Below are 123655 nucleotides of genomic sequence, written 5' to 3'. Positions count from 1 at the left end.
CAAATCTACAATGGGAGCCAGCATCCTGGAACCCGAGAGAGCCCCAGTGCAAATGAGGTCTGAAAGCAGTTTACTTGAGAATGTCCCCGTGCTCCAGGAGTTGGCCTTTCTGTTCTCTTCAGGCCACTTTGATTGACTCAAGTTTACCCAAATTAAGGAAAGTAATCTGCTTTACCCAGAACTCACCGATTTGAATCCAAAAACATCCTCCAGGTTGACACATAAAATTAACTGTCACAGCAGACCTGATAAATTTGAATCTGCATTTTAAAAAGATCATGCATATTCAAGCTGAGTGGCATTGCTCTACAAGGCTCCTATAAAGCTGTTGTCCCTTACCTCAGAAAGTTTAAACTCTAGATGGTAATTTCCGTAACTCAGAAACAAGGCTTGATTTGTTGTTTTAACCTGGTAACTTTCGCCTGACCGGGCAGTGGCGCAGTGGATAGAGCAGGGGTCGGGAACCTATGACTCGTGAGCCAGATGTGGCTCTTTTGATGGCTGCATCTGGCTCGCAGACAAATCTTTAATTTAAAAAATGATAACGTTAAAAATATAAAACATTATCATGTATTACAACCCATTCATTTCCTACCACTCATGTTCATGGTTGCAGGTGGCTGGAGCCATTCACAGCTGTCCTCTGGGACAACACCAAATTTTTATTGGATAATGCGTAATGGTCACGGGTCGTTGTATGGCTCTCATGGAATTACATTTTAAAATATGTGGCGTTCCCCGGGTTCGATTCCTGGCCAGGGCACACAGGAGAAGCGCCCATTTGCTTCTCCACCCCTCCGCCGCGCTTTCCTCTCTGTCTCTCTCTTCCCCTCCCGCAGCCAAGGCTCCATTGGAGCAAAGATGGCCCGGGCGCTGGGGATGGCTCTGTGGCCTCTGCCCCAGGTGCTGGAGTGGCTCTGGTCGCAACATGGCGACGCCCAGGATGGGCAGAGCATCCCCCCCTGGTGGGCAGAGCGTCGCCCCCGGTGGGCGTGCTGGGTGGATCCCGGTCGGGCGCATGCGGGAGTCTGTCTGACTGTCTCTCCCTGTTTCCAGCTTCAGAAAAATGAAAAAAAAAAAAAAAAAAGAATAAAATATGTGGCGTTCATGGCTCTCTCAGCCAAAAAGGTTCCCGACCCCTGGGATAGAGCGTCAGACTGGGATGCGAAAGACCCACGTTCAGGACCCCGAGGTCGCCAGCTTGAGTGCAGGCTCATCTGGTTTGAGCAAAGCTCACCAGCTTGGACCCAAGGTCGCTGGCTCGAACAAGGGGTTACTCGGTCAGCTGAAGGCCCACGGTCAAGGCACATATGAGAAAGCAATCAATGAACAACTAAGGTGTCACAAGAAAAAACTGATGATTGATGCTTCTCATCTCTCTCCGTTCCTGTCTGTCTGTCTCTATCTATCCCCCTCTCTCTCTCTCACTCCGTCTCTGTAAAAAAATTAATTAATTAATTAAAAAATTTTTTAACCTGGTAACTTTCATAGCATTTACTAATGGGAAGGTTAGGGATACCTTCAGAAATCCCTGCCCTCCTTTCGGTGTAAGGGTGACCCTCCCATTTATCTCCACATGGACCTCACCAAGCCTCTGACCTCGTTTATCGAATTATCGGCTTGTTCTCTGGCTACAGTGAACTCCCCAAGGACATACACACCATGTTTTCTCCTTCCATACCTTTATTGCCCACAGTGACTGATGAACTGATTGGTCAGGACAGAGGCCCCAGATCTGTCTCATCCCCCACGGGCCCCCCACTGCAGGCTGGTCTCTTCCTAGTCCCTCTTTCTCCGAGTCAGCAAACACCAGGAGAAGCCTTTAGAACTTTAGACCCGTAGGGCATAACTAACAGATATCAGAGGATTGTATAGGTTGCATGGTATGAAATTGCCAATGGTGGGTTACTTTGACTCAACAGTATGTTTCTGAAAAGGCAGAAACCATGGGAGACAAATCGAAAACAGGAGGTTGGTTTGTTTCAAAAGGAGAGTTTATTTTAAAATTGTTTGGGGACAAGCAGTTTGAGACCACAAAAAGGGTATCAGCCCAAAAAGCTGCAGTAATAACGAGTAGATACAGGGGTTACTGCAGGCACCTGTACATATTTAGATTAGCCTATCGGGATTGATTGCCTAGGTTACACAGTCTCCTTTTCCCAACCCTCAGGCCCCCCACGACGGCCTGTCTCAAGGACAGTTTCCAGAACCTTCCCAGGGTGGGGAAAGTTGCTTAAGGGGAGGAGGAGGCTGGGCGAGGGAAATGTTTACTTAAGAAGTTGCCCGAATAGGAGTTGGGTGAGGGGAATTTTTAAATGAGCCCATTTAACCCTAACAGTTTCTATTTACGGTTTTTCCTTCTCTGTTTTAGGGATAACCTTCGGTCACTGGTATATAAAGCCAGGGTTGCTAATATTCTTGGTAATTTACTAACGATTGAATGTCAAATACACACCATCCTCTTCCTAAGTTCGATCCAAACTCTGTCCTTAATTGTGCGCACCTCAAGTCCCCTTGCTTTGCCTCCGGGGTCCCCCAGTCACCCGCTGTCCCGGAGGGGCGGCCCCGGCACTTCCCTGGGGAGCGCAGGAAGCCGGAGCATTGTTCGTCAAAACACCGCCGACCCGCAACTTTAGAACCAGCAGGGCCGCAAGCTAGCACGCGGGCCACGCCCCCGCAAGCCAGAGCTCCCAGAATTCCGCTTTCCCCATTCCGGAGTCGCCCACAGCTAAGATGGCGGCGGGGGCGGAGTCAGCGTGGCCGCCTCTGGGCGGGCCCGCGGTGACCAGACGTGGCTGAGGGGCGCTGCCAGGCCGGGGGCTGCCCCGGCGCTTGTGCTGTCCGGCCCCGGGCGCTCCTCTGAGCAGGTAGATCGGCCATCTGCTCCCCGGAGGCATCATGAGGTCTCCGGTTCAGGGCCAGTCCCCAAGCGATGGCGAGAAGGTCTCAGACAATACACCCCTCCTGCAGGGCGCCCCGCCCGCGGAAGCCGGTGAGCAGCGGAGCAGTCCGGGGGTTCCGGCGGGCGGCGGTCCGACGGGGCAGAGCCGCGGGTCCGAGGGGCGGGGCGGAGCCGGGGCGCGAGGGTACTCGAAGAGCCCCACTTAGCCTCGCGCTCCGTTGCCCAGAAGCCGCTCCGGGACCCCGGCGGCGGGCGAGGACCGCGAGACCGGGCTCAGCCGGCGGCTCGGGTGGGACCTCGGCAAGTGCAGCTCCGCGGACCCGGGCAGGGAGCTGCTGGGCGCCGCCGGTCCCGGGCTCCTGGCAGTCTTCGGTAGTTTCCAGAGAGGGACCCCATGGGAGAATGAATGACCTGGGGGAGAATCTACAAATCAATGAACGGTGGGCAGAGGGCCCGACCGAGTAGCCCGCGTAAGAGCAGCTGGGGGAGAAACCTGCCCTTGGACGGGCTGGACGGAGCCGCCGGCTCCTCCTCCCTGTCCCCGCTGGTTTCCGCGGCTGCATCGCCAGCGTGTGATCTGGTGGTTCCTTGGGCGACGACGGGAGACAGAAAAGCGCTGAGTATGTGGACGGAAATTATTTCATAACCCAGCGAATATCTTGAAATTGTCCAATAAAGGACTAAAATGTGCAGCACAATTTTTTTTTACATTGTGCGATTTAAGTTAGGAAATACTTTGGTTATTCTCAAAATGTATCTATCAAGTGCTAAGGTGACTTGCCAAAGGTCTCGCAACAAATAGAAAAGGAAATACTTCACAATGCATTCTTCCTGAATTGGGGGAGTTAAAATATTTTGCTATGTGAAATTTTTGTAATGAAAATTCTTCAAAAGTATCAAAAACAAAAGAACAAAACAGTTTGTGTCACACATTCTGTAGTTGCAAATACGTGAACATAAGAAACAGTTGAATTAGAAATTTGATTTTACCTGACCAAGAACAGTCTAGTCCTGTGGTATCTTTTCTTATTTAACATTACCAGATGGCAGTAGTAGAGGTAGCAACATTATAGCTCCATCTGGCAGCTGGGAGCTTGTTTTGGTGGACACTCATGTAAATACTGTACCACAGTGATGTTTTACCTGGGAGTTGGACTTAATTCCATAAACTGATCATTTTCTGTGGCATATAGTGTTAGATTTCTGTAGTTTTCTTCTGTAAAATAATCTAATATGGAAATACAGAAACAAATGTCATACAAGATATTCCTAGAGACTACTAAAGTCTGTTGTAATTTGGAGGGAGATACATATGTAAATCTAAGTGTGTATATGATTTTAGCTCAAATATTAAATATTAGTTGTCAAGAAAATGCAGATTAAAACTACAATAAGTTGTTACACACCACCAGAATGGCTATAATTTAAAAGACTGAAGATACCAAATGTTGACAGGATATAGAATAACTGGAACTTTCATTTTGCTGGTATGAGTGTAAAATATACAACTACATTAGAAACTGTTTGGAAATTTATTTTAAAATTAAACTTAAGACCTGACTAGGCGGTGGTGCAGTGGATAGAGCATCGGACTGGGATATGGAAGACCCAGGTTCAAAACCCCGAGCTCATCTGGCTTGAGCAAAAAAAGCTCACCAGCCCTGGCTGGTTGGCTCAGTGGTAAGAGCATTGGCCTGGCGTGCAGGAGTCCCAGGTTCGATTCCCGGCCAGGGCACACAGGAGAAGCGCCCATCTGCTTTTCCACCCTTCCCCCTCTCCTTCCTTTCTGTCTCTCTCTTCCCCTCCCACAGCCAAGGCTCCATTGGAGCAAAGTTGGCCCGGGCACTGAGGATGGCTCCATGGCCTCTGCCTCAGGTGCTAGAATGGCTCTGGTTGCAACAGAGCAACACCCAGATGGGCAGAGCATTGCTCCCTGGTGGGCATGCCGGGTGGATCCCGGTCAGGCGCATGCGGGAGACTGTCTGACTGCATCCCCGTTTCCAACTTCAGAAAAATACAAAAAAAAAAAAAAAGCTCACCAGCTTGGACCCAAGGTCGCTGGCTCAAGCAAGGGGTTACTCAATCTGCTGAAAGCCCACGGTCAAGGCACATATGAGAAAGCAATCGATGAACAACTAAGGTGTTGCAACAAGAAACTGATGAATACTTATCTCTCCGTTCCTGTCTGTCTGTCTCTATCTATTCCTCTCTCTCTGTCCCTGTAAAAAAACAAAAAAAAAATTAAACTTAAATTACCATAATATAGCAACTTTATAATAGTAAAAGTCTGGCAACAACCTAGATATTCATTAACAGTTGAATGGATAAACAAATGTGGTATATCCATACAATGGAATACTGCTCAGCAATAAAACTACTGATACACATGTTACTAACATTCCAGGCTGAAAGATTTTCTTAAAGAAAGGGTTTATTGAGCCATATGCTACCCAGGAAAAGGACCAGGTCCTGGGACATACAGTCTAAAGCAGGGGTAGTCAACCTTTTTATACTTACCGCTCACTCTTGTATCTCTGTTAGTAGTAAAATTTTCTAACCACTCACCAGTTCCACAGGAATGGTGATTTTTAAAGTAGAGAAGTAACTTTACTTTATAAAATTTATAATGCAGAGTTACAGCAAGTTAAAGCATATAATAATAACTTACCAAGTACTTTATGTTGGATTTTCGCTGTTTGGCAGAATAAATCTTTATAAAACAACTTACTGTAGTTAAATCTATCTTTTTATTTACACTTTGGTTGCTCCGCTACCACCCACCATGAAAGCTAGAACGCCCACTAGTGGGCGGTAGGGACCAGGTTGGCTACCACTGATCTAAAGCATCAGCAACAGGGCTAAATGGGGAGGACAGCTACGTCCACCATCCTGGCATTGACAGGGCTTTTTATACAATGGACTTGGGAAAGTGTTGTTATGAGTTGGGGATGCAGAGAGAGAGATCAGCAGACAAAATCATCAAGGACTAGCAAAGGACCACCGCTCGCTCAGGCAAATGGCCTCGAGTTTGTGCTGTGTCCTATTTTTATTCACAAGACTTCAAAAAACTTTTTTACTGAGAAATTGGCATAACATCAAGCATAACTTTTACTTAAAGATACATGGAGTACACCTGCATTGATAGCTTAATAACAATATAATATCAAAAGGCATTAATTGCTATTGCTTCTATGGTTCCCACAACATTTCTTTCTTTATCTCAAGGGATAACCTTGAAAGGAACAGAAATCTTATGAGAATGTTTTACTGAGAAAAAGCCCAGCAACTGCCTTCAGTCACATAGACCTGTTTCAGTGACCCGCCTTCAAGTCACAAAACAAATCTCTTGGAAAAACATTCTTTTCTTGTTGGCTGTGTTCCCATCCAAGGCTATGCAATGGGTTATTCCACTACACGAAAGAAAGATGTAAGTTATTTTGAAAGATTTTACATTGGCTATAGGTAAAGGGGTGGGAGGTATGAAACAGAGCTAGTGTGGGGATAGGTATATAGTCCATGAAGAAGTGTTTACTGCTTTTGGATTGGTTGTGGACAGCAGTCCAGAAAGTTTGCATAAGCAGGATGCTGTGTTATCTGGTGGTGGACTATCTTTAGATAAGAGATGAATAGTCACCTGAAGTTGATTCATAGTTTCAACATTCATTAGGAATATGAGCAGTCTTTTGTCGGTTTTTTAACCTTAATTCTGTTAACAGATTAACTTCCGTTGTCTCCTAGAGCAGTGGTTCTCAACCTTTCTAATGCCGTGACCCCGCAATACAGTTTCTCATGTTGCTGTGACCCCAAACCAAAAAATAATTTTGGTCGCTACTACATAACTGTAATTTTGCTACAGTTATGATTCAGAATGTAAATACCTGATATGCATTATGTATTTTCCGATGGCTTTAGGCAACCCCGCTGGGGTCGCGACCCACAGGTTGAGAACCGCTGCCCTAGAGCCTATTGTGATTTAAGACATCTCAGAATTTTTCTCTTGTCACACATAACAATTTGGACAAATCTCAAAAACACTGTGCAAAAGAAGCCACCATATTAGTATATGTTTCCATCAGCATGAAGTACTAGAACAAGCAAAACTAATCTGTAGTGACAGAAAGCAAATCAGTGGTTGCCTAGAGCCAACAGACAGGAAGGAGTTGACTGCAGAGAGGCACTAGGATACTTCCTGGGTGATAAAAAAGTTCTACATCTGGATTGGGGTACACAGATATATATGTTTATCAAAATTCACCAAACTGTGTGCTTGAAATGAGTGCATTTTATTGTATATAAATACCTCAATAAAGTAGTGGAAAAAGAAAAAAAAACAAACAACTCATTGGATTGCTTTTAAAAACAACCCCGACTTGACTTGTGGGTTGAGTTTATAGATCTGAGCTCTGTTCCTCATGACTTGAGGTGACGATTTTCATTATAAGTTTCCTTCTTATTTTTACTCTCACATACCCACTGGAGAGAAAAAGCGAAATAAAAATAGCAGCAACACTTTTTTTTTTTTTGCTATTTAAAATATGATAAAGGTTTAGAGAAGAGGAACCCACAGTTATAGGGCATTAGATTAGTCAACAATATTTTAAATGAAGCTCTGTGTCTGGGATGCTGTGAGCAGGAGGACAGGAAAGGAACACTAATGGAAAGAGGGATGGAAAAGGTAAAGATGAGTAGAGCAACTTTATAAGAGGGGCCTCCTATCACTCTCACTCTTGGTGGTACCCCAGCCTGGCTTTAGTAATATCTACCATGTACAGCCTAATAGGAGAAACAAGGTCACTGGCTTGAGCCCAAAGGTCACTGGCTTGAAGTCCAAGGTCACTGCTTGAGTGGGGTGGGGGGAGGCATCACTGGCTCAGGTGGAGCCCCCTGGCCAAGGCATGTATGAAAAGCAATCACTGAACAGCTAAAGTGATGCAGCTACAAGTTGATGCTTATCATCTCTCCCTTCCTGTCTGTCTGTCTCTCTCTTAGCGAGACACAGACGAGAAAGAGAAAGGATGAGAGGGAGATGAGAAGCCTCAACTCATAGTTGCATCACCTTTTTTTTAAGTTGTTTATTGATTGCTTTTCATACGTGCCTTGACCAGGGGGCTCCACCTAAGCCAGTGATCCCTTGCTCAAGCCAGCAACCTTGGGCTTCACGCCAGTGATCTTTGACTCAAGCCAGCCACCAAGGGATCCCACACTGATGTCGGCGACCCTGCTCTCAGGCCAGTGAGCCTGTGCTCAATTTGGTGACCTCAGGGACCTTGGTCCTCAGCATCCTAGGTCAACACTCTATTCACTGCATCAGGCTCTCTCTTTCTTAAAAACATTTAGGATTTTGATGGGAATTGAATTAAATCTGTATATTGCTTTGGGTAATACAGCCATCTTAACTATGTGGATTTTTCCAATCCACGAAGAGGGAATATCTTTCCTTTTTGTGTCTTCAATTTCTTTTAATAATGTCATTTTCAGTGTATAAGGTCCTTCATATAAATTTATTCTTAAGTATTTTTTTCTTTTTATTGCAATTGCAAAAAGAATTGTTTTTTGTTCCACTTCTTTTTCTTGGATTTTATTGTTAATATATAAGAACACAACAGATTTTTATATTTTTAAATTATGTCCTATGTATTCACTTTCCGCATTCAAGAAATTATGGGTATTTAAAAAAAAAAAAATCACTTGCCATTCACGTTGGTACATACAGACCCAGGGAAAGGTCCCAGAATTGAAAATCTACCTCTATAAGCATAGGGCAGAGTAAGGCCAGAAAATGAAACTGCCCACCAGTCTAGTAATTAATAGAGTTTATTAAGGAAAACTTAGTAAACTTAGTACATATGAGGCACATTTTGGGTGGCTGCAAGACTAAATGGATCCCTGTGCTATGTGGCATGTGCCAGAGAATTATACAGAACAGCATCGGGTACACACAGATACTGGTAAATGCCCAGTCCCGGGAACAAATGCTTTAAGCTTGACTAGGTGGGGACAGTGGCCTATTCCAGCAGCCAGGATGCAGCAAGAGGCGGGGCGGCTGTGCTGGGTTATGTCAGAATGAGTATTGACTGATCAGAGTCTCTCAGAGGGGTTTTCAATGAGCAGTCCCCATTCTGGCCAGGGGCCAGGTGGAGGGGCCAGCATTAATCACGTCATGGAACAGTCTCTCCTCTACAATTCACAATTGGGGTTTTGGTTTGGTTTTTTTAAGGTGTGGTGCTCAAGGAGTAAATCTTTAGCAGTCCTAAAAATTTTTTTTTCCTTATGTTTACATACATTTTATTTATCTTTTACATTTGTTTCTGGAACAAACTGATAGGAAATTAGCTCTACCTTATCTATGCCTAAGTGCTAGTCTTTTTTTTCCACAAGAGAAAGGCTGATAAAATGTCAGTCATAAAAATTTACAGCACTTAAAAGACCGTAGGAACTACTACCATCTGGTGGCCCATCCTTTTATACATAAACACTTGAAGCCAAGGAAGTTAAGTTCCCCAAAACTGCATGTAGCCCTATTTAAGGACTAACGTCAGACAGAGTTTGCCTGGATTTTAGTCCTATCCTCCTTTTTTTGACACATTTGTATTATATTTGAGAAATTCCTATTTGGAAAATGCTTAATCATTTTTACTTGATCCTTCACAAATTTGCAAGTTCCCACTTCACCACAAATAAGAGGACATGGTTAAATTATGCATAATGTTTCTTTATTGAGGGAGCTAAAATTAGGATACGTACTATTCTTTAGTGTTAAGAATTAGTACTTCTCAGGTTGACACAATGTGCCAAATTTCCCAGTCACCCTACTGCGGTCTGCCTCAGTATGCATTTGCTTTTAGTACCCTTAGTCGGGTGGTTTCAGAGACGCACACGGAAAGGATGTGGGAAGGCTGGCTCAGGGCGAATAAACCACAGGAAGTCTATAGATTTTTCCTCCTAATTTAGGTACAAAGAAAGGAGGGAATTAGACAAGGAAGAGGAAAGCTTCCCCTCCCACACATAAAAATTATTTTTAAAATATTTTTATTCCTCACATTTTCCATCAGTTGAAGGTTTATTGTTGTATGAATGTATCATATTCAATTAAGTGGGTTTTCAAAATAGTGTTGCACCAAAAATGAGCTCATTCATTTTGGAGAAAAGCTTTAGGGCTTCTCAGACATGTCTTTGTGTTTAAAGGCAGAGCATCAGTCTGGAGCCACAGCGCCTAATGCCAATCCCAGCTCTACTGACTAGCTGTGTGAGTTTAGCCATTACTTAACCTCTCGTGCTTATCTACAAATCAGGGACAATAATATACCTGGTTCACAGGGTTATTGCGAGAATTCAATAAGCTGACAGAAAGTGCTTAGAATAGAGTTTGGCACAGTGTTAGTTACTATTATTATCATTATCATAATCATCATAAATGAAGAGCGTTCGGATCTTATATTCCTCAGAGAACCTGGATTCCACAAAGTAAAGGCCCTGTTCTTCACTGCCATGCTCTATAGGAACTTGTGATTTTCTAGCTTACATGATATGCTTTGTTTTCATTGATTTTGTTTTGAGGTTCCAGGGGGGTTGCCTCTACCATTCTTTTGAGGGTGGTTTTCCTATAAGGTTCAGTTATTCAAGCACTGAGTTTCACCAATATGCTTTGTGTGTGCATGAAGTCTTAAATATAAGGTCTGGTGTGCTGGTACAGCAACCTATTGCAGGATGAAGGGAAACGGCTTTGGGTCATGTTGTAATAATCAGTGTTAGTATTAAAGTAACTGAGTTTATTTTAAAGGAAATTAATGTTTTCATATAAATGGGAATTAATTTGGGAGTTAGGAATACATAAGAATGTATGAGGAATTAATCACACATAAGGTGGTGTAAGACCAGTTGAACATTACTCTTTTTAAAAGTGAAACATTTTATTCATTTAAACAGGAAATCTTTTCTGATACAATTCCCTGGCCAAGGAGACTCACTAGGTCCAGTGTCCACCCTCATCTAGAGAAAGTCATCATCTTTGCATAGGTCAGTGCCCCTCAACTGGGTTTTCCACCGCGGTCTCAGCCGTTTGCTGGTCAGTATTTATTACACCACCCCATTGGCGAAGCCTTCCACAATGAATAAGTTTTTGACATCCTCAGGTTTTCACCACCTGAACTTCCTTTCTTCAACAGAAACCTGGCCTTCTGGACATACCACTCTCGCTCTCCACTGCTCTCTCAAAAGTGATCATTTTCTCTTGCCTTGTGTTAATTGATGACATCAACTTCTTATTCCACGTTGATGCCTCCAGACAAGTGCCTTGCACCCTCAGTGCCTTTGGGCTAGATCACTTTCCCTGCATTGTTGTATCTTCTACCCACTTCCGGGCACTTTGCTTCACTCTTCAACGGCTTTGCCATCTGACACCCTCCATCTCTACACTCCATTTCTTGCCATTATCTTGAATGACATCTCATCCAACACCACGTCCCCTCAGTTCTCTGGACTCCTGTATGTCTAAAGACTGCTTTCTCTCCTGTCCTCACAGAACTTCTGTGTCCTAGTGTACATTTCCCCAGACCATCAGCCTCTCCATTTTACTTTCTTCTTGGGTCACAATCACAGTCCAGCACTGTTTTTTGCCAGTATGTACTCTTAAGTTCCCTTGCCCTGTGCTTTGTCCCCACCTCCCTCTCAGTGCCTGTCTTCTTTCCCAGTGCCACCGCTGAGCACAGGTGTGCAGTTCTTCAAGGTCACACACTAGGGCGGATTGCCCCCACCAGTTTTGTATGGATTCTACTCACTTGGCAATCCTGTATGTTTCACTGGGTGGGTCACGCACTTGTTCCTTTGAACAACTTCTTACTTTTCCCCCCCCAATACGTAATTTCTCAGAAATGAGAAATACAGTTCCCAGCAAATGACTTCAATTCCCTCTATCCAGAAAAAGCAATAATTAATAACAGTTCAGAGTTGTTGAAGATTTATTATGTGCTAAGCACTGCTGTAGGTATTTTCCATGCGCCAACTCAGTTACTCTTTATAATAACCTTTATATTGGCAAACACACTTAGACTAGTGCCAGACACCTAATAAGTACTCAATAAATATTAGCTATTACCCACTATCCCACTCATGGTTACTATAATCCAGCCACATCAAATCATTAGAAGGTTCCTGCTCTCCCCGTGCTCGCCTTTCTCATTTCCATACTTCTGTACATACTGCTGTCTTTGCATCATTCTTATCCCCTCTGACCTGTCTGGTGACTTTCTGCTTATTGGTGAAGACTCCGTGCAAATGCACTTTCTTCAAGGGGACTTCTCTGACTCCCATACACACACATGCACACACACAAACAGATTAAAGTCCTCTTTTGTCCCTTGTTACGCACATATATTGAGGCAGTTTACCTTTGTGTGTGTGATTTTGAGAGTACGTTTATTAAGGCTGGGGCAGTGAAACAAGGAAGGGCTTAAGAAGCAGTGTGAGAGCCTAGGCTGGGCTGCTTTGGCTCACTGAGAAATAAAAGTCACAGTGACGGAAATGAGCCAAGGCGGGGTGCTGTTGGCTCCCTGAAAAGTCAGAAAAAAAGGGGGCGCTGGTGACCGGTTCAGGGGGTTAGCCTGGGAGGAGCTGCCCACTACTCCCCAGGTTGCAAGCCTCCTGGGGACCCTTAGAATGTAGGAGATGCAGGCCTGAGAGGGAAGAAAGGCCAGGTGTGCTCCCGGCAGGGAGAGCACCTGTAGCACTTTGCTTCTTTAGTATAACTTTCTCTGGAGTCAACAGGAAAGGAACTCACTTTTACTGGGTGCCTGCTATGCTGCTCTACGGTAGCTTGTTTAACCCACACACAATCAGGCTGCTTCTCTCTAATTTAACCTGCGTTCTTTCAGCTGCACGCACTCCACACTTGAAACCATATTTAAGAAGCTGGTATTTGCTTTAATGGGTGTGCTGTTCATTACACCAGCATGATTTTGCTTTGAACTTGATTTCAATGTGGCAGATGCTCGATGGATGTTACTTTTGTCATGCAAGCATGCTTTCATTGGGCCAGTTTCAAACATGATCCAAATTCACGGGCACATTTTGTTTTATTACCATACCTTTTTGAAATAAAATTTTTCTGACTGAGTTGTAATCAGTGACTTTTTATAAAGACAGTAACCATCTATTTTTAATATTTCTTGAAACTTATAGTCATATATTTTGCTTCATCTGTATTGGCTTTTTATTTTCTGACTTTTGACTGTGCCCCAAAAAGTTAAAGTTGCCTGACTCATAACTTCTAGATCTGATTTTCAATTAATATCACTAATAATTTGTAATCATTTTACTTACCTTTCCTCACTTTTCAAGCTCATAGCCTCACATCTTATTCACATGATGAGGTAGTCAAGAATCCAAGTCAACCAGCATGTGGGGAGAAACTAATACCACACAATAAAATAAGGTAACTGTAAATAAGTATAGAATGGGGTAATAACATTACAAAACAGGGTAGCATAAAATAGTTATTTAGAGTAAGAGAATAACTAATAACTTCTTTCCTCCCTCTTACTTGCTCCCACCTCTAATACGTCAGCAATGCCTGTCAATTCTGCCTTTAAATTTATCTCAGATCTGTCCACTTACCTCCTCTGCTTTGCTCTAGTCTAAGCCACGCGTCTCTTACCTGGAAAACTACAATAGTCCCTGAAGCAGTCTCTCTGGCTCTGCGTCCCCTGCACCACTCACACGCCTGCCCTTTGTAAGCTTTTCACAACAACCAGGGCAGCTCTTTGAACCAGAAATCACATCGTGTCACTCCTCAGCGGAAGCAGATTATATAATGAACTTTGTAAACAGTACATTTGTAAAGCAGACTGTATATAAATCTAGATTTTTCTTTCTCCAAATACTCAAAGTAACAACACATTCTAATAGCCCAAATTTGTGAAGATCATGAGTCCTCATCCACACTTCTGTGTATTTTTGTTTGGCACAAAATAGTGTTCTCCTACTAAACATGCCTTGCAGTATTAAAACAGTCCTTAATTAGACCACTACCCATTTGGTTGGAGCAGAGAGCAAATGTGTCTAGATTCTAATAACAGAGATGATATGAATGGAGCCTTGGAAATGCAGTTCTCATGGGTCTGGATTTAACTATGGCAGCAGTGCCATAATTCTGATAGCTGTACTCCTGAAAAGGAGTCAAGAATTCCAAATGAACCCTGGCTGGATAGCTCGGTTGGTTAGAGCATTGTCTCAAAGCACAGAGGTTGCTAGTCCAATCCCCAGTCAGGGCACATACAGGAACAGATCGATGTTCTTATCTCTTTCTGTCTCTCTCCCTGTTCCTTTCTCTCTAAAATCAATTAAAAAAATAATACCAGGAAAAAAATAATAATGCCAGGCCCTGGCCGACTGGCTTAGTGGATAGAGCGTTGGCCGGGTGTATGGACATCCCAGGTTTGATCCCCCATCAGTGCACACGAGAGAAACGACCATCTGCTTCTCCCATTCTCTCTCCCCCTTCTCTCTCCCCCTTCTCTCCCCCTTCTCTCCTTGTTTCTCTCCTGCAGCCAGTGGCTCCATTGGTTCAAGCATGGCCCCAGGCACTGAGGATAGTTCAGTTGGTCTGAGTGTTGGCCTTAGGCACTGAGGATATCATGGTTGATGTGAGCATTGGCCCCAGACGGGGTTACCAGGTGGATCCTGGTCGGGGTGCATATGGGAGTCTTGTCTCACTATTTCCCCTCCTCTCACTTAATAATAATAATAATAATAATAATACCAAGTGAAAAGTTCTTTGTTTAAAAGGTAAATATGGTAAATCTTGACCAGAGAAAAAAGGATAGCAGTTGAGTGTGTGAGGGCTCATGCAAAAGTAAGTTGGATTATGGTATATTAATATATACCTCAGTTTATTTGTGCCCTATTCATTAATGCTTCAGCATAAATTAGTCAGTCTGAATCAGTACCAAAACCTTGGTACTCTGAAAAATGTATTCTTATTAGAGGTTAGGTCAGTGAAAACACCAGGATTCCTGAGTTTATATATATAAACTTGTCATTACCAGACGAAATAAATATTCATATCTTTAAGCAGATATTTATTAAACAATCAGTGTTTACCAAAATTAAAGTTGTAAGACCCTGGATTAGCCAGTTTCTCTTTGTCAGTAAGGAGCCAACCCCTCTTCCTGAATTCCCATTTCTTCACCCATTCTGCAGCTCAGTAAAAGAAGGAAAGAGAGAAGATATGCGTAGGCTTACAGTTAGAGTTAAAAATAGGTCAGAATCCTCTCACATGATCCTATTTGCATTGGCTTCTCCAACCTACTCTGCCTTCCATTTTTGTTAATCATTGTGGTATATTCACTTATTTCCCTTTTGCTCTGGGCCCTTTAAGCATGATCAACTGAGCAACTGTCGTAGATTCTGCAAGTTTGCTTCTGGATTGTTAAATACATTTAGGTTAGGAGAGACTTAAGCATTAATCATGGCTTTTGATTCAAACCCAGCCTCTGAGGATGCTTTTCGAGGTAAGAAATGTATCAAGAGGGGTTTCACGTCCTAGCCTTGGTAGTGAATTCGTTGTGCTGTGCTGCACTTACAATGAGATGGCTGCTGACCTGTAGTCAGTAGTACACATGCTGTGCTGTATTGAGCACTCAAGTACTTACTGGCTATGTTTTCGTTTTTTAGAAATAGTGATGCCATTAAACCCCCTTACCTATTTTTCTCATATTTTTGCCAGCTGACAGGAATTAGAGCCACTATTGACTCTGGAATGGAAATTTTTCTGAGCAAAGTTTATAAAGTTAATAAAATTATTGCTTCTCTTTTAAGAAACTCTTACAGCGCAGGTTCTCATGTTAAATTTTATCAAAACTACAGATACCAGGAATAAATGTTTTGAGATGTGCTTAATCTGAAAATATTTTCAGAAAAATATCCATGATTTATTAATTTGTGCATTTCAAAAAAGTAAACTTTTTAGTAATTTATACAGTATCATCTAAGTTATTCTCTTAATGGAAGTTTTCCCCCAATCTTTATTTCAGCTCCAGTGTGCTGCTCTGCTCGTTACAATTTAGCATTTTTGGCCTGCTTTGGTTTCTTCGTTCTCTATTCATTGCGTGTGAATTTGAGTGTCGCATTAGTGGATATGGTAGATTCAAATACAACTTTAGCAGATAATAGAACTTCTAAGGAGTGTGCAGAGCATTCTACTTCCAGTAAAGTTCATCATAATCAAACGGTGAGTAGTGTTTTTTAAGCAAACATTCTTAATCCTAAAATATATCCACTCTGGCCCGGTTGCTTAGTTGACTAGAGCATAGTCCCAATTTGCTAAGATTGCAGGTTCAATCTCCAGTCAGGGCACAAGACAAGAACCAACCAGTGAATGCATAAATAAGTAGAACAACAAATCAGTGTTTCTCTCTCTCTATGCCTCCCTTCTTCTCTCTCTAATCAATCAGTAAATATTTTATTTATATATATATATATATATATCTCCAAATAAAAATATTGAAAAATCTGTCATCCTACAAAAACCTGTATTCATGTAAATTCTAAATTACTTTCGTGTTTTCCCAGGAACTGGTTAGACAGTAACTTCTAATTGTATCTATTGCTGCTGTGCTGTAAGACGTGTAGCATGTGTAATACACCTTGATCTGTTTGAAAGGTTGTCAGTTTTCTCTATAAACATATTATCCTTGAAGAAAACTTGGAAAAACCTGTTTGGCATACCAGAACAAGCCTCCCCAAGATGTGCCACTTTGGCATGTGAATTATTTTGAGCTGAAGGCAGTCGTGACCCTGTGAGCTCACAGGAAACTTACTTCTTCCTTAAAAATTTTAAATTAGGGGCCTTGTTCATAACAAGAATTACCACCAGAGGTAACTATTATGACCTCTCTGTAAGGGAGGTCACACTGCTAATAACTGAACACCTCCTCTCTGTTCTGCAGGGGCCTTCCTCCCTCCAAAGCTCAGCGGGGCCTTACCTCATCCTTAGCTCAGAAGGCCATTGTACCTCATTTTTACTTTTTATCTCTGAACCTCTCCTGTCTGTGGGGTTTTCATGTGTGCCTATGTAATTAAATTTGGCTATTTTCCCTTGCTGATCTGTCTCATGGAGATTTAATTAGACCCTCCGAAAGAACCTTGAGGATAGAGGAAATGTCTTCCTCTCACACAGTTAGCACCAGGAGCAGGCTATCTCACTGGCTATTTATTTAGTACCGAAGCTACTACAGTAGAAGGTTGTTGGAACCTCTCACATGAGCCAGCACAAGAAGGTAAGAAGTCTTGCCGAGTCAGACTCCTGTGTATCTGCCTGCAGAGGTCAGTGGAAGTAGAGTGGTGAGAGTTCTTTCCGTTTCTAAATTTAGATTAGCAGGAGAACATATTTTGTAAACTAGTTTATCGGGCTTAGTGACTTGGTTATTTGGTGTGAATACGCATGAGTTTTGTCAGTTCAGTTTTCTCTGTCTCTGGTATTTCTCCTTTATCTTGCTACATGTCCTGAGCTCAGCCTTTGTGACCATGTTGTGCTCTCAAGGGAGTTTTCCGTGTCTACACATTTTCTCCCAGAGATGGTAAACACAGGGTCCCTCGTTCTTGTTTTCACATAGTCAGAGGATGCATACACATCTGGCAGACAGCTGCATAGGCTGCGAATCCCAGCAGAGGACATCTAAACAGCCCAGTACAAGGGGCGGAGGACACATGATTCCCTGTGTTTGGGAATGGCTGTTTCTAACTCTGGGACTCACTTGGGTCTTGTGACGGTTGCATCTTTTTGCCCTCTCCTTTGGGGATGTCTCTTGCATCCATAGTTCTTACTGGTTTGAGTTGCTACTAAGATCCTACTTGTGAAGTCCGGATGGAAGATCCTTTGAATTGGAAAAACCTCTAAATTGAGAAAAAAAAATTCTGAGACCTCTCATATTATTATAGTTGCTAGTTATTAAGGTTCCCTTAATAAGATGGAAGGATAGAAATTAGAACAAAAATCCAAGTCCACTAAGACCCATTCATAAATGCCTTTATTTGCAGATATTGTTTTAAAAGAAAAAAAAAAAATACCGGAAGTACAGTTGTCCTGCACTTGAGAAAAAGGAAAGGAAAAAAGTGAAAAATCTTACTAAAAGACAACCTTACATTTTTGTGCCCTAAGAATTCAGCTTGGTAATTATCAGGTTGAAAGCTCTAAAATACGGCCAAACAAATATGGGCGAAATTGGCCCTGGCTGGTTGGCTCAGCGGTGGAGCCTCGGCCCGGCATGTGGAAGTCCAGGTTCGATTCCTGGTCAGGGCACACCGGAGAAGCGCCCATCTGCTTCTCCACCCTTCCCTCTCTCCTTCCTCTCTATCTCTCTCTTCCCCTCCTGCAGCCAAGGCTCCATTGGAGCAAAGTTGGCCCGGGCGTTCAGGATGGCTCTACAGCCTCTGCCTCAGGTGCAGTGGAGCAATGCCCCAGATGGGCAGGGCATCGCCACCTGGTGGGCATGCCCAGTGGATCACGGTCAGGCACATGCGGGAGTCTGTCTGACTGCCTCCTCCCTTCTAACTTCGGAAAAATACAAAAAATAATATATATATATTATATAATAGATATATATCTATTATATAATATATATCTATTATATATATTATATATATAATATATATCTATTATATATATTATAGATATATATAATATAATAGATATAATATATTATAGATATATATGGGCTAAATTCTGTTTACAACTAGGGTCCTATGAAACTGCTGCCAGCCTTCAAGGAAATTATAACCTAAAACTACAATGGCAGTTGTAAAGACCGGTCCAATTAGATGAAATCATTTGAAAGTACACTTAAAAGCAAGGGCTTCCAAGTCAAATAAGCAGAATGAGATGCCTATTTTTAATATTGGGAGCTGTGAAACAAAGAGAAAACAAGGTAGAGTCATAGAACTCCCAGCAGGATGAAAATCTTTAGACAGTTATTAAAAAGGGGGTGGGGTAAATAAAACAAACATTGATGGGATTAAAACAAAGCTTTTACTATAGCACTACCAAAAACTGGATGGGCCAGAGTGAACCGCTGGTCATCCCCCAACATTAAAGGGCCCCAAACAAGACTGCTCTATTTACCCCAGTTTGGAAAATTTTTTAAATTCAGAAGGCAGAGGTTACAATGAGAAACCTGACCAGCAGTCATATGGGGCAACAGCCAGGTCAGTTAAACAAGTTAAAGGTTGAAAAGAGGGCCAGCGTCCTTTGATTGGACCCTTCTCTGGGCAATTTTTTACACAAGAGTAGGTAAAATGGTCAGGGAATAGCGAAGAGAAATTTCCAGGACTCCTTGATTGGAGAGTTCCATAAACTATGGTACCAGAACCCACTGGTGAAACCAACTCAGGTGACAGTTCGAGTAAAAGAATACAGAAATATGAGGATTGGGAAGATTGTAAAAATAGGAATGGTTAAACAGGTTTTATGTGAAATAATCATTTCTTCTACCTGATTGAATTAGAGGTGGATGTTGTGTCTCACTGGGAAACATTTCTTCTGCCTAACATTGAAAAACAAGGCGTATAAATTCATGCCTCTGGCAATATTAATTAGACATGCTAAAGAAGAAATTTTTTTATTGAATAGAAAGAGCTAATGAAAAATTAAAAAGATACAAGGTCTCTAAAATAAAATAAAAGACCACAAGACTGGCATTATCCCTTACAGGGGACTCCTCACATCTCTCTCACTCCTTGGTCTAAGGCCAAATCTAAGGGCCATAATTAGAATTCTTAAACTCGGGATGCTCAAAAGTTTTTGAGAATGGATTGCCTGAGCCCAGTGAGAGAGGGAAATAAAATTTCCCATTGTTACTTCCTTCCCAAATCCAAACCAATTGGTTATTGATCATTTTTCTCCCAGGGAGAGCTGTGTCCTAGGGCTTGGAGTGGCTGTTTGCCTGCCTGGGAAATGCAGGCTATCACTTCTTTCCTTCTCTTGGCTATCAGAGGGAAGGACTCTAGAAGATAACGACTTTTGCATTCTCTTTAGTTTATGGGGGAAGGAAGAACTCTCTTCTACCTTCACTGTTCTTTCGGCTTGTCTAATAATCAAATAGACATGAGACAGATTAACAAGAAAAAATAACTAAATTTAAAACATGTATATATGTGGGAACCCCAGATACTTGAGATGGTAAGAGACCTACATATATGACAGGTTCAGGTAGAAAGTTAAAATGAGGCCCTGGTCAGTTGGCTCAGTGGTAGAGCGTTGGCCTGGCGTGCAGGAGTCCCGGGTTTGATTGCCGGCCAGGGCACACAGGAGAAGCACCCATCTGCTTCTCCACCCCTCCCCCTCTCCTTCCTCTCTGTCTCCCTCTTCCCCTCCCTCAGCCAAGGCTCCATTGGAGTAAAGTTGGCCCGGGCACTGAGGGTGGCTGTATGGCCTCTGCCTCAGGCACTAGAATGGCTCTGGTTGCAACAGAGCAGTGCCCCAGAGGGGCAGAGCATCGCCCCCTGGTGGGCATGCCGGTGGATCCCGGTCGGGCGCATGTGGGAATCTGTCTGACTGCCTCCCTGTTTCCAACTTCAGAAAAAATGAGCAATAGATGGCCTCCCGAGCTAAGGATGAGGTGAGGAGCCTGGGGGCTTCTAAAGGTCATTGCAGGACAATAAGAAGAGTGGATATCCAGAAATTAGAAATTTGCTGTGCCCTATAGATAGGCCATAAAAAGTTATTTCTGGTTGTAACTCTTATTATGGATAAGGTCCCTAACTTATATTCTTTAAGGGAAAGGTAAAAATTTCTCAGGAGCCTGCAGTGTCTTAATTGTCTTCAGCTCAAAATAATTGACATGCCAAAGTGGCACCTTTTGGGGAAGCCTGTTCTTAACCTCTACAAGTCCATGGTATCATTTAATACTTTGTTTCAGCTGAAACTTGAAAAGATTTAATAACTTTTTCATCAGAAATTTGGCAAAACTGGAAGTTCAGATTCAAAACCTGATAGTAGGGGGATGTATTCGGTGGGACACTTGAATCTATGTAAACCCATTAAATTAAAATCAATTTTTTAAAAACAAAAAACAAAAACCTGATAGGAACTTAAAAAAAAAGCCTCCTCCTTTAAGCTAAAGTCAAATACCATATTTCCCCATGGATAAGATGATCCTATGTATAAGACACACCTTAATCTTGGGGCCCAAAATTTGAAGAAAAAAAATATTGTATAAAGTTAATGAACTCAAGTTTTGTTTTTTTTGTGGGGTTTTTTTTTTCACAGAGACAAAGTCAGAGAGAGGGATAGACAGGGACAGACAGACAGGAACAGAGAGATGAGAAGTTTTTCAATCATTAGTTTTTCGTTGCACATTGCGACACCTTAGTTGTTCATTGATTGCTTTCTCATACGTGCCTTCAGCAGACCGAGTAACCCCTTGCTAGAGCCAGTGACCTTGGGTCCAAGCTGGTGAGCTTCTGCTCAAACCAGATGAGCTTATTGCTAAAGCTAGCAACCTCGGGGTCTTGAACCTGGGTCCTCGGCATCCCAGTCCAACACTCTATCCACTGCGCCACCACCCAGTCAGGCTGAACTCAAGTTTTATTCATCATAAAATCCATACAACTCCTCATCACTGTCAAAACTCCCATCCGTTAGCTTGTCCTCATCTGTGTCTGATGACGAATCACTGTCTTCAACAATGAGCGCAAAAACAAGCGCGAAAAAGCGGGAAATGCAAGTAAAAAAATCTACAACCACTGTATAAGATGCACCCAGTTTTTAGACCCCAAATTTCTTCAAAAAAAGTACATCTTATATATGGGGTAAAACTGTATATATCCAGAGGGAAAGAAGCAAATTAGGAAGCTGTAGTTGTCATTGAAATTACACATACTTCTTTGGCCAACCGAGAACTGTCCTTATCTTACAAATCTGTGAAACCAGAAATGGAACTGTAGAACTTGTTCAAATCCTGCAACTTGGGACCATTGAGAACTAGAACTGCTCTTTTCTCAAAGCCATGAGAGCTGAAGTTGGGACAACTTGATATAAACTTCAGAGCGCTCACCACAATTTGGGCCTATTGCAGAAAGATCACCAGAAGCATTCAAACTTCAAACCAGGAAAACCCATCAAATTGTCACTGCCTGCCTTCACTGTTGGAAATGATTCGATCCAGACATCTAGAAATCTTCCTGCCTGCCTGCCTTCAGAATTCAGAAACTGGGATTATAGCCTGCTCCATCACTAACTGTCATTTTCCTTTTGTTTCCGTAAGAATGCCTCCTAAATACCTAATTGCTTGCACCATAGGCCTAACTTTGGAACCCACCAGCATCACTGGCTCCTGAAGTTAGGTAAAACTGTTCAATTAAAATGACCTATTGTCAACACCGAGACTGGTTTAATGCGATATTGAACAGTCAGCCCAGCTTCTAGAATGTGTAACTTCTCAGGAAGTTTCAAAGGTAGGACTGAAGGGGTTCAGAACAGGCCATCCCAAGATGTGCCACTTTGGCATGTGAATTATTTTGAGCCTGTGAGAAACTTTTACCTCTCCCTCAAAGAATTTAAATTAGGGGTCTTAATTAGAGGCCCATAATTAGAGTTATCACCAGAAATAACTGGGGCAAACTTCTAAGTGCTGAACATCTGTTCTTCTTATTGTTCTGCAGGGGCCTTCCTCCCCTCTGAAGCCTCTAGGGGCCTTACCTCATCCTCAGCCCAGAAGGTCAGAGAGGCCTCATTTTCCCTTTCTGTTTCTGAGTCTCTCCTGTATGTGGGGTCTTTGGCTCACATATGTGGATTCCCACACATATATCATTAAATTTGGTTATTTTCTCTGGTTAATCTATCTCACATAGATCTAATTATTAGACCTGCCCAAAGAACCTAGGAAGGTAGAATAAAATTTCTTCTTCCCCTACACCAGAAAATTTGATTGTTTAAGATATTGCTGAATAGTTTTATGGGACTGTTATTTAATATCTGTTTTACTTGTTAGGCTATTGTTGTAGGAGAGCTTAGATAATCTCAACTGCAAGATGAAAAATAAGATCAGATCAATTCTTAGAACATTCTTTTCCAAATTTTTAACATGCCTAACTTAAGTTATTTAGATCATTTTGCCTGCTTTATGTTATAGTGGAATAGATAAGTATGTGTTCATCATTTGTCCAGCATTTAGTTTTAAACACTTTAAATACAGTCATGTGCCACTTAACAATGAGCATTCTTTCGAAAAATGCATAGTTAGGCGAGTATGTGAACATTATAGAGTATACTTGCATTCTAGATGGTATGGACTACAACAGTGGTCCCCAACCTTTTTTGGGCCATGGACCAGTTTAATGTCAGAAAATATTTTCACAGACAGGCCTTTAGGGTGGGACGGATAAATGTATCACGTGACCGAGACAAGCGTCAAGAGTGAGTCTTAGATGGATGTAACAGAGGGAATCTGGTCATTTTTTAAAAACAAAACATCGTTCAGACTTAAATATAAATAAAACGGAAATAATGTAAGTTATTTATTCTTTCTCTGCAGACCAGTACCAAATGGCCCATGGCCCGGTACCGGTCCATGGCCTGGGGTTGGGGACCACTGGCCTGCAGCACACTGAGTCTATATGGATAGCCTATTGCAGTATAGGGGAGGAAAAGTCACTTTACCCTTATAGGTTATTCGCTAGACATCCCTGTAATAAAATACAGATTAACAGGAGAAAAACAAGCAAAAGTTTAATAGCATGTATACTTTCTTTATACATGAGAGAGTCTTAGGAGAATGAATAACTTGCCACAATGGCTGAAGCCATGATTTTTTTTTTTTTTTTTTTTACAGAGACAGAGAGAGAGAGGGATAGACAGGGACAGACAGACAGGAACGGAGAGATTAGAAGCATCAATCATTAGTTTTTTGTTGCAACACCTTAGTTGTTCATTGATTGCTTTCTCATATGTGCCTTGACCGCGGGCCTTCAGCAGACCGAGTAACCCCTTGCTTGAGCCAGTGACCTTGGGTTCAAGCTGGTGAGCTTTGCTCAAACCAGATGAGCCGACGCTCAAGCTGGTGACCTCGGGGTCTCAAACCTGGGTCCTCGGCATCGCAGTCAGACACCCTATCCACTGTGCCACCGCCTGGTCAGGCTGAAGCCATGATCTTAAACACCATCTTCAAGTGAAGACAAAAGAAGATGTTGGCACTCTGGGGAGTCAGTTATTTTCCATTCACTTCTAGAAACTTCATATCTATATCATGGTGGCTTACCTACCTTGTAGAAAGTTTGTTTATCGGTCTAAAAGGAAAAGCCCAGTAAACAAGGGTAATTCTGTTACGGAGATTTAAGTCCTTTTTTTTCTTCATTGATTAGAGGTCTTAGAGAAGCGGTCATCTCTATCTTGCAGATAGGTATAAAGAGGAAACACCCTTACAAATGGAGATTTCCCTTACAAATCTAAATGTCTTTTTCTTTTAATTCTTTTACCTATTGATTTTAGAGAGAGGGAGAGACAGAAAGAAACATCAGTTTGTTGTTTCATTTATTTATGAATTCACTGGCTGAATCCTCTCTGTGCCCTGACCAGGGATCGAACCATGTCCTTGGCATACTGGGACAACACTCTAACCAGCTGACTACTACCTGGCCAGGGCCAAATCTAAATGTCTTTAAAAGGTAACTTCTACTTGGTTTTCAGAGCTTCTCCTATATCTGCTCTTTAAAATTAAATTAACCAGCCTAAAATAATCCTTATGCCAAATAGTCAGATGTGAGAGTGACAATTTCTGTTCCCCTGCATCTGCTAGGCTATAAACCTATATAGCATGTCACTATACTAAATATGTATACTTAGGCAGTTGTAACACACTGTTAAGTATTTGTGTAATGTGTTGCACTGATAGGTCACTGGACAATGGGAATTTTTCAGCTCTATTATAATCTTATGGGACAACTACCCTCTATGCAGTCCATTATTGACTGAAATGTCATTATGTGGCACGTGACTGTATTTTATTTTGCTTAGCACACAGGGAGACAGTATAGGGAGAAAAGCCTGGTGTCCTTTTTTATGAATATATTTTCATCCATTTTCAGTGCTCACAAAGGAGCCAGATCACACTTGGGTGAGTCTCCTCTGCCATTTACAGACAGGCATTCAAGCTGGGAAGAGGTTTTTCTGCCCAAACAAGCACGTGTACAAAATAATGACATCAAAAACCTTTACATTTGACTTGAATAATGTTGCACATTTACATATTTGGGAACATATCACCCACTTTCTCCCCTCCAATCTATGATGTATAACTATAATTGACATCTAGAATTGTTATAGATAAGCTATAAAATTGGTACCATAAACAGAATAATTAAGGATTGTGTCTTTCCCTTTGGCAAATGGTTTTGTTGATCTAGCTACTTCTCTTCATTCTGCCTTACTACAATAAAAAGAAATCCTGAAATGGTTCTTAACATGTTGGCTCGGTTCAACAGCTACATGTAATAAAGATGTCTCATATTCAGATCAGTTATTAAATCTTCATTACCTTACTGTGTGCTGCTACTAATTAAAAGACATTTCCTATTCACATGAAGTTTGTGGCTTGATTTAACTTCTTGCTCCTTTGTATTGTTCTATATGCTTGTTCAAGTGCTTGGTCTGAAATGGGAAGATACTAGTGATCTATATGTATGAACACAGTATGTGTAAGGCCTTATTTTATGTGCCATTTTCATTAAATCCTCCCAGAATATAAATGCAGGAGGTAACAGTGCTAGCCGGAAACCCAGGCCTGGCTCCAAAGCCTGGCTCAGCCATTACAGTACCTAGTTAGTAGCTTTCTGGAGTAAGCCTGTGCCTCTTCTTTGGGCCTTCTTAATCATGGTCATTACAAAGCCTCTGCAACTCATCCTATATTCTAGTTTCATAAAATAGCAAGCCTTCTTGAAGTTTTTTACTTTCAATGATTTTTCATTCCCTCCAGGAAATACATCTTACGTGTTGACTCACCTACTTTATAGAAACTTTGCATGTTCTTTAGTCTAAAACAGTGATTCACAATTACATTTTTATGTACTTACATGCCAGTAAGATAAAGGAGCTGTTTAATCAAGATCTTAAAAGGTTGGTTTTTGTCTTCCTTCTGATCTTTGTAGGGTAAAAGGTACCAGTGGGATGCAGAAACTCAAGGATGGATTCTCGGTTCTTTTTTTTATGGCTACATCATCACACAGATTCCTGGAGGATACGTTGCCAGCAAAGTGGGGGGAAAACTGCTGCTAGGATTCGGGATCCTTAGCACTGCTGTCTTCACCCTGTTTACTCCCATGGCTGCAGATTTCGGAGTCGGCGCTCTCATTGCACTCAGAGCCCTGGAAGGACTAGGAGAGGTAATTCTTTTCTCTCTTTTTCTCTTCCCCTATATCACTTTCTTGTCTTCTTGAAGATATCATCCTTTGGTATGAATAGAACGAAAAATTGATATTAGAAGATAATAGGGCTTTTATCTTTTAACTAAAAAGTATTAACTTTCTAATAACCTGAGTAGATTTCCTTTGTGGTCAATCAAGTCTCTAGTGGGAGCTCCCTGAAATTGAATGCTTTACTCAAAGAGTAGAGAAAACATTTTCCAAGAGACCTTTCACAGCTCACCTTACTCTCTTACTGTAGGAGATGAGAAATTAAACGCTATTAAAACAGTTAAGATGGGCCTCGAACTTTCCCTGCAGTTCATCTCTGCTGTGTCATTGATTGCACAGATCTAAAACACATTTTACACAATAGGTTATTGACTTACCTTTTATACTTTTAGATTTGTTGCTATTCAGAGAACTTCCTCTTTATCATTTGTTTGTTTGTTTTTCTGGTCTCCTAACATAGAAACAAATTATCATTTTATATAATTTTCTTTGGCTCTAAGATTCTTCTGATCTTTTTGTTGCTTTTAGAATTGTTATTTATTTTTATGGCTTTTTTCCTCTCCTCCTAAGACTTATCATTTTAAAAAGTTTTTCAATTTCTTTTTTTTTTAATTTTTATTTATTTATTTATTACAGAGAGAGAGTCAGAGAGAGGGATAGACAGGGACAGACAGACAGGAACGGAGAGATGAGAAGCATCAATCATTAGTTTTTCATTGCGCATTGCGACACCTTAGTTGTTCATTGATTGCTTTCTCATATGTGCCTTGACCATGGGCCTTCAGCAAACCGAGCAACCCCTTGCTTGAGCCAGCAACCTTAGGTCCAAGCTGGTGAATTTTTGCTCAAACGAGATGAGCCGATGCTCAAGCTGGTGACCTCGGGGTCTCAAACCTGGGTCTTCTGCATCCCAGTCTGATGCTCTATCCACTGCGCCACCGCCTCGTCAGGCAGTTTTTTAATTTCTTATCTTTTTCCTCTCCACTTCTCTGCATTTCATCACATGTACCTCCATCTTTAGATAATGATCTCCTTTTATTTCTAACTCTGAACTTCTACCCATGAAACCAAAGCATAGATTTAGTTTACTCTCTCTCAACACTTCTTTAACCCAAGCAAAATAGTAGCCTCTGGGCTTGTTGTAAAGCACAAAGGTTATTTTAGGTAATACTGTATTATGGTATGTTGGAAAGCCACTAATTTGAGCTAGGAAAGCAGGGTTTGAATAATAGTTTTACTGCAAAAACGTTAGGTAAGTCCTAATCTCTGGGCCTCAGTTCCATCATTTTTTAAAATTGGGACTAAAATACCTGCCTCATATTTCAGTCACAGCTCAAATTGGATAGTGCTAAAATACTTCGGCAAATGCCAAATACTATTTAAATTTAAGCTTTGATCACTCATCCAAACACTCTTATTTTGTCCTTATCAAATAGAGGTGTACTAAAGAAACCCCTCTTAACTACAAAATCAAAATTACCACCGTATTATCAGGTTCCTCTTTTCTTACCAGTAAGTAAGTTTACTTAATTGTAGTATGTTTGCTCTGTTCAGATAGTGAATCTCCTTGCTGAATGTGTTCCCATATTTAGCATACTGCCTATTTATGCCACTTATTTAGCATTATGGTATATTGATTGGCTGCTGTCTCACGAAACTGTTTCTGAGTATAATTTAAGTTGTGTTTATTCTTAGGTTCTTTTGTCTTTATTTCTCTAGTATGTATTATATGTACATTGCCTCATTCATAAACTTAGGTCAGCATTTTTCATCCCTAGTGTCTGATTCACCATAAATGTACCTACATTGTCCCTAGGGTTTTATAATAAACTTTTCTACAGTATAATCTTTGTGGACACTTTTCAGTGCCTTAAGGTTTTTTCTGTAATGACTCCTCCTGTTGCTTCATGATGCAAAGTCTTCCCGATTTGGAATGCTGCCTAAATCATTTTTGCTTTTACTGGTATTTTTTATTTTCTTTTTGAAAGAATCAGAAGAAAGCACAGTGTATTAAAGCATGTAGTCTTCTCTCCATTGATAGCACCAGCTATCACTTCTTTTTTCAGCAGTCATGCAGGATAGGGAGTTTTATCTCTGCTTTACATTCAGAGAACTGGATTTCGAGGAGATTAACTGAGGCTACACAGTTAGCGAGTGGCCAAGGAGAGCTGGGAATCCACTGCTTTGAATCTGCCAGAACCTGTTCTCTCCCCTTCCTCCGTAGCATTCCCTCCTCTCCGCAGTCTGGGAGCCTCCATTGCCTCCATCTGCCAGAACCTGTTCTCTCCCCTTCCTCTGTAGCATCCCTCCTCTCCGCAGTCTGGGAGCCTCCATTGCCTCAATCTACCGGAACCTGTTCTCTCCCTTCCTCCGTAGCATCCCTCCTCTCCGCAGTCTGGGAGCCTCCATTGCCTCAATCTACCGGAACCTGTTCTCTCCCTTCCTCCGTAGCATCCCTCCTCTCCGCAGTCTGGGAGCCTCCATTGCCTCAATCTACCGGAACCTGTTCTCTCCCTTCCTCTGTAGCATCCCTCCTCTCCGCAGTCTGGGAGCCTCCATTGCCTCAATCTACCGGAACCTGTTCTCTCCCTTCCTCCGTAGCATCCCTCCTCTCCGCAGTCTGGGAGCCTCCATTGCCTCAATCTACCGGAACCTGTTCTCTCCCTTCCTCCGTAGCATCCCTCCTCTCCGCAGTCTGGGAGCCTCCATTGCCTCAATCTGCCAGAACCTGTTCTCTCCCTTCCTCCGTAGCATCCCTCCTCTCCACAGTCTGGGAGCCTCCATTGCCTCTCCGCACTGTCCCTGGCGTTTACGAGGCTAGTTATTCCCAGAAAGAAAAGAAAATTAGAAAAAAAAACTATGAACACTCTAATTGAATTCATTTTTTTTCCAGACCATTTTTCCTATCAATTAAGATCAATTTTAATTAATTCCAGTATTTCAAAGTATTAGGTCAGTATTTTTAAAAGTTATATATTGGTAACATTCCCATTTAATTCAGCCATTAGTAAAGTGAATGATGCCCTGCCTGGCTGGGTAGCTCAGTTGGTTAAAGCATCATCCCACTACACCAAGGTTGCAGTTCAATCCCTGGTCAGGGTACATGCAAGAATCAACCAGTGAATGCATAAATAAGTGAATAGATAAATTGATGTTTCTCTCTTTCCCCCCATAAGTGTGTATATACACACACACCTTCATCTCAAAAAAACAAAGACAAAAGCGAATGAGTAAAATTAACCTTGAGAGAGGGATCCCTTATGTCGTCATTCAGTACGTTCTTTTAGATTTATTGTAACCCTTACCTTAGTCCTCAAACTAGTTGACAGAATCCACAAATCTTTGTTCAGATTTTGAAAGTACTTCATTAAAAGGTAGATTCACTTAACACTATAAAGACGTCTCACTGAACCTGATTCTGGTTTGATTCTTATCCAGAAATTTCTCTTACATCAAAATTATCTGAATTAAAATCATTAACAAAACTACTTTATATGTCATCAGAAATATCCTTTTCCCTCCGCAGGGTGTTACATTTCCAGCCATGCATGCCATGTGGTCATCTTGGGCTCCCCCTCTTGAAAGAAGCAAGCTCCTTACCATTTCATATGCAGGTGAGATAACTATTCTTATAAAAATTTTTGCTATAACTTGTTATGTCATATGAACCTTGCATAAAAAGTGCCTGCACACCAGAATCATGTAATGTCAGAGGCCTTCTAGGGGGAAAGTTAAGTTTTGAGGGTATAATTTTATTATTAATTTCTCTTTTAGCTCAACTGTATATAGTGTTCTGTCTTAATTAATTAATGTCATTTTCTTCACCTGCCATCATTTATTTCAAAAAAATGTTGACTTTTCAGACGTTGGTATAGAGAAGGCTCTGTTTTTGTAAAAAGTCCAATGGCTGAAAAATTGAACACTTATCCTTAAATTGTGATTTCTAATTTTATTATCTAATGCACATACATGACTCTCAACCCATCTCTTCATATTATCTTCATATATATTTTTTCTATGCGTGTATTTGTCACTTTGTTCTAAAGTGAGATGGAATGAGCTTTATATGTGAATTTTAATTTTACCAGATTACACAAGAACTCTAACCTTTCTTCCATTAACTCTAGCCTTTCTTTCATTATCTTGACCTGACTGTTTTTAAATCCCATGGTTGAGAAAGTCTTCTCTGTGGTGACTTATTTGCTAAACCCTAAAGGATAAGAACGAACTAGTCATGCAAAGAGTAGAAAGAAGAGCATTCCAGCCAGTCAGAACAGCATGTACAAGGGTTCTCAGGTAGAAAACGCATGAGGGTTCAAAGAAATGAAAAACCACTATTGGTGGCTAGAACATAATGAATAAAAGGGATATGGTGTAAGAACTTAGAGAAATAGATATAAACCAGATAATATCAGGCCTTACAGACTACAGGAAAGAATGAGGATTCTTTTTTTCCCAAAGTACAATGGGGAGACATCAGAGGTTTTTAATCAAGAGAGCGATATGATCCCATTTAAGAAAATGATTCTTGCAGCTGTACAGAGATTGACATGAGATATCTGATAAGTTCAAGAACAGGTACTCTCACCTACGGTGGCGCAGTGGATAAAGCGTCGACCTGGAAATGCTGAGGTCGCCGGTTCAAAACCCTGGGCTTGCCTGGTCAAGGCACATATGGGAGTTGATGCTTCCAGCTCCTCCCCCCCCCTCTGTCTCTCTCTCTCCTCTCTCTCTTTCTCTCTCTCTGTCTTTCTGTCTCCTCTCTGAAAAAAAAAAAATGAATAAATAAAATAAAATAAAATAAAAAAAGAACAGGTACTATCTGTGGTTCCCCTTTACCCACTGAATACAGTCTAAACTAGAACTAGTGGTCAGCATTCTTTACATTTTCCACCACTTCATTTCAACTAGCCTGTACTCTGGCACATAGAGCCTGGCATGGAGTAGATATTCAGTAACTATTCGACTTGTTTTTCCAGCCCTAATATCCTATTCTGTTCCTTCACCCAGATGAAGTTCCCAAACCCACTCACTGCTTTCCTCCTTCCATTCCTTTACTCCTCCTGTTATAGCTCCCTCTGTATCTTCTTTCTTACCTTGTTTCTATAAGACCAGATCTTACATACCTTTTCAAAGTCCATTGCTGCTGCTTACATCTTTCCCTGACCTCTGAAAGAGCTAATCTGTCCCATATTTGAATTTTCATACTGCTCTGTGACACTTACCACTTTCTAGCATGTAATAATAAAGACCAAAACTTGAGCCAAGAAATAATAGCTGATTATTTTAGCTTCCACCACACTATGATGTCTTGTGTTTGGTGGTTAAAATGAATTTTATTATTTATCTGAACCAATTGTTTCTAATATATTTTGGGCATATATTAAAAGCTTCATTCTTATTTCGTCAGGTGTGTTATCTAGGTCACGTTTGTCAGCCTCCAGGACCATCTTTGAACCCCAGATACCTGGATTTCTAATGTGGCATCTACTAGCTCATATTATAATAGGTCTTATATTGATTGGAGCCTTTTAACTCATCAATAACTACTACATAGTTTTAACTAGTGGAACTACATAATAACATATATAGTTTACATATTATGGGTTTTCTAGTAAATGATTCCTTAAGAAAATGGATTGTTGTATTTACATGTGACTAATTCAGCTCTTGTAGAATCTGAATCATTCTTTCTCTTCTCCATTATCTGTCACCCATCTTCTTGAAGCAGTAGATGTGTCCCTTCTTGGTCATCTTTCTCCAAAGTTTACAAAGTCTTTGTTGTTCTAGGAGCACAACTTGGGACAGTAATTTCTCTTCCTCTTTCTGGAATAATTTGCTTCTACATGAATTGGACTTATGTCTTCTATTTTTTTGGTAAGTTGATTGAAAATTTTAACCTAAATTATAATATAACAAATCCAAAATGTAATAGTAATCTTATAATTTGTTTAAAATATATATTAATTCACTGAAGTAATCATCTCCTAAACCACAAAGCTCTAAAACACTGATAAGAAGTTAACATGGTTAAAATGATCTACATGAGTTTTGACCTGCTACTGCTTTTGGACTGCTTCTCAATAGAAACTGCTGTTAAATCCAGCACTTAAATACTTATACTTACTATCAAAAAATGCTATGTTGGATATTATAGAAATGTATATTTTGACAAATTCCTTCTCAAGCAAAGTACATAGATGCTTTCACTTGGTAGTTTTAATCTTGTCCCAGGACCTTTTATTTCTTAATCTCATTAGCATAATCTTACACATTTTAAATAAATTAGATTGCCACAAAGGCATTTTATGCAGGAAATCTATCTGCAATCTAAACAAAAAAAATCAATAGTAATATAGCTGTGGAAATAATAGATTGTGGAAATTTATATTTTAAAAGATCTGTTGGTGTGTTCTGCGCCTTGAGTGTGCCTGCACCTGTCCCCACCCTTTTCTTTCCCAGGGCGGCTCTCTGGAGCCCCAGTGTCTTTCTCTCCTCCTCCCCCAGGTGTGTCCTGTCTGCCCTTCCTTTCCCTAAGCGCCGAGGACCCTTATTTTCCCTCTGTAACTTGTTTCCTGAGCCCACGAAGCCCAACTGGATCACTTCTTACACCTCTGACTTTCCAAATAAACTTTTGCAAAAAACTAAATAAGTACATAAAAATAAAAGATTTGTCTGGTATACTCTGATAGGCAGAGTTATACGGTCAAAAATTATTCTCTTAAAAATTTATAGGAAATAATACAGAAAGTAATTATCCCATTAAAGAATTTTGAGAGGAACTAGAAATGAAAACTAAATGGAAACCAAATTTACACTGAGTTTATAATTACATAATTTTTTCAAGATATGTGAAAATTGCTGTTGACGCATTCTAATTTTATTTAAATACTGTTTTTCTATTTCAAGGTATAGTTGGAATCATTTGGTTTGTTTTATGGATCTGGTTAGTTAGTGATACACCGGAAACTCACAAGACAATCTCCCACCAGGAAAGGGAATACATTCTTTCATCATTAAAAAATCAGGTATGGACTATGGTATATTTTTATAAACTTTGTTTTCTTCAGCATTAAGATACCAATTTTTTTTTTTTTCTGAAGCTGGAAACGGGGAGGCAGTCAGACAGACTCCCACATGCGCCTGACCGGGATCCACCCGGCATGCCCACCAGGGGGCGATGCTCTGCCCATCTGGGGCGTCGCTCTGCCGCAATCAGAGCCATTCTAGTGCCTGAGGCAGAGGCCACAGAGCCATCCTCAGCGCCCGGGCAAACTTTGCTCCAGTGGAGCCTCGGCTGCGGGAGGGGAAGAGAGAGACAGAGAGGAAGGAGAGGGGGAGGCGTGGAGAAGCAGATGGGTGCCTCTCCTGTGTGCCCTGGCCAGAAATCGAACCTGGGACTCCTGCACGCCAGGCCGACACTCTACCACTGAGCAAACCAGCCAGGGCCCAATTTTTTTTTTTTACTGTATTGCCATCTTGACCAGAAGTCCAAGATACCAATTTTTAATAGGTATTTTTTATTGTGCATGCTGTAAATAAAGTGGAGCAGGCAAATGAAATAAATGTACAAAGTATTGATTTGTTTAGTCTGAAAAATTCCAATTGCCTCTAGATTAAATCTATGAAAAAATTACTTAAGAGCAGCAATTTTCAGTCTTTTTCATCTCATGACACACATAAACTAATTATTAAAATTCTTCAGCAGACCAAAAAATACATTTTTTACTGATATGACAAAAAAATGGGTATCATATCTTTTTTTAAAATTAACTTGAGAGAGTGAAACATTGATTTATTGTTCCACTTATTTATTCATTCATTCATTCATTCTTATATATGCCCTGACCCGGGATCCAGCCCACATCTTGGTGTATCTGGTTGACATTCTAACCAACTGAGTCACTGAACCACAGCCTGTTATAATTTTGATTCATTCACACAAGACAGCTATTGTCATGTTGACTGTTGTCATTTTTTTATTTGACAATCTAAGGGAAAAGAGGTCAGTGCCCCTGACTAAATAGTCAGATATTTTGTGTTTTAAAAATTCTTTCAGGCCCTGGCCAGGTGGCTCAGTGACTAAAGCATCAACCCAGCACACCAAGGTCACGGGTTTAAATCACAGTCAGGGCACTTAATAGAAGAAATCAATGAGTGCACAACTAAATGGAACTAAGTGGAACAATGAGTTGATGCTTCTCTTTCTTTCTCCCTTCCCCCCACTCTCCCTCGCTTAAATCAGTGGGGAAAAATTTTAATTATTGCAGCACACTCGTGTGCCACAGCATACTGGTTGAAAATCTTTTTTCTAGAGTAATGATTATGAAGTGAATCTTAAATTTTTTTCTTCTTAATTAGTAGAAAATAAAATGTGTTATTTATGAAAGGAATCTTATAGCTACATTCTAAATGTTACATGTTAGAAAACTAGTATATTTTTATCTGTGTTTTAAATAAGTGTGATTTAATGAGGACAGCAATTTATTATATCTAATAATATAATATATTCCTAATTGTCCCTCTGGAGTAGATCTTAGAAAAAAAGTTTATATCTTATTAAAGCTAAATTTTTATCACTTAATCAAACACAATAAATAGCAAATCAGAAATAAAAGTGTGTCATAATTTAATATAGTAAATACTCAAGACATGGAAACAACATATTTGCCTTTGGGGGGAAATAAAAAAATAATATGAAAACATTAGGAAAAATGAAAATATATATAGTCTTTTCTTAGTATTCTTAATGATGTCATATCACTTTATTAGTTTAAGAACATAAAATATTTCATTTGAAACTTCTCTTGCCCATTAAGTTCTTAACATTGATGTTTTCAATTTTTTTTTGATGTTTTCGATTTTTATATATAGTATGTAGAGGTCGGGGGAGGGAAGTAAAGAGAGACAAATACAGTGACAGAAAATGATTTGACTTTGGGTGATGGGCACACAAAACAATCACCAGTTCAAATGCTATAGAAATGTTTACCTGAAACCTTTGTACTCTTATTGATCAATGTCACTCCATTAAATTTAATTTTTAAAATAAAAAGGGGAAAAACAAATAAATATATACAGTATAGCCAGGCAGTATTTAAACTACTACTCATTTACATTTCTTTTAAGTTTTTAAATTTTGCTACAAATGTCTCTGTAAACTGCTGAACTTAGGAAATATGTCATCTCTTGGTTTTTGCCAAAGGTCAGCAAAAGCTTAGAAGAAATCAGCAATGTAAAAAGGGAAGTTACTTGGAGATCTTTGTGTCCTCCATGATGTTAATCAAATTAATTACCCACTTTTTCCCCTTAAGGAATAGAATTTAATGCCTTGTAAACAGGTCTTGCCACATAAAATTTGATATGTTTTGCACATTTTCTCAGCATTGATGGCCAACAGCTAGCTTTTTCTAGTACTTTATTTTTATGGACTTAGAAACTTTAGTTTCAGGGTTTTTGGGTTTTTTTTTCTGAAGTGAGAAGCAGGGAGGCAGAGACAGACTCCCGCATGTGCCTGACGGGGAATCCACCCAGCATGCCCACCAGGGGGCGATGCTCTGCCCATCTGGGGCATTGCTCCATTGCAACCAGAGCCATTCTAGCACCTGAGGCGGAGGCCATGGAGCCATCCTCAGCACCCTGGCCAACTTTGCTTCAATGGAGCCTTAGCTGCAGGAGGGGAAGAGAGAGAAAGGAGAGGATGAAGGGTGGAAAAGCAGATAGGTGCTTCTCCTGTGTGCGCTGGCTAGAAATTGAACCCAGGACTTCCATATACCGGGCCAGTGCTCTACCACTAGCCAAATGGCCAGCGCCGGTTTCAGATTTTTTTAAAAGCTTTCTCTACTTGATGTGTGTCTAAATCTGTCCATTATCCAAACCTAAGATTAATTTGTTCTTTCATATGCTTCAGGAAGTAGAATATTCAGAAGCAAGAGGAGTTAGGAGGATTGTTTCATAGAACCTCAAACTGCATTCTTAAACCAGATGATGTGGTAGTTGAAAATGTTATAAAACAGTGATGTTTCATGAAGTTCCAACTTTATTGGATCCAAAGATATACAGCATCTGTTGTATTTTATTCATTCTTTAAACATTTTATGAAAATTTATTATACCCTATATTCTTTGACAGGTACTGAGGACTTAAAAATTAGTAACAGAAAGAAACAAAACATCGTTCTTGTGGGGGTTTTGATCTCCAGAGGGAGACAGACATGCATGAACAGAATTTCAATCTCTATAGACTGCATGATGCAGTGCTGTAAGGCAGACAGCAGGCAGGGGGCCTCAGGCAGCCCGGGAGATACAGGAAAGCCCTCTGGTGCAGTGCCCTCTGTCCAGAGACCATCGAGAACATACCTAGAGTCCAACAAAGTTGTGTTTCTTGGTTTGTTTCAGTGAGGGAGAAAGCACCATCATAAAGCATCTCAGTAAGAGAGTTGAGAAGAACTTGTTACAGTTTAGACTTCTTTGATTGGAGGATTTAAAGAACTACTGTTTTGGTGCTGTCAAGAGAGCAGTAGCTACTTCTCTTTTTTTTTAATTATCTTAATTTGTATCTAGAAGGTGGGGCTAAAGTTGTTAGCCAGAAGAGATATTTGCTCCTTTTGTGGTTTATAGCATTCTTGTTTTTGTCTGTGCTCAGATAGAATTATAGAATGGTCTTATTTTTGTCTCATTCCATCCTGTTTATAGAGTGGCTTTGTTCAAGTTCAGTGGTTGAACACCATGACCTAGTTTGTTAGAAGCAGGCCAGCTCAGATGACAACAGCCTGAGGCTACCTTTTTCTTTCTCACTAATAAAAGCTGTATCTGTTCCATCTTGAAAGGAAAGATGGAGTTAGCCAGACAAACTGGGGGAGTGGGAGATGTGCAGGCATCGCTGGCCGAGGAAATGGTGTGACCAAAGGCACAGGTGGCAGAGGGGCTATCAGCCAGGAAGTGCAGCAGGCAGGTATAGCTGAATGTAAACAGCAATGAGCAGCGGGAGATACAGGGGGTAGGCAGAAGACAGATCATGGAGGGTCTCCTGGGTCTCATTGACTGTACTTTCACAGGTCATCCTGGGAAACTTTATCCTGTAGGCACTGGGATGCCATGAATTGTTTATAGGCTTGGTGACAGCATGAGGGTTGCATTTTAGAGCTTACACTGACCACCGTGTGGAGAGACCTGAGCCAGGTAGGCAGGGATTCCTGTTAGAATGCTTTCTCACATTCCAAGCTAAGAAAAAGTCAGTACTTACAGGAAGAAACGTGATTTCATTCTTACAATAAGTACAGTAGATCTTACATTCATGGTAGCACATGTAGTTCTAATTCTGATTTAGATATTGTTACAAACAGAGCAATAAAATCTTCAGGGCATTCTGCAGTTAAACTTAGAAAGCTAGCTTAAGACCATCAACTTCTACTCTCTTTTAAAGATGTCTTTTTAATAATAAATTGTGCAAAGACATTACCAGTTCACCCAGAGAGATTTTCTTTCCTAGAGATCCAGTGTTGGTTTTTTTCTTTTCTTAATTCCTGATAACAGCATGTTTTATAATGTTTTGATTCTCCTTTATATCTTAAAGAAAGAGTATCCATTTTGGCAATGTTGTGAAGTAAATGGGGACCTTGATTTGTATATTTAGTTGCTGTAAATTAAGAACACCTATTGCATGCAACTTTTTGTAAACTAAATTGTTATCACTTGCATTTGACAGGAAAAACATTTTTTTGTGACCTTGCATGTAGAATATACTCAAGTATTTACCCTTCCTATGTTCTAGAAAATTAACACGTTTGACAAGAAATAATTTTTTGTAGTTGGACCTTTTTCATTTCAGCTCGTATGGAAGAGAACTCATTTAGCTACAAATTTAATAATACATTCTCTGTACAAGATTTAAGACCTTGTTGATTGTTCCTTCAAAAATCTCTAAAGAAAATTTGCTTTGAAAATGTTGGTCGGGAAGATGATCTTAGCAATTTAAAAATGTCCTTTCCAGTGTATTTTCAGTCCTCACCAGCGGCATCTTAGAGTAATGTAGAGCTCTGATGTCATTGCCATTTGGGTTAATGAAGCCATAGAGAGTGTGTGTGTGGACAGTGCTTGATTGACAAGTCTGCTGTAAGTAATATTTTCAAACAATTGCAGGAGAATAATTTCTAGATTTAGAACAGCACAAAAGGCTGTTTTGATTTTATTAAGGTTTTACCTTAAATCTGTGTCATCTGTTATGATAGTCACTAGCCCACCTATTAAATTTTAACAAACTAAATTAATTAAAAATTCAGTTCCTATGTTTCTATGCTTCTCTTGCCAAATTGCAAGGTCTTCCTAGCCAGCCACACATGGCTGCTGGTCACCACACTGAGAAATGCTGACGAAGGACACTTCAGTCTCTGTAAAAGTAGTATTACACAGCACCACCTTAAAACCTTGCAGGATTTTTTAGTGTCTGCTAGACACTTGGATAGTTTCTCCTAGTAACATTTAAAAAGGCACGTTTAACTTGAATGTTTTTATAAATAAAGAATTTTCTTCCCTGAAACATAACTTATAATGTGGAAATATATACTATGAATTGATCTCACAATTCTTATTGGGAGAAAAGAAAGCTGTTGTTTTTGCAAACTGGGTCGTTTGCAAATGAACAGTAAGTTGTAACATGTGCATATCATATTTTTTCCAAACGTCACATAATTACTATTGCCTTTTTGTGGAGAGAATACTGTTAGCAACTTTCAAGTATGGTACATAATACAGTACTATTAACTATAGTCACCATGCTGTATATTGTTTCCAGATCTTATTTATCTTATAACTGGAAATTTATACTCTTTGACCCCTCAGCCCCTAGTAACTACTATTCTACTCTGTTTCTATGAGTTCCTTTTTTTAAATTCCACATATATCATACAATATTTATCTTTTGTCTGATTTGTTTCACTTAGCATAATTCCCTCAAGGTCCATTCATGTTGTATATGGTAGGATTTGTCTGTGGCTGACTAAATCATTATTCTCCAAGGGCTCCCCGACCTTGGCCAGGAGGGGCGAGAGCTGGTTCACAACCCCCCTCAGAGTTCACATCTAGGACCAAGGTCTGCTGTGCTTTGATCCGATGCACAGGTGTATGACCCCTCTCAGGTCCCTTAGCACATGGTGCTGCATCCCATAGCTCGCACGAAGGCACCTTTGTCTGTGGATGGAGCCAAGTGAGTCTAGGATGTACTCGACTGTCCTGCTGATGTCACTCTCCACTTATAGCTGGTCTTGGTTGGGCGATTCTCCAAACTTACCAAATTATTAAAAATTCAGTTGATATTTATGGGTGGTAAAAATATACCGGTATGGCTAAATTTGCTTGAGTTTTGCTTCATTTGTACAAACAAGATTATGCCTAAATACTGGTAAAACACTACAAAAGCTATTATCAGAGCCATATAGTCTTCTAAAACAGCAGAGTCAATACCTGCAAGTACATACAGCAGGAGTCTGTAGGAATGAGCACACACTTTCGGGAGAGGGATACATTATTAAGAATATATTTAGTTTTCTGAGATCCGATACATTTCAGCTTCTTGCACCTTGCAACACAGAAGTGTGATTCATTTCCTTTGTGGGCTTCAAAACCATATAAAAAGAGCTATGCTCCAAATTCCTTTGAATTCTAAAATCTCTAGACTGGTCTTATTCTTCCTCTCATCTCTGAGCTTTTCCAGCAGTGGGGGTGGATAGGGAGGTTGCAGATATTTCATCTCTATAACAAGAGGTCTCAAATTTTGCTACCCATTGAAATCCCCTGGGTATCTTTAAAAAAAAAACATTGCCACTACCTTAATAGCCACCTCCAACCTGGTTTAATTGGTCTGGGGTGTGATGTTGACAACAAGTTTTTAAGTTCCTCAGGTGATTCTAATGTACAGCAAAGTTTGGGAGGCATTGCTTTATAGAATCATAAACCTTTAGACTATATACCATTGCCCTACACTCAGAGGTTTTGTTATTGTTTTTTATTCAAAAGACCTGGCGTAGAGTACTGCCATCTCTAATTTCGGAGTGCCAAAGGTGATTCCAGCACAGCTGGAATTAAGAACCACTGCTGTGGCCCTGGCCGGTTGGCTCAGCGGTAGAGCGTTGGCCTGGCGTGCGGGGGACCCGGGTTCGATTCCCGGCCAGGGCACATAGGAGAAGCGCCCATTTGCTTCTCCACCCCCACCCCCTCCTTCCTCTCTGTCTCTCTCTTCCCCTCTCGCAGCCAAGGCTCCATCGGAGCAAAGATGGCCCGGGCGCTGGGGATGGCTCCTTAGCCTCTGCCCCAGGCGCTAGAGTGGCTCTGGTCGCGGCAGAGCGATGCCCCAGAGGGGCAGAGCATCGCCCCCTGGTGGGTAGAGCGTCGCCCCTGATGGGCATGCCGGGTGGATCCCGGTCGGGCGCATGCGGGAGTCTGTCTGACTGTCTCTCCCCGTTTCCAGCTTCAAAAAGAAAAAAAAAGTAAAAAAAAAAAAAAAGTTAAAAATAAATAAATAAATAAAGAACCACTGCTGTATAGAATAAGTGATCCCTCTCCTTCCCTTCCCAAGTCTCCATTTTGATGCATAGTGGAGAACACAAAGCCTTGCTACCAAGTCAAATAACAAGTACCCGGGAAAAGGTACTTGTTCCACAAGAGGGTTAATGCTGATTCTTTGTCTTTTTGAAATAACAGTGAATCCTGAAAGCAGAAACATTGTCTAGCTTTTGGGAAAGAAACTGCAGAGCCTCGTATATAGGAAATGTGATGATCTGATGGCCCAGCCCGTGGTCTCCAGGCTTTTCTTTTTCTTTTTTTTTATTTTGGGGGTTGATCCTTTCTTGATCATGCATCAGTAAAATGGTGGTGGGTCTAACAATCTGGGTTTATATATTTTTTCATTGTTATCTACATGTACTACTGTATTTATGTATTAGAAAACATGTAAAAATAGACTTTTTAACAGTAGTTAATTTTATTCTCCTTAAATCACAAAATAGTCTTTGGGTGTACAAATATCAGTAGTTACAGTCTTGACAAAAGGTCCCAGCTGGGGAGGGGGCAGTTAGTGGCCAGAACTCAAGGGATCTCTTTAAAGTGCTGACTGCCACCCTGGCTGGATAGTTCAGTTGGTTAGAGCATCATCTGGAAGCACAAAGGTGGTCAGTTAGATCCCCAGTCGGGGCACATACGGAGAAGCTCAGTGTTTGTCTGTCTCCCTCTCTCCCTCTCTCCCTCTCTCCCTCCCTCCCTCTCTCCCTCTCTCCCTCCCCTCCTCTCTCCCTCCCCTTCCTCTCTCACTGAAATCGATAAATGAATTTTTTAAAAGAGGCTGACACCCAGGTTAAAAGACTTGGGATAAGGGTGATGTTAGAGCTGCAGGGCTCCCACCTCAATTCCGGGAGAGAGACCCCAACCCTCTAGGAGGGCGTGGGCCCGGGCCATGGCGCCCTGGCCACAGTGTGCGGTGGCTGCTGCGCAGTATAAAGTGGGTATTTTAGAGGGTGATTAAGATGAAATGAACAGTATATACATAAATAAAATTTTTAATGGGAAATGCCTTTTTATCACTTAAAGATTAGCAATAATGTTACTTATTTAATGGCAGCAATGTGTGTAAATATGTTGTATTTGATGAGCCTGCCCGTTTTGCTCGGTGAGGCAGCTGACAGAGACCTCGTGAGGAAGTGTCAGCTGTTTCCTTACTGTTCACTTGTGCTCATTATTAGAATTCCCTTTTATTGACACTGTAAGAATCCGTTGAAAACACTGTTGATTTTGTGAGATTTGTTTTAATTAAAACTTGTTAAGAAAATCCATAAACCCACTTTAAAAGACAGGTGTGAACTGTAATACACTGCAATTCACTGAGGGCAAACAGACCAGTGGGATTGCCCGTGTCGATCAATTTTAACCAAGCGCTGCAAGGCAATAAAAGCTTTGTTTGTTCTGTTTGCCAGTTTTTTGTTGATTTTTGTTTTTGTTTTAGGAATTGCAAATCCTGGAGACATAGATTTGAATAGAAACCCAATGTGTTCCAAGGGGAGGGAAAGGGGCCATATTTATAAAGACAGAAAAAGAGGGCCTCCCAAAGAGGCCATGCCGTTGCTGTGGAAGAGCCGTGGTGGGTGCTGCCAGCCGACGTACACTTGTGTCTTCTATCTATTGCTGGGTGCAGATTTCACTTCTTACAAGAGAGTTCAGTTATGTGAGCCATTTCCAGGAGCTTCATCAGGATGTAGCCGCTTGGGTTAGCCGTTGTTTCACATGGAGGGGGTGCATTAACTCAGCTTCCTGAGGCCTCCCAGCTCCATTTTATATTGCTCTCCTGACAATAGCAACTCCATTTTGTTATTTTTCTTTTACATCTGATACACTCCAAGCCCAACCTATTTATTAAATATTAATAGAGTTTACTTTCTTTTTTTAGAATAAAAGTGAGTATAAATAAAAGTTCTAATATGTCTCCACACCCCAGTGGATCATCTTGCACACCCCTGGGATGCTCACACCCTACTTTGAAGACTATTATTCCAAATAGCGCCATAAAAAAAGTCCTATTGCTGCCCTGGCCGGTTGGCTCAGCGGTAGAGCGTCGGCCTGGCGTGCGGGGGACCCGGGTTCAATTCCCGGCCAGGGCACATAGGAGAAGTGCCCATTTGTTTCTCCACCCCCCCCTCCTTCCTCTCTGTCTCTCTCTTCCCCTCCCGCAGCCAAGGCTTCATTGGAGCAAAGATGGCCCGGGCGCTGGGGATGGCTCCTTGGCCTCTGCCCCAGGTGCTAGAGTGGCTCTGGTCGCGGCAGAGCGACGCCCCGGAGGGGCAGAGCGTCGCCCCCTGGTGGGCAGAGCTTCGCCCCTGGTGGGTGTGCCAGGTGGATCCCGGTCGAGCGCATGCGGGAGTCTGTCTGACTGTCTCTCCCCGTTTCCAGCTTCAGAAAAATACAAAAAAAAAAAAAAGATTAAAAAAAAATCTGGAATTTACTAATTAAGGTTGATAATGTTCTAGATGGAATTTTAGCTGATAAGGTACAGATCTACACACAGCAATACACAGCTGTAGCTCATCCTGAATGTGCCTGTATTTTCAGCTCTCTTCACAGAAGTCGGTGCCATGGATATCCATCCTAAAGTCCCTGCCACTCTGGGCTATTGTCGTTGCACACTTTTCTTATAACTGGGGTTTTTATACTTTGTTGACATTATTGCCCACTTATATGAAGGAGATCCTAAGATTCAATGTTCAAGAGGTAAGAATGTAATCATATGCTTCTTATATAAAGTACAGATTTTAAGTTACACACAGAATTTGCTTTTATCAATGCAAAATTAACTTATTTTGTATCTTCCATTGTACTCTAATATACTAAATTTTAGAGAATTCTCTTTCTGCTTCATAGTTGTTCTTTCTTTTCTCAGTGTGTGTTCATCTTGATTCCAAGTATCTTTTGGCTGCTACCCCTTTAACCACAGAACCCTACTAATCCTTAGGAACATGCCAGGATAGTGGATGACAACTTCAAGTGGCATAAATATTCACTTCTATGAGGGATGGTAGTGGCCTGACCAGGTGGTGGCACAGTGCATAGAGCATTGACCTGGGATGCTGAGGACCCAGGTTCAAAACCCCAAGGTTGCCAGCTTGAGTGCAGGCTCACCAACTGGAGCACAGGGTCACCAGCTTGAGCGTGGGATCATAGATATGACCCCATGGTTGCTGGCTTGAGCAACGGGTCACTGGCTCGGCTAGAGCCCATATGAGTCAAGGCACACATGAAAAAGCAATCAATTAACAACTGAAGTGCTGCAACTAAGAGCTGATGCTTCTCATCTCTCTCCCTTCCTGTCTGTCCATCCCTCTCTCTTTCTCTCACCTTCACTAAAAAAGAAAAAAAGGATGGTAGTTGGACTCTGATGGCAGCTGACAGAGGAGTTGGGGGTACTAGGTTCTTATGCAGAGGGTGTTCTACAGCATCATTCAGGCACTGGGAGAGCTGCAGTTGTAAAGCTGTATAAGGAGGACCTTCCTGGAATTGCCAGCTCCTTTGAACTCCTCAAATTGATGTAGTTCCTATTATCTCTACTTACATTGATGGATTCTGTCTTTAAAGAGAGTAAGGAAAAGCCTAAAAAGAGAAAGACACAGTTTAAAAGGAAAGTTGGTGGTATCTTTGCTTTCAAAATGAAGGTTAGATCAAAGACCTAACTGTAAGAGTTCAAACGATAAAACTCTTAGAAAGTATACAACCCTGTGACCTTGGACTGGGCAACAATTTCTCACATAGAACACCAAAACACAGGTAACCAAAGTAAAAAATAGATAAGTTGTACTTATCAAAATTAAAAATGTGCATCAAAGGATACTGTCAAGAATGAAAACCCATTGAAGGAGAGAAAATATTTGCAAATCATATATCTGATAAGGGTCTAGTACCCACAATATGTAAAGAATTCCTACAACTCAATAATGAAAAGACAACCCCATTTTTTAAATGAGGAAATGACTTGAATAGACATTTCTCCAAAGATACACAGATGGCCAATAAGCCCATGTAAAGATGCTCAACATCATTAGTCATTAGGGAAATGGAAATCAAAACCATAACCATATATTACTTCACACTTATTAGAATTAAAAGAAAAGAAAATAACAAGTGGTGTTGAGGGTAGAGGTAATGAAACCCTCATACATTATTAAAGAGACCCAGGGCAGGCCACCTCAAGCATCCCAAAATGGCATATTGATTATTTCCAACTAAAATCACTTAAGAAACAGCAGGAGTGGAAGGAGCTAATTCTCCTGCTAATCTAAATATAGAGAGAATAAAACTCTCACCTCCTTGTTTTCCATTGGACCCTACAAACGGAGATTCTGTGAGGCTGACAAGGTAAGTTTACCCTTTGCCCTCTCAATGTCAGATTGCACGTGGCTCTCTCGGCTGCCACAGCGCCAGGAAAAGGCAGTTTTCCCAGCAGGGACATTTCCTGACTGGCTCACCAAACCTGTTGAGGAGGAGGCAGAACTCCTCCCCCTTCTACGTTTCTTTAGTTATTATGGTTGGACTAGTAATGAAATAATAAAATTGACACAAGATAAATTAACAGGAGAAAACCAATTTAATACATGCACATGGAGAATCACAATAGATCATAAAATGACACTCAAAGAAATGATGAAACCAGGCACCGTTTTATACTTTTTAGACAAAGAAACAATGAATTTGTGAAAAATTGACAGGACAAAGAAAGTACTCAATAGTGCCCTGGCCAGGTAGCTCAGTTGGTTAGAGAAGGGGTCGGGAACCTATGGCTCGCGAGCTAGATGTGGCTCTTTTGATGGCTGCATCTGGCTCGCAGACAGATCTTTAATAAAAATAATAAAAACGTTAAAAATATAAAACATTCTCATATATTACAATCCATCCATTTTCTACTGCTCATGTTCATGGTTGTGGGTGGCTGGAGCCAATCACAGCTGTCCTCCGGGACAGCATCAAATTTTTATTAGATAATGCATAACGTACACAAGTATTTGTATGGCTCTCACGGAATTACATTTTAAAATATGTGGTGTTCTCAGCCAAAAAGGTTCCTGACCCCTGGGTTAGAGTGTCATCCTGATAACGCCAAGATTGCGAGTTTGATCCCCAGTCAGGGCATATATAAGAAGCAACCCAGGAGTACATAAATAAAGTAGACAACAAATCAATGTTTCTCTCTCGGAAATCAATTTAAAAAAATTTTTTTTTAGAAAGAAAGTACTCTAGTAAGGAAGCTTAGCAAGGTTTGGGCTTACATAGTAAATTGGTAAAGACATTGCAAGGTTTGCTTGTATAGACATTTAAACTCAAGATTTGTTTTTTTAGAGATAGAAATAGCAATTTGTTCTTTCATTTATTTATGAGTTCATTGGTTGATTCTTGTATGTGCCCTGACCAGAGAACAAACCCACAACCCAGGCGTAATTAGGACCATGCCCTAATTAATTGCCAACCCCCTGATTGGCAAATTGCTGTTCGTGAGCCACATGTGGCTCTTTTGCCCCTTGAGTGTGGTTCTTCCACAAAATACCACGTGCAGGCGCTACCTCGATAAGGAATGTACCTACCTATATAGTTTAAGTTTAAAAAATTTGGCTCTCAAAAGAAATTTCAATCATCGTACTGTTGATATTTGGCTCTATTGACTAATGAGGTTGCCGACCACTGCTAACCAATTGAGCCAGGTTCTGAACCCTGGATTTTCTAAACTTTTGTGATAAGGTTGTGCCTCAGGAGCAGAGAGGCACCTATCACATGAAGGTTTATTTCCTGCATTTAGGGAGAGAGGAATCACAAAGCTCCTCACCCTGCTGCTGCTTTTCAAGTGATTTTAGTTCGAAATAGTCAATATACCATTGTGGGATATCTTGGCGCACCCTGTCATGGGTCCTGATGCTCTGTAAAGCATCCTGGATGGTGAATGTAAAGATAGCAAGGCTCACTGAACAACTTGGCTACATGAACTTAACCAGCTTTAAATATTGTGAAAGTGTATATTCCATCACCTATCTTTCAAAGCATACTGGAAACACTGGCCTCCTGGACCAGACTTTGAGCTTCATTACGTCAGCCAAACTGTGAAGAACTCCTCTGCCTACTTTTGTAAAATAAGATCAGTTATATCAAAAGTTATCCACAAATGGCACTGACAGAAGTTAAACTGAAACAAGGCTTTGGCAATATATTGCATGGGATTAATTTGTTGTGAGCAACCTTGTTTTTACTGGAATCTACTATGGTGATGAATTGCATGCAAATCTAAAGAGTATTCCACTGATGTTTCCATTTGAGATTTTCCCAGGAGAACTGTATAAAGAATGAACATCAGTAGCTGGCCAGTAATTACTATTGTGCACTTACCATACTTCCCCATGTATAAGATGGGGTCTAAAAACTGGTGCGTCTTATACAGTGGTTGTAGAATTTTTTTACTTGCATTTTCTGCTTTTTTGCGCTTGTTTTTGTGCTTATTGTTGAAGACAGTGATTTGTCATCAGACACAGATGAGGACAAGCTAATGGATGGGAGTTTGGACAGTGATGAGGAGTTGTATAAATTTTTTGATGAATAAAACTTGAGTTCGATAACTTTATGTAATACATTTTTTTTCAAATTTCAGGCCCCAAAATTAAGGTGAGTCTTATACATGGGGAAATATGGTACTTGCCTTTATCTATTCTTTATGGACTTTTAAAGTTCTATAATGAGAGACTTTCAAACAAGAATCTTTTATATTTTTGTATTAAAAGCATTATTTTTCTGAATTAAAATCAAAATAAATGTGAATAGAGTTTGACAATAATTCCCTAGTTGTATAGCGTTTTTATTATTGAAGTAACATTGATTTATAACATTAGTAATTTATAAAAAATTTTCAACTGTATATGTGTGTTCAAAGAATTTTTACCCTCATAAAGTTATTAATTTATAAATTATAAATCAATGTTGTACAACATAATAATTTGATATCTGTATACACAAAAGCATGCTCATCACCGAATTTCTAGTTTCCATCTATCACTATATATTTGACCCCCAAGAAGCCTCTTTTTAACATGGATTTTTTTTCTTGAAAATTAATATATTACATTCATGAAATGGCCTTTGCTTAAGATAAAGCTTGCTTTGAGATACTTTGTATTTAGAATTATAATCTCTCAAAAATTTGAAAGTTCTTCATTTTTTGTTATAAGGTTGCTTTTTCATATAAGTTTAATTTCATTAGCTGTCCTCTCTTTTCTTTTTTCTTAGTTTTTTCCAATTCTAGCATCCCTATTTCTTACAACTCAGTGAGAGTTGGGGTGATATCTATTACCCTATTTTAGATATTAATATTTTGGATTTTTTTCAATAAATGAATACAAGGAATCATATCTTTGCACACACAAAGAAAAGCTTAATAACTGTAGAAGATGGCATGAATAAATGTTGAAAATTTTAGTAGTTTTAGGTTGTTGGGGAAGTTTTTAACATTGGAGCTTTCAGTCGAAAAATTCAGCAACTCTAGTGAACTATCAACCTTATCCCACTAGAGAACAAGACCAAGATCTGAAAATTCACTTCTCTGTTTGCTACAGTTTATTCATATGTAGGGTTCTTTCACAAGTAATGATAGATGTGATCCTACTGTGCACAAGTCTAAATAGAATAAAGTTTGAAGAGGACATTCCACAGTATAATACCAGAAAGAAACAAATATTTTCAGTTACAGAAGAACTAGAAGCATATAACATCTGAAATCAGACAACTACAAACTATGATAAAAGAAATATTTCTTAAGCATACTTAAATTTAAAGTAAATTTTTCTGGTCTGCACCATGAATGATGCTTAAGTGGAACTATTGCAAGATTTAAATATCGCTGATAAAATATCTTTCTGCCTTTTTTGTGTTCGTAAATACTAACAAGTGTACCCACATCTCTAAGGCTATGAAAACATTTGGCTCTGTCAGAATTAGGTCATTAGTCTTGACACCTCACGTTTGTGCTGAAGAAGAATGAAAAGAAGAAAATTTTCTCTCTTTTTTCTGAGTATGTTCTTCATTTTACAGAATTTGTGATTTCCTAAAAAGTTGTCATTTCCTACAAAGAAAAGAACACGTTTCATGATGAATTCTGTTTCATATCTATTAGTGTTTTCATTTTGTTTAGATGGTCACATAAAGGAAAAGAAAAGGGGGGAAAAAAGAAAAGAAAAGAAAAGAAGAGGGAAAAGACAAGTGTCTCAAACACTTCCCTGCCTTTGTCCTCTGCTCAAAGCATGTGCTGGTGCACAGGCACCTGACCCAGGTGGTGTTCTCCTATAATTCATTAACATACACATTGGACTTATGTGTCTTCTGTATGTTTTATTTTATAATAGAAATATTTTTAAAATAAGTGAAAATAGAAGACAGGAACTGTTCAGTGGGGCAAATCCATACCCGAATAGGAAGACTTACCATCTCTCACTGAAGCCAAAGCCCAAGTCCCAGAATAACATTCCAGCTCGCCGTGAGCAGATTGGACCAGGGTGAGCTCTGGTTCCCTCTGCGACAGGATCCGAGGGGCTGCATTGAACTGAATCCCAAAATCCTCCCATAAACCAGACTGACTTACTATAACTATATAAAAATTACAGTGTATTGCTGAGGATTTCCTTTCTTTTCGACTGGTGATGGATATGTGTGTATGTATTTTGGTTGTTCCTCCCACCATAATGAATCCTGTATCTTCTTATTTCTCCCAGAATGGGATTTTATCAGCAGTGCCTTATTTTGGCTGTTGGTTATGTATGATCTCGGCTGGTCAAGCCGCTGACCATTTAAGGGCAAAATGGAAATTTTCAACTATATTTGTTCGAAGGATATTTAGCCTTATAGGTAAGTAAAGTGAATCAAGTTTTGTTTTGGCTTACATTTATTTACTGTATTTACAGTGTAAGGCAAAGTAAAAATGATTATTTTGTTTACATATTAAAACTATGTTTAATTCATGTAGGGTATTTGTGTAGACTTATCCTGTTCGGAATAATTCTGTAAACACGTCTGGGCAGCTGTCACTGAGAGTTGCTATTCTGTTCCACTGTTGCTTACTTCAACTCTGAAGAAGTTATTCCACATCTTCAAGTGAAATAAATCCCTTTAGATTTTATTTTTTTTAAAAGGCCTTTCTCTTTTTTGACTTTCTATAGACCTGCCATATCTCACTATTTAAATTCACTTGATATTTAAAAATAAGTATCACAGTGGCAGTTGCAGTATATACAAATACAACAATTCTGTCATCACAGAGTTATTGAATCGCACTGCTGTAGACACAGAAAAAAATGGCAGCCTAATCATTAAGTCTTTTCCTTTGTCACTTGTATTTTATGCTTGACTGCCTCTGCCTGTAATAACTGTGCATATTGTTTTCAGTTGTTAAAACCTAGATGGAGTGTTTTTCTAATTTTATCCAACAGAGTTTATAATTTAGCTTTTCTTTGCAGGGTTGTTTTTTTTTAAATCACACTGCATCAACTGTTACCTTTTTCTGGGACCATTTTTTCAGTCATTCTCTTCTTGCTCTTTTCTCTAACATTGTAGAACTTTAGCTGAATCTTTATCACATGTAGATAAATGGCATTGCATAATGAGAATTTCCTTTTACTTTTATATTAGTTGCATTATGACTATATGTTTTCCTCAAGTGTTTTCATGAAACAATATAATTTAAACTGAGTCTTCTAGGCAGTACAGTGTTTCTACAGTAGGTGGCAGTAATATCAAATCTGTGTATTAAGGTAGAGCAAGCAAATATTAATATTGGGGCTTCTTTCTCTTTTTATTATCTTTTAACTTCAGGAATGATTGGCCCTGCAGTGTTCGTGGTAGCCGCTGGATTTATAGGTTGTGATTATTATTTAGCTGTTGCATTCCTAACCATATCAACAACATTGGGAGGCTTTTCCTCTTCTGGATTTAGTATCAACCACCTGGATATTGCTCCTTCGTGAGTACTAATATAAGGATTGGCTGTGATTAACTTTAAGTTGCTTTTTAATTGTGGTAAAATATTTATAATATAGTATTTAGCATTTTTAAGTGTACAGTTCTGTGGCATTACGTGCATTCACATTGTTGTACAACCATCGCCACAGTCCATCTCCAGAACATTTCCAGCTTCCCACACTGAAACTCGCCACCATGAAACACGAACACGCCCTCTCCCCCACAGCGCCTGGCGACCGCCACTCCACTTTCTGTAGCTAGGATTTGACAACCCTAAAAGTGACTAAATTCTTAAACACAAGTTCGGTTTACACAGTAATTGAAGAATGTTTTTAAATTTAAATTTCATCATCTCTGTATACAGTGTTTCCATTATAACTGTCGCTGCTCATACTGAGAAGGTACGATCAGTGCTATATCCTTAATAGCAGGAATCACAGAAAGAAAACCTGGAACAGTTAGGCATTGGACCAAGAAACCAATTGAAATAAAAGGTAGCCTAAGCAAAAGCTCTGGGACTGTGAGCTGTGACAGAGCAGGGCCGCCTCTGCCTCGTGTGCCCTGTGGTGGCAGCACCCGCCCTGTGCGAGCCGCCGGCAGTGCTCAGGCAGTTGCATGAATGGAATAATTAAGACAGACTTTCATATTCTGTACCATGTTGAAACTCTTTCTGAAAAACTGTGTCTGTTGATCTTACTGTATTTTTTAAAGCTTTCTTTACTATTCATGTATAATAAAATCCATTTTTATATTCTCTATTAAATTTCAATACAGAATTCCCAGCCAACATGCAAAACCTTCCACATTATAGCCCCAACCGATCCTTATCATTTTATTCCTTTCTCCCTCACCCCGTCTTCTAGGGATTCTGTGCCCTGATGGAACTAACCTACTCTCTATCTTCTACAACTTCCCCGCAGTACACACACACCTGCCCGCACTTTCCGACCTTTGGCCCTTTGCTCATGGTAGCCTGTATACTTGGAATGCCACACTCGCCTAGGATTTGTCTCACATCTTACCATTAAATACTGGCCTAGGATTTGTCTCACATCTTACCATTAAATTCAGGTGGTGTATCCTTGGCCAGAATAACTGGCGTGTGACCCTCTCAGGAAATCACATTCAGAGGACTCTAGTGATACCAATTTTGATCACTCAGTCGAGGTGTTGTCAGGTGTCTCTAACTAGTTACTTTTCTCCCCTTCAACTAAAACAGTATCTCTGGAGAGATGCCTTGAGATCATACAAACATCCCACTTCTTGTCAAACTCCCCTCACCAGCAGCACCTTCGACTCAGTGCCTGCTGGTGATCCACGCCAAACCAGTTTCACTGGTGGTTTCAGAGTGAAACTACTTCAGCCCGAGCCTCCACATTTATCAGTCGGGATTCTGTTGTTAGGAAGATCATCGCTTTTCCATTTGTTTATCAGTAGTCATCAACGTGGACTGAGAGAGTCCTAACTTAATTAATGAGTTATGATCCATTAGCATCCTTATTTATTTTCATGCTCACATTATCCCATATTTGGCCAATGGGAGCACATTTCAGCTGGCTTCTGTGACCTGTTATCATCCGCCATCTTTTTTTTCCTTTTCTTTCCTTTTCTTTCCTTGAGCGCTTTCTTATTGCTGGAACAACCAGATGTTTTGGATTCATCTTGTACCTTCTCTGCCTTGGAATCAGCCATTTCTCCAAGGAACCTGGTTCCTTTTAATGAGAAATGGTATTTAGAAACCAAGACTCCAGCAATGATGATATGCTTGTATTACTAAGTATATTGCCTCTTTTAAGAATATCTTGGCCCTGGCCAGCTGGCTCAGTGGTAGAGCGTCTGCCTGGCGTGCAGAAGTCCCGGGTTCGATTCCCGGCCAGGGCACACAGGAGAGGCGCCCATCTGCTTCTCCACCCCTCTCCCTCTCCTTCCTCTCTGTCTCTCTCTTCCCCTCCCGCAGCTGAGGCTCCATTGGAGCAAAAGATGCCCCGGGCGCTGGGGATGGCTCCTTGGCCACTGCCCCAGGCGCTAGAGTGGCTCTGGTCGCGACAGAGCGACGCCCCGGATGGGCAGAGCATCGCCCCCTGGTGGGCGTGCCGGGTGGATCCCGGTCGGGCGCATGCAGGAGTCTGTCTGACTGCCTACCCGTTTCCAGCTTCAGAAAAATACAAAAAAAAAAAAAAAGAATATCTTAATTACTACTTAGAAGTCACATAAAGCATTGACTGTTGTCAAAGATTTATAAATAGAAACAAAAGTCGCCCTGACCAGATAGCTCAGTTGGTTGGAGCATCGTCCTAAGCACAGAGTTTGCTGGTTTGATCCCCGGTCAGGGCTCACACAGGAACAGATTGATATTCCTGTCTCTGTCTCTGCCTCTCTCCATTCCTCTCTCACTTAAATTAATAAGATTTTTTTTTAAAAAGAAAGAAACAAAAGTCTGTAGTCTTATCAAGTAATTTCTTTTCCATCTTTTGTATGTGGAATCACCTATGAGGCATTTTCACTTTCTTGTCTTGGGATTTTGAAAAATCCTACAGTGCTTGAGAAAATTATAAAGTTATTAGTATAGACTTATAAATCATTTTAGAGTATATTGTAGTGACACCTTTCTCCACAAAATGAGCAAAAGAAGATAGCTTTAAATGTATATTACTTTTAAATAAATCTTATCCTTTTCTAATTCTAGTAAATGAAATATGAAACTTGTTTAGTTATCATTAATATTAATAATAACCATACCTTTTAATCAGAGAAATTGATAGGTTAAATGAGTTTGTATATCAGCTACATGTATATATATTTAAATAGCTACAAAAAGTAACTGAATAATAATGAATTCTACAGGATACTATATAAATTTATACTAAGAATACAATTGAAATTGGAATAGAAAGTGTGATTTAATTATTAAACCCATTAGTTACAATCCTTGCAGTGTTTAAATTTTGAATTTTAAATTTATATGTTGTACAGGTTTATATTATTTTTATTTTTAAACTAGAAATTTACATTGACCCGGTTAAATAGAAAACATTTTGTGTTTCAATATGAGTATAGTGGCTGAATTACACTTTTAAATGCATAAGGATCTGATAATCAGGATAATAATAAATATATTACACTGTATGTGTGAAGTCTGTTGTGATCAAAAAACTCTGAAGAGATCTCTTACCCAGTCTAACAAAGAGATCGTCTCGTCACAGCCCAGGATTGCTCAAGCCTGGACGTTTTATTTTACAGTGCCTGTCATGTATGCTTAGTACATATTTGTTGAATGAAGGACTCTCTGGTTTTAACTACAGGATTAAGTGTCTTAATGTTGAAAGTATTTACCATACACCACAGACTTTTGTCAAAAAGAAGAAAATTTAAATAGAGGGAAGAAATTTGTAAACCTTACAAGCTAGGAAATATTTATTTAATATACATATTGGTGAGTTAAGAACTGAAAGAGTGTAACATAATGATGAAAGAAAAGAAGAAGACTTGAAAAGCAAATTAACTTAAAAACATACTTTTATAAGTTTAGTGGTGATTTGAAAGATCTGATACAAACATAACTGAAATAATAAATAACCCCTTGAAGTGGAAGGGTAAAGGCATAGACCTTAGCCATTTCTGTGGAGAGAGGACAGGAAGGAGCCTACTTCCCTGAACAAACTGCTGCACAGCGACTTTGAGACATGTATATGAGATTTATGAGTTAGAGCTTAAACCTGGTTACCCAAAAAAGGATTTAGGGAGATAGCAAATAATCAGAGAACTGAAATATATTTCTTTCTTTTTTTTTTAAGAAAAAGAGAGAGAGAGAAGGACAGACAGACAAGAAGGGAGAGATGTGAAGCATCAGTTCTTTGTTGCAGCACCTTAGTTGTTCATTGATTGCTTCCTCATATGTGCCTTGACTGGGTGCTCTAGCCAAGCCAGTGACCTCTTGCTCAAACCAGTGACCTTGGGCTCAAGCCAGTGACTCTGGGGTCGTGTCTGTGATCCCACATTCAAGCTGGCAACTTCCTGCTCAAGCTGGTGACCTTGGGGTTTCGAACCTGGGTCCTCAGCATCCCAGGTTGACACTCTATCCACTGTGCCACTGCCCGGTCAGGCTGAAATATATATATATATATATCAGGTCTACCGGAAAGTTCTGTCCGTTTCTATCACAATAGGTTTCAACACGTAAGCACATGTTTATTTGGCGCATGTGTGCCTCTCTATTTTTATCACTTAATGTATACATACTGAGGTAGCAAATTAACTAAAACAAAGTTGATTCACGTTAGTCTTATGTGTGAAGCGATAGTGTACCCATGGCTACTGATAAAGTTCATTTACGCCACTGTAATTTTTATGAATTTCAACAAGGAAGAAATGCTACAGAAGCATGTAGAAATTTATTGAAAGTGTTTGGTAAAGGTACAGTTTCTGATAGGACATGCAGAAGATGGCTCGAAAAATTTGAAACATGTGATTTCGACCTTTCTGATAAGCCACGTTCTGGGTGACCATCTTTGATCGATGACAATGTTATTAAGACCATGTTGGAGCAAGATCCTTTTCTGACAACATCGGAGATCGCAGAAAGGCTTAATGCAGCTCAGCAAACCATTTCGGACCATATTCGGAAGATAGGATTGGTGTGGAAATATTCAAGATGGGTGCACATGAATTAAGTCAGAAGAATTTGGATGATCGAGTCGTCATATGCACATCTCTGCTTGCTTGGAACAAAATCGAGCCCTTCTTGAACTGGATGATAACTAGGGATGAAAAGTAGATTACCTACAAAAACATTGTAAGGAAAAGGGCATATTGTGAACCCGGAAAACCTAGCCCTTCCACCTCTAAACCAAATTTGACTCTGAATAAGAGAATGTTGTGTATATGGTGGGACATTCGAGGACCAACACATTATGAGCTTTTAAAACCAAACGAAAAGCTCAATTCAGAGAAGTATTGTCAGCACTGGATAATTTAAAGACAGCAGTCCAAGAAAAGAGCCGGCGGTGTTCAATAGGAAGAACATCATACTGCATCATGATAATGCCAGGCCACATGCTGCTTTGGGGACTCATCAAAAATTTGCAGAACTAGGCTGGGAAATTCTGTCGCATCCACCATATTCCCCGGACTTAGCACCCTCCAACTACCACTTGTTTTTATCCTTACAAAATTTTTTGAAGGGCAAAAAATTAAAAAATCAAGAAGATATCAAACAAGCACTGGTTCAATTTTTCGCATCAAAAGATAAAACATTTTTCAAAAATGGGATATACAAATTGACGGTAAGAAAAATTTGTATTTTGTTTTATTCCAAAAACGGACAGAACTTTCCGGTAGACCTTATAGTTTATGCTACTGACTAGAAAGGAATCTAGAAAGGATTTCACTTGAAATAAGTTTAACAAATGACATTGTTCAGTTGTATGATTTATAGAATTATATAAAGTTTTTAGAAAGGATTTAAGGTAATCTTGTCTCTTACTACTAAACGTGAGTAGTAAGTATGGTCTATGAACCAGTGGTACCAGCATTACATGAGAAATGCAGACTCTCAGGCATCATCCCAGACTTCCTGAACTAAGATCGGCATTTTAAGATCTTCAGGTCATGCATCAGGGTTGCGGCTATGATCTCCAATTAGGGCACATACAAGAATCAACTAATGAATGCGTAAATAAGTAGAACAGCAAGTCAATGTTTCTCTCTCTCCTCCTCCTCCTCCTCCTCCTCCCTCTCTCCCTCTCCCCTCTCCTCCCCTCTCTCTAAAAATTAATCATTAAATAAAAATTTAAAAGATCCTCAGGTGACTTTTGTGTATATTCAAGTGTGAGGCCCTGGTCTAGTCCAGTCCTCTCACTTATACAACAAACATTTAGTTTTTATAACATAATAGAATAGCTGCTATACATTTAGCACTCTACATGGCTCTTCAAAAGATAAAACCTAGCTCCTCCTTGCAAGGAGATTAGTCTAGCTGAGGAAAGAAACAATAAAAAACAAACAATTCTAATATATTATGATAATTAATTCCTGGACAAGTATTTATCAAATGCCTGGCAAGTGTCAGTCATAACAGATACTATCCTGGCCTGTGGAGCTTTGACTCTAGAGTGATAAACATGAAAGAATTACACAAATAAAAACCAACCTTTTGAGAGAAAAAAATAGTAAGAGAATATAATAAGGGGATATAATATAGTTTAAGGAATAAAGACAGGTCTCTGAGGAAGTGATATTTAAGCTAAAGCCTAAAGAATAAGTAAGCCAAGCAAAACGGGAGTGTTATTCTTAACAGAAGAATTTACACGAGAGGAAAAAGAAATTGTGCATGTCTTAGCCTGGCTCACTGCCATAACAAAATACCACAGAGTACATGGCCTAAACAACAGAAATTTATTTTCTCACAGTTCTAGAAGCTAGAAGTCCAAGATCAAGGTGCCAGCCAGCATGGTTGGTTTCTGGTGAGAGCTCTCTTCCTGGTTTGCAGGTCTGCGTTATTGCTTTGTGCTCATATGGTTTTTCGTAGGTGTGTACATGCAAGCATGTGTGCAGAGAAAGACTCTGATGTCTCTTACTCTTCTTCTAAGGGCACCAGCTCTACTGGATTAAGGCACTCAACCTTATGACCTTATTTAACCTTTATCACATCCTAGAGACCCTATCAAACAAATATTCAGTCCATAGCAGTATATTTCAGTTAACCAAGAGAATGCTGCCTGACCAGGTGATGGCGCAGTGGATAGAGCATCGACCTGGGATGCCAGGGACCCAGGTTCAAGACCCCGAGGTCGCCAGCTTGAGCACGGGCTCATCTGGTTTGAGCAAAGCTCACCAGCTTGGACCTAAGGTTGCTGCCTCAAGCAAGGGGTTACTCGGTCTGCTGTAGCCCCACGGTCAAGGCACATATGAGAAAGCAATCAATGAACAACTAAGGTGTCGCAATGCACAATGAGAAACTAATGATTGATGCTTCTCATCTCTCCGTTCCTGTCTGTCTGTCCCTGTCTATCCTTCTCTCTGACTCTCTCTCTGTCTCTGTAAAAAAAAAAAAAAAAAAAAGAGAGAGAGAGAGAGAGAATGCTTTTTGTGGCTGATGTGGAGAAGAAAGCCACTGGGAAGTAAGCAAGAAAAGTAAGCAATTTATTTTGTATTCAGAGCAAGTAAGAAATGATATTTTCTGTATTTGAAGATCACCCTTATGTGGACAAGAGTACAAGTAGAAGAAACCAACTAGGAAACTATGGCAATAACCCAGATAAGAGGTGCTGGAGTGTAATAGGAATCTGAAGGTGGAGATAGAGTGGAGGTATTTTGTAAATACAACAGATGGGACCTGACGTCTGTTAGGCCTGAAGAGTGAGGAAGATACCAAGGGTGATTGTTTCCGGGTATTCGTATGGGCAGCTGGGTAGACCAGTGTGCCACTTACAGAAGCAGCGTGCCTGAAGGAGGAAGAGTCGGGACAAAAGGAATTCAGACGTGTTAAATTTTATATTTTTGTGAAAACATCTAGAAAATAGTAGTTGTACTAGTGGAACTCAAACAGTCTGGCTGGAAATGAAAATTAGGTATTAAATCCACACATCAGAGTGTTTAAAGACATGGATTGCCTGGGGAGAGAGGGTGGAGTGACAAGCCATCCTAGGACTAAATCTTGACGAACATTTAAAGATCAGAAAGTGGGGAAATGCTTTCTGAAAACTAAAAAAGGAGCAACCAGAGATATAGAAGGAAAATCAAGAATGTGATGTCAAGGAAACCAAGACTGTCCAGTCTTCAAGAGTGAGATCTGGAGGACAGAGAAAGTCATCAACATATGAGTAGTAGATGAAGCAATGGGATTGGATAAAATTACTAATCAAATTGCGGTGAGAACCTTGGGAATCCATTAAGAGAAACAAGAGCCTGATGCAAAGGTAATTGATAAGAAGCAACAGAAGGATAAGGAAAAATAAATAGAGATTGGGATCCCCAAAGGGCGAGCTTGATCAACAGTGTCAGATGCAGCAGTAGGTTGAAAACTCTTAACTGTAAGTCTTTGATTTCTCAGTGACAGGAGTCACTAAGAGAGAAGGAGGCAGAATAAAGACTTGAGAAGGATAAAGGTTCGAAATAGCCACTGAGAAAAATAGTCACTAAGAATTCATAGAAGAGATTTTGGCATTGATGAGGATCTGTTGAACTGGAGATTAATTTTGCATTCTCATTATTGTACTAAATTGTTATTTCTGTAACATTCAGCAGCCCAAGTGTATTGGGCTTGAAAGTGTGCTGCTGGATTGATCTAGGCTTGAGGATGTGGGGATTGAGGAGTTTGGCCACAAAAGAGACTGAGCTCTGTTATCTCTTAGATGCTTTTATTTAAAGTAATAGAAATCCTAAATCAAGCTGGCTAGACAACATAATATATTGATTCACTTCAGTGTAAAGTCCAAAGACTTCAGGCAAGAGTTGATAGCCAGCTGTCTACTAAATACTACCTAACACTTATTTCTTTTCCACTCTCTGCTCTGCCTTTTATGGTACTTGGTACTAGTTTTATCCTAAGACTGGGTCTACATGTAAAATCACACAATGAAATGATTGCTAGTAACAACCAGAATTACATTCACATCAAACAAGAAAGATAATCTGTTCCTCTCCCAACCACTGAAATAAGGGGTTAGGAGAGGGCTTCATTTTGATTGAACCAAACTGAGTCACATATCCAATGCTAAACCAACCCCCTGTGGTCCAGGGAATACCATTTGACTCTAGGACAGTCAGCAGCCACCCCTAAAGTTAGCGGTGAAGGAGTCAATGCCCTCAAACCTCATCGAACTGGATGCTGAGAGGAGGTCATTAGTAATATACCACAACACACAAAGATATAAACACAAAGGTCTCTCTTCTGATGATGAAGAAACTTCGGCACAGAGGAGTCATTAACTTCTAAAGTCACAGCTTGTGAATGGCAGACCTAAAACTTGAATCAGGTCTTCCACCTTTATGGTCCAGGGATCTTTCTGCTACATTAAGTTGCCTTTCAGTTACTTATTTGGAAGATCTCTAAAAATGGTTATTGTAGAAGAGCTAGAAGTTAATTTGAGAACTCAGAAATAACTCCTTGCCAAGAACAGACACTTACTCTGGTTGACACAGTTAATGTAAGTTTATTAGAAAACTAAGTAAATAGGCCCTGGCTAGTTGGCTCAGTGGTAGAGCGTCGGCCTGGCGTGCAGGAGTCCCGGGTTCAATTCCCGGCCAGGGCACACAGGAGAGGCGCCCATCTGCTTCTCCACCCCTCCCCCTCTCCTTCCTCTCTGTTTCTCTCTTCCCCTCCCAGGCTCCATTGGAGCAAAGTTGGCCCAGGTACTGAAGATGGCTCCATGGCCTCTGCCTCAGGCACTAGAATAGCTCTGGTTGCAATGGAGCAACGCCCCAGATGGGCAGAGCATCGCCCCTGGTGGGTATGCTGGGTGGATCCCGGTCGGGCGCATGCAGGAGTCTGTCTGACTGCCTCCCCGTTTCCAACTTCAAAAAAAAGAGGAAAAAAATAAAACTAAGTAAATAAATATGAGAAAAAAATTATAAGGATATAAAAATTGCCTCAGCAAACACCAGCCAGAAGAAATATAGGAAGCCACTCACCCCATTTCATGAAGAATGTAGTTCAGGATTCATCAGGCATCTGAAATCTGTCAGAAGCTCTGGAATCTGTCAAGGGTCCAGCTCTGCTCTCTTACACAGGCAGAAAAGGAAATTGGACTATCAAATAGAAATTGGAGCTATCATTAAAAAAAAATGAAAGTAGATCTTAAGAAGAAAAACAAATGTACATAGTACCCACCTTCTAAGATTGTTGTGAGGATTAAATAGAAAATACACTCATACATAACACTTAGCTCATAATGTAATAAATGCATTTGCACCTAACACAATAAACAACTATTACTTTCTGGCAAACTTGGAGTCAGGTGCCATGACCACAAATCAATCCAAGTAAAATATTAAAGGGATGATTTGTGAGCTCTTAGAAAATGTTGATCACTTAGGAGCCACCGTTGGCTTATTAGCAGCCTGGCTGGAGAGCTCAGCTGGTTAGAGTAGTCCCAATATGCTAAGGGTGCAGGTTCAATCCCACCAGGGCACATACAAGGGTCAACCAGTGAATCTACAAATGAGTGGAACGACAAATCCATGTCTCCCTCTCTCTCTCTCTCTCTCTCTCTCTCTCTCTCTAAATTATCTCCCTTTCTAAAAATCAATAAAAATAAAAAATATATATTTATAAAATATTTACAAAATATTTAGAACCATGTCCTATTGACATATAAATATGCACATGGTATACTGTATATTTTCTAAGCCTTTTCTTTTATAGACTGAAATAGGGATTTTCTATGGATAATTTTGTTGCCCAGATTCAAGTAAATTGGGTTGATTTTTAACTGTTAATCCCACAGAATTCTAATGCTCCAATAGCAAAGAATCCAGACTGAGTCCGTACAACATGTTTTTTCCCAAGCAGTCATCAATCTTTCCTGGCCCTTCCTGGCCTAGGGTAATATAAATACTTGAACGAGCTTCTTGGTGCTGACATTTAGAGTTTCACAACATTCATCTGCACTTAATATCTGTCACTGAAGAAGCCTGGCAACATTGCCCTCGGTTCCTCCTACTGCCAAAGGTGTTAATGGTTGAAAAAAAAAAAAAAAGGCAGGTTCTGCCAAGCGTGGGTAATTTAAGATACACTCCCTAAAGGGCATAAGCCAGAAAGATCTGCGCCACATGGTTTCCTTATTGTATCTTGTGTGCATGAGTTTTGAGCATAAAAATTTGTGATGTTCATCCTTGGCCAGGTAGCTCAGTTGGTTAGAGTGTTATCCCAGTATGCCAAGGTTGCGGGTTCAATCGTGTCAGGACACATACAAGAATAAACCAATGAATGCATAAATAAGTGGAACAACAAACCCAATTTTTCTCTCTCTCCCTTCCTCTCTCTAAAAATCAATAAAGATAATTTTTTGTGATGTTTATAGATAACTGAATTAGGTTTAACAGGATTTTTTGTTCACACACTGTTATTAGTCAACTCAGGCTGCCATGCAAAATGTCTTAGACTGGGTGGCTTTAAAAACCAGAAATGTATTTCCTCACAGTTCTGGACGCTGGAAGGGAAGATTGCGGTGCCCCCTGGTCAGGTCCTGGTGAGGACTCTTTCTGGCTTGCAGACAGTCACCTTCTTTCTCCCTGTGTCTTTACATGGCCTTCCCTCGATACTTCCTCACAGACATCAAGAGAAGATCTCTCTCTCTCTCTCTTCCTCCTATAAGGCCACCAATCCTATTGTGTTTGAATCCCACTCTATCTCATTTAACCTTAATTACCACCTACAGCCCTGTCTCTAAATACAGTCAGATTAGGACTTCACCGCATTAATTTGGGGAAGACACAGTTCAGTCCATAGCAGGCACTTTTCCATGGAATTTCAGATCAGTAGTCTGCAGCCAAGGTATTGAGGATCCTAAATCCTAATAGAAATAGTATTACTCCACATTAAGATTATTCAGACTAAGAAACATCAAGCTTCATTAATTTTGACTGGAATTTTATAATAACCCTGATTATCTTGTAAAAATTAAAAGCTTTAATTGGACATTTCCTATGTGTAGGTGATTTTTATGAAAAAATAAATTAAAATGCTGCTTACTTGGTTCACTAATTTTTAACTATACCACCATCTTAAATTTCTCTTGCTGAAACTGTCCAACCTAAATCTAATGAGCCCTCTAGGATCTCGAGTCTAGATACTACCAGTGTACAGGAAATACAGGGACATAACAAATGGTGCCTCACAGAAACAATCTAAAAAATCCAGAATGTAGGACTATCTACAGGATGAAATCCCAGTGTCTTCAGTTAGAGAGAGAACCGTAAAGGAATACCTACTGAGCCACACAACAACTTGTAGTGATGCTCAGCAACTAACTAGTATGTAATTCAAAAGGTTGTACACTGTATGATTCCACTTGTGTGAAAGCACCCATCAGGAATCGGCACCCTTTAGAGCCAGTGCCCAAGAGGGGTGCCAGTCTGCGTGGCACATAGCCCAGCAGTCAGTGCAGCAAGGCCCCATGAATCCATGCATGGGGCCTCAGAGCTGTGGGTCCTGCGCACCTTCTCTGGTCAGCATGTATTGAGTGAGCGTATATGTTGTACTGGCTGTTGGAAATAACAAAGGGAAATGAAACAGGAGTTTGAAGTGAGACTATGCAGTCAGTTAGCAAACGTGAATTAGAGAATGGTTACTCTTAAAACACACAGTATACTAGCTTTAAGGATGAAAAGATTCTGAGAAGACAAGAGTTCAATATGAGCTGAACTAGTCAGAGAAAGCTTCATGGAACAGCAGCTGGTTTGGATGGACCGAGTGTGGATTTGTGAATATAGTGTGAATAAAGATAAGTCCAGGAGTGAGCAGCTGGAATGAGAGCTGTCTGGATCCAAAGCTGTATACTGTATGGTACCAGGAACCAAGGCTGGGCAGATGAACCAGGGCCAGACCACTGCTAATCAGGCAGAAGATTACAGTAAACATTAAACCATCCTTGTAGGTTTTCGGGTAGGAGAGGGGTGACCTAACAAAATTATGATTATTCAAATTAAAATTTATACAGTCTGAGCAGTTCAACCATATTAAAATGTTCTTTAAAATGGTTATACCAGTAGGTTCTGTTTCTTGAGCAGGTGCTAGTAACATGATTGTTCCCTATGTGAAAATTCATCAAGCTCTACACCTATGGTTTTTACACATTTCCATACGTATGTTGCACTTAATATTTTTCTTTTCATATGCTTGGTGGGATGTAGGGGAGTTCAGCTGGGACCACCAGATATGTTACATGTATATATACATCTATGAACCCATCAGTGATAAGGGAAATAATCTATCACTAACCAAGGCCACACACATGGTGGGACTAATGGAGGAATTAGGTAGGAATCTTTATGTCTTCTGATTACCAGTCTAATATGACTTCTTTATTGAAAAGTATAAGCATTTTATTCTTTTGGGATGGTACCTAAGATCTTGACTAAGGTAGCCTTGTGTAGTCAGTATACATTCCTTGGGTACTGAAGAAGTCAACAGATCATTATTATTTCCCAAATACAGGCAGGAATTCTTTCTTTAAAGATTTGTATGTAAATATAGGTAAGAATATCTCACTCCCCTAAGATTTACCCTTAAAATAAATCAGAACTTTTTCTGAGCTTATTAAAATGCATTTTGCCTGTCCAGGCAGTGCCACAATGGATAGAGCCTTGGCCTGAGATACTGAGGCCCCAGATTCAAAACTCTCAGGTCACCAGCTTGAGCATGGGTTTATACAGCTTGAGCACAGGGACACTGGTTGGAGCACAGGGACACTGGCTTGAGTGTGAGATCATTTACATGATGCCATGGTCGCTGACTTGAGCCCAAGGGTCTCTGGCTTGAAGCCCAAGGCGGCTGGCTTGAGCCTAAGGTCACTGGTTTGAGCAGTGGATCACTTGCTCAGCTGGAGCCCCCCCCCCCCAGTCAAGGCACATATGAGAAAGCAATCAGTGAACAACTAAGGTGCTGCAACTATGAGTTAGTGCTTCTCATCTCTCTCCCTGTCTGTCTCTTACTAAAAAAAAAAAAAATACATTTCTTTCTCTTTTTCTCATACACACTCACACTCACATTCACACAAACTGTAGACCCAACTTGTGTACTTCTGGGACAGTGTGCAGTAACTTTTTTTGTGTGTGTGACAGAGATAGAGTCAGAAAGAGGAACAGTTGGGGACAGACAGGAAGGGAGAGAGATGAGAAGCATCAGTTCTTAGTTGCAGCACCTTAGTCGTTCATTGATTGTTTTCTCATATGTGCCTTGACGGGGGGGGGGGGGGGGGGGGCTACAATAGACCAAGTGACCCCTTGCTCGAGCCAGCGACCTTGGGCTCAAGCTGGTGAGCTTTGCTCAAACCAGATGAGCCCACGCTCAAGCTGGCGACCTCGGGGTCTCGAACCTGGGTCCTCTGCATCCCAGTCTGACACCCTATACACTGTGCCACTCCCTGGTCAGGCTTTTTTTTTTTTTGCAGTGTGCAATGATTTAACTACAAGCAGATATATATATATATATTAAGTGGAGCAAGTAAGTTGTAAAATAGATGTTCAATATGATCTCATTTCTATAATGTATTAGAAATATATACATAGGAAAAATAATTATGTTTACCAAAATGTTAATGCCGATTATTTATATATGGAAGGATTATAGATAACTGTATTTTCTTAATGTTTTTCTTTTTCTTAAGTTTTCAACAATGAAATAAATTTTGTAATCAAGAAATAAACTCTTATTTTTAACTTAAAAAATTAAGACCTAACAAGCTTCCTATGTAGATATACTCATGTATGAAAATCATATTTCAGCACTTTTCTATATCACTATAAAAGGGATTGTTTCAAAGACCATGTCTATATATAATATTAAAATTCTAATTGACTATTGAAATGCAAATTTTTCACCAAACATTTCAGTAATTTCGTGTTCCAGTAAAGCAGTTTGTTTAAACGCAAAATTTCCTAAGAATACAGCCTGGGAGCAATGTAGCTAGCTATTGAAGAAAGCTACTTAAATGTGTAACAATGTAAATCTCTATGAAAATGTTTCTGCAGGTATGCTGGTATCCTCCTGGGCATAACAAATACATTCGCCACTATTCCAGGAATGATTGGGCCTGTCATCGCTAAAAGTCTGACCCCTGAGGTGAGTAGATCAAGGAAAAGATTTAAACAGTTCACAGGAAGCTACACTTCTGTGTCAAAGTTGAGTTTATTTTAATTAAGCATAAAATTCTGAACGTTTCTTTTATGCAAATCTTTATAGCAACAAGAGGTAAATTGTCTTAATGGGTAGGAATGTGTATTTTCAAAGAACAAACTTTGGATTTTAGACAGAACAACAGAACTAAGTTAAACAAAGATCTTTTTGCCTGACCTGGAGGTGGCACAGTGGATAGAGCATCAACCTGGGTACTGAGGACCCAGGTTTGAAACCCCAAGGTCCTCAGCTTCAGTGTGGGATCATAGACATGACCACATGGTCGCTGGCTTGAAGCCCAAGGTCGCTGGCTTGAGTAAGAGGTCACTGGCCCAGATGGAGGCCCCTCCCCCGCCAAGGCACATAAAAGCAATCAGTGAACAACAAAGGTGCCACAACTAAGAGTTGATGCTTCTCATCTCTCTCTTCCTGTCTCTGTCTCTCTCTCTCTCTCTTTAGCTAAAAAAAAGATCTTGTCGCTTTAAGTACTACACAAGTACTTAAAAGTTGTGATATTATACCAGATAAATGAGTTGTAGTTTTTATTTGAATGAATAAAAATTGGTAATGTGTAATTATTCAAGAATTGGATCCCGAAGCTAAGATGTTGGGAAATCAAGTGAGAGTGAGTAAGGAGCAGTTGCAATAACTGAGAATGGTTAGAGGAGCAGAAGCTTGGGAGCCACGGTCGGTTTCCTCACTTATTTGTCCTCACAAAGACAGATGGTAAGAAGTTATGAGGATACAGTATGGGACGGGCTCCTTATGAATTAGTGAGGCCTGAACAGTCAAACATGTTTTCAAAAGGCATTTCTTGGGTGTTTATTAATATGCCAGATACTGAGGATTCAAAGACAAAAATGACGTTTCTGCACTTGAGAAAGTCATCATTTAGAAATTATATAAGATCAGATAAGGTTCTGTGACAAATGCTGCGAAAAGATGTGTGCGGCCGCTCTGGGAACAGAGGAGAGAAGAACCAGTCTGTGTGGGTGGAGCACTGAGCAGGCTGTGGGCGGACTGGCCCTGGGCCCGGAGAACTGGGTGGACCGGAGTTGTGGCTGCCGGCAGCGGGGCCAGAGCAGTGGGGGGGGGGGGGGGGGGGTAGGGACTGCATAGGAAACGTTTCCTACATTGTGTGAGAAATCAAAGTAAATGACCTCAAAGGCCCTTTCCAACTCCAGTTTCTCCTGTTTAAAAAACATATATCTAAAGGACTGGTGAAATATATTCTTCAAGATGCTGACTTAAACCTCTAAAAGAGACTTAGTTTTCTCTTTATTTTGTCTCTGTGATCAAATTAACACTAATTCTCAGAATTTTAGGAAATGCTTACCAACTCTCTTATTGCCAGATACACTAATTTCAGACATATATGTGCTCACCACAGATAGTGTTCCATTTCTTCTCTGTTCCCTCCATTCCTAATTCCTTAGTCACAAGAATCGGTTTTCTCACTTCATAGAAAGATTTGTTGGGAAAATGTTTTTTCTAAGTTTCTGTGTCTCCATATGGACGCATCAGAAATGCTCACCCTTATCTCATGGAGCATTGTGGTGACAAGAGAGAGTCCTCACACTCCCCGGTATTCACGCACTTACCGATGCTCCTGCCGCTTATGCTGGGGACACATGGACGCCTGAGCTAAAGTCGGGAATGTTTGTAAAGTGGGAACTCAACTGGATTTGGGGTATGTTACTAAAGCATTTGTTTAGTGCGATTAAAAGGATGTTATATTTAAAAAGGAAAAACATTTGCCTTAAAATTGTAATTGCTTACAATTAAAATTTACTACACTGCCTCAAAAATTTTGTGGAATGAGTCAGAGTATAAATAAGTAATTATATCCTCAAAATGTCTGAGGTTCAGTTTTATTATCAACAAAACAGCATTCTCTAAAAACTAGTGAAAGTTTTCTTAAAAAGCTAACTAGGGCCCTGGCCAGTTGGCTCAGCGGTAGAGCGTCGGCCTGGCGTGCGGGGGACCAGGGTTTGATTCCCGGCCAGGGCACATAGGAGAAGTGCCCATTTGCTTCTCCACCCCCCCCTTCCTCTCTGTCTCTCTCTTCCCCTCCCGCAGCCGAGGCTCCATTGGAGCAAAGATTGCCCGGGCGCTGGGGATGGCTCCTTGGCCTCTGCCCCAGGCGCTAGAGTGGCTCTGGTCATGGCAGAGCGATGCCCCGGAGGGGCAGAGCGTAGCCCCTGGTGGGCGTGCCTGGTGGATCCCGGTCGAGCGTATGCGGGAGTCTGTCTGACTGTCTCTCCCCGTTTCCAACTTCAGAAAAATACAAAAAAAAAAAAAAAAAAAAAGCTAACTAGGTCCCTGGCTGGGTGGTTTGGTGGATAGAGCACATTTCCACGTGCCGAGGTTACAAATTCAATCCCCAGTCAGGGCACATACAAGAAGCAACCAATGAGTGCACAAATGAATGGAACAACTAAGTGGAACAAGTTGATACTTCTCTCTCTCTCTCTCTCTCTCTCTCTCAAAAACAAAAAGCAAACTTGGAACTATGTGAGATCTCTAGTATAGTCACTCATTGCCTCCAAATAACACCGAGGTATTATCATATAAGTCACACAGAGAAGCTTAGGGGTCCTAAGACACTGTCTTACGCATTTCTTTCTGGTATATGATGTAATTATTGACTGACTCCTTCTCTAGGATGGTGACACATTATTAACACATGTAAAGAGTCAGTAAGCCCTGGCCAGATGGCTAGGTTGGTTAGTGTCGTCCCCATGCGTGAAGGTTGCTGGTTTGATTCCTGGTCAGGGCACACACAGGAACAGATTGATGTTTCTGTCTCTCTCTAAAGTCATTAAGTAACTTAAAAAAAAAAAGTCAGTAAAATTTAAGATTTTTTTCTCACCAAAATACATTCATCTCAGATAAGTATATTTAACCACACAGTGCTCCTTTCTGTATGTTATTTTTCCCCTAAGTAAATGACAGCAGCTTCCTGCTGCCTTTTCTTTTTCTTTCTCATTCTAATTCTACTGGGGTTTTTTTGTTTGTTTGTTTGTTTGTTTGTTTGTTTAATGCTGCAAACGTAGCCCTCTAGCTAGATTAAAATTGAAAACTCAAAAAAATGATTGTTAGTCACAGGACCCAGAAATTTAGATGACTGCCTGACATTTTTATACCAGTAGATTGTACATTGAACAATTGTATTTTGTTGATCTTTTATTGACAAATCCAATGCATATCTTATTTTAGGTGTCATTCGAGAGCCATGTGGACTCTTTTAGGCCAGGCCTCAAACTTGAAGTCCGTCTTACTTCATCCTTACTTGATCTGTCCCTGACCTGCCCACCTAAGAGATAATGTGCAGGCAGAACACTTGCCTAGTAACGCATGACTCAATGAAATGCCACACATGTTCTTTTCAGTAAACTTTTTATTTAAGTAGAACATGTATTTTTAAAATATATAAATCCTAAGTAGAGTGCTGAATGAATTTTCACAAAGCTAGTGCATCCCAAACAGAACATGACCTGCCTTGCAAAGCTCCCAGGTACCCTTCTCACCAAGAGCATCCACTCTCCTGACTTTAACCTCATAGATTTGTTTTGTCTGATTTTGAGCCTTATATAAATGCTCTGCGTGTATTTTTTTGTGTCTGGCTTCTTTCACTTAACATTTTATTTGTGAGCTGTATCTATTTTGTTGTAGCTCATTCATTCTCATTGCTGTAGACAGGGGCCGGGAAACTTTTTGGCTGAGAGAGCCATGAATGCCACATATTTTAAAATGTAATTCCGTGAGAGCCATACAATAACCCATGTACTTTACACATTATCCAATAAAAATTTGGTGTTGTCCCGGAGGACAACTCTGATTGGCTCCAGCCACCCTCAGCCATGAACATGAGTGGTAGGAAATGAATGGATTGTAATACATGAGAATGTCTTATATTTTTAACTTTATTATTTTTTTATTAAAGATTTGTCTGCGAACCAGAGGCAGCCATCAAAAGAGCCACATCTGGTTCGCGAGCCATAGGTTCCTGACCCCTGCTGTATAGTGTCCAGCTGAACAAAAATATCACAGTCTCACTGCTGATGGACATTGGGGTTGTTTCTTTTATGAATAATGTTACTGTTGTAACAGTCCTGTGGCTCAGCCTTTTTTATAAAGTGGACTACAAACAAGAAATTTTCATGTGCATTTTGTTTCTTTCTCTACAGAACACTATTAGAGAATGGCAAACTGTTTTCTGGATCACTGCTGCTATTAATGTGTTTGGTGCCATTTTCTTCACACTCTTCTGTAAAGGTGAAGTGCAAAACTGGGCCCTTGATGATCACCATGGACACAGAAGCTGAAGGAACCAATAAACAGCCCTCTCGCTATTAATGTGTTTTTGTTTATCACGTAACCTAAAAGTGCCTTTAATATTTAATGTGCAAGCATACTATATACAAGAAAAAATTATATGTGTATTAAATTTTTAAGGCTTATAATCATGAAATGTCACTAATGGCCAGATTAGTAAAATTAGCTATTTTTAATGATTAAGAACATGTTTGTTGGAACGTACACTTTAGGGTCACATGCCTGGCTCTGAGTCAGGCAGTATGAAGGCGGGGAGCTCTACTTATTTTTAAGGGCCATATTTAGGAATGAGCTGAAGTGGACTCCTCTATACCTTTGCTTAATTAAGCTAGCTAATAAATCTCGGGTCTTAGGAAATACCTGATTTTATCAACTTTACTCATAAAAATTTCTTGTCATCAGCAATCCCTGGCCCTTAGGTCTCAAACTCAGCTGTCTCCACGGAGCTGCTGACCCGGCACCTGGGCGGAGGGAAGCGTGCCCAGACAGTCGCTCCCTTCCTGGCTTCAGGGCCAGTGCCCAGCATTTCTCAGAGGCAGCAGCCAAAACCAGGGTCAGCACCAAGCCTCGGAAGGTGCCCTTCTCCTGGGGGCTGCGAGTGTGCAGATAAAGCCCTGAGGAGGCAGGAGTGTTGAGATCCACAGCTGTGGTTCTAATAATCCTCACGCTTTCGCTCCCAGGAGTCTTGACTGGTGTGTACTTTATGAAAGTAAAGTGTGAGGCCCATTTAACCAAAAATAACATCATCCTTGATTAGAATTACCTTCGACTAGATCAGAATATAAATCCCAAGTCCTATGTTTTATGAGCTACACTAAAAGTTGAAAAAAAAAAAAAAAACCCTCTCAGTTTCTCCTGTTTGTCCAAATGTAAAATTCTGGTTGCAAGTTAAGGTTTAAGTGAATTGTAAAGGGCATATCTCCCGAGAGCAGTTGTAACATAAAGGTGAAAATCAGATATCTTTCTGCTGATTCCAGAAATCATATTTTTCTAGTTCTTCCAGACCATCTTCCAATGGGTTTGAACATGCTCTGAGGGTATTTATGTGACTTAGGACTTGGTTTATGCTGTGTTGTAATTGTTCAACACTACCTGTACACTTTAATAAAACTATTGAATGTAATATGTGAATAATTTCTGTACATTTTTAAATTTGTAGATAGCTTTAAGTTGTAATGCTGATATATTTTTTATAAATCATCAAAATAAACCTTACGGATTGATTTTTAGATCTGATGGCTGTGATATTTTCTAGTGTCCACAGTGGTTATTTTACATCTTTTCTGCCTCCTGAAACCATCAAGCTACCTCTACATGCATCTCTGCCATGCCAGGCAGAGGACACAGGCCATCTAAGTGATACAGCCTCAGGAATCTCCACTGCCGTCAACCCGCCCTGCCTGGCGCACCACTGACTCTGACCTCTTACCTGCTCTAATACCTGCTCCAGTAATTCCTTCTTAATTGCTTTTCTAACCTCCCCCTCTCCTTGTTCTCCTTCTGTCTCAAAGACACACAAGTCTTCTCTCTTTTTTAAAATTTTTATTTATTGACTTTAGAGAGGAAAGAGAGAGAGAGAGAGAAAGAGAAAGATCAAGTTGTTTTTCCACCTGCCCATGCATTCATTGGTTGATTCTTGTATGTGCCCTGACTGGGGATCAATCCCTGCAACCTTGCTGTACCATGTATCAGGATGATGCTCTACCAACTGAGCTACCTGGCTAGGGCCTTTAAAACACAAACACAAAAATACAAAACTCTTCTGGGAACTTAAACCGTGTGTGTGTGTACATATGCACATACTTACAAAATGTCTTGAGAATCATAAGAAACGAACCAGTGCCTACCTCTGCGGGAAGAAAATAGTCAAGCAGCAGTAGGAAGGAGAATTAATTTTCACTTGACCAAATATAACCTCTATATGTGCCAATATAACCTCTATTCAAATAAATCATTTTTAAAAAAGGAAAACCTATTGCTCAAGGTACTAGACAGTCACGACCAGGTTTTCAGCTGCCCGCCGGACATCCCAACTGGCTGTCTTCTTTGCACCTGCGGTTTGTTTATATCTAACTTCACTCCCTCATCCCCATCCCCAGTATAATAGCTGTTCCTGTGATAGATGGAGACGACTTGCGGGGTGAGGGGAGCACACAGTACGGGGTACAGAAAATGTAGAGTTCTACACATGAGACCTATATAATTTTATTAACCAGTGTCGCCCCAATAAATTCAATTTAAAAGACTAAATAAGTAAAAGTAGCTCTTCCTGCCACTTGCCTTTTTCCAGCTGAAAGTTTTGTTTTCCCAGTCACTTAGGCTTGGACCTGAAGTCATTTTTATTCTTCCTCCTCCCTAGTTTCCCTCTCCCAAACTTGTGTCTAATTAACCACCTGTCTTTTCCATTCCAGTTTTTACATCTCTGGAATTCTTTTAAATCCCTCTGCCATATCCTAAACAAGATTCTTGTGGCGTTTGTTTCCACCTGGAACAAATAGAAAAGTTAAGTGGTCTCCCTGCTTTTTAGTCAGATCCTCCTCTCTCCACCTTTCCACGGGTCCCCATACTCATGTCCCTGATCAGGATGCACCCCCAGGGCCACCTCCCCCGGCCTCCCTTTGCCTACCCACTAACCTGAGCAGCCTGCCTCACTGCTAGGCTCAAGCTTCTCCATCCTCATCTCCCACCGCACCTGTTGCAGCTGCAGCTGGCTACTTCCCCACCAGCCTTCCATTTCCTTTCCCCTCCATACTCCTACTAATTTTGTTTTGTTTTGTTTGTTTGTTTTATTCATTTTATAGAGGAGAGAGAGAGGGAGAGAGAGAGACAGAGAGAGAAACGGGGGAGGAGCTGGAAGCATCAACTCCCATATGTGCCTTGACCAGGCAAGCCCAGGATTTCGAACAGGCGACCTCCTACTAATTTTACTCCTTGGTCCAGGAAGGGTGCACTCCATCCCCACCCCCTTCATAACCCTGAGTTCTTTCACTCTTCCTGATTTACATGTGGTCTCTTTCTTTGATCCACTGAAATACCATATTACTTATTTATTTTGAGGGTTTTTTCTTCTCTGTTTTAAACTCAAGGACTCAGGCTCAATTATGAGGAAGAGATCATTTCTTATTCATTCATTCATTCCACAAATATGAGTATCCTACTCTTTGCCAGGCAACAAGGTTACAGAGATGCAATTGACACACTCCTTTCCCTCCTTGGAGGCCTCCCTGGAACTCAGTCAGGCTACTAATACCCTTTCTCTTCCATGGTTTTCTCTTTAAAATGAACACATGCTTATTCCTGGCTAGTGGCTCAATGGTAGAGCATCAGCATGGCATGTGGATGTCCCAAGTTCAATTCCTGGTCAGGGCACACAGGAGAAGCAACCACCTGCTTCTCTACCCCTCCTCCCCACTCCTCTAGCTCCCTCTCACAGCCATGGCTTGATTGGTTCTAGCATGTTGGCCCTAGGGCTGAGGATGGTGCCATGGGCTGCCTCAGGTGCTAAAAATAGCTTGATTGCCAAGCAACAGAATGCCCCAGATGAGCAAAGCATCACCCCATAAGGGACTTGCCAGGCAGATCTTGGTGGGGGTGCATGCAGGAGTCTATCTCTCTGCCTCCCCTTCTTTCACTGAATAAAAAATAAATTAAAAATAAAAATAATAAAACGAACACATGCTTGTCTATCTCCCTGTCAGGTTCATCATGAACATCATGAAGGCAGGGTCCATTTGATTTACCTCAGCATGGTCTTCCTCATAACTACATATACTTTGTCTTATATTTCAGTTGCTTGATAAATATTTAGAAAATAATCCTTTGGTTAAATGGACAAAAAATTGAATGTTATATGTGTGTGTGTGTGTGTGTGTATTGTTTTCTTCTCAAAAAATAATTGTGAACACTTTTGTATGAAGAAATGCTAACCTCAAAATATTATAAGTGGCAGTTATTGGTAAATGGTTTTGAAGTATCTGAGAATAGCTTAGTTCTATATAGGCAAAATACTCCTCTTCCCAGTTATGCAACAAATGTTTATTGTGCATTCATTAGGAGCCAGGCTTTCTTCATTGCACCTTGGATAGAGCAGAGAAAAAGGGTCAATCTCTTTCCTCACAGAGCTCACGTTCTAATTTATCAAACCTTTTTCTTCAGAGGTACCGCCTTTGAAACCTTCCCTGTAAAACGTCATTTTTTCCCCAGCAGTCAAATCCGACAAGAATGAGCATGCCAAGTGACCTGGAGAACCAGAATTATGAAAGAAATTGAGATAAACATTGAAGTCAGCAGTTTGTATTAACCATTGTAATGTCTTTCTTCAGCCTTTGTTTCATTTTCAAGAACCAGAAATAGAGATGTTTGCATATAAACCCTCTTATAAAGCAAAAAATAAAAATAAAAATCAAATTTCCCCCCTAAAGGCAGCTTATCACTGCTGTTCAAAACAAAATCTCCCCAATGGAAAATATTGATAAAAGTAATTGAATCTGAAGGCAGGAAGAGCACCGTAGGAAACGGCCCAGTTTTTCTCAAGAAAAGCACGTAACTGCCTCAGATGAATCAACGTGGGGTAAAAAAAATGTCTAATTTTAATTCAAGAATAAATTCTCTTTTCAATGGTGGGATTTAGCTGGTTTGTTGCACCTGTTCAGCAGAACCAGTATCTAATTTTTTGTTGAGTTCTGCGAACCAGTTGTAAAAATGGCACTTGCAATCAGCATTCTCTCTAAGGTGAGCGCCTGGGCAGCTGCCAATGTGGAAGTCACAAAATCACCTTCTTCACTCTTTTCTAACATTCATCTGCACAACAGTGTATTCTAAGCGTCCACAGTAATGTTCATTCCATCCATAGGTGAAAAAAAATGCAAGTGAAGATGCCAATCGAAAAGCAATATGGAAATACCTTAAATACCAGTTTTATTGTTTTTTGTCAGGTATTATTTAATATTTTTCATTAATATTTTAGAACTTTCTTATAACATAATCTAGTTTTGTGTACCTCTTTTATTTTTTTAACTTTTTTTAAAAATTTTATTTTATTTATTCATTTTAGAGAGGAGAGATAGAAAGAGAGAAAGAGAGAGAGAAAGGGGGGAGGAGCAGGAAGCATCAACTCCTGTATGTACCCTGACCAGGCAAGTGCAGGGTTTTGAACTGTCAACCTCAGCATTCCAGTTCAACGCTTTACCCACTGCACCACCACAAGTCAGGCCTCTTTTATTCTTATTTTTTTTATAAATTTGTATTAATTTTAATGGAGTGACATCAATAAATCAGGGTACATATGTTCAAAGAAAACAATTCCAGGTTATCTTGTCATTCAATTATATTGTTCTTATTTAAGTATTAAATGCATGAAATAATAAACTACCTTTTGGGATATTGTTTTTTTATGCTTAAAACAGTCATTAGGGCAGAGAACCGGTGGTTAAATTATTTGAATCCACCACTGTCTCCTTCTAGTGGAAATGTGAATTAAAATGAATTACAAGGCCTTTTCAGATGCCTACGCCTTTTAGAGCAACCATAAGCAGAAAATTTGAATACAAGTTTGTGTTCTAAGAGGATCCTATAGAAAATACTTTCTAAGGAGCTCAGCTACTACAGGCAGTAGTGAAAACAAAGCAGATGTGACCACTTTTCTGCCACCTTTTCATGTGCCTTGACTAGGAAGAACACTAGTAATTTTCCAAGCTCCTGTTTACTTTCACTTTATCTTGATGTTGGGCAGGAGGAAACTTAGAAGTTCCACATCACTGGCAGCCCTGTGCTTGTAAGTGAGAAGCCATTATTGCACAACTACGCTGAAAGGCCTCTTTCCCCACGTGGACACAGCTTCCTGCCAGGATAAGCTGCATTTGGGGCCAGAGGAAGCCTACCATCCTAAATACTGTATTAACTCTTTTCCTGAAGTGCTCTTTTTGACAGAAACAACTGAAATATTCCAGCACTTCCAAGTCATTGCCCGTCAGGATCAAGTGTGCATACTGTACAGTTTTCCCTTAAAGCACCCCAGACAGTCCATTTTAAGCATTTTACACTCACTCCACAGTCTGAAACTTGAGCTTCCCACATAGTTTGATTGAGATTGAAAGCAATTAGGATAGTACAGTCTGGTCTCTTTAATGTTAAAGAACTGTTTTGTGTGAAATATTAGAAAGCCGTTAGAGAAATTTCAAGTGTATATATTGTGTGAACTACCTACACATTATCTATTATACTGTCTTCTCCATTTTTTTTTTTTTTTTTTTAGTGAAAGGAGGGGAGGCAGATATAGATTCCTACATGCACCCTGACGGGGATCAAACCAGCAAGCCCACTAGGGGGCGATGCTCTGCCCATCTGGGGCGCTCTGTTGCAACTGGAGCCATTGTTTTTAGCCCCTGAGGCAGACGCCACGGAGCCATTCTCAGCGCCCAGGGCCAACTCGCTCTAATTGAGCCATGGCTGCAGGACAGGAGGAGAAGAGAGAAAGAAGCGAGGGGGAGGGTGGAGAAGCAGATCGGCACTTGTCCTGTGTGACCTAACCGGGAATCGAATCCGGGACATCCACATACAGGGCCAACACTCTACCACTGAGCCAACCAGCCAGGGCACCCTTATTTTTTTTTAACACCAGAGAAAGAAGCACCTCAGAGGTGCGGAGTGCTTTAAGCTGTTCCATCGTCGGTGGCAGGAAGTGCAACCCAGGCCGTCACAGCAATGTCCTTCGACCATCACCAGCTACAGAAAAGCGGATGATCAATATGACCAATAACAGCCGTTGTGCAGCACTGACACATTGTTACCTCGCCTGATACTACACCTCCCCTGAGCAGGCAGGGAGGAGTCTCGCTACAGAGCCACCCTCTGACTGTTCATGGAGGGTCTTTGCCATTACAGGGACTCACCCAGTAACTTGGGCTCCCACTGTTAACTCCAACCAAACAAGCCCACTGGCTCAAACTATTGCATGGCACCACAGAAAACTTACTTAACAATATCTGTCCCTAGCACAGAATCAAGTTATTTAAAGGACAAAGTCATTCCTTAATTCTAATTCCTAATTTAGAAAGCAAATCCTACAAGAAGCCTTGTGCATAAGGGCACCCTAAAGACTTTTACCTTCTGCCAACATAAATTGTAAAATTCACCCTTAGTGTCTTCTGTGGGAAAAATAATGAACTCATTATTTCTACTAACATACCAGTTTTAAAACTTTAACAATTAGGACACTTTGATGGGGTGCCAAAGACCAACCCGCCCACTCTATGCTGTTACTGATAAATAAAGCCCCTCAGGGACACCCGCTGGCATTCCGTGAGTGGTTCCATAAACACTGCCCTTTCAAATTACCGAGTCGGTAGTAAGGATTTGGGAGGGAGAACTTCAGCTCCTGTTGGGAAGTGAAAGTTCAAAATACAGGAGAAAAATAAGTCTAGAAACCTCACCCGCCCTGTTTTCTATACCTGTCCTCCCATATTTCCTCACTTCCTGCCTCTGGGACAGGCTCTGATCACCATCACCCCTTTTCAATCAATCTTCCCTGTTAGCAGGAATGCTAGCTGAGGAGTCATTGCAGGTGCTCCTGGCTTCTCTGTTCTTTCTGAGAGGTCTTCTCAGTCCTTTCTGCTCTTACTTTTGACCCACACAGCAAAATGGAACCTGAGAAGGCGAGTGAGGAACAAGGGTGAGTGTCTCTCCAGGTTTAGACTGGGCAGAGGTGCAGGCAGGCACGGGTGTGCTTAATTACATCTTCCGAAGCCCTGTTCTTCCTCTGTAAGTCTGGGAAAGTTGACAAGAAAAGGAAGAAGATAGCATGGACTATACCAGAAGTATATGAGACTGTCAACTAAATAAAAACTAAAGTAGGTCAGGGGACAGTAAAGACATGTTTCAAATCAATGTATATATTAGCATCCAGTATAATAAGAATATAAGTAATAATATATATATTGATTTAGTGAGAGGAGTGGAGGCAGACAAACTCCTGCACGTGCCCCGACCAGAATCCTCCTGGAAAACCCACTAGGGAGTGATGCTCTGCCCATCTAAGGCCCTTACTCCATTGCAACTGGAGCCATTTTTTAGCGCCTGAGCCAGAAGCCGTGGAGCCATTCTCAGCCCTGGGGCCAACTCACTCCAATCGAGCCATGGCTGCAGGAGAGGAGGGAAAGAGAGAGAGAGAAGTGAGAGGAGGAGGGGTGGAAAAGCAGATGGGACTGGGAATTGAACCCGGGACATCCGCATGCCAGGTTGACACTCTACCACTAAGCCAACCAGCCAGGGCCAAGTAATAATATTTATAAATTTACCAGAGTAGAGAATTGGTGCCAGGTACTGTATGAAGGCTCTACATTTAACATTTATTTCATTTTCCCATAAACCTTACCATGTAGGTATCAGCATCACCAATTATAGATGCAGAAACTGAGAAAGTCACAACTAAGTAGCAGAGACAAGATTCAGACCAGGTCTATCTGATGTTAGAGCAGAATTGCTTTAGTCCAATGCTATGCTGTCTCCATTAAAACTCATGTTTGAGGCCCTGGCCGGTTGGCTCAGTGGTAGAGCATTGGCCTGGTGTGTGGGAGTCCTGGGTTTGATTCCCAGCCAGGGCACACAGGAAAAGTGCCCATCTGCTTCTCCACCTCTCCCCCTCTCCTTCCTCTCTGTCTCTCTCTTCCCCTCCCACAGCCAAGACTCCATTGGAGCAAAGTTGGCCCGGGTGCTGAGGATGGCTCTGTGGCCTCTGCCCCAGGCGCTAGAATGGCTCTGGTTGTAGCAGAGCGATGCCCTAGATGGGCAGAGCATCGCCCCTGGTGGGCATGCCGGGTGGATCCCAGTAAGGCACATGCGGGAGTCTGTCTGACTGCCTCCCCATTTCCAGCTTCAGAAGGATACAAAAAAAAAAAATTAAAAAAAAACAACTCATGTTTGAGGAAAGGGCAAAGAGGATAAATGGGGTCAAATATTGACTAACAGACCAGATGGGAAGCACACAGAAGAATAAATACATGTCAAATTATAATCTTATACCCTGAAAATTATATAATGCTTTTAACCAATGTTACCCTGATAAATTTAATTTTTAAAGAATTAAAGAAATAAGCCTCATTATAGTAGGAAAAAAAGTCACATTTGAACACTATTAATAAGCACAAAACTTACAACATTTTTGGAGAGAACTTGACAGTATATCAAAACTAAATGAATATATTCATTGAACCAGCAGTTCTACCTATGGTAATCTAACCTAAAAAATACTTGAATAAGCACTAAACATTTTCTGGAGTATTGTCAATTTTCCATCCATAAGAAAATAGATAAACAAGTTCTGGTACATTCATAGTTGAGAATACTATGTAGCCATTAAAAAAAGAGCAGAGCCTGACCTGTGGTGGCGCAGTGGATAAAGCGTTGGCCTGGAACACTGACATCGCCGGTTCGAAACCCCGGGCTTGCCTGGTCAAGGCACATATGGGAGTTGATGCTTCCTGCTCCTCCCCCTGTTCTATGTCTTTCCTCTCTCTCTCTCCTCTCTCTTATAAAAATGAATAAATAAAATCTAAAAATAAATAAAATAATAATTTTTTGAAAAAAGAGCAGAGAGGCTCTTTTTTTCATCCCAGTGTGCCGAAGTCAGGAGTCCGATCCCGGCTCAGGGCACATGCAAAAAGCAACCAATGAGCCTGACCAGTGGTGGTACAGTGGATAGAGAATCGACAGAGTTGACGGATGCTATGATCCCAGGTTCCAACCTCAAGGTCAACCTATGGTGGCACAGTGGATAAAGCGTCAACCTGGGATGTTGAGGTCACCAGTTGGAAACCCTGTGCTTTTCAGGTCAAAACACATATGAGAAGCAACTACTATGAGTTGATGCTTTCTCCTCCTCCCCCTGCCTTTCTCTCTTCCTAACCTCTCTCTAAACTAACAAACTAATTATAAAATAAAATAAAAGATTTAAAAAAAGGAAATTCCCAAGGTCCCCAGTTTGAGTGCAGATCCATCCAGCTGATCACAGGCTCACCAGCTTGATCATGGGGTCACTGGCTTCAGCTTGGGATCATTGAAATGATCCCATGGTTGCTGACTTGAACACAAAGGCCGCTGGCTTAAAGCCCAAGGTCGCTGGCTTGAAGCTCAAGGTCGTTGGCTTGAGCAAGGGGTCACTGGCTTGGCTTTAGCCCCCCAATCAAAACATGTATGAGAAAGCAATCAATGAACAACTAAATGATGCAACTATGGGCTGATGTATTAATGCTTTTCATCTCTCTCCTTTCCTATTTCTGCCTCTATCTCTGTCTCTCTTTCTCTCTCTAAAAAAAATAGCAACCAATGAGTGCTATTGTACTAAGTACTAAGTGGAATAACCAAGCAGAACAACTTGATGCTTCTTTTTCTCTCTCTCCCCTTTTCCTTTCTCTCTCCTTCTCTCTCTCTCTGAAATCAATGAAAAAAATTTGAAAAGAGAAAAAGAGCAGAAAGATAGAGATGGAGGAGAATATCCATATATTTTGTTGGAGGATTACAAAGTTACCTAACAATATACAAATTGTTTTATCCTTTAAAAACAAACAAGCAAATTATGTATATATTGATGTGTACATAGTAAAGCTCTGCTAATAGTAGAAAGTGAATAGGAAAAAAATGTTGGAGAATATCTGTACAGGCTAGGAGTAGGGGAGGGGAATACATAGTTTCACTATATTAAATTAAGTACTTCTGTTAGGCAAAATATACCAGAGTTGACTGATGACAGGCTAAAGGAGATTGCAACATTCTGTCAGTATAAGAGGTTAATATCTAATATTCAGAGCTCTTGCAGATCAAGAAAAAGGCAGAAAATCCAAAGGAAAAAAGAGCAAACAATGAAAAGACAATTCACTTAACAAAAGGCCAAATGCCAATTACATCAAGAGATGATCGAACTTCTAGCAATTATAGAAACAAAAAGAAATACAAACTAAAACTATAATAAGATATTACTTTCGACCCATCAGGTTGTCAAAAAGTAGAAAGTTCGATGCTACACAAACCCTGTGCTTTTCAGGTCAAAACACATATGAGAAGCAACTACTATGAGTTGATGCTTTCTCCTCCTCCCCCTGCCTTTCTCTCTTCCTAAGAAGATGTGGGGAGTTGAAAATTCTTGGCAAAGGATGTGGGGAGTTGAAAATTCTTGTCCACAGGGGAGAGGAGAGACTATAAACTGGCATATCTGTTCCAGAAAGCAAGATATTTGTATTTAAATTAAATAAGAATGTACCGTTTGATCCTGTATAATGCCTCACACCTGGATATATGTCACAGAGTAATTTTTAAGCCCTTAAGGGAGCATACATGCCACACTGTTTATTGTGACAGAGCAGGTCGCTGCCCAGGGTCCTTCCTTGAGGAAATATATAAGTTAAATGTGGTGTTTACCATAGTGTAACTCAGGAATATGCAGAGACCTCAAAAAGTATTGAGTAAAAAGAAAACTTAGAACACAATACTACTTCTGAAAATTAAAAACCAATACCAAAAAAAAAGTGGTGTTTTCCAAATACTTGCATAAACTAGAACATATAACAAACTTATTAGAGAATGGCAATGCAGGGGGAAAGAATGAGAAGAGAGATGCAGGGAAGGGGGAAATTAAAAATAAAACAAGACCATGGACTTAGACTAAACATAAGGTTCTACGAATAGAAGGATAGGGGATAAAAGTAATTTATAAGTGGGTATTCTGCAGGTGTTGAAGTTGGGCAGAGAAAGAAATATTTCACTTCCTAATTTTTACTCTTCTGCATTATTTATTTTTTTTACAATGAATGTGCATTACTTAGATAATTAAAAATAAAAATGTTGCAGAAGAGTTGTGATTGGGGATATTAGGGAAATGTTCATAATATATTACTAGGCACAGTGGGATTACATTTTCTGGTTTTTTACGAAGAACTTTATTTAAATATAATCCACATACTAAAAATAAGCCCACCTTCTTTAAAGTGTACAATTCAGTAGTTTTTAGTACATTCACAGTTGTGCAGCTATCATATATCTAATTCCAGATCATTTCATCACTCTAAAAAGAAACCCCTATACATTAGCAGTCACCCCCCCCCCCTCCCGACCGCCACCATCAGATCCTGCCACCACTGATCTGTTTTCTGTTTCTATTGATTTTCCTATTCCGGACATTTTATACAAATGAAATCATATAGCATATGATCTGTGTGTCTGGCTTCTTCCTCTTAGCAAAACATTTTCAAAGTACATCCATATGGTAACATATCATATTTTGTTTCTGTTTATTGCCAAGCAGTATTTCACTGAATTGATGTACCACTTTTGGTTACCGATTCAGCAGTTAATGGACATATTTGGGTTTGTTTGTTTATTTTTGGATGTATTTGTATTGGGTTTTTTTGTGGTAGTTATAAATAATGCTGCTATGAATAGAGTTTTTGTGTGGCCATATGTTTTCAGTTATCTTGAGTATAGTAATTACATTTCTGTTTAAATAAAATATGCATAGGGAAAAAACTAAACATATACACCAAAATGTTAACAGGAATTATTTCTGAATAACGGGACAATAGGTGATAAAATTATTTTCTCATTTGTGATTTCTTATTTGTATTAAATTTTAAAAATAAAATTGCGGGATTTTTAATCAGGAAAAACATATTGTTTAAAAAAAAATACAAAAACTCAGGGTCAGCCCCAAATCCAGGGCCTCTACCCTCTCCCCAACCCTCCTCCAGCTCTAGGCAGGAGAGCCCCGCCCTCCAGCTTCCTCACCCTTCAAACCTTACGCCTCAGCCAGGGCATAAAGTGGCTTCTGTGGCCTACAAAGTGGCCCTTGTTGATATTCATGTCAGCGCACAGCCTATGCCAAATGACCCATATTTACTTGCCAAAGAAACAGACACCGGTGGAGGGTGCCATTCAGTTTCCTTTCCTCAACTTCCTTATCCCAGTAAAATGTCTATCATTTTCACTGTAAGGATTTTATAGTTTAAAATTTTTTTTAAAGAACTGTTATTAAAACCTGTACGCGCGAGCACGCGCGCGCGCGCGCACACACACACACACACACACACACCTCCTTCAGAAGCGTGGAATATCCTGCAGTTTCACTGCCCTAAAAACCACTCACAGCGCGCGGATCATTTTACCCTGGACACCAAAGAAATCCTCCAGATTTGAGCCACTTGGTGGCGAAACATGAACCGTGGGCCCCTCCCATCAGGGTGGGGTGGAGCAGATATTTATATCTCTCAGGAAACGAGTTTGACTCACATCTAGCTGACTTGTGAATCAAAACCATCAAAGACTAGATTTTTCTCTGAGGAGAGAAAATGACTCTGAGAGCAACTATCCCCGCGCGATCGCCCAGAGAGAAAACACAAAGAGAAGAACTGAGTGACTCAGCCGGAAAGTCACAGCCGGCCGGGGACCCGCGGCGGAGGGAGTCCACACCGCCCTGCAGTGTCCACGCCCGCCCGCGAGGGGTGTGGGGGCGCTGTCCGCAGCTCGGGGCAGCAGGGACGCTGAAAACAGAAGTGACTATTTCTTATCCTCATTTCTTGCTTTTTCACCTAAAATGCAGAACTAACTCTTAAGATTACAGTATAATTATGATAAATTTGTAAAACCCACAGATGGGACCCAAAAGGAAAGGTCCAAGGCTCCGTTCCCAAAGGCCAGGGTCACCGCGGGAGCAAACTGCAGAAGCCAGGAGACCCCAACTCCACTCCCCCGCACCCGCAGCCTCCGCCAGCCCGGCGGGGGCCGCACCCGAAAGGCACCGTGGCAAACCTTTGCTCCCGGGCCGTGGGCGGAGGCAGGCCGCTTGGACCGCACAGGACAGGAACCCTGCAGGCAGAAGCCGGGACTGGGGAAGAGGTTGGCCAGAGGCCTACCTGGTGGTTAGAAAATCGTTTCTGGAAAACGCAGTGTCTCCTACAGAAAGTGTCGAGCTTGGGCATTCTTGTTCGGGACTCAGTTACTCTCGAGGAATACAGCAGCCGCAGCCAAGATCAGAAAATTAATAGAATGCTTACTCTGGTTTTGGTGGCTGGTGCGTTGGTAGCCGGTGCGTGGATGAAAAGCCGTCCTGCCCGGGGCAGGCCAGCTCTGCATATGTCCTGGCGGCCCCACCAGTGTCCAGTGTCCCCAGGGCAGGCCCCGGCCCCAGGGCCACCCCAGCTGGTCTTCCCCAGCTGCCCGTGCGTTTCCTGGGGTCGCATCCGAGTGCAACCCACGCAGCCCTACGAGTGGTGCCCCAGCTCTGTGAGCCCAGTGGAGTGGAGCGAAGTCGGAGAGGTCGTTCCCTGCGGGGGTAAGTGGGCATCACCTCGCCAGCGCCCCTCACTCTCTAGTCTGTGCCACCAGGCTCCCTGCCCAGGACAGCTTCCTGCCCGCCCAAACGCCCAGAATGCTATCCAAACTCAAAAGTAGCCCCTCTAAATCTCTCTCCCGGCCTCCAAGAACACACTACCCCTCCACCCACTAATCACCAGTCCCTGATACGCTGATACACTCGAGCCCCGCTCGGTGTCCCATAGATGAGATCACCTTACCATCCAAACCAAGACTTTCAAGAGGGAAAGGAACGCTATTAGTAATTACACCTGTTTGGGACAAGCCAGGATACTAGTATATTGGGTCAACTTGGGAGCTTTAAGCAATTATCTAAATTCAGAAAACATTCTTTACCCCTCATTCTTACAGTGAATGGGAGGGAGGAAGGGAAAAAAGCAGGTGGGTGTATTTTAAAAAGAAAATAAAGCCCAACTCAGCACTATATTTTGAAAATATCCTATTTTATTAGGAACACTTTAGACCTAGCTAGTGTATATTTGCACTGCTTTTGTTAAATACTTGGAGATTTATTTGTAAACGCTGCAACAATTTCTGTGGACATAAGCAAAGTAGAGTTTGTAAGTGTTGCATGGGACGTGGAACTTGCCTCACTGTGCAAGACTGTGGGACAACGGGGTTTCTTCTTGAGAGATTCTCTCCGTTCATTATCCTTTATATATAGTTATAGTTATTAGTTACATATTTACAGATTTTAAAATAACAGGTTTTGCCTGACCTGAGGTGGCACAGTGGACAGAGCATCAATCTAGAATGCTGAGGTCACAGTTCAAAGCCCCAGGCTTGCCCCATCGAGGCACATATGAGAAGCAACTACCTATGAGTTGATGCTTCCTGCTCCTCCCTTTCTCTCTAAAATAAATAAATAAAGAATATTTTTTTAAAAAGAAAGAACATATTTTTTAGCAATAGAATTCCAGGTGCCTTGCTATGTTTAAACAATTTTTTAAACAAAATCAAAGTTCATACTATGTGTATATACTGTGTGTTCTAAGAACTTTCCATATATTAACTCATTTGATTCTTTAACAACCCTAATAAAGTAAGTATAGCGTTATCATTCCCATTTTACAGATAGGGAGCCTAAAGCAAAGGAAGGCTAAGAAAAATTGCCCAAAATTTTACCTCTAAAAATTGCACAGATGGAATTGCAACCCAGGATTAGAACCGAGACCCACGCACCCAAGCACTAAACTCTGCTGGCCAGACTGTGAACGCTTCCTAAGGGAAATAGGAGATGTGCGAACTAGCTTAATTAAGCTCATCTGATAACGTACTTAACGATGTGTTTTACTCCTGCGCATAGCTCTCTAATAAACGTTCCCATAGAATCCCCAAATAAAGCTGCTACTGGGATTCACCCCGGTGGCCGCGTAAGGCCTTTAGCAGTGTGACCCAGTCCTCTTTTCCTCTAACCCTCAGCTTCCACTAAAACTAAAACTCCAGTTTACATTTCCGTGCCTCAGCATTTTCCCTGTGCTTTTCTTTCCCTCCACCTAGAATGCCTTGCAGGCCAACTCTCGCCAATTGACTTCTTTTTTTGAAACCCAATCTACCTTTAAGGCCCAGATCAAACTGGCATTCTATTGTCACACAAGACAGAAACTCTCTCTCCAAAGTCTGAAATCCTACAGTCTTTATTATCAGCACCACTCACATGCCTACATATCTCATCTCCCCTACTCAGTCAGCAATTTCTCTCCCCCACAATACTGAGCACAGCACATTTTCACATAAATAGTTCTCAGTGAATGTATGGCCCCACATTGTTTGCCCTTCATCCATCCGCTCTGTTAAATACCTGTAAAGAAAAATTATATATTGATTATTTTAGAAAGAGAAGATTTCTCCTTCTGAAAGAACCATGATTTTACTTAGGTTCCTGTTTACCTCCAGCTCCGGAAGTAGAACCTGATTTGTCTGAGCCAGTGCTACTCCACTGAAGTGGAAAGTTGAAGTGTAATTTTCAATTTTCTAGGACCCACATGAAAAAAGTAAAAATAAACAAGGGGGAATTAATTTTAATAATAAATTTTATTTAACTAAAATCCCCAAACTCTTATCATTTCAACATGTAATGGACTTAAAAAAAAGGTAAAGAGATATTTTACCTGTCTGTATAAAGGGAGACAGAGAGATAGAGAAGAGAAAAAGAGAGAGAGAGGTTTTTGGAGTCAGGTGAGTAGTTTACACTTACAACAGCTCTTCATTCAGACTAGACACTTTTCAAGTGCCCGAGGGTTTCTATATTGGACAAAGTAGGGCTGAGCCCTCCGACATGGCATTCTCGTGGCCACCAGTACAGGTCCAGGAATGGTGGGCTGGAAACCTAAGGTGGGCTGATCAGGCTGGAGTTAGTCTCCGCTCGGGAAACGTGTCTGCCTACGAGTAGTGACCAGGGAAGCTTCTGGCTCTGATCGCCTGCGAGCCTTAGGACCGGCTTGGAACCATGAGGGAGAACTTACAGGGCTGGTGTTAGAATGGCACCTCCAGGGCTGGGTGAGAAAGGAGCAGGGATTAAGCAAAACAAAAACAAACAAAAGACTCCCAGACACTTAACTGAGTGGTGGTTACCAGAGGGAAGTGGGGTGGAGGGGTAGGAGAAGGTAAAGGGGGATAAACGGCGATGGAAGGAGGCTAGGCTTGGGGTGTGAACACACAATACGGTACACAGGTGACGTATTATAGAATTGGGCACCCTGAGACCTTATAATTTTATTAACCACTGTCACCCCAATAAATTCCATTTAAAAAGGTAAAATAAATAAATAAATAAATAAATGACACCAACATTGAGGATGACAGGAATGGGGAACAGAAGGGTCCTGTGTCCTTAGTGACATCCGCGAAGCACTGACACACGGGGCCTGGAGCTCCCTACTTGTGGTTATGAAAAGTAGTCAGTTTTCCTTTCGTTTAAGCCAGACTGAATCAGAGTTTTCTGTAGTAGCCAAGAGCCGGCCAACCTCAGAGCCCAGCCTGGAGCCCGGCTCCACCGCCTTCTCCAAGCCCAGGCTTCCCCGCCAGGGTGACCGTGGAGACTGGTAGCTAATTCTGTTGGCTCCCGCGCCCGCTTACATTCCTTCAGTGGCCCAGGAGTCCCATACTCCAGCGAACTGGAAATTAAGATCCCCAAAGACGCTGCTGCTTACGCAAGCCTCACCCACCAGGTGGGTCAGTGCAGGTACAGCCGTCATCTGGGGGCATGGAAGTCCCCTCTCGAGCAGCCGTGGTGCTGCACTCTCAAGCCCCAGCGCTGACTGGTCTGCCAGGGCAAGCATTCGTCACAGCCTTCATCACCTCTCCTGGAATCCATAGGCCCCAGGGCTGGCCCAATGCTGGACAGGCGAGGGTCCCCTGCCAGGAGGCAGCCCAGGAAGCCACACTTTCCACTGTGCCATGGCAGCTTCCTCTGGCAGGGTGCTGGAGCTGGGATCGGGTATCCCAGGCCGACTGCTGCTGCGAAGAATTTGGAAGAAAGGTCAGAAAGGTAGACGAGAGCACTGACAACTATAGAGCCATAAACCGAAGAGAAGCAACAATAAGAAAAATGGACTGGAAAAAAAAATGCTGCCACAAGAGTAAGTAAGATAAAATAGGTGATCAGCCCAGGTCACTGTGCAGTTCTTGCAGCCGTGTGTGACCAATCCTGCTCTGAATCAAACAGACCTTGCTCTTCACTTATAATGCACAGGTCTTACGGCTCCAAGACTGGAAGGCAAAGCAGAGCCACAAATAATCGAGCCTCCCTCCCGTCTGTCTTGGAGAATATGCACTGTGTACCAGTTGGAGAAAAGCTGGCAATGTGGTATAGTGAGATGAATGTGGCTTCAGGACCGGAGATCCGCCCCTTGGTGTTGGTACAATGGCGGGCAAGTAACAAGGTCCCCTTGAGGCTCAGACCCTAAAATGAGGATTATTATATTAATCTCACAGCTTTGCGAGGTTTGTGTTCTTTTTCTCCCCCCTAATGTTTGTTTTATTGATTTTAGAGAAAGGAAAGGAGAGAGCAAAAGAGAGAAAGCAACATTGATCTGTTCCTGTCTGTACTCTGACTAGGGATTGAACCAGCTACCTCTGAGCTTTGGGAGAGATGCTCCAACCAAGCTATCTGCCGGGGCATTTTATAAGGAATAAGCACTATAAACGGTCAATGTTGTGATTTCTTTTATAAGAAAAGAAATACCTCTGGTGGATTTTTTTTCTGCCAAGAAGTTACTACCTACTTATTATGGTGCTTCTGAAGAAGAAATGACACATATAGTGTTTTTAATAAAATTATATGCTCCTATCACCTTACTTGCTCTGTGCCTCTGATTCCTGAATTACAACATGAGACCTCAGATTCCTGTCCTGCACGCTGCAGGGGACTGGAGTGATGGCTAGATGAGATTACAGATCCAAAAGCTTTACTAAGATATAGAGTTTATAGATCAGGGGTGTTACCCCTAAAACATTTTTAGCATCTAATTGCAAAAGAGCTTGCCAGGGTGTGGGATTCAACTTCTGTTTTATGAAACAGTTCAAACGTGGGAAAGTACAGAAAAAAATAGGGCACCCATGTTACCATCTGTTAAATCTAGATGATAGTCATATGGGTATCCTATTATTTTCTGTACTTTTAAAATATATTTTTAATTGGTTTACTTGAGAGAAAGAGGAAGGGAGAAAGAGAAAAAAATCTATTTGTTTTTCCACTTATTTATGCATTCACTATTTGATTCTTGTATGTACCCTGATCAGAGATTGAACCTGCAACCTTGCCATATTGGGATGACACTCTAACCAGTTGAACTACCGAGCCAGAGCCTTCTGTACTTTTTAATATTTGAAATGTTCCATAAAACAATTTTTAAGATAATTTTTTAAATATCCTAAGTCAAGTATCAACATCTCTTGGATATATTTTTTTAAATCTCCTAAACCTTCATACACTCCTCCAAAATTTAGTTAGATGCTATTGATTTGTATCTCTGTGACAGTCTGAGGTGGTTTCTGCTAAATTATTTATCATACTTCCTTATAACTTCTCATTACCCAAGAGTTTGAGGTCTTTGAGGGAAAGAATCAGGCCCTTCATCTATCTGTCTCCTTATCAAGCCTCACACCTGTCATATTGTAAAACTTAATAAATGTTTCATAAAATCTAACTAATTAAATTAATATGAATGAAAAACTCTGAGCCACGTATCAGAGAAGAACTGTGCTTTAAAAATGATTTACCATGTTTAGAAATCAATTTTAGGTCCTGGCTGGTTGGCTCAGCAGTAGAGCATCAACCCAGTGTCTGGAAGTCCAGGATTCGATTCCCGGTCAGGGTACACAGGAGAGGCGACCATCGGCTTTTCACCCCTCCCTCTCCCCTTCTCTTTTTCTCTCTCTTTCTCTCTCTCTCTCTCCCACTCCTGCAGTCATGGCTTGATTGATTCAAACACATCCCCCTGGGTGCTGAGGATGACTCTAACGAGCCTCCACCTCAGGCACTAAAAATAGCTAGGTTGTGAGCATCAGCTCCAGACAGAGGGTTGCCAGGGGAGGGGTGAACCTAGTCAGGGCACATTCAGGAATCTGTCTATCTCTCCTCCTCTCACTTAAAAAATAAAAAGTAATTTTAAAAACTAAAAAAAAAAAATGATTTACATGGGGGTAGGGGAGGGGAGTAAAGAGGGACAAATATACAGTGATGCAAAATGATTTGACTTTGGGCCCTGGCCGGTTGGCTCAGCGGTAGAGCATTGGCCTGGCGTGCGGGGGACCCGGGTTCGATTCCCGGCCAGGGCACATGGGAGAGGCACCCATTTGCTTCTCCACACCCCCCCCCTCCTTCCTCTCTGTCTCTCTCTTCCCCTCCCACAGCGAGGCTCCATTGGACAGGGATGGCCCGGGTGCTGGGGATGGCTCCTTGGCCTCTGCCCCAGGCGCTGGAGTGGCTCTGCTCTCGGCAGAGCGACCCCCCGGAGGGGCAGAGCGTCACCCCCTGGTGGGCAGAGCATCGCCCCTGGTGGGCGTGCCGGGTGGATCCCGGTCGGGCGCATGCGGGAGTCTGTCTGGCTGTCTCTCCCCGTTTCCAGCTTCGGAAAGGTGCAGAAAAAAAAAAAAATGATTTGACTTTGGGTGATACGAACACAACATGATCAACAGTTTAAATGCTATAGAAATGTTTACCTGAAACCTATGTACTCTTATTGATCAATGTCACCCAGTTAAATTTAATTTTTTAAATAAAATTTTTAAATGATTTACATGTCGCTGAAGACCGAATGTTTGTGTCCCCCAAATGCATATGTTAAAATCTAGTTCCCAGGGTAATGCTATTTGGGAAGTGATCAGGTCATGAGAAAATAGCCAATGAATAGTATTAATGCCCCTTTATAAAAGACACCCCAGTGCCTGACCAGGCACAGTAGATAGAACATCAGCCTGGGATGCTGAGAACCCAGGTTTGAAACCCTGAAGTCACTGGCTTGAGTGTAGGATCATAGGCATGACCACGTGGTCGCTGGCTTGAGCCCAAGGTTTCTGGCTCCAGCAAGGGGTCACTGGCTCAGCTGGAGCCCATGGGTCAAGGCACATATGAGAAAGCAATTAATGAACAACTAAGGTGCTGAAACTATGAGTTAATGCTTCTCATCTCTCTCCTTTCTTATCTGTCTGTCTCTTTCTCTCTTTAAAAGAGAGAGAGAGAGAGATACCTCAGAGAGCTCCTCTGCCATGTGAGGACACAGCAACATGACAGCTGCCTATAAATCAGGAAGAGGGTTCTCAGCAGACACCAAGTCTGCTAGAATCTTGATCTTGGACTTCCCAGCCTCCAGAACTGTGACATATGTTGTTTATAAGCCATCCAGTCTATGGTGTTTTATTATAGCAGTTTGAATGGACTAAGACACCAAACTAAAAATGCAGAAGAAAAGGCAAATTTGATTAGAACATCACATTTTCTCTAGATATTCAAGGAAGGTTGTAAATACAAATTTGAAACATATGACAACTTTTAACATTGATAATCCAAAAAAGTCAGTTTCGTGGCCTGTCTCCACATTGTTTTTTGTGTGTGTGGGAACAAACCTCTTTTGATAAGATACCTGTCTTTTTTTCTTATTATAGTCATAATATTCAACCAGTATGACTGAATAAGATATTCGACTCTACCTACCACCATTCTACAAAGCTTTTTGAGCACCTATACTATCCCTTCTAATACATATTTAACTGAACACTTATTTTCAGTTTCATTGTAAACAAAGGCAATTGTAATTAAGGTTAAAATTAATATGCTAAAAATTCCACAATTAGTTTGCTCACTTCCTGGAATTTCCCTACGATATAGTTAACTAGTCTATTCCAATAGTGTTATCCAGGACAAAAGCTGGTATATCAGGTTACAGGTGCAATTGCTTTATTTGATGTCCTAGCTTACCTTTCTGGTCCCACCGCCGCCTCTCCCTTGCCACACCCTGCAAGGCAGCCGTGCTGAATATGTCATTCTCCTTCTGATCTCCTTGCCTTTACGTGGATTATCTCTTTGGCTTAGATCAGAATATCTCTACTCATCCCCCAATTCTCAATTGTCACCTCTTCTGGGGAACTTCCTTGCTCTGTCGTTATATTCACCTCTTTGCTAGAATTATATGCTCCCATGTCTGTCTCCACGAGTACCCTGAGAGCAACTGCTGGTCTGAAACTACAATCTATGCATCTTTGTAGTTCTAGTGCCAAGTATGTCACCTGACACTGAATCAGTGTTCAGTGAACAAATAGCTGAGACTGAATGCATGAACAAAATGAATGTAACTGACACAACAAAGCTGTCTGTAAAATCATTTGCTCTTACAGCACTAGGGAATTTACAGTGAAATGGTTAAGTAAAATGCATAGATACATAAAGAAAAAAGAACTTAACCAAGGACCCCATTAAGTTAAACAGGGAGATGGTGGTTGTGTGTACTGATCAGAGCTGGGCCTCCACGCTGGGGCTCTTGGCCCTGCTCAGTCCCTGGCTCTGTGTGCCCGCAGAGTTTGGAAAAAGCTCAGTGCAAAGGTAGTAATTTTTGCTGTGATGAAGGATTTTCTTGGCAGAAAGCCTGCTTGCTCATCATGCCTTGTCTGATTCCTGCTGCTCTCTTCTCAAACTGCTCCGTTTCCACAAGTTTTCCAGAAGCAGTAAGCCAGTGTGTATATTAGGGTGAGTGGAGAGGAAAACAGCAACACCCAGGAAGCCCGAAAAAAAAAAAAGGGCAGGTTCCATAATGAGGAGGCATCAGCCAGATTAACTACAGCTAGAATTCTACTGGAGCCCACAGACTTCAACCCCCAGCTTTCCAATGGTAGTCCAACTAGGAGAACGGCCTGATCTTCCATTTACAAGTATGAATCCTTTCAAATTATCCTACAGTCTGTGTAGTGGCAATTCTTAGTTTATAAAGACATTATTATATCAAAAAATATATTTATTCAACTATTGTACTTGACATGCACATGGGAAGTGCATTGGGAGATTTAAAAAAATGTATCAAAAGATGTTGATACTGGTCCTGGCTGGTTGGCTCAGCGGTAGAGCGTCGGCCTGGCGTGTTGGGGGATCCAGGTTCGATTCCCGGCCAGGGCACATAGGAGAAGCACCCATTTGCTTCTCCACCCCCCTCCCTCCTTCCTCTCTGTCTCTCTCTTCCCCTCCCGCAGCGAGGCTCCATCGGAGCAGGGATGGCCCGGGCGCTGGGGATGGCTCCTTGGCCTCTGCCCCAGGTGCTAGAGTGGCTCTGGTCACGGCAGAGCGACGCCCCAGAGGGGCAGAGCATCGCCCCCTGGTGGGCAGAGCTTCTCCCCTGGTGGGCGTGCTGGGTGGATCCCAGTTGGGCGCATGCGGGAGTCTGTCTGACTGTCTCTCCCTGTTTCCAGCTTCAGAAAAATAAAAAAATAAAAAAAAAAAGATGTTGATACTAACAGGGAAACTTGTAACAGTAGAAAAATGACTGGGAAATAACCTCTTCTGAAATGACTGAGGATCGGCAGGAAGCAGGGCACGGACAGGAGTGAGAGTGTGTAGAACTGGCCCTAGGGCATGCTGTGTGAATATTAGCAAGCTGCTACGGTTCTGAGTCTGATCTATAAGACTCAGTTGTCATATTCAGGCAATGGTTCTCAAAGTGTGGTCCAGGGACCAGTAGAATGTGCATACTTTGAAATTCGTAAAATGCAAATGATCGAGCCCCACTCAAACCAACAGAATCAGAAATTCTGGGGCCTAGCAATCTGTGTTTGCACCTGACCTGTATGTGTGGAGTATGTACAGTGGTGGGATTTAAATAATTTAACAACCGGTTCTCTGCCCTAATGACCATTTTAAGTATAAAAAAACAATGTACAGAAAAGTAGTTTATTATTTCATGCATTTAATATTTAAATAAAAACAATAAAAGAGGAATACAAAACTCGATTATGTTATTAGTTATAAATATTAATGAAAAAATATTAAATACCTGACAAAAAACAATAAAACTATTATTTAAGATATTTTCATATTGCTTCTTGATTGGCATCCTCACTTGCAATTTTCTTCGCTTTTATCCAAGCATCATCGGCTGTGTGGTTTCCACATTGGGCGGCTGCCTAGGAGCCCACCTTAGACAGAACCCTGATTGCAAGCGCCATGTTAACAACCGGCTCGCAGAACTCAACAAAAACTTAGGTATCAGTTCTGCCGAACCAGTGCGAAGGGGCTGAATCCCCCCCCCCCTGAATGTGCATCCTGAGGTGTGAGAGTGCCGAGGGCGCCTGCAGGGGCTGCAGAAGAAAGACCTGCAGCCAGATTGTGGTCATCCTGGTGCGCGCGCAATTTGGAACCAGGCTGCCCCAGCTGGACTGCTGTATTCACAACCACTGCTAGATCCCACTTTCCACCCGAGAACACAATCCTTGGCAATCTAAAGGCTGTTAGCCCCATCCCCTCCCCCACTGTGCTCAGCTTCCCCTCACTCATTCATTCACGCATCTTCCAATTCACCTTCACGCCACTGGCCTCTAAGCAATTTCCAGATAAAATGTGCAACAGACCGAATGAATGCAACCTGAAGCATTGCGCGCGCACTTGTCCCGTGCTCTCCTACAGGACCTCGCATTACCACAAAGCAGGCTGCACACAGGGAGCTCAGCCTCCTCCCGGCGAACGGAGAAGGGGCTGCAGACCTTAGAAAGCACCCCTGTCCCGCAATCCCTGCCGGCCTGCCTGGAGGATGTGTTATCCTGTTTCCCTCAAGGTAACAGGAGATAAAATTATGCAAAGCATAATTTATACAAAGCAGAAAGTACAAAGTTTATATGTTAAAATAGCTTGTGGAAATACTGCTGTGTGCTACATTTATATAGCTCTTAAAACTATTGTATTGTTTTATTTTACTATTTTATCCTGAGGTTGATGCTATAACATAAGTATTTTTAAATAAAAAAATTACCATTATTTTAAATGTTTAAAACAGTTCTGATGAGGTTGCTGATTCCTCCTGCAGGCTCAGCTGGCAGGAGCGACATTAGGTCAGGTGGCTGCTGCTGAGGCCCTGTGGGACCAATCCCCATATGAAATTTGATGAACTTATGACATAATATATTTGTTTCTGTTTCGGTCCATTTCCAAAAAACACCATTTAAACATGAACAATCTAGCTCCCCCATTCTTTAAAGTAAACTGATGTAAGCCACGGGCAGTTGTCTCAGTGGATAGAGTGTCGGCCTGACGTGTGGTCTTACAAGTTCAATCCTCAATCAGGGCACACAGAAGTGACCCTCTGCTTCTCTTCCCCTTCCTCTCTCCCTTCTCTCTTTCTTCCCCCCTCTCACAGCCAGTGCCTCGGTTGGTTCGAGTGTCAGTCCCAGGTGCTAAGGATAGCTTGGTTGGTCCGAGCATCAGCCCTGGACAGAGGTTGCCAGGTAAATCGGTCAGGGCCCATGTAGGACTCTGTCTCACTATCTCCCCTCCTCTTACCTAAAAAAGAAAAGAAAAGAGAAAAGAAGTAAAGAAAAGAAGAGAAGAGAAGAGAAGAGAAAAGAAAAGAAAGGAAAAGAAAGGAAGGAAGGAAGGAAGGAAGGAAGGAAGGAAGGAAGGAAGGAAGGAAGGAAGGAAAGGAGGGAGGGAGGGAGGGAGGGAGGGAAGGAAGGAGGGAGGGAGGGAGGGAGGGAGGGAGGAAGGAAGGAAGGAAGGAAGGAAGGAAGGAAGGAAGGAAGGAAGGAAAGAAGGAAGGTCCTGACCAGGTGGTGGCACAGTGGATAGAGCATCAGACTGGGACACAAAAGACCCAGGTTTGAAATCCCAAGGTCATCAGCTTGAGCACAGGCTCATCTGGTTTGAGCAAGGCTCACCAGCTTGAGCCCAAGGTTGCTGGCTTGAGCAAGGGGTCACTCGGTCTGCTGTAGCCCCCCAGTCAAGGCACATATGAGAAAGCAATCAATGAACAACTAAGGTGCCAGAACGAAGAACTGATGCTTCTCCTCTCTCTCCCTTCCTGCCTGTCTGTCCCTATCTGTCCCTCTCTCTGACTCTCTCTGTCTCTGTCAACAAAGAAAGAAAGATAGAAAGAAAGAACAAAAGAAAGAATGAAAGAAAGAAAGGAAGGAAGGAAGGAAGGAAGGAAGGAAGGAAGGAAGGAAGGAAGGAAGGAAGAAAGAAAGAAAGAAAGAAAGATTAAACTGATTCAATAGCTCCAGTATAAAATACAAGAACCTAGTCTTCTAAGACCACATGGTCCACCCCCACCTTCACTGACTTATTCTTTCCACAGCTGTTGAATTCTACTCTCCACCCTGCACTTGGGGGTCCCAAGGATGAAAAATACAATCATGGTCTTGCCCTCATGGAGCTTACATTCTAGTTTAACTCTCTTCAACCTTATCTCTCACAAATACCTGTAAAATTCTCCCCTTGAGCCAGACCCCACGTAGACCATGACTTACACTTTCCCGCCCTCCAGGGGGTGTTGAGACCAGTCCCTCCACTTGAAGGCTTCCTATCCTCTTCTAGGTGTGATGAGCTCCTAGGCCACCTTCAAAATCTCACTCAAAAACATCACTTTCCCACAAAATGTTATAATGCCTGGCATGTGCTTCAAAATACTTCCATAGTAAAACAAACAAACAAACAAATAAAAACCTTCTGTGGGCAAGGAGGTAAATAAGTGGGGAAATGGTGAAATAAGACTGGCCATACGCTACTAACAGTTGCATCCGATGGATGCGGGCATGGGCAGTAGAGGGTGGGGGGAAATTATTCCTCCATTCCTTCTACTTTTGCATGTTTGAACTCTTCCATAATGAAAAGTTAAAAGTATATGTATAGAAGTAAATACAATATTTTTAAAATAAATTATATGCAATCATTATCATCATCATCATCATCATCATCATTTTGGACCAGCACAGAAAATGGAGCAAATGACTCTTACTGGAAATGCTGAGAAAGATATATGTATGTATATATAATTTCTATGCTGGTCCAAAATGTTTTTTGTTGTTTATTATTTTACGTGTCTATCTACCCTTTAGACCAGGGGTAGTCAACCTTTTTATACCTACTGCCCACTTTGTATCTCTGTTAGTGGTAAAATTTTATAACTGCCCACCGGTTCCACAGTAATGGTGATTTATAAAGTAGGGAAGCAACTTTACTTTATAAAATTTATAAAGCAGAGTTAAAGCAAGTTAAAGCATATAATAATAATTACCAAGTACTTTATGTTGGATTTTTGCTAAGTTTGGCAGAATAAATCTTTATAAAACAACTTACTATAGTTAAATCTATCTTTTTATTTATACTTTGGTTGCTCTGCTACCGCCCACCATGAAAGCTGGAACATCCACTAGTGGGCGGTAGGGACCAGATTGACTACCACAACTTGTTTGGTTTTCATTGTTGTTGTTGACTTTACTTTAGACTGTTAACTTGTTGAATTCAGAGCTTTTTGTTCTGTCTTATTATCTATATATTTTGGGGCCTAGCACATTCCCACTAATTGAGCAAATGCAAAATTGTCATTAAATACATAGTTTAACTTCTAGTAGGAAATTTGGACCATAGCCTCAGAGAATAGAAATATGCTGTTTAATGGCATGTAATAAGAATGACACTATAAACTTCAGTGTGGTTTCAAATTAGAGAGCATTAAACTCGTCCTTGAATCTGACCAAGGAATAAAAAGCAAATCAGAAAGTGGTCAAATGGCACATTTGCTTGCAGAGTACGTGTTGAAGGAGGACTGCAGGCTACCCCATCTTACACACAGCTAAGCGAGGCTAACATGAGCAAAAATGCTTTGGCAAAATATCTGAGCTCCTATCCCTCGAGCTTCTCTACAGCAATGTTTCAGGCCACTTCAAGTAGAGTGGGTGCCTCTGCTGGTCAGGAAGCCCCTTATCCCGTCTGCAAATCACAAATGTAGGCTGGAGGTGAAGAATTGGATACTGGCTAATTTTATTACCCTCCTATTGATCAGCTTTATTCAAAATGCCATGGCGAAATTAATAGTAAGCAATGTAGCTTTCTATGTTAACTTGCATATGGCTCCCTAGTGTCTGCAGATTTAGATGTAGGAATTCCCGAGGCTGAGGCCAGCGTGCAAGAATGTGTGGCTGCCTGTGAGCTGAAGTGGCAGACATTCTTTAGATGTCTGTGGACCTGTCCCTTCCCCCCTCTCCTAATCTTCAAGTCACCCAATGTCCTAGTTGCTACACTTACCCTTCTCCAACCCTTCAGCCAAAACAGCTCAAGAGTGTACCAATGCTTCTTACACCTGAGTGATTTGTAAATCACTTGAGATGTTGCTGCAATGAAGATCTGGATTCAGCAGGTCTGGGATGGAGCCTGAGATTGTGCCTTTCCCACAGATTCCCAGATGATACAGCTCGCTCCTCGTCTATGCAGACCACACTTTGAGCACAAAGCTCTGTAGCAGGAGTCAGCAGATTTTCTGCAAAGGGACAGACAGTAAAGTGTTAGGCTTTGTGGGACTAGGTTCTCTGTCCAACCACTTGATTCTACCATTGTAGCATTCTGGACGCATGTCACTGAATAGGTGTGGCTATGCTCCAACAAAACTTTATTTGTGGACCTTGATATGTGAATTTCATAGGATTTTCACATTTGAAAACTGTATTCTGGGATGACGTCAGAGTAATGGCGGGGTAGGAAGCGATACCGATAAATCTCCCCCAAAACTCAACAAGATCTTCAACCAGAAACAGAAAAACCTATACTTGGAGCCTCCAGATGCTTCGCAATACACCCAAAGGTATGGTCAAGTGAAAAATTGGCTAAATATATAACCAAACCCCGAAGGAAATAGGGAGTAAGAAATGCTCCGCCTTCCTCACTAACCTAAACAGGGCGGCTTTCTCTGGTAACTGTGAATCACAGATACAGAAAAGATGAGGGAATTTATCATCAGAAAACCCCCACTCCAGGAATTACTAAAGGGGGTTCTCCAATCAGATACAAAGAAAAAAAAAAAAAAAAAACAGAGCCACAAGTAAAAGCTCCAAGAAGAACACAATAAAACCAAATTTAAACTGTGACAACAACAAAAAGAAAGAGGGGGAGAAGATGGAGTTTAACAGTAGCAAAGGACGATGGAGTGCAGAAGTACTCACAAAATAGTTCGCTACAATGAACAGGGTAGGGACCCTTTTCATTACTCAAAGGTAACCACCATTGAAAAAACCACCACAGAAGCACATGAGATAAAAAAGATAGCAACAGAGGAAAGATGTATGGAATACAACCAAATAAAAACAAAAGATAGAAAAACGAAAGAGAAGGATCAAACAAGACACAAAACTAACAGAAAGCAAGATATAAAATGGCAATAGGGAACTCACAAGTGTCAATAATTACACTAAATGTAAACGGATTAAACTCACCAATAAAAAGAAAACTGTATTCTTCTTTTGATTTTTCCCCTCTACCCTTTAAAAAATGAAAAACCATTAACCCTCAAGGGCAGTACCAAAACAGGCAATGGGTTGGATTTGACTGTTGCACCTCAGTGTGTCCACTCCTTCTCTCTCTCTTTTTTTAAGATTTTATTTATTTATTTTAGAGAAGGAGGGAGAGAGAGGAGGGGAAGGAACAGGAAGTATCAACTCCCATATGTGCCTTAACTGGGCAAGCCCAGGGTTTTGAACCGGTGACCTCAGCGTTCCAGGTCAACGCTTTTATCCACTGCGCCACCACAAGTCAGGCCCACCCCTTCTCTTTATCACACATTTTGGAGGCAGAAACCCAACTCTGGGTCTTACTTTAGCTATTTACTCAAGCTAGTCACCTCACAAATCAGAATCTCATTTTTTAACTTTCAAAAAGCACCCTCCCTTCTTCCACTACCACACTCAAATAATCATCAACACCAGTGAATTTCACTCTAATCCTTGAGAAGATTTATAATGATTAAAAGGGATGGGTCGCAGTATATACGAAAAAAAAGTAATGATCCAATTGGCCTCCATGAATTCAATGAAACATACCGCATTTTCTTCTATGACTGGCATTGTCAATCAGAAAAAATGAAACGAGTTGTGTATCTGAAATTCAATGGTGTATTTTGACAGGGTGGAAAGGAAGATGATAGTCATGATGAAGAATAATTACACTTGTTGTAAAGGGCTCCAAAAGACTGAATCAATGTTCTTGAAAGATGGGATGGATTTCTCCAGGAGGGAATGAACTCCTTAACAGTGAAATTCCAAAATAAGCTGGACAATCAATTGGCCAGGATGTGGGAGGTGGATGAATAGTATTGATTTAACTGAATTAAGTTTAAGATCCCAAATGGATTTACTCAGTCTGCTTTTTGGTACTTCTGTAGTCAGACCTTTACCAGGCAGGGGCCAGGCCAGGAGTGGTCTGCAGGGGCTGACCCGTAGTGTGGGTTCTTGACTTTATGCAGGAAAGATTTCACAGCATGAGTCCAGGTGATTTGGAGAACGCATTATTAAAGCTGGGGACATTGAAACAAGGAGGTGCCTGTGATAGAAGAAGCAATAGGAGAGGCCTGAAGGCAGGGCTGCTTGGCTCACTGGAAACTTTATAGGAAAACGAAGAGCCTACACGAGGCTGCATAGCCTGAGAAGTCAGAGAAAAGTGGACCTTGGAGACGGGTTCGGAGGGTTAGCCCGGGACGAGTTGCCACTGCGCATGGCTCCCCTGGTTGCAAGTCTCAAGGGGACCCTTAGAGTTTAGGAGATGCAGGCCTGAGAGGAAAAAAGAAGGGGGGAGGGAAAGGCATAGATACATTGGGTCTTTTGTTTTGAGGGGTTTTTAAGGCTGGCAGTTCAGAGGAAGTCTCAGGAAAGGATCTCAATACTCTATCTTATATTCTCAATATATGATATTCATCATCTTTATGCTTACGCACCAAAACAAGATTTATTCCCTTAACTACATCTGTCCTTGGGTGTGGTTGGCAAATAACACTAGTTGGATTTTTGTTATCTGTCTCCCTGAGTAGGATGATTATTTTTAGATTAATCTTAAAAAGCAATTTTTTTTTTTATTGGTTGATTCTTTCATGTGCCCTGACCAGAGACTGAACTGGAAATCTTCATGTATTGGGAGGACACTAACCAACAGAGCTATCTGGGCAGGACCCTAATAGGATGATTTAAACTATTTACCTTCTGGTTGGGAGGAAAAGTGTAAGCCATTTGTTTACTCCTAGATATTCTTGGTAAGAGAAGATAGGATTTTATGGTTGACTAGATGACTGTAAACTGCCTGCACACTTAACTATTTGTCTCAGTTTCCCTGTTCCACTAGTCCTGGCTTACTAGCCTGTCTCAATAATCTGTAGACAAATAGCATAAGAAAATACTTACTAATATTTACATAATCATAATGTGAACTTCGGAGAACAAATACTAAATTCCTAAAACTATAAGGTCCAGGAGAGGGAATCCAAGTCCTTTCTTGCATTTTATAGACCCTCAAAGAACAAAGTTAATACTAGTGGGAATGAGATCCCTGTTCATTTTGTCTGGGGTCTAATCGTTAGGCCACAGCGGGGGAACAGGAGCCATTTTTTGCTGGCTCATTCTCTATCCACTTTCTGGTAGGATATGTAAGGTTGCTACCCTGAAATGTTCCCACGCAGGCCCAGCTTGATTCCTGGTGATACTAGATGTTCCTGCACCATTAGAAAAACTCAAATCATCCCTCTAAAAATCTCTAGTAGCCATGAACAATACTGTGGACATTGTTATTTTCCAAGTAGCAATGATAGTTTTCCAATTACAAAGGGTCATTTGTCAAACGTCTGGGGTTTGATGGTTAGAAAGTTGGAGGCTTCCCTGATAAACTTCAGTGATAAAACTTGAGCTATTCGTACGGATATTTAGTTGTTGAACATTTCCCTCTGAAATACAAAAGATAAATATCAGGAGGACTGAGGTAATGAAGTGATGAGATTAGAGGGTTTCCTGAGATTTTTCGACACCTAACTATTTGAAGCTGACTTTCTGTTTACTGTAAAATATTTTAAACTTTGCACAGGAAATTACAGAACTATAATTATCACAGATAAAATTTAACTATGCCCACTTCGATAACAAAAGTAAGATTAGAAATTGGGTGACAGGAACAGGAGTTCCTCGATGATTTTTATTCCAGAAACTGGATTTGGGAGGGGACTTTGAAGAATAGAAGTGAGATTCTTTTGAATTTGTAAGTAACACTTCTGGTTTCTGTTATGGAAATAAGTAGTGGTGATTAATAATTCTTGACAAAGGAGAGAGGTAAAAAATTTTGGAAACTGTTCACTCTCTCATTTCACCTCAGGGCACCTGATTCTCTCCATTTCTATCCGCTGACAAAGCACACTCTCACTCAAAATGACCACTGAGTTTTCTTGTTCAAGTCAAAATAACTATCTTTAAGCACTGCATTTGGGTGCTTAGGCTACAAAGGCTACAAAGAAGATAAATATTCTCCCTCTTTGAGAACAGAATGGTATGAAAACACAAAGAAAAAAAGTGCAAGAGATTGAATAATTCAAAGTTTAAGTAATTCAAAAAGGAGGAAAAATTGAAGGATTTTTGTCATATGTACTGTTCGTTAAAAATCTTGGTAGTGCCTGACCTGTGGTGGCGCAGTGGATAAAGCATCGACCTAGAAATGCTGAGGTCGCTGGTTCGAAACCCTGGGCTTGCCTGGTCAAGGCACATATGGGAGTTGATGCTTCCAGCTCCTCCCCCCTTCTCTCTCTCTGTTTCTCTCCCTCTATCTCTCCTCTCTAAAAAATGAATAAATAAAATTAAAAAAATAAAAAAAATAAAAAAAAATCTTGGTAGTGATTGGACGTGATGGTAGAAACAGTCCGGGACTAATAATCAAATACCTGCATGCATGACCAGTGGTGGTGCAGTAGACAGAATGTCGACCTGGGATGCTGAGGTCCCAGGTTTGAAACCCCTAGATAACAGACTTGAGCACATGCTCCTCTAGCTTGAACGCAGGCTCACCAGCTTGAGCGTAAAATCCTTGACATGATCCCATGGTTGCTGGCTTGAGCTCAAGGTCGCTGGCTTGAGCAAGGGGTCACTGGCTTGAATAAGCGGTCACTGGCTGTGCTAGAGTCCCCCAGTGAAGGCACATATGAGAAAGCAATCAATGAACTACTAAGGTGCCACAACTACTAGTTGATGCTTCTCATCTCTCTCCTTTTCTGTCTCTCTCTCTCTCTCTCAAAAAACAAGACAAAAAATACAACAACAAAAAAAAACACCCTGCATTGTCTCTTGGAACTGCTGCTTTCTGTTGTGCAAACCTAGACAATCAATCACCTCAATCCTTGGGCCTTACTCCCCCGGTATTTTAAATGGGGGAACAACAGTACCTACCTCACAGAATTTTTTAGGCCTAATCCAGGTCACGTTTTTTCCTAAGCCCCTCAAAGTTACCTCAGAGAGTCTAGTGAGCTTCTCCTGGGTTTCTGTGATAACACCATCAATCCTGGATCAATGGAATACATGCTTCTGTTCATTTCATTAATTAATTCCAGGAGTCAACACTGGGAAGAACTGGGCTCCAGATTACATCTGTTAACAAAACTAAGCCATAAAGGTTTGGTATCCATTTTGAAAAGAACTTAAAAAGAGAGTCAGTGTACAAGTATGGATGTTGGAAAACTTGCCTTTTAGTTGTCTCATCAGAGAGAAACAAGACAAGAGCAGCCCTAGACTCGAGCCACTTTAACAAGTCAACACCTGCTGCATGGCCCAAATCAGAACCAGGCACAGTGGTGGGATTCAAACAATTGAACACCTGACCATTTTAAGTATAAAAAAACCCAACATACCAAAGGTAGTTTATTATTTCATGCATTTAATACTTAAATAAGAACAATAAAAGAGGTACACAAAACTCAATTTTGTTATAACAAAGAGTTTTAAAATATTAATGAAAAAATATTAAATAATACCTGACAAAAACCAGTAAAACTGTTATTTAAGATATTTCCATATTGCTTTTTGATTGGTGTCCTCACTTGCAATTATTTTCACCTGTGGAAGGAATGAACATTACTACCAGTGCTTAGAATACACTGTTATATAGCTGAACATTAAAAAAGAGTAAGGACTATAAATATGTGATTTCCACATTGGGCAGCTGCCCAGGAGCCCACCTTACAGAAAATCACGGTTACAAGTGCCATTTTAACAGCCGGTTCGGGGAACTCAACAAAAAATTAGGCAACCCACCGCCCAGGAGTTACGGCTTTCGCCCCTGCAGCTACAGCAGCCCTGAGCAGAGCCAGACAGCCAGGTGCTGGCCCCAGACAGCCTCCGCCCTCAGGTGCCAGACACCACCTATTTCAAGAGTGGATAGTCATTCATTAGAATAGTCACTAGAGTGTTCACTAGGCCTTTTTTTTTTTTAAGTTCTCTTAATTGGAAAAAGTCAGCATACAGGCTCCTGTTGATTAGAGAATCTGGTCTCAGGTAAACTTTTTCTTACATGAAAATGTAGCACATAGTGAGGTTTCCAATCTATTTTCTTTTGGTTTATATGTTTTGTTTTGTTTTTCTGACAGGGACAGAGAGAGTCAGAGAGAGGGACAGATAGGGACAGACAGGAAGGGAGAGAGATGAGAAGCATCAATTCTTTGTTGCGGCACCTTAGTTGCTCATTGATTGCTTTCTCATATGTGCCTTGACCCGGGTGCTACAGCAGATTGAGTGATCCCTTGCTCCAGCCAGCGACCTTGGGCTCAATCTGGTGAGCACTGCTGAAACCAGATGATCCTGCACGACCTCAGGGTCTCAAACCCGAGTGCTCCGTGTCCCCGTCCAACGCTCTATCCACTGCCTGGTCAGGCTTTTGGTTTATATGTATACTGGGCATTTCAGATTAAAATGTTCCTATCAATCTAAAAAACCCTGATTAAAACGTCTTATTCTCTGCATCTCGTGAAAATCTTAGCCACCAGCCTATGGTTAGTCTCTAACATAAAAGTAACCCCAAATCAAAAGAAAGCTCAGAGCACGTGTGGTTGAAAGCTACGCTTAGTAGCTTTATAGAGTAAGCACCCAAACAATACCGATAACAACAGTAAATGTGAATACATCTTCATGGCCATTTATTGTGGTGAAAATGCCTAAATTCATTTTCCTATTTTTCTGAAGAGTCAAGGGACGCCTGCTATTATTAGTACTAGTTAAAAATATTTAAATGCTGCCTGACCTGTGGTGGCGCAGTGGGATAAAGCGTCGACCTGGAACACTGAGGTCGCCGGTTCGAAACCTTGGGCTTGCCTGGTCAAGGCACATATGGGAGTTGATGCTTCCTGCTCTTCCCCCTTCTCTCTCTCTCTCTCTGTCTCTCTCTCTCACTCCTCTCTCTCTAAAAAAAATCAATCAATAAAAAAAAAAAAAAAAAAAAAAATTTAAATGCAGTCTTCCCATTTCTAAAACCCAGACTTGAGATAGCTAAAATAATCCCCATATACCTAAAAATGAGCACTGCACGTGGCTGTAGACCAGGGGTCCCCAAACTACGGCCCGCGGGCCGCATGCGGCCCCCTGAGGCCATTTATCCGCCCCCGCCGCACACCTGGAAGGGGCACCTAGTTCATTGGTGGTCAGTGAGAGGAGCATAGTTCCCATTGAAATACTGGTCAGTTTGTTGATTTAAATTTACTTGTTCTCTATTTTAAATATTGTATTTGTTCCCATTTTGTTTTTTTACTTTAAAATAAGGTATGTGCAGTGTGCATAGGGATTTGTTCATAGTTTTTTTATAGTCCAGCCCTCCAACAGTCTGAGGGACAGTGAACTGGCCCCCTGTGTAAAAAGTTTGGGGACCCCTGCTGTAGACTTAATTTCCCTGTTTGTGCGAAGGGTGCAGCCAGGGCAGCTGCCGTGGTTTCCTATTCCTGCGTGTGATTCTCTGCTCTCAAGAGCAGCTCAAGGACGGCGGGACGCACCCAGGAAGAGTCGCGGCAACTCCGCTGGCTCAGCGGTGCCTTCTCCAGGGGCTGATTGAGCTTCTCCCTCTGCGCTCAGTGGACAATTTTAGCCGGGTTTCAAGAGCAGACTGAAAATTAGTCTCTAGAGTAGTGAGGGAAATGATCAAGGCCACTGGCCCGGGGACCGAGTGCCTGGAGTGCCTGGACCCACAGTTTCTTTTCTCTTTGCCGGATGTGCAGGCTGTCCTCTGTCTGGGGCTTTCTTCATTCATGCTCTGAGGACAAAGGGCAGTGTTGCTGCAGAGGGTACAAATGACTATGGGAATCCTTCCCCAACACAAATTAATATGCACTTGTTTTTCTGTTTTCCCTACAGCCTTTTAATAACTAAGGGGCCCGGCTTCTTGAAGAGTATGAAAGAAATGATTATCCAAGACCACTTTCTAAAGTGTAGGTGGTCTCTTCAGCTCTGCATTATTTGCTCCAGGGGAAACGGAGATTTAGAAAACTTGTGTCCAGCTCAAAGAGTCAGGCCTGGCTTTCTCCTTACCCTGTAGGGATGTTAAAAATAGCAGTGGAATTATAAAGAGGAATCTCAACCCTACAGGAGAAAGAGGCCATACATAAACGCAGTGTGGTTTGTACTTACAGAGCAAGACCAGACAGTGGCTCTTTCATTCCGGCAATGTCATCTGCTGCTTCCCTAACACAGAGTTCACAGTTGGTGGGATGAGATAGGATCAGCAAGAAGAAAAAAAAAGAAAAACAGGACAGAAAAAAATTTTAAATCTCAAAAAACAGTTGCTGGGTTTTGGGTTTTTTTTTAACTATTTTCAGGAAGTATACCTAACAGTGAAGAAACAATCTGGTGTCTCACCCTCCCCTCCCTCCTTTTAAGGCAGCAGTGGCTCAGTGTCCCCCCAGATTCCCCCATTCTCATACACTTGGTTTAAGTGAGCTGACCGACCTAACGTTGGCAAACCTGAAAGTACAAAGGGGGGAGGGGAGAAAATCACCTATTCACATCCCCAACAACTAAAGACAACCACTGATAACATTTTAGTATATCTCTTTCCAGCATTTTCGTAGTAGAGAGGACAAAAAGAAACAACGAGAAAGGAAAAGGAACGGGGAGGAACAGATGGAAAACATTCTTATCACCGATAGCATCATTAAGTGTTGAAAGCTTCCTGCTGTCTATGTAGGAAGGTCACGTACATCCAGTTCTCAGAGGAGCCAACTAAAACAATGGAAGGTGAAAATAAAGAAATTGTGTCTATTTGCATTTAAATGTGATCTGTAGCCTGACCAGGTGGTGGCGCAGTGGATAGAGCCTTGGACCAGGATGCGGAGGACCCAGGTTCGAGACCCCGAGGTCGCCAGCTTGAGCGCGGGCTCATCTGGTTTGAGCAAAGCTCACCAGCTTGGAACCAAGGTCTCTGGCTTGAGCAAGGGGTTACTCATTCTGCTGAAATCCTATGGTCAAGGCACATATGAGAAGGCAATCAGTGAACAACTAACTAGGTGTCGCAATGTGTAATGAAAAACTAATGATTGATGCTTCTCATCTCTCTTCGTGCCTGTCTGTCTGTCCCTATCTATCTCTCTCTCTGACTCTCTTTCTGTCTCTGTAAAAAAAATTAAATAAATAAAAAATAAATAAAAATAAATAAATAAATAAAAGTGATCTGTAATGTCTAAACTGTGTGACTGTTGTCATTCACATTTCTAATATGGAAACCCTTGCTTCCCCTAACAACCTGAAGTTCAAAGCTGACCGCAAAGCTCCATGAAAGTGAAGTGATCGATTCTGAGAGCTTTTGGCAGCATCTGTAGGAGAGCATGCGAATAAAGAATTGAAAGATGCCAACTATTTCTCCATGCTCCAATGTATATAGACTTAACTTGGGGATCTAATTAAATAGGCAGATTTCCAAGCCCTTCACCAGTGGTCGTATCCAATTGATCTGAGGTTGGGCAGGGACCCAAAATACACACTGTTAGCCTGTATCCTGGGCAATGCTAATGTATATCCATCATGGACTACTTTGAGAAACATTGCATAGCATCAACCTAGCAATCACTTAAGTGTAAGGAAGAATTTTTTTTAAGTGAAACAGAGTTCAACAGAGTTTTGACTACAGGACTTTTCAGAGCCTTTACTAAATAAATTAACGTTCAATATTATTATCTTAGTGGAGGTAGTATGCTGAATCCCTCACACTTATTTCACCAACAATACTTTTTTCTCCCCCAAGAAAAACCTTTGCATTAATGTTCTGTGGAACATACTTAGCATTGCTAGTTTATTTCAGAATTACTTTCTTCTTGGATACTCCTATAATAAAATGTAGAAGAATCAAGAACTTCTTCCTCTTTTTCTTAAGTGAGAGGAGGGGAGATACTGAGACAGACTCCCGCATGCACCCCGACCAGGATTCACCCAGCAACCCCATCTGGAGCCAATGCTTGAAGCAGCCGGGTTACCCTCAGCACCCAGGGCCAACACTTGAACCAGTCAAGCCACTGGCTGCCAGAGGGGAAGAGGGAGAGAAAGGGGATAGGGAGGGAAGAGAAGCAAATGGTCATTTTTCTTGTGTGCCCTGACCAGGAATTGAACCTGGGACATCCATACGCCAGGCTGATGCTCTATCCATTGAGCCAAATGGCCAGGACCAGAACTTTTTCTTTAGTTTGTTCCTATAAATATGTCATTCTCTAACCTATCAAATAAATTCAGCATGATACTGATACATGGAAACCCTAGTGCAGACATTGTAGGAAGAATATATTTTATTTATTTATCTATTCTTTTTTATTTGCTTATGGAAAGAATATATTTTAGATGAATGGGAAAGAGGTTTTACATTTCTTGCTAAATCTTGTGGGATGGTGGAAAAAGGCTTTGGAACCTGTCAGATTTGGGATCAAAACCTGCCTCCAGTTTGTTACTGGCTGCAGATCTGTAAAAGGTTAGTTAATGTCTCAGAATCATTGATTCCTCACAGGTAAACTGGGAATCATAGCACCTATCACAATGTCAGGCACTTTTGTGAAGATTAAATGAGACAACATTTGTAAAGCACCTAGGATACAGTAAAGGTTTGTCTGCCTGTAAATTATTTACTGGAAAAGCTGGCTACCCCTGTAAAGACTTTATTTTAGTGATGAAACTTTAATTTCATTTAGGTTCAGATAGCAAAGGAGAAGTCAGATGGGAAGGGATACTTCAATTTTACATATATAAAACATTAGAAGTTTCTTCTATAACTTGATCCCTTTTCTTATTTTTCTTTTTTATTTTGAATGAATTATGTATTAAACTATACAGAGATTTGTTTGGCAAAAGACTATCAAACTCTTGTGCAGTTTTGGCCTCTGGGAGCAGGTTGAATCCAAGCAAATCTGAGTGGTCAGGGACAGCATGCCCAGCTTGACAGCCTCCTTGTTTGTTCCTGAGATGGCACCCATCCACGGACAGCTTTATATAAATATATGGATCATCTCAAGGAGTTTCAAAGAAGTCAGAGTGAAGTAGATAAAATTACCAAATAAGCCCATAACAGTAATGCGGTCTACATTCCACTGTATGACAAACAGCGACAGGGTCTGGAGCAGGGGTAGTTAACCTTTCTATACCTACCGCCCACTTCTGTATCTGTTAGTAGTAAAACTTTCTAACCATCCACCGGTTACACAGGAATGGTGATTTATAAAGTAGGGGAGTAACTTTACTTTATAAAATGTATAAAGCAGAGTTACAGCAAGTTAAAGCACATAATAATAATTACTTACCAAGTACTTTATGTCAGATTTTTGCTAAGTTTGGCAGAATAAATCTTTATAAAGCAACTTATTATAGTTAAATCTATCTTATTTATACTTTGGTTGCTCCGCTACCGCCCCCCCCCCCCCCTGTGAAAGCTTGAACGCCCACTAGTGGGCGGTAGGGACCAGGTTGACACCACTGGTCTAGAGTGTTCTTTCAGGTCCCACAGACAGTGTGTCCTCCCTTTGCAAGTCTCCTTCCTGGTGACTCCTCAGGCTGCTATATTGATGAATGGGTTGACATAAGAATGTCCAAACCTGTAGAGAATATTTATAAGGGGTTATTTGAGCCAAACTAGTGACATATCAGGAAGAAAGATCTCAACGGCTCCCCTGTCCTTATTGTTATAATGCCTCAGTTTATAAACATAAATAATGGAATTTTCTTCTATTCTTTTTTAATAATGGAATTTTTAAGTCTATATTTTACAGATGAACTAGAAAAAGATTTATTATACTAACAAATTGAAACTAAAATTCAGGCCTATGTGAAAACAAATACTCATTATTGAGGTTTACACATAGGGTGGTTAACTTCTTGGGGTAATTTCCTAGTATTCTTATTTCTAAGAATAACAGGCTGGTAGGTTTCATGGAGTTTACAAAAAACATTGTTGGGGAAAAGAGTTGCTTCCCACCTCCCCACCAAAGGAAGAGAGAAATAGTCAAGACGTCATTAAAGTCCCTGGCCAGATAGCTTGGTTGGTTAGAGCTTCATCCAGAAGTGCAGAGGTTATTGGTTTGATCCCCGGTCAGGACACATACAGCAATAGGTTAATATCCACCACCACCACCCTCACTAAAATAAATTTTTTAAAAAGATGCCTTTAAAATATTATTTTAAATATTTTGGAATAATTTGTATTTTGGAATAATCTTAGATTTATAGATTATTTGCAAAGAGAATACAAAGTGTTCTCATATACTCTCACTCAATAGAAGATTTATTTTAAAAAAATAACTTAAGCACTTTGTTATATGTGAACATTAATCACAACATTCTAGTAACATAATCTTGATGACTTCATTGTTTTGCAGGCCACCCTAGGCTGAGTTCTCTTTCTCCTTGTTCTCTCTGTACCAAAGTTATCATTTTCTAACCTAACTTTATCTCTTGGCAAACCTCTTCAGGGAATGATAATGCTGTCAGGACCCTTTATTCTAACCCCTAGGAGTTTTGGCATGTAACACTAGGCAGGCCAATTAAATACCTTGGTGGCAGCTTGGTCTTAACCCAGATGACACTATCATTGCTGACCAGCATGAGCCTCAATTAAAGGCGCTAACACTTAATATTTAAATAGGAGACATTCTGGTTTCTTCCCATTCTTCCATAAAGAACCCTTAGAGCCTGACTTGTGGTGGCGCAGTGGATAAAGTGTCAACCTGGAAAGCTGAGGTCTCCTGTTCAAAACTCTGGGCTTACCTAGTAAAGGCACATATGGGAGTTGATGCTTCCTGCTCCTCCCCCTTTGTGTCTCCCTTCTCTCTCTCTCTCTGTCTCTTCTCTCAAATGAATAAATAAAATCTTAAAAAAAAAAAAAAAAAACCCTTAAAGCCTAACCAGGCGGTGGCGCAGTGGATAGAGCGTCGGAATGGGATGTGGAAGACCCAGGTTCGAGACCCCGAGGTCGCCAGCTTGAGTGTGGGCTCATCTGGTTTGAGCAAAGCTCACCAGCTTGAGCCCAAGGTCGCTGGCTCGAGCAAGGAGTGACTCAGTCTGCTGTAGCCCCCCCCCCCCATCAAGGCACATATGAGAAAACAATCAATGAATAACTAAGGAACCACAACAAAGAATTGATGTTTCTCATCTCTCTCCCTTTCTGTCTGTCTGTCCCTATCTGTCCCTCTCTCTGACTCTCTGTCTCTCCAAAAAAAACAAACAAACAAAAAAACAAATCCTTAGAGATCTTCTACCATGTTTTCTGGGAACTAACATAAATAATCTCTGCTAACATGACAGGTATCAAATCATATGTGCCTACCTTCCTTAATAGGTTCCAGCTCTATAGTTTCATTTTGAAACTAAAATTAAATTTAGATGGTATGTTTTAAATTTTAGTTTGAATATATTTCCCTTACAGCATTTAGACCCATAAAAACACAGTTTTGTATATCTGGTTGTCTGGTATGAACTTACATCAGCATGGTCTTTTTGTCAATACATATTATTCTCATGAGGATTCTAGCAATCGCCATTATTATAGGTCATTGAATTAGGAAGTAAATAAGTTCTTTTTCCCATGTTAACTCTTTATTTCCTTAATGGAGGAGATTGGACTCAGTAATCTGAGTGGTGGAGGGAAAAAGAATTTACTTTGGAGACAAGCAGTCACTGTGACTTGCCACTTTGAGCAAGTTAATTGCTCATAGCCTCAGTTTCCTCACCTGTGAAATGGTTACAATATCTGTCTTGTTTAGTAGTTGTAAGTGACAAGACTCAGAACACACTTACCCTCAAATATGGCACTTTGGCATATTAAGTAATTTAAACTGAAGGAATTTTAGACTTCCTGCTTCTTCCCTGACGTAGGGCATAAGACCCTCTTCTTTTTTTTTTTTTTTTTTTTTTTTTGTATTTTTCTGAAGTTGGAAACGGGGAGGCAGTCAGACTCCTGCATGCGCCCAACAGGGATCCACATGGCATGCCCACCAGGGGGCGATGCTCTGCCCATCTGGGGCGTCGCTCTGTTGCAACCAGAGCCATTCTAGTGCCTGAGGCAGAGGCCACAGAGCCATCCTCAGCGCCGGGCCAACTTTGCTCCAATGGAGCCTTGGCTGCAGGAGGGGAAGAGAGAGACAGAGAGAAAGGAGAGAGGGAGAGGTGGAGAAGCAGATGGGCGCTTCTCCTGTGTGCCCTGGCCGGGAATCGAACGTGGGACTCCCGCACGCCAGGCTGACGCTCCACCACTGAGCCAACTGGCCAGGGCCTAAGACTCTTGTGAGAAGTACACCTTCCTATACTTGCAGAAAAAGAACATCTTTATCTCCAAAGTCAGAGGGATGCTGAGAAGAATCTGAGTGAACAGGCTTTGCCGAATTTCACTCGTTTTACTAACCTTGGTTCACACCCTTTTATCCTATCACTTTTTTTCACAACTTTCCCTCTTCATCAAACTTAGTGTGAAAATATTCAGGTTCAATCATTTCTTTGGATCTTCATTTCCTTATCAAGTTCCTGTGTTCCAATTTTTATTTAACACATAAAAATTGTGTTAAATGAATCTGTATACTTTTATTCTGCTAATCTTACTTTGTCAATCTAATTTACAAGACTTCAGCCTGACCAGGTGGTGGCGCAGTGGATAGAGCCTCGGACTGGGATGTGGAGGACCCAGGTTCGAGACCCCAAGGTCTCCAGCTTAAGCATGGGCTCATCTGGTTTGAGCAAAGCTCACCAGCTTGAACCCAAGGTCGCTGGCTCAAGCAAGGGGTTACTTGGTTTGCTGTAGCCCCACGGTCAAGGCACATATGAGAACGCAATCAATGAACAACTAAGGTGTCGCAAAGAAAAACTGATGATTGATGCTTCTCATCTCTCTCCATTCCTCTCTGTCTATCCCTATCTATCCCTCTCTCTGACTCTCTGTCTCTGTAAAAAAAAAAAAAAAAAAAAAAAATCAATAATTTACAAGACTTCAGCCCAAGAACCTAGGTGGGTAGTAGGAAAAAGAAATTTTCTCTCTTCTACATTAGAACAGTGACTTGCAGCAAATGGGAGTTCTTAGTGAATTAATTAATAAATTCATTATGGTTTCTTATATATTCATTTTGTCTTTTCCACTGAACTGTAAGCTCATCAAAGGCAGAGTAGTTCTTTTGCATGTTCATAGAACCTAGCACAGCACTGAACAGGATAAATTCCAATTGACTATATTAACTGTGCTCCCATTGTCTAAGTTTCTAACGAGTTTGAATTTTAATGAAAGCTACTCATGAGGTGATACTGACTCACCAAACTCTCACAGTTGCAACATAAGCCATACAAATTGAGTAAAGTTTTATCTTAAAAACAACAGGCCCTGGCCAGTTGGTTGTCTCGGTGGTAGAGCATCAGCCTGGTGTGTGGATATCCCAGGTTCAATTCCTGGGCAGAGCACAAAGGAGAAGCAATCATGTGCTTCTCCACCTCTCCCCCTTTCATCCCCCCCCCTTGCTTCTCTCTCTCTCTTCCTCTCCTGCAGGCATAGTTCAATTGGAGCTAGTTGGCCCTGGGTGCTCAGGATGGCTTCATGGCCTCTGCTCTAGGTGCTAAGAATATCTTGGTTGCTGAGCAACAGAGCAATGCCCCAGATAGGCAGAGCATCACCCCATCGGGGGCTTGCCCAGTGGATCTCAGTCAGGGCCACATGCAGGCGTCTGTCTCTGCCTCCACTCCTCTCAATCAAAAAGAAAAAAAGAAAAAAAGAAAACAATAAAAACTCTAGTTATTATTACTTTTTTTTTATTTTACAGAGACAGAGAGAGAGTCAGAGAGAGGGATAGAGACAGACAAACAGGAACAGAGAGAGATGAGACGCATCAATCATCAGTTTTTTGTTGCGCCACCTTAGTTGTTCATTAATTGCTTTCTCACATGTGCCTTGACCATAGGATTTCAGCAGAACAAGTAACCCCTTCCTCGAGCCAGCGACCTTGGGTCCAAACTGGTGATTTTTGCTCAAACCAGATGAGCCCGCACTCAAGCTGGCAACCTCGGGGTCTCAAACCTGGGTTCTCTGCATCTCAGTCCGATGCTCTATCCACTGTGCCACCGCCTGGTCAGGCTACTTTTTTTTTTAGAGAGAGAGGATAGAAAAAGAGAAGGAGAAGAGGGGGTGGGAAGCATCAATTCATAGTAGTTGCTTCTTTTTTTTTTTTTTTTTTTTTTTTTTTTTGTATTTTTCCAAAGTTGGAAACGGGAGGCAGTCAGACAGACTCCCGCATGCGCCCGACCGGATCCACCCGGCATGCCAACAGGGGGGCGATACTCCTCCCATCTTGGGGCGTCGCTCTGCCGCAATCAGAGCCATTCTAGTGCCTGAGGCAGAGGCCACAGAGCTACCCTCAGCACCCGGGCCAACTTTGCTCCAATGGAGCCTCGGCTGCGGGAGGGGAAGAGAGAGACAGAGAGGAAGGAGAGGGGGAGGGGCGGAGAAGCAGATGGGCGCCTCTCCTGTGTGCCCTGGCCAGGAATCGAACCCGGGACTCCTGCACGCCAGGCCGACACTCTACCACTGAGTCAACCAGCCAGGGCCAGTAGTTGCTTCTTGCATGTGCCTTAACTGGGCAAGTCCAGGATTTCAAACCGGCGACCTCAGCATTCCAGGTAGACACTCTATCCACTGTGCCACCACAGGTGTGGCAATCCTAGTTATTTAATGAGGTTGTTACAAAACTACTCTTCACGTACTGGAATAGTTTAATACTGATGAAGATAAAGTTAAAAAGTGATTAATTGGAGCAAACTGCAAATGAATTTGGAGATGAAAATGATGAGATCATGCCTAATATGTGACCAGAAGTGTGCCTTCTAAAAGAGTTGTTGGAAAAGAATCATTAGGAAGGCTGTTAATTAATGTGCCATGTGCAGTCCTATCTTAAAGAATAATAACTTGTTAGCTTGAGTAAGATTTTATTTTTCAATTTGTCTTTTCACTAATCAGACATGATTGAGACTTGACATTCTAAAGAAATTTTGAGATGTTTCACAAATTGTGAAACTCAATGGGCCTAAATGAGCTATAAAGACCTCAGTGCAACTAAAAACTTTGTGAAGAGCAGAGGTAATGAAACTGCAATGGCCCACAGGCCAAATCTGGCTGTATTTGTTGGGCCAGAGAGCTAAGAAATTTTTAAATAATTGAAAACAAATAAAAAAATAAAATTTTACAACATGAAAATTATACAACATTCTAGTTTCGGTATTCTTAAATAAACTCACACTGAGACACAGCCACACCCATTCATTTCCATATTGTCTACAGTTGCCAGGGAACAACAATGGCAGAGTTGAGTATGTGTTTGCAACAGACACCACATGGCCAGCGAAGCCAAAAATATTCACTCTCTGATCCTTTTTAAAAAGGTTTTGCCAACTTCTGGTATAGGTTACAGGAGAAGCTTCAACTGAGCTCCATAAATGACCTTAAATATAAGATATTATTGTTATTACATCTTTGATATTTTCTATTGAATTTTATTGAATCAAAAAAGACTCAGCTTTTTTCTATATGGCTGTCAAGGAAAGGAAGCGCCTGCAGCCCATCACTGGGCAATTTGAGGTACAATAAGGCCTATAAATTTTGAAGATAGATGAATTTTATTGTGACAAATGTTTTCCAAAAACTTGTTACAGAGGATGGTTATAAAAAGATCATTAGAAGCACAACCATTTTTATAAAAATTATTGATTAATTTTAAAGAGAGAGGAAGGGAGAGAGTGAGACAGACAAACAGAAACATCGATCTGTTCCTGTATGTGCCTTGACTGGGGATCAAACCAGCAACCTTGGCATATGGAAAATGTACTCTTAACATCTGAGCTAGCCAGCCAGGGCCAAAGTATAACATTCTTTTTTTTTTTTTTTTTTTTTTTTCATTTTTTGCAAGAAAGAGGAAGACAGAGAGACAGGAAGGGGGAGAGATGAGAAGCATCAACCCATAGTTGCGGCACTTTAGTTGTTCATTGATTATTTATTTCATATGTGCCTTGACCTGGGGGCTCTAGCTGAGCTAGTGACCCTTTACTCAAGCCAGTGACCTTGGAGTTTAGGACCTGGGTCTTAGCATCCCAGGTCGGCGCTCTCTCCCCTGAGCCACCACCTGGTCAGGTTACTATATTCTCTCTTTTATTTTTCTTCTTTTTCTAAGTGAAAGGAAGGGAGATACAGAGAAAGGCTCCCACATGCACCGCAACCAGGACCAACCCAGCAACCCCTGTCTGAGGCCAATCCTCTGCCCATTTGGGGCCATACTCTCCAAGGAGCCATCTCAGTGCCCAGGGATGATGGGCTCCAACCAGTTGAGCCATGGTTGTGGGAGCGGAAGTGAGATAGAGAGAGAAGGGAAGGAGGAGGGGGGAGAAGCAGATGGTTGCTTCTCCTGTGTGCCCTGACTGGGAATTGAACCCGGGACATCCACATGCCAGGCCAATGCTCTACCACTGCGCCAACCAGCCAGGGGTACAACATTTTTATAATGAGTGTATGGGTAGCTGTGGATGAATGTTGAAGTCCTTAACTGTGGTGTTTAAAAAGTCTTCATTATGTTATCAAATCTTTATAGGATGCAACATCTTTGAAGAAAAAATGAAGGATTAGTCAAAAAAAAATATGAATAGAAGCAAATTATAAAACTTAATATTTTTTAAACATTTTAAAATTTTATTTATTTATTTATTTATTTATTTATTTTTTACAGAGACAGAGAGTGAGTCAGAGAGAGGGATAGACAGGGACAGACAGACAGGAACAGAGAGAGATGAGAAGCATCAATCATTAGTTTTTCATTGCACGTTGCAACACCTTAGTTGTTCATTGCTTTCTCACATGTGCCTTGACCGCGGGCCTTCAGCAGACCGAGTAACCCCTTGCTGGAGCCAGCTACCTTGAGTTCAAGCTGGTGGGCTTTTCCTCAAATCAGATGAGCCTGCGCTCAAGCTGGTGACCTCAGGGTCTCGAACTCAGGTCTTTTGCATCCCAGGCCGACGCTCTATCCACTGCGCCACCGCCTGGTCAGGCTAAAACTTAATATTTTTGACATTGATTCCTCACAATAAATTATGTAGAAAACAAAAGTATGTTGTATAACACATTGTTTCCATATTATTTGATGTCTGAAGATAACTCCCATTTTCCTTCATTCTCACAGTATCTGACACCAGATGTGTAGTTTACCAGGTTTTCCTAGCTAAGTGTCCTATAACTGAATTCAGTTCTGACACTATCTGCCTGGAGTTAGTTAGCATCAGATGCTACAGAGTGCCTGTGACTTCAGGTGCCTACCACGAAGTCAGACTGTCACTTCTGACCAACCAGTCAGAAGGATTCCCATAACTCTCTCCTTGGGTTTGATCATTTGTTAGAACGGCTCACAGAACTTAGCAAAAACACTTACTCTTATTGGGTTATTACAAAGGATATAATAAAGGATACAGATGAACAGCCAGATGAGACAGCCAAAGAGCAGGGCATGAGGAGCTTGCGTGGCCTCTCCAGAAATGCCGTTCTCCCAGCTTTTCCAATTGTTCAGCAACTCAGAAGCTCCTCAAGCCCCATACCTTTTGGATTTTTATGAAGGCTTCATCATGATGATTGATGATGGATCATTAACTCAATCTGCAGCCCCTCTGTCCTTCCCAGAGGATGGAGGGTGGGGTTGAAAGTTCCAAGCTTCTGCCTGACCTGTGGTGGTGCAGTGGATCAAGCATTGACCTGGAACACTGAGGTCGCTGGTTCAAAACCCTAGGCTTGCCTGGTCAAGGCACATATGGGAGTTGATGCTTCCAGCTCCTGTCCCCTTCTCTCTCGCTCTTCTCTAAAATAAATAGATAAAAATAATTAAAAAAAAAAAAGAAAGTTCCAAGCTTCTACTCATGGCTAAGTTATTCTGGTGACCAGCTCCCGCCCTGCAGCTACCCAGGAGCCCACCAACAGTAACCTCATTAGAACATAAGACACTCCTATCACCCAGGAGATTCCAAAGGATTTAGGAGTTGTGTCAGGAACCAGGATCAAAGACCAGGTATTAGAACAAAAATGCCCCTAGTGCTTTTATCACCTAGAAAATTACAAGGGTTTTTGGAACTCTGTGCCAGAAAACAGGAACAGAAACCAACATACAGGTTTCTGACTATTTCTTCTTTTTTTTAAGTTAAGCTCTTACTTTTTCTTTTTTAAAAAAAATTTATTTATTTATTTTAGAAAAGAAAGACAGGGAGAGGGAGAGGGAGAGGGAGAGGGAGAGGGAGAGGGAGAGGGAGAGGGAGAGGGAGAGGGAGAGGGAGAGGGAGAGGGAGAGGGAGAGGGAGAGGAGAGAGGAGAGAGGAGAGAGAGAGAGAGAGAGAGAGAGAGAGAGAGAGAGAGAAGGGAAGAGGGGAGGAGCAAGAAGCATCAACTCCCATATGTGCCTTGACCGGGCAAGCCCAAGGTTTTGAACCAGTGACCTCAGCGTTCCAAGTTGATGCCTGATCCACTGCTCACCACAGGTCAGGCCTTTTTGACTATTTCACACTTGGTAGCACACTTGACTGCTTACATGTGTATGTGACTGACTTGCATGCAGACTACAATGCAGTATGTATCTTATGCATAGCCATATCATCAGCGCTTAGATCAGAATATGAGCAGGGCCCTCGCAGGGTGGCTCAGTCGGTTAGAGTGTTGTCCAGAAACACCAGGGTTGTGGGCCCCATCCTTGGTCAGGGCACAGACAGAAATCAACCAATGAATGCATAAATAAGTGGAATAATAAATTGATATTTCTCAAAAATCAATAAATAAAAATTTTAAAAAAGGAAGAATATGATCAGATTAATCTCTAATGATAAAGTAAATGAAAATGCCTTCCTGAACAACTAGAAAACATAATTTTAAGAATCTGATATTAAAAATGCTCTTTCTTGTAGAAAAAGTAAAGTAACCAGGGCCTAGTGAGAGGGGAAGAAGGGGGAATTATTTAATGGATACAGGGGTTTTTGTTGAGGATAATGAAAAAATTTTAAATCTAGATAGTAGTGATGGCTACCCAACGTTGTGGATGTATTTAATGCCACTGCCCTGTACACTAATGGATAGTTAAAACAAAATAAAAAATTATGCTTTGTATTTTTTACCACAATAAACCCTACATACACATACATACTCCCCCCAAAAAGCTCTTTTTGAGTTATGCCAAAGCTTGATTATTTTCTGCAAGGAAAGTACCTGACCCTGTGCACAGAAAGGAGAAAAGATATTTGACCTCTTCAAGCTCATTTTTCATGGTTATTTTATTCTATCTTGAGGTAGTGATTAATTACTCTTTAACTCTCAAACTCAAACTTCACAACCACAAACTACAAAACAAATCAGTACCAAGACAAACAAACATACAAACTCATACAATAAATAAAGTAAGAAGTTGGAGTAGTGAAGTGGTGGTGAGAGGAAGGTGAATGGTATCTCCTTCTTCCCGATGGATTCTGAGAACTCCTTTTCCACCACAGTTTATCAGAAAGAGTTTATTTCAGCTTTGGGGCCTGAAAGCTGATAATGTAATTTTTCTTCTTCTTTTTTCTTCTAACGCGACAGAGAGACAGAGAGACAGAGAGAGGGACAGACAGGAAGGGAAAGAGAAGAGAAGCATCAGCTCCTGGTTGTGTCACTTTAGTTGTTCATTGATTCCTTTCGCATACGTGCCTTGACTGGGGGTCTCCACCTGAGCCAGCGACCCTTTGCTCAAGCCAGCAACATTGGCTCAAGCTAGTGATGTTGGGCTTTAAGCCAGCAATCTTTGGGCTCAAGCCAGCAGCCAAGGGGTCATGTCTATGATCCCACACTCAAGCCTGATGAGCCTGTGCTCAAGCCAGCTACCTCAGGATTTCAAACCTGGGTCCTTAGTGTCCCAGGTCAACAGTCTATCCACTGCGCCACTGCCTGGTCAGGCTGATAATGTGATTTCTAGCAACACAGTCATTATTTAAAATCTCATTAAAACATGACTGGATATCCAGTTGGGTTAAATTAAATTAAGTACACATGTATGGCTAGTGTATGTTTTGTGCACATTTTGTCAAAGATAAACAAAGCCAGAGGCTTTTTAAAGTGCTAAGGACAGATTTTAATTAGTAATTTATTATTGTAATATGGAAGAGTCCAGTATGAACTGAATTCAACTTCGAATTATACAGAGGTGACTGGGCATTTTAAGGGGAGAATGAGGGAATAAAAAGTGAGGGTTCAGTAGAGTCAGGAAAGTGAAAATTTACAAAAACATGGGAAAGGGGGTTGGGGGCATGTGAAAACCATTTGGGTTGGTTAACCAGCCCTTACGGAAGTTAGGCCGCTACCCTGTCACACCCTCTACCCTCATGACCTAATCACCTCCCAAAGGCCCCACTTCCAGATACCATCATAGTAGGGATTAGATTCCATTATATAAATTTTAGGGGGACACATTCAGTCTGTAGTAGTTGTCCCCCAGTTTATGGCTTTCCTTTCTATCCATTTATCTATCTAGAAGATGAAATAAGTATAAATCTTATTACAAGCCCTAGCCAGGTGGCTCAGTTGGTTATGCCAAGACTATGGGTTCGATCCTAGGTCAGGGCATATACAAGAAAAAAACAAGGCCTGACCAGGTGGTGGTGCAGTGGATAGAGCATTGACCTGGGATGTTGAGGACCCAGGTTTGAATACCTGAGGTCACCATCTTGAGCACAGGCTATTCCGGCTTAAGCGTGGGTTGTTGGCTTGAGTGTGGGATCATAGGCATGACCGCAGGATCGCTGGCTTGAGCCCCGTGTCACTGGCTTGAGTAAAGGGTCACTGGCTCAGCTGGTGCCCCCTGGTCAAGGCACATATGAAAAAGTAATCAATGAACAAATAAGGTGCCGCAACTAGGAGCTAATGCTTCTCATCTCTCTCCTTTTCTGACTGTCGTCTCTTTCTCTCTCTCTCTAAAATCAATTTAAAACTTTTTTTATAAAACAATATTATTACGTGTTGAAATTCTTCATTATTAATACAGTCACACTTTACATTTGCCTAGTAATTTTTTTAATAATTTTTTAAATTGATTGATTGATTTTAGAGAGAGAGAGAGGGAAGCATTTATTTGTTGTTCTCCTTAGTTGTGCATTCATTGCCCGTTTCCTGTATGTGACCTGACCAGGGACTGAATCCACAACCTTGGTGTTTCCGGACACGTTCCAACTGACTGAGCAGCTGGCCAGTATTGTCTAATACTTTTAACACAGACCACATCACTCCTCTGCTCAACATTCTTTTCTGGCTCTGCCTCATGTGGGGTAAAAAGCACTCTATATTAGCCATGAAAATCTATATGATCTTCTTTTCCTCACCACCCTGGTCCCTTTGGGATTTCTCCAACACTCCAAGTACGTGCCTACTTCTGGGCTCCCACTTTCTTTTTTCTGACTGAAATGGTCTTGCTCTTCCTCACATGGCTTGTTCGCTTAGATGTCTGTTTATAGGTCATATTATCAGAGAAGCCTTCTCGGAACATTCTATATAACATACTCTACCCCTGTGGTTCTCAAAGTATGTACCACAGCATCAGCATCACCTGGAAACCTGTTAGAAATACAAATTCTCAACCTTTCCGTTCAGGGAATACACTGATAATTCAAGGCAACATAAAATCCGCCTCACATCATCAGGCTAATAATCCTTCCAGCCTGGTGTTTATTTAGAATGGCAACACTGGAAGACTTGTCAGAAACCATGGTAATAACCTCAAAAAAACTGAGGAGAAAACATGAATCTTAGGGTTCATCGCCCTTATTTTACAGATGAGAAGACAGGAATGCAGAAACACTATGAGACCTGCCCCTGGCCCCAGCCGGTCACTGGGCCCCAGAGCCTTCACCCTCAGACAAGATTCTTCCCCATGCTCTCTGCAGGCCCCCAGCCAGTCACCGGGCCCCAGAGCCTTCACCCTCAGACAAGATTCTTCCCCATGCTCTCTGCAGGCCCCCAGCCAGTCACCGGGCCCCAGAGCCTTCACCCTCAGACAAGATTCTTCCCCATGCTCTCTGCAGGCCCCCAGCCAGTCACCGGGCCCCAGAGCCTTCACCCTCAGACAAGATTCTTCCCCATGCTCTCTGCAGGCCCCCAGCCAGTCACCGGGCCCCAGAGCCTTCACCCTCAGACAAGATTCTTCCCCATGCTCTCTGCAGGCCCCCAGCCAGTCACCGGGCCCCAGAGCCTTCACCCTCAGACAAGATTCTTCCCCATGCTCTCTGCAGGCCCCCAGCCAGTCACCGGGCCCCAGAGCCTTCACCCTCAGACAAGATTCTTCCCCATGCTCTCTGCAGGCCCCCAGCCAGTCACCGGGCCCCAGAGCCTTCACCCTCAGACAAGATTCTTCCCCATGCTCTCTGCAGGCCCCCAGCCGGTCACCGGGCCCCAGAGCCTTCACCCTCAGACAAGATTCTTCCCCATGTTCTCTGCAGGCCCCCAGCCGGTCACCAGGCCCCAGAGCCTTCACCCTCAGACAAGGTTCTTCCCCCACGCTCTCTGCAGGCCCCCAGCCGGTCACTGGGTCCTAGAGCCTTCACCCTCAGACAAGGTTCTTCCCCATGCTCTCTGCAGTGCTCCTGATAAACTGTGTCCGTCTTCCAGCCATTTATCTAGACTCTCCTCAAATCTGCTCAGAGTTTTACATCCTGATCGTGCTGCATTATCACAATGTCTATTTAAAACCACTGCAGAAAAAACTATTGTTAGCCAACTTGGCATCAACATAAAACTCTGTTAACTGCTGTAGTCTATAACCAGCATAATTTTTTAAAAAATTTTTATTGATTGATTTGAGAGAGAGAGAGAGAGAGAGAAAGTCTGTTTCTCCACTTATTTATGCATCTTTGGTTAATTACTGTATGTGCCCTGACCTGGGATCGAACCTGCAGCCTTGGCATATATGCTTACATAATCCCTGAGACTGTGACTATGATGGACTTGAATGATTGGATGATATTATATGGTACAATCAACCTTAACATAGGAGATTATCTGAGTAAACTTGACCTAACCACCTGAGTCATCTAAAATCAGAGTTTGTTCTGGATGGTGACAGAAGAGGAAGTGAGAGATTTGAAGGGTGAGAGGTTTAGGCGCACTTGAAGATGGAAGGGACCACATGGCAGAGTCGGGACAGCCCCTGGTAGCTAAGGGCAAGCAGCCTCTGACTGACAGGCAGCAAGGCAACGGGACTTCGGTGTCTTAACTACTACTATACAGGGAATGGGACTTTGCCAGTAACAATTCTGGTTGCCGATTCTGATGTGGGTGAGGGGTGGAGGGGGACTCCCAGCCCCAAGCAATTCTCCGACAGTAGCTGTGTG

General features: G+C 41.4%; 1 protein-coding gene and 1 non-coding gene across 8 annotated transcripts; both read left to right on the top strand.

The window, feature by feature from the left end:
* The first annotated feature begins 2107 nt into the window (after nucleotides 1-2107).
* On the top strand, nucleotides 2108-71214 carry SLC17A5 (solute carrier family 17 member 5). 7 transcript variants are annotated; one of them, XM_066253680.1, is made up of 13 exons: nucleotides 2666-2992; nucleotides 6128-6329; nucleotides 10829-10918; nucleotides 15931-16127; nucleotides 26036-26269; nucleotides 29826-29913; nucleotides 32090-32176; nucleotides 33209-33327; nucleotides 43390-43548; nucleotides 49569-49701; nucleotides 50665-50812; nucleotides 65503-65593; nucleotides 69838-71214. In XM_066253680.1, exons 4-13 carry the CDS (start codon nucleotides 16035-16037, stop codon nucleotides 69973-69975), a joined length of 1290 nt encoding a protein of 429 aa, XP_066109777.1. In that variant the 5' UTR covers nucleotides 2666-2992; nucleotides 6128-6329; nucleotides 10829-10918; nucleotides 15931-16034; the 3' UTR covers nucleotides 69976-71214. The 7 variants fall into 7 exon arrangements, with proteins under 7 accessions (XP_066109800.1, XP_066109769.1, XP_066109777.1 ...); XM_066253692.1 differs by lacking the exon at nucleotides 2666-2992 and adding an exon at nucleotides 3506-3522; XM_066253686.1 differs by lacking the exon at nucleotides 10829-10918.
* Nucleotides 52617-52692, top strand: TRNAA-GGC (transfer RNA alanine (anticodon GGC)). The gene has a single exon. It is a non-coding gene; the product is annotated as a tRNA-Ala (tRNA).
* Nucleotides 71215-123655: the final 52441 nt, after the last annotated feature.

This window comes from Saccopteryx bilineata, chromosome 1 (genome assembly GCF_036850765.1).
Source record: "Saccopteryx bilineata isolate mSacBil1 chromosome 1, mSacBil1_pri_phased_curated, whole genome shotgun sequence".
Classification (NCBI taxonomy): Eukaryota; Metazoa; Chordata; class Mammalia; order Chiroptera; family Emballonuridae; genus Saccopteryx; species Saccopteryx bilineata.
The sequence above is the reverse complement of the archived record's forward strand: the minus strand, read 5'-3'. Positions and strand labels throughout refer to the sequence as shown.

What these genes read in the sequence shown, in the direction of transcription:
- SLC17A5 (XM_066253672.1), top strand. Translation starts at nt 2,899, where the DNA reads ATGAGGTCTCCGGTTCAGGGCCAGTCCCCAAGCGATGGCGAGAAGGTC. An exon ending in TTTCATCATTAAAAAATCAG is followed by an intron (nt 33,328 to 43,389) that starts GTATGGACTATG and finishes CTGTATTTTCAG; the next exon opens with CTCTCTTCACAGAAGTCGGT. An exon ending in TAAGATTCAATGTTCAAGAG is followed by an intron (nt 43,549 to 49,568) that starts GTAAGAATGTAA and finishes TATTTCTCCCAG; the next exon opens with AATGGGATTTTATCAGCAGT.